The 144,179-nt window shown below is 45.9% G+C and overlaps 3 protein-coding genes across 3 annotated transcripts; 1 reads left to right on the forward strand and 2 right to left on the reverse strand.

Annotated features, from left to right (window-relative positions):
- Window positions 1–14,316: 14,316 nt before the first annotated feature.
- LOC134399665 (disintegrin and metalloproteinase domain-containing protein 20-like) lies at window positions 14,317–86,506 on the reverse strand. The gene is made up of 13 exons (XM_063127747.1): window positions 86,426–86,506; window positions 85,582–85,658; window positions 81,899–82,041; window positions 63,933–63,999; window positions 55,778–55,943; window positions 36,985–37,074; window positions 32,156–32,348; window positions 30,772–30,877; window positions 28,063–28,246; window positions 21,238–21,315; window positions 18,228–18,339; window positions 14,783–14,876; window positions 14,317–14,320 (listed from the first exon to the last, which is right to left on the reverse strand). The coding sequence occupies exons 1-13, from the start codon at window positions 86,504–86,506 to the stop codon at window positions 14,317–14,319; spliced, it is 1,395 nt and encodes a 464-aa protein (XP_062983817.1).
- A 19,958-nt stretch (window positions 86,507–106,464) lies between these two features.
- Window positions 106,465–107,421, reverse strand: LOC134399666 (olfactory receptor 2AT4). The gene has a single exon (XM_063127748.1). It carries the CDS (start codon window positions 107,419–107,421, stop codon window positions 106,465–106,467), a length of 957 nt encoding a protein of 318 aa, XP_062983818.1.
- A 34,360-nt stretch (window positions 107,422–141,781) lies between these two features.
- On the forward strand, window positions 141,782–143,578 carry LOC134399775 (ubiquilin-1-like). The gene has a single exon (XM_063127870.1). The coding sequence runs from the start codon at window positions 141,782–141,784 to the stop codon at window positions 143,576–143,578; it is 1,797 nt and encodes a 598-aa protein (XP_062983940.1).
- Window positions 143,579–144,179: the final 601 nt, after the last annotated feature.

Below are 144,179 nucleotides of genomic sequence, written 5' to 3' on the forward strand. Positions count from 1 at the left end.
TTTGGGCAATTCACAACAATTAACCCCATGCATAATTATGTCAAATACATCAACACCTCTGGCAATTAAGCCAATTAACACCAGCTGTCTGATTGTATCCTGGTGTCAGGGCCATGGTGTTATCATTTACGTTGTTTACTGATCACTGATAAAAATGCAGTTGCAGCTTTTTGCAGTTAATTTTATTTTGACCTCACTGTTTACAATTATACCACTATCTGTATTGTTGTATGTTGTTTCCTGCCTCGATCCAGAGGGAGAGGCGGTTAATAAATTTATTATAATTATTATTATTGAATAGAGCCTGTGAACCGCCCAGAGAGCCCCAGCTATGGGACAGTATAGAAATTTAGGAAATGAAATAAGATACAATAAAATGCAACACACAAAAATTAACCCACCCACCCCAATTTGCATAGTAAAATCAAACACAATACACAATTAAACCCCCAAATTGCATAGTAAAATCAAACACAATACACAAAAATTAAACCCCCAAATTGCATAGTAAAATCAAACACAGTACACAACAATTTAACCACCAAAATGCATAAAAAAACGCAATACACAACAATTAAAACCACAAAATATGTAATAAAATGCGCTTTTACATATTATATTGCAATTAGGAAGCAAGGAAGGAATTTTGAGTTTACATTTTATATTGCAATTAGGAACCAATCTTGGTAAGCGGTGTCCAGCCCTGTCACTGCCAAGGAAGCCCTTTGAGGAATTCACAACAATCAAAACCACACAACAATTGAACCTCCAAAATGCATGGTCAAATAACACACAATACACAGTTAAAACCACAAAAGCCATAACAAAAAATGCAACAATACAAACCACAAAGTGCTTTAAGAAATAAAATGTGCTTTTACATTTTATATTGTAATTAGGAAGTTAGGAAAGAATCTTGGTAAGGGGTGTTTAACCCCATCACTGCCAACCATTGCTCCTCTAAACCACCCTTCCCCAACCTGGTGCCCTCCCGTGTTAAACACATTGGGATTTACTTCCAATTAAACACATGTAGGATTGTGTGATAAATCCTAAAAATGGCACTAACCAACTCTTACAGTTGAGCTCTGTGGGCAATTCACAACAATTCAAATCACAAAATGCATCATTAAATAAAATGAAATACACAACCATTCAAACCACAGAACACATCATCAAATAAAATACAATATAAAATGTGAAAGCACGTTTAGGAAGCCAGGAAGAAATCTTGGTAAGGGGTTTAAGTTTAACCCTATTACTACCAATCAGTCTTCCTCTAAACCACCCTTCCCCAACCTGGTGCCCTTCATTTCACAGACATTGGCCCTGTTCAGAAGGCTCCTTAAACCACAGTGGTTCAACCTTTTCCGTTAACAAAAAAGCCTGAACCACCGTAGTTTAAGGCACCTCCTGAACAGGGTCATTGGGGTTTACTTCTGATTAAACACACATAGGATTGTGTGATAAACGCTAAAAAAGTTACACAACCCAACTCTCACAATAATAACCAACCCCAAATGCATCAGAAAATAAAATGCAACCCACAACAATTCCAACCCCAAATGCATCAGAAAAAATAAAATGCAACCCACAACAATGCAAAACACAAGAAACATTATAAAATGAAATCCGAGGCACTTAACTTTCTTTGATGCACGTAGATCAAGCAGACAGACAAGCTGAGAAGAGAAGTGAAAACGTACAATTACACACAAGAACAAATAAAACACTTAAGACAAATACAAACTAAACTTACTAATTGCAATATCCAAAGAGACACCTTTAGTTTTCAGATGTCCCTCAAACAGAAGCTGCATTTCAACAGGGCTTGTTGGCTCATTTGCTGTTCAGTACAGCCAGGAGGAGAAGGGAAGCAAAGCCAGTGGCTCAAATAACTCTTTGACCACCCTGGCCATAACTACAGCAGACTAGCCAAGAGAGCAGACCCCTATTTTATTCATTTATTATATATTTATACTACCCAAACCCCAAGGCTCTCTGGGCAGCTCACAATTAAAATCATAATACACAAAAATCAAGAATAACAATTTAAAAATGTCATATAAAACCAAAGTAAATCATAGTCCAGGGAAAGCTTGTCTAAAACAGGTATGTCTTCAGGAGGCGTTTGAAGGATGTTACATTTTCCACCTCCCAAACAGCACAAGGGAGAGTTTTCCAGAGGGTGGGTGCTGCTACAGAGAAGGCCCCGCCGTTAAGGATCTTTGTGATGACAGTTTGTTCATCTTGGAAGGACAAGCAGGGGCCTCCTCTGATGATCGTAAATGTCGCCTGTGTGTTGAGGCTTGCCCCCAAGTGGCAGCTTGCCCCAAGGCAAGGCTAGTTGTTGTTTTTTGAATGAGCCTCTTCCAGGTGAGGCTCCGGCCCAATCCCCCCACCACACAGTCCCCAGAGGCAAACCCTTACCAGCAAAGCTGCAGATCAGCAGGCAGGCCAAGCGAGAAGGCACTCTTGCTAGCAGGTAAAATGCAGCTGAAGAAGAGGGAGTCCCCAACAGCAAACCCTTAGCAGCCAGCTGCAAGTTGAAACAGTCCTGGTAAGCAGGCAGGCCAAGCGAGAAGGCGCTATGCCCCCATGTGGTGGCTGTGCCCGGCTATGCCCCCTCATGGCGGCTGTGTCCCCTCATGGCGGCTGTGTCCAGCTGTGCCCCTTCGTGGCGGCTGTGCCCAGCTATGCCCGGCTATGCCCCCCCATAAGGTGGCTATGCCCGGCTATGTCCCCCACAAGGCGGCTATGCCCGGCTATGTCCCCCACAATGCGGCTATGCCCGGCTATGCCCCCCCACAAGGCGGCTATGCCCGGCTATGCCCCCCACAAGGCGGCTGTGCCCCCCCACGAGGCGGCTATGCCCGGCTGTGCCCCTCCACGAGGCGGCTATGCCCGGCTGTGCCCCCCCACGAGGCGGCTATGCCCGGCTGTGCCCCCCCACGAGGCGGCTATGCCCGGCTGTGCCCCCCCACGAGGCGGCTATGCCCGGCTGTGCCCCCACGAGGCGGCTATGCCCGGCTGTGCCCCCACGAGGCGGCTATGCCTGGCTGTGCCCCCACGAGGTGGCTATGCCCGGCTGTGCCCCCACGAGGCAGCTCTGCTCACAACACAGGGATAGGTGTGTGTTTTTTTAAAAAAATGTGCCACTCCCAGGTGAGGCTCTGGCCCAATCCAGCCACCACACAGTCCCTAACAGAAAACCTTTACTTGCAAAGTTGCAGATTGAAACAGTCCAGGTCAGCAGGCACGCTGAGCGAGAAGGCAGGTAAAATGCAGGTGAGGCCCAGGGCTGGGTGTTTCCTGTGGCCCAGTCAGCCCCACAGGGCCAGCTGGGCCTTTGCGCTGCTCCTGGGAAGGCAGGCCACGGCAGGGCTGGTTCTTCGTTTGAGTCTCTCCTCTGCGCAAACTCTCCACCTAACTGAGGTCCTGGGGAAGACGGAGAGATTATGCGCGCTCTGGCTCTGTTGCTGCAGCTGAACGGAGCCTGGCTCGTTCAGATTCACAGCTGGTCCTTCCTTCTCTTGAGTAGACCCCTCCAGTCTCTTCCCGTTCCATGCTTTGCAGCACTGAAAGCAGCTATTAAAAAAAGAAGGGGAAAATAAACTTTAAAAGGACTGGTTCTTTCTCCTCATGAGCAGGCCTTTGCTCCTGAGTAGAAATTTTCAGCCTTGAGTCTTTGTGTGGTCTGTAATGCTACAAAGTGGCATATATATGGAACTGGTTCTTCCAAAGCTGATTTTCTCACACAAACTAGGTGCTTTTACTACTGAAGCAATGCCCCTGGTCCTTAAACCCCTTTACTTCTGTGTTTGGGAAGAGGGGAGAATTGGGCCCCTTCTGTAGCTGAAGGCTTTAGACTGAGGGAACCCAGGACTTGTGCTTCTTTTCTGTTAACTTTATTATTTCATTTCATTTCTATACTGCCCCATAGCCAAAGTTCTCTGGGTGGCTTACAAAAGTTAAGCACAATGAACATTAAAAACAGATATACAAAATTTAAAACCACCAAAAGTTTAAAAACAACAACAACAACAACACCTTTACTCTGGAGTGTGTGATTTTGAATGGGTGATTTGTCTTAAAAGGGGACATGGAAGTTTTGGGGGTCCCTGAGAGAGATTAAGGACTGAAGAGTGGAGTGGGAGGGAGACACCAAGGCCTCCAGACCTGAGGGGACCCTAACATTTACTTTGGGGTTTTCAAACAGGACAAAAATCAATGATTTTTTAAAAAAATAATTTAAAAATTGGTTTTTTTAAATTGGATTTTTTTTTGATAAAATGCTTTTTGAGGAAAAATCTTTCTAAAGATAGTTTACTATTTAAGATACATTAAAGCCCAAAGGTTATTCCCAAAAGTTATTCATCATGAAATAAGGATTAGTTTTTAACTATGTAGCAAGAGGCTGTTTAATTTTTTTGGTAAATAAATTCCATTAATCCATTCACAATGTCATGCTCTTCCAGTGGTTTCTGTAAGATTATTTTTCTCCTTCCAATAAAGTACACCACTGTCCAAATATGAATGATTAACTTATTAAACTGGAGATAGTTCACCTCACAATAATTTCATAATTATCTATGATGTGTTTCTAATAGTATAACCAAATCAGTATTTTTTTTTGATAGAACTAAAACTAATCTGAAAAGTTGCTATTCTAAAACTGAAACCTTCATCTGGTTGCAAATATTAAGCTTATACCAGCAAGAATGAGTCTTTGGTAACTCTGAGTTGTGTAAAATTTCGCAAGGAAGAGTGCACTTTTTTGGGGGGGGGTCACCTCAAAGTCTTTCTGAGCAGTGATTTAAATCATGATTTAAATCAAATCCACCCTACAAGCCTCTCAATAAATGCTTCTTTCTTTCTTTTTTTAGCTCAGGCCATATTCCCTCAACCTTCACCCTCCCGCAGGTCCACCTCGTCTTCCTCTGGCTCCCAGCATTTGTGAGACTGCAGCCAGCTGTTATTAATTGCATTCTGAGCTATTTACAAACTGCCCTGCTGGGAGTTGTTCCTTCTGAGGGGATTTTTTCTCTCCTCAGCGCTGGGGTTTCTTATTCTATTATTATTATTATTTATTTATTTATTTATATAGCACCATCAATGTACATGGTGCTGTACAGATTATACACAGTAAATAGCAAGACCCTGCCGCATAGGCTTACAATCTAATAAAGTTGTAGTAAACAATAAGGAGGGAAAGAGAATGCAAACAGGCACAGGGAAGTGTAACCAGGCACCGGGTAGGGCGAAGCTAACAGTATAGAGTCAGAACAAACTCAATATTTAAAAGCTATAGGGAAAAGAAAAGTTTTTAGCTGAGTTTTAAAAGCTGTGATTGAGTTGGTAGTTCTCAAGTGTTCTGGGAGAGCGTTCCAGGCGTAAGGGGCAGCAGAAGAAAAAGGACGAAGCTGAGTAAGGGAAGTGGAGGTCCTTGGGCAGGCGAGAAGCATGGCATCAGAGGAGCGGAGAGCACGAGCGGGGCAATAGTGTGAGATGAGAGAGGAGAGATAGGCAGGAGCTAGGCCGTGAAAAGCTTTGAAGGTCAACAGGAGAAGTTTATATTGGATTCTGGAGTGAATTGGGAGCCAATGAAGAGATTTCAGAAGTGGAGTGACATGGTCAGAGCGGCGGGCCAAGAAGATGATCTTAGCGGCAGAGTGGTGGACCGAGACCAGCGCACTGATGTGAGACGAAGGAAGGCCAGAGAGAAGAAGGTTGCAGTAGTCCAACCGAGAGATAACCAGTGCGTGAACGAGAGTCTTGGCAGAAGAGACAGACAAAAATGGTCGAATCCTGGCAATATTATACAGGAAGAAACGATAGAAAATGGAATTTCAGCGGGTGTCATTTGTATATATGGAGAACCTGGTGAAATTCCCTCTTCATCACCACAGTGAAAGCTGCAGGAGCTATACTAGAGTGACCAGATTTAAAAGAGGGCCGGGCTCCTGCAGCTTTCACTGTGGTGATGAAGAGGGGAATTACACCAGGTTCTCCATATATACAAATGACACGTGTTAAAATTTCCTTTTCAATACAACTGCTAAAGCTACAGGAGCCCTGTCCTCCTTTTCCTATGGTCACCCTACTCTTATTTCAGGGCTTAAGGAGCTCTCTTGTTCCAAAGCAGCTCTTTTGCGAGTGCGAAGTAGCGGCTCCATTTTGAGGCAGCCCAAAAGCCAAGGCCTCGCTATCCCCCCTTGGGAGAAAAGCCCAGGGAACAGAGATGAGAGGAATCAGCAAAGGCTGGACCAAGCAATTCAGTCCCTAACCGACCTCTTAAAAATGTATTCTCCAAAGGCAAAAGTGTGTTGTTTTATTTTAAACCTGAGCAGAATATGAAATACTGGATAGCCAGAGTGATCGTTAGTGACACATCTGGTCAGTCTGCACACCTGTCTTTTAAGGCATCCATTAGCATGTAAAGCCATCTTTTGTTAAAAGCAAGTTTCTGGCAACTACAGCAATTATTCCCTTTGGTTAGACGGGATGGAAAGGCAGCCCAGTCTTTCTCCCATATCAAGTAGCATCTTTTCCAGGGCTTAGGACCCATGGCACTGCACTTCTCTGAACTGTGTAAGTACCCTCACATTTGGGAGAGTCCAGACTCCCCTTCTTCCCAGAGGCATTTTATTTATTTATTAAAACATTTACATCCCACCCTATACCACAAGGATCTCAGGGTGGCATACAGATAAAACCATACATATAAAACAGAATAAATATACAATCCTAAAACAAATTAAAACATTGACATGTTAAAACCAATATGAATTTTTAAAACAGTAAAATTCAATTAAAACAAGACAGTGTGCCTTACCCGCCCCCCACTCCCCAGGGCAAGGTGCAACACCGCTGCTGAAGTCACTGAGATTCTGTTCCCAGAGGAAAGGCTCCTGCTGAAAGCACTAGGCTTCTTGCTTGCCAAAGCAAAGTGCCATTAGTGGGTGTCTTGCCTCTTCTAATCAGGCCACACACACACACACAGACACGTTTTCCTTCCCCTTCACTGGCCTGGCTCAGACCACATGCTAAACCATGCTGCTTAACCACAAAATGCATGCATTCCCTTAACCATTTTGTGGTTAAGCAGCATGGTTAAGCGTGTTGTCTGAACCAGGCCAGAGACACACAGTATCTTACACTTTAACATTTGATTTTAGCAGTCTTAGTTATAGGGCTGACGGAAGGGACAAGTTATAACCCAGGCCAATGTCCCAGAACACAAGTTTCAGAAGTTCTGGCAAATGCAGAAGGGATCCAGATAACAGGCCCAGGGTCAAGACACAGGCAAGCCAGCCAAGATAATGGCCCTGTTCAGAAGACACGTTAAACCATGGCTTTAACCACAGTGCTTAAGCCTGTGGTTTAAGGTATCTTCTGCACAGGGCCATAGAGTCAGGCAAAGCAGAAGTGGTCAAACAGAGTTTGGCAGCCCAATACATACACAATCCAGTAGCAGGGTCAAGCTGTAGTCCAGGTTCATAGCACATGGGTTCAAGATGGGCGAAGAAACCAGGAGAAGTTGGGGAGAGATTGTTGCCAGCAGCCAGCAAATGCTGACTGCTGAGCTTTTCCTAAAAAAGGTTGCTGAGCCACACCCAGACTCAGCTGCTGCCTATTAGAGCTGTTAGGTAGGGTGACCATATGAAAAGGAGGCCAGGGCTCCTGTACCTTTAACAGTTGCACTAAAAAGCAGGTGTCATTTGTATATATGGAGCAACTGGTGAAATTTCCTCTTCATCACAACAGTTAAAGCTGCAGGTGTCCTGCCCTCTTTTAAATCTGGTCACTCTAGCATAGCTCCTGCAGCTTTAACTGTTGTGATAAAGAGGGAATTTCACCAGCTTCTCCATATATACAAAGGACACCTGCTGAAATTCCCTTTTCAATGCAACTCTTAAAGATACAGGAGCCCTGTCCTTCTCTTCATATGGTCACCCTATATTAGGGTGGGCCAAAAGACCCTCACCAAAGACCCCCTTTCTGGGGAAAAGTGCACACCAAGCACTCCATGCTCAACCCTCCCTCTTCCCCTTTCCAAGAGTCATCAGAAACGCAGTCAGCAAGTCGCCCGAGGTTGCCCTGTACTTCTCAAGAACACAAGCAAAGGCCTAATCTGCCTGGACAAATGTGGCAACTTATGACACCCCAGCTTCTGAGGCTTGGACCCTGGACCCAAGTTGTCTTTTACTAAGGCACCCGGGTGCACTTGTGCGTGTTAGCTTTGCCTGCCCTTGCATGGGGGTCTTATCTGTTAGGGTGGATTCCTGCATTGAGCAAGGGGTTGGACTCGATGGCCTTGTAGGCCCCTTCCAACTCTGCTATTCTATGATCCTGGGATCGTCCCAGGGTTATCCCTGTTCATGTAAATGACGCACAGGATATTCCAGGAGCAGGCAGGGATGACCCTGGGACAATCCCAGGATAAACCTTAGGTCTAGCTAAGGCCTTAGTTCTGGGCAGTGCCATTTAGGATTAGGTCCAGGGTTGTCTCACCTGCAGTTGTTTCTAGGGATGTATGAGAATTTCGTTTATTTTCAGCAATCATGAGAAAATGCCACTTGCACTCCTGAACACAAACAGGAGAGCGTGGTTACCTAAAATGCTTGGAAATCCCATAACTGGTGTCGGTGCTTGCGTGTGTGGGGTGTATTATAAAAAGTGTGCATTTTCACACTTTCCTCTATGGAGGAAAAGCGAGCATTTTTGTGCGCTTTTAAAAAAACGTGCATTTTTCCTGTTCAAAATACGTACTTTGTCCATTCTAGCAAAATGAAAACAGAGCAGAAACAAATGTGGGAAATGAGGAGAAACGAGCTGCAAATGGATGCTTGGAGAATCTGACCCATTTCTAGTCAGTTCCATGTCCAATGTTTAGCTTCATCCCACATACCTGTTTCCCTCGAATTATCCCCTCAGTGCTAAGATGTCGCCATTGTTGTTGTTGTTGCTACCGGGCGGCAAGATCCTTTGCATACCAGGAAATGGGTTTAAGGGGGGAAATGTAAACAAAAATCATAAAAAACCAACAGATGACCCAATCCGATTCAAATTTGCTATGCTTAAAGCTCTCCTTAATATCTATAACTGTGCCGATTATGATGTATTTATCTTTAAAGCTTATGCAGATGTAAGCATTTGCTTAATTTTTCTTTAATCCTGCTCCTGCTCCCCAGTGGCCACTCGGAAAACAACAAACGATACGCTTGAAAACTGGTATCAAAATATGGCGAGTCTTTCGCCTTTATAGCACAATTAAAGCAGGATGCCTGGGAGTACTTCACAATCAAAGCAGATTATAAGCTGGAAAACTTCGGAGTCCTTTGCGCGCCATTCGCAGTGATTGCACAGTATAACGCTGGTATGATAAAGCTCTTAGGGTATCTAGAAGACGTGGGAGGCCAAAACTGTGCCTGCCATGCCGTCTGCCCTGAGTCGCCTAAGCTAGACTTCTTGCATTTGGGTGTAGTTTCCCATCGCCAGTATTAAAGTAAGATCCATCTGTCAATCCAGTAGGTTTCTGTAGACGAAATTGCTTGTGTGCGCGCTATCTCGTCTTGCATTTCATGCAGTGCAAGGTCTTGGGCCAGCCCTGGTTTTAATACACAGGAACGGTGATGTCATCTATCGCCCCCCCCTCCACATTCCCAGGTTCCTCTGAGCTTAGCTGCAATTTTCACAGTAGCTGAGGGAGATTGATTTTACCAGAAACATGATATTGTTCCCTGTTGTGATGTGAAGTATTCTGGGATGGCTTGGTCTGGAATGGGTGATTATGACTCATTAATTTTATAAAAGAGCTGCTCTTGGTGGGGATGAAAACTCCTAGAACTGGTGTGTTGAAACGTCTGATAAGTATAAGAAGAGCCAAGTTGGAGCAGACCAAGGTTCCATGTAGTCCAGCAACAACACCCTCTCACCCATGTTCCACAGCAGCTGGTGCACACAGTCTTACTGCCTCTGATACTGGAGGAAACATATAGCCATCAGGACTAGAAGTGATTGATAGCTTTTTCCTCCATAAATTTATCTAACCCCCTTTTAAAGTCCTCGAAATTGGTGGCCATCACTATATCTTGTAACATAATAGATGAGGAAATCTCTATACAGAAGAGATTTTAGAATGAGGTATCTTCTTAGAATCATAGAATCACACAACAGCAGAGTTGGAAGGGGCCTACAAGGCCATCGAGTCCAACCCCCTGCTCAATGCAGGAATCCACCCTAAAGCATCCCTGACAGATGGTTCCCCAGCTGCCTCTTGAAGGCCTCTAGGCCTCTAGTTCACCTCCCTAGGGAACTGGTTCCATTGTCGTACTGCTCTAACAGTCAGGAAGTTTTTCCTGATGTCCAGCTGGAATCTGGCTTCCTTTAACTTGAGCCCATTATTCTGTGTCCTGCACTCTGGGAGGACCGAGAAGAGATCCTGGCCCTCCTCTGTGTGACAACCTTTGAAGTATTTGAAGAGTGCTATCATGTCTCCCCTCCATCTTCTCTTCTCCAGGCTAAACCTGCCCAGTTCTTTCAGTCTCTCTTCATAGGGCTTTGCTTCCAGACCCCTGATCATCCTGGTTGCCCTCCTCTGAACACGCTCCAGCTTGTCTGCATCCTTCTTGAATTGTGGAGCCCAGAACTGGACGTAATCTTCTTACCATATAGAAGCTCACCAGGCTTATGTACCTGTCAGCTGATCAGGCACATTTAAATAGGACACTTGGTACTTAGATGAAAACTCTCATTTTAAAGTATTAGGACTAGAGGGCTTGATAATAAAAAATGTTTAGGAAATTCTGTTAGTTTAATACAACTATTAAGTCTGCTTTAAGATCTAATACTGTTTACCAATGTTCTCCTTAGACAAGAAATATTTTTTATGCAAGATATTATATTTTGATGTGATGGGATAAGAAGAATATTTTAAATAAAAATGAATCAAAATATTTCCCCTTATGATTCTTGTTAGTACAAAAGTAAAGACTGAACCCAGCTAAAAAAAGGACTTGTGTACTCTTCTTTGAAGTTCATTGATCAGCTATAGATGGTTACCTGTCAGCCAAAGGCTTCCTAAAGACTTGAAGTATTGATTGAGAACACCGAGAAAAGGCTAAATCCTTAACAAGAATTTATTTGAAAACCGGAGAGGCAAAGCAAAGCAAAGAAATGATTCAAACCACAGGAAAGGAACATACAAAGCTAACACAGGCAATAGGTGTGCGGCTGTACACATCCCTCCTGGGAGCTATTTCTGTGATTGTTCAGGTATCAAAACACTGAAAACAGTTCTTCTGCTCCGTAGCAGGATGGTCTATACGGGAGAAGTTTCGTTAAGGTTTGACTTTTGGCTTTTCATTGACATGTCCCCTTCCAATATTTAGCTTTCCAGTGGTCTCTGAAAGATAGGAAATGAAGGTTAGAAAAGACAGGTTGCTTACCTGTTATGTGGTTCGTTGAATGGTCATCTGTGCATTGAGACATATGGATACATTTGCACAGAGCCTTCTTCAGGAATTTTCCCCATCCCACCCATGTCCAGAAGGCAAGGCTCCTGCCTTTCCCTCCAGTTTCTCTCAGCGTGCCACAGCAGTGGGCTGTTCTGATCGCGTTGCTTCTCCTGCACACAGAGAAGAGAGCGGCAACTTCCGTCTTTAAAAGTAAGTCGGACTTATTGGGGTGTGTTTTTGTGGCGCGAAGAAGGCTAGAAGGGGCGGGAGGCAGACGACGTCCTGAGAGGGACCAGCGGAAATCCGTGAGTGCCCAGGAACGAGCGTGTAATAAAAGGCTTGTCTAATGGAGCTCACAGTTCCAAAGGTTATTGTATGGTTAGAAACACTTATAATAGCTGAACGGACACGTCGATCCACGACCCATATATATAAGGATTTAGTAGCAGTAAGTAAATATGATACCCATAGTTTAAGACTGGGATGAAATAGAGAATTGGAGTGCCCTGTCTTGCCTAACCAATGGACGCTTGCCCTAACATCTATATCTGAAGCTTCTATGGATCTCAGGTTACGTCTTATTCAGGGAAGAAGAACCCGTACCTCATGCGATTTGGAAGCTATACTTCTATTAATGCAGCCCAAAATAGCATTTGCCTTTCTTGCAGCCATATCACACTGTTGGCTCATATTCAGCTTGTGATCTACAACAATTCCAAGATCCTTCTCGTTCGTAGTATTGCTGAGCCAAGTATGCCCCATCTTTGAACTGTGCATTTTGTTTCTGTTTCCTAGATGTAGAACTTGGTATTTATCCCTATTCAATTTCATTCTTTTGTTTTCAGCCCAGCACTCCAGCCTATCAAGATCACTTTGAAGTTTGTTTCTGTCTTCCAGGGTATTAGCTATCCCACCCAATTTGGTGTCATCTGCAAATTTCATAAGTGTTCCCTGCACCTCCTCGTCCAAATCATTAATAATTGGTTAGATCTGACCTTCCCCCAATCTATGTTTTTCATGACAGAAACCACAATATTCTAAGGGAAGCATTTCAAATGTTAGCAGATCATCAACAACTCACAGGCTTCCTAGTCCACATCCCAATGTTTCTATTTACTTTTCTTTCAAAAAGAGAAGAAGTGGGAATGAAACCTCCTGGACTGGGACATTCCAGAAACTTACTGTATCTGCTGATAGTGGTGGTGTTTTTTTAGGGATCTCTCCAGAAAACCTATTGAACCAACCACAAGGAAGTTAGTAGTAGTAGTAGGAAGTTATTATGTACAATCTAACGATCACAGAATACAGAATAAAAATATAAAATACATATTGAAAAATAAAGTATGTAAATTTAGGAGCAGGGTCATGGAACAATCATATGAGGGTCTAACCCAGATAGCGACATTTAAAAATTTAGCAACTTACTCTGTAATTGAGACGTTAGAAGCCTCAATAAAATAATCAATACAACTCTAAGGACCGTCCAAGAAGGAATTGCATAATAGGGTAGATCAAAATTTCTCTAGCCCCTTGATTTTTTAAAAAACTGCAATTAAAGAATATACGCAGAACAGGCTCCACTTGCCCACTGCTGCAAGGGCTGTTGTTAACTGCAGTTTTATTATCATAGAATCGTAGAGTTGGAGGGGGCCTCTAAGGCCATCGAGTGCAACCCCCTGCTCCATGCAGGAATCCACCCAGGGCCGGTGCTGCTATAGAGGGCAACTCAGGCAGCGGCCTAGAGCGTCAAGCAAACGAAGGCACCAAACGGCGCACCCGGAAGCCGCTCTCCTAGAGCGGCTTCCGGGCGTGCTGTTCCAAAGCCGCTGCCCCCCAACCCCAGCGTCCTGGCTTCGAAGCCAGCACCCGGCCAGAAGCCACTCCTGGTTTCAAAGCCAGGATGCTGGGGTTGGGGGGCGGCCAGGGCGGCGGCTTCACTTCCGGGCATGCTGCTTCGAAGCCTCCGCCCTGCCCCCCAACCTCAGTGTCCTGGCTTCAAAGCCAGGAGCAGGCACGGGGCGGAGGCTTCAGTACAGCGCGCCAGGAAGCCACTTCCGGGCGCATCGCTTCGAAGCCTCCGCCCTGCCCCCTAACATCTTGGCTTCAAAGCCAGGAGCGGGAGTGAGTGGGTGGGCGCATGCGCGCGCACGGGACGGGCAGGGCAGGGCGGAGGCTTCAGAACGCACCTGCCTAGGGCGCAATATAGTCTGGTGCTGGCCCTGAATCCACCCTAAAGCATCCCTGACAGGGTTGTCCAGCTGCCTCTTGAAGGCCTCTAGCGTGGGAGAGCCCACCACCTCCCTAGGTCATGGGTTCCGTTGTCGTACTGCTCTAACAGTCAGGAAGTTTTTCCTGATTTCCAGCCGGAATCTGGCTTCCTGCAACTTGAGTCCGTTATTCCGTGTCCTGCACTCTGGGAGGATCGAGAAGAGATCCTGGCCCTCCTCTGTGTGACAACCTTTCAAGTATTTGAAGAGTGCCATCATGTCTCCCCTCAATCGTCTCTTCTCCAGGCTAAACATGCCCAGTTCTTTCAGTCTCTGGGCAATATCTACCATCTAGAAGTTTAGAGACTAGAACATTGCACCAACCCAGAAAAAAATGCTCTCCCATAATTGGGGATAGATAGCCAGTTTAAATAGGATATGCCTTTTTTAAAAATTTGGGCCAAGCAAACCCAATGACCAAGGAAAGCAAAGATCCCAATGCAATCTGTAGAAGCCTTGAAAATCAATATCCATTAGCTTCTCTGTTTAACAATCAATTTAGCTTTCTCCCAATTCATAGATAACAGCTAAGGAGACAGCCCCACTGAAACAACGTTCCGCACCACAGGCAGACTTGTAAGACTCTCTCCTCACCTGGAATACACAGGAGTTGGGAGTTAGCAAGAGGCAGCAGTGAAGACAAAAATGGATGGAATATTCCCAAGCCAAACAGTTGAAGGAGTTAAGGCTGTATTGCAGATTAAGAGTAGCTTCAGCAGCACAGCTCGGAGCACCAAATAGAGATCTGAGGAAGTGGGATTGAACTCTTTCAAACGAATTTCTTTAGCACGGAAACCAGGTAGATGCTCCACAAAGAATCTGGGATACAATTTTGCCTTTAGAGACATGGATGGCTGCAGGAACCAGTCGGCTACCATTTGTGAAAAAAGAGTGAACTACAGCACCCATGTTTTGTTCAGCCACGGTCTCTGCAAATCTCCCCAAGGAAGTTAGTAGACGGTCAGTATTGTCCCAGCTTCCAGGCAACAATGTCCTCATCTTGGCAAATAGTAACCCGATCCCGTGGTGATACCAACGCAGGAAAAGTTTACTTACCGCGCCTGCAACTTGTTTCTCTGAATGAAAAGGCCCAGTACAATGACAGCCAACACAGAGAGGGTGATTAACCCAACCAGGACACTTGTGGAGACTACGGGCAAAAGAAAAAGGGAAGGAAGGACATCACATTTTGCGCTCAAGTCTTAAAGGCCTGTGCACAGTCCGTATTCATATGCAAATACCTCTGTGGGGACCAGGTAGGAAATCCCTCACTTTGGGTCTATTCAGATTACACACTAAGCCACGGTTAGGCCAAGAACCCCTTTGCAGCAAATGGTTAGTGAGCTTGTTCGAACCGTGGTTATGTGGCCACCATGGTTAGGAATGGTTCACACGACATGCTAACTCATGGTTCACACAACGCACTAAGCCACAACGTTTAGCTCAACATGCTTAACCACTGTTGCTTAGCATGTTGTCTGAACGGGGTCATTGGATTTGGGGTGGGGTTTCTACCCTGACCATGGAAAGATGCTGCCAGCTATTTGAGAAGGCAGGGGAATCCTGCTGGTGTCGAAGTGGAAAAAGGGGGAGGAAAGAACCAAGAGTTGCACTCATTTCAAAACTTCGTTTACACACACGCACACGTCTGGCATCACAACACATTTTCTTCAATTTTCCAGAGTTGGTGGACCTGCAGTGACTGAAATTTAATACAAAGTAATAAATTAAAATTAACAATATTTTCTCATAAGAGCACTTCTATTTATTAATTAAACATGTTGATAAAAAGTGCTCTTTTTCTTACGGCCAAACGCGTTTCGACCAAAAAGGTCCTCATCAGTGGCCCAAAGTCTAGGCTTGTAGAAGCAACAAAAAACTACCATATAGGGCTGCCTTTTTTATATATATCCTTCCCAAATGGAGTTGATATTGTATACAAGTGAGACATTTCAGTTTCAGTTAAGCCTCGGTTATAGCATACCATGCAAACACACCTCGGGTCCTAGTATGCTTAGGATGACCATATGAAAAGGAGGACGGGGCTCCTGTATCTTTAACAGTTGTATTGAAATGGGAAATTTCAGCAGGTGTCATTTGTATAGATGGAGAACCTGGTGAAATTCTCTCTTCATCACCACAGTTAAAGCTGCAGGTGCCCTGCCCTCTTTTAAATCTGGTCACTCTAGTATAGCTCCTGCAGCTTTAACTGTGATGACGAAGAGGAAGTTTCACCAGGTTCTTCGTATATACAAATGACACCTGCTGAAATTCCCTTTTCAGTACAACTGTTAAAGATACAGGAGCCCTGTCCTCCTTTTCATAGGGTCACCCTAAGTATGCTATAACTGAGGCTTAACTGAAACTGGAAAGTCTCACTTTCATACAATATCGACTCCATTTGGGAATGATAAAAAAAGCACCTCAGGCAATGACTGCCGCCCAGTGACCACCCGGATCACTTAGACCAGCAGTACAGGATGCAGAGATACCGGATGCTGACCCGGAGCTTCATCACCCCAGCGTTATACTGTGCAATCACTGCGAATTGCTTGCAAAGGACTCCGAAGTTTTCCAGCTTATAATCTGCTTTTATTGTGAAGTACTCTGAAGTTTTCCAGTTTATAATGTGCTTTGACTGTGAAGTGCTCCCATGCATCCTGCTTTAATTGTGCTTCAAAGGCAAAAGACCCAACCTATTTTGGTACTACTTTTGGAGCGAATCATTCGTTGTTTTCCGAGTGGCCACTGGGGGTGCAGGAGCAGGATTTGATATGTTTAAAGAAAAATTAAACAAATGCTTACATCTGTGTAAGTTTTAAAGATAAAGACATCTTTGATTTTTTTTTACATTTCCCACCTTAAACCCTTTTCCTGATATGCAAAGGATCTTAGGAGCGTTGCCGCCCGGGGTGTGACTTAACAACAACAACGGCGACAGCTTAGCGCTGTAGGGGATATTTCGAGGGAAACAGGTACATGGGATGAAACTACCAGGCTCTGGCGGTCAGCTTGGGCCTGATGTGGAGTCAGATCCTGTTAGCCCAGGCCCATCATAACAGCTACCCCCAAATTGAGACTTACAAAGACAGCAATTTCTGAGCCTGCACCCTATGAAAAACTGGCTCGCTCCACACCACCTTTACGCACGCCTCTCCGCGTGTTGGACGGGAGCACGCACAGCCTACCCTAATCCAAGGGTCATTTCTTGCCCAAGGCTGCAGCCAATTTCCTATGTCCTCTAGAACTCAATGGAGCCAATGAGCATTGAGCTAGGCCCTAGGTTGGTATTTTCAATTTTGCTGTATTCCCCCCCTCCTTTTGTGCAAACTACCCTGAGGAATTAATTTAAGATAGCTTATGCATGGCCTTAATAAACAGATAAACAATCGAACAAACATCTGCCTAGTCCTCACCCTGTTGCATGCATACGCCACCCTGGTTTTCATGTCCTGATGTGATAAAGCCCTGAAAACTAATTTAGCTCATACAATCATAGAATAGCAGAGCTGGAAGGGGCCTACAAGGCCATCGAGTCCAACCCTCTGCTCAATGCAGGAATCCACCCTAAAGCATCCCTGGCAGATGGTTGTCCAGCTGCCTCTTGAAGGCCTCTAGTGTGGGAGAGCCCACCACCTCCCTAGGTAACAGATTCCATTGTCGTACTGCTCTAACAGTCAGGAAGTTTTTTCCTGGAGGGGATCTACACAGAGTTGTCGGGGCGCCCTGAAGGCGCTTGCGTGCGCCTCCAGGGCGCCCCGAAACTCCTAGTGTAGATACCTGTCCAGAAGAGGCGGAGGAGGAGGAGGCGGAGGCGGCGAAAAGTTCCCAGGACCCCTGTCAGATGCGAGGAGGAACGGCTCCGAGTGAGTGACACCGTTATTATTATTATTATTTATTTATATAGCATTTATATTTATATAGTGTCCTTGACGACGACGCTCACCTCCCCGCTGCCTCCTCCTCCTCCTCCTCCTCCTCCTCCTCCTCCTCCTCCGCCTCTTCTGGACAGGTATCTACACTAGGAGTTTCGGGGCGCCCTAGAGGCACATGCAAGCGCCTTCAGGGCGCCCTGAAGACTCTGTGTAGATCCGCTCCTGCAGTCCAGCCGGAATCTGGCTTCCTTTAACTTGAGCCCGTTCTTCCGTGTCCTGCACTCTGGGAGGATCGAGAAGAGATCCCGGCCCTCCTCTGTGTGACAACCTTTCAAGTATTTGAAGATAAATGCCCAGGCTTGTAAGGAGAGTTGCCATGTTTGCAGCGGTGTCGTCCTTCTTATATTTACACGTTGTCACATCTTCCATTGCAACGTGGGGCAATCTATTGGACGCGCGGGAAAGAATCTCTTTGTTTCATTCAGGGAAGCGTCCCAAGGCACAAGCCGCATGTGGCTGAATTCCCCAGTGCCTGGAACCAATGAAGGAGTTTGGCAGGAAAGAGAATGGAACAACAACGACGACAACAGCAACAACAACAGCAACAGCAACAACGGGGGACTTACTCTGAGAAGGCGGAGGGGGCCCGCTGTCGACGCTTCCCCCGTATCCTCTGCCAGAGCAGAAGGGAGGGGCCCATCCGTAAGAGCAATGGCAGTGTCGTTTGCTATTGCACACCTGGAAAACATCAAGTGTGTCAACCGGCAGCCAGCAAGTAGCCACCTGGGTTCACCCCCTGCCTGGACAAAGACAACAACTCTATGAGAAGGGCAAAGGCACACCAAAGCTTCTTCCTAAGCATTTTTCTGGGGCTGTGCACGGACCCCCCGATCCGCAAATTGCGGACTGAGCCCGATCCGCCCCGCATCGATTTGCCTATGGTCCGCTCCGCTGCGGAGCTCCGGCTCCGAATCGGAGCTCTGCAGCGGTGGGGGCGGCGCCAGGTAAGGCCCCCCTCCCTCCTTACCTGCGTCCGTCACGTTCCGGCAGCTGCTTCAACTGAGCCCGAGGACACAAACAGGAAGACCAGGCCACAGTCGTGGCCTGGTCTTCTGGTTTGAATCCTCGGGCTCAGTTGAAGCCGCTGCTGGAACACGACGGACACAGGTAAGACCCTTCCGCCCTGCCCCCTTACCTGGCTCCGCTGCCGTCGCCGCACGGACTGTGGCGCTGCCGCCAGGTAAGGCCTCCTCCCTGCTTCCCCTTTACCTGCATCCGTCGCAGCCTGTCACCAGCTTCATTTCAGCCCACGGCTCAACCTGGAACTGTAGGCCCCGCTTGGGGCCTACACTTCCGGGTTGAGCCACGAGCTCAAGTGAAGCCGGCGACGGGCCGCGACGGACCAGGTAAGACCCCCCTCCCCCCTTACCTGGCTCTGCCGCCGTCACTGCACGGGCGGTGGCAGCGCCAGGTAAGGCCCCCTTACCTTTTTTGGGGAGCTCCGGATTGAGATGAAAGATCCGCCTTCATCTCGATCCGTTCCGTGACGCTCCGCTGCCCCCCCCAATCCTAGGGTGACCAACTGTCAGGATTTCCCCGGATTTGTCCTGGTTTTTGTTCTTTCCATGGTGTCAGGGGGGATTTTCTATAATTTTCAATAATGTCCTGGAATGACACACCTTCCTCTTTAAGGCTGCCATTAGCATGGCAGGAGGGAGTGACATGCTTTCTTGAGGCACATCATTCCCCCACCCCGAGCTCCAATTGAGGTCTTAAAGGGGAAAGGGGGTCATTCGTGGACATTATAGAAAAGGCCCCAATTGGAGTGGATGGTGGTGGTGCAGAATGAAATCCTTTCCCCTCCTCCACTCCAATCGGGTTCTTTAAGGTGGCGGGGGAAATAACGTACTTTCTGCAGGACTCAGAAAGCTGCTTCTCCCCACACACACACTAGGTGTCCTCTTTTTTGGTTTCCGAAATATGGTCACCTTACCCAATCCTCTTCGCCTCCGCCTTAAGGGGAGGCGAAGCACCCCAGTCCGCTTCTGCGTCTCTGACCCAAAGAGAAGCGGAACACAGCCCTACTTTTTTCTCCAAATTCTTGTGGATGGGTTCTATAGGTCTCTATTCCCCATGCTGCTCAACACCTACAAGACGGAGGGCACATCTGCTCTCATTTGATGTTCAACCTGTTCTGGAGGAGGTTGCGCTCCCCTTAAAGGATCGGGTTCACAGTTTGGGGGTGCTCTTGGATCCAGAACTATCACTTGAAGCACAGGTGGACTTGGTGGCACGGAGCACCTTTTATCATCTTAGGCTGGTATAACGAACTATGTCCTTATCTCAACAGTTATTCATGCTCTGGTAAGCTCTTGTCCAGATTGCTGCATTATGCATGGGGCTGCCTTTGAAAAACGGCCTGGAAATTCTGCTTGCTGAGTTTGTTTGTTTTTAACAGACTCCAGAATAGCTGTTTTTATAAGGGTAGTGTGTTTGTGCTTTTTAGGTTTTTAAACTTTGTATATTTGTTTTTAATGATGACTGGTTTTAACTTTTGTAAACCGCCCAGAGAGCTTCAGCTATGGGGCAGCATATAAATGCAACAAATAAATAAATTAATTAAGAAGCTCTTTCAGCCCCAGATGGGTGCAGGGGGAAGGGAGGGAAAGTCTGAGGCCTCCGTAAATTGTTCAATTCCCCCCTGCACGCTAATGGCAAGTCCTTTTACAACTTCATTGGCTGCCAGTCCAGGTCCGGGCCCGATTCAAAGTGCTGGTATTGACATTTAAAGCCCTAAATGGTTTGGGGACAGGTTATCTGAAGGAACGCCTCCTCCCATATGTACCTACCTGGACCTTAAGATAATCTACAGGGGCCCTTCTCCGTGAGCCCCTGCCAAAGGAAGTGAGGCAGGTGGCTACTAGGAGGAGGGCTTTCTCCGCTGTGGCACCCCGGTTGTGGAATGAGCTCCCCAGAGAGGTCCGCCTGGCGCCTACACTGTACTCCTTTCGTCGCCAGCTGAAGACCTTTTTATTCTCTCAGTATTTTAACACTTAATTTTAACTTAAATTTAAATTTTACTGTTCTAACTCTGTATTTTAATCTTATATCAATTTCTGCTGCGTGGTTTTACCCTGGTTGTGCTTTTCATACTCTATTTTGTATTTGTGCTTTTAACATGTTGGTTGTTTTATTATGGTTTTAATTTTTGTAAATCGCCCAGAGAGCTTCGGCTATGGGGCGGTATAAAAATGTAATAGATAAATAAATAAATAACTAAATGGTGTGCCATGAGAATTACACTCTTTCTGGAACCCTCGGCTGCATGCAACGCTGAGCACTCGCCGGGCCTGCTCGGGTAGCTCGGCATTCCCTATTGTACAGTGACCCGCCCCCCCCCCCCCCGATGCCTCCTCACCATGTTTTAAAAATAAAATAAAATCATAAGCCTTTTCCCCTCCCCGCACACCCCCCCCCCGGCAAAATAAAGTTGCCCGAAATCACTTTGCCCGGCTCAGAGAACCAAAATCTCTGTGACTAATTTAAAAGCTTGCCATCAAGAAATAAATCTCAGCATCCCATTAACCTCCCCAGGTCTCAAGGCATCAAGGCGTCTTCTTTATTTTGCTAACTTACCCCGTGGTTGTTACAGCCAGAGAAATCGCAATCATAGTTCAGAACTGCCACGTCAACGCAGGATCTATTTAGGCACATCTGGAAAAGGAGTCATAAAACATTCACTTTATTCTGTGCAACTAGCAGCAGGAAAGCCTGCATTCTGACAACTTACAAGGTACTAGATCTGGCAAACACTTATACAGGGCTGTCTTCAAAGAGGTGCAAAGCACAATAAGGCTGATAACACTCAATCACAAAAATTCACTTAGAGGTGTAAAATAGACACAATATATTAGAGATATAAGTGATATATACAACATATATACAGTTTGTAATCAATCTACAGAACAATTTCTGTAGCTGGTACATGTACTTAAATCCCTTTAAACAAATCCAACAGTGCAAAACCTCCACAATAAAAATTAATAAAGAAAAATAGAAACAGAAATAATGTCCAATGTCCCAGCACCGGAGTTCACAGTAGCATTTTACGTTTTTACAAAATTGCCTAAGAGCAAAACTTTTAGATAATAATAGTTCAGAAATATATCACTCCACACATGCACAATGTCAGGCGTCTAGATGACATTCATAAGGTGTCTATTAAACATTCATCATAAAGCGTCTAAAACAGTTGTCCGGTACATATCCTGTTTCGAAGGATCTTCGTCAGTCGGACGCTGTAAACGACACAAAAATGCGTCTCTCAACATTGGTAACCAGTCACATGAGTTGTCATATACTACATACAATACAAAAAACAATACAAAGAATCAGAATATATTGGCCTCACCCACTTGTTCATAAAGGGAGCCGTGGCTCTACATTTAGGGGGGAACGCTCCAACATTGTCTATGGAAGAACACAGTAAAACTTGTAGTTATAATTGCACTGTTGGATTCGTTTAAAGGGATTTAAGAACATGTACCAGCTAGGAGAAATTGTTCTGCAGATTGATTACAAACTGTATATATGTTGTATATATCACTTACATCTCTAATATATTGTATCTATTTTACATCTCTAAGTGAATTTTTGTGGTTGAGTGTTATCAACCCTTATTGTGTTTTGTTAATTTCAACCACAGCCTTCTATCTACTTCATTCAAAGAGGTGCAGGCATCATAGAATCATAGAATAGCAGAGTTGGAAGGGGCCTACAAGGCCATCGAGTCCAACCCCTCCTGCTCAATGCAGGAATCCACCCTAAAGCTTCCCTGACAGAGGGTTGTCCAGCTGGTCATTTTAGGGTGACCATATGCTACGGGGTTTTGCGACTGTTAACGTTATCTGCTGCATAGAATCATAAAATCATAGAATAGCAGAGTTGGAAGGGGCCTACAAGGCCATGGAGTCCAACCCCCTGCTCAATGCAGGAATCCACCCTAAAGCATCCCTGACAGATGGTTGTCCAGCTGCCTCTTGAAGGCCTCTAGTGTGGGAGAGCCCACAACCTCCCTAGGTCATTGGTTCCATTGTCGTACTGCTCTAACAGTTAGGAAGTGTTAGAGCATGGACTGCTGGCAAGGGATGGGTTGCACCTCACAAGGGCTGGAAAGAATGAGTTCGGCCACAGCATGAAGAACTTCATCAGGAGGGCTTTAAACTGAATCTTGCGGGGGTGGGAGACGTAAATTTTGAGGCAACAATGGATGAAGGCCAATGCACCACAGTACAGAGAACAGCTCCAACAGTGTCCCAAAATAGTGTCTGCAACAAGGTAGGAACAAAGCCAGACTATAAAACACATGGTCTTCGATGTCTATATACTAATGCCCAGAGCATGGGAAACAAACAGAATGAACTTGAACTCTTATTACATGAAGGCAAATACGACTTGATAGGTATAACTGAAACTTGGTGGGATGACTCCCATGACTGGAATATAGCAATTGAAGGATATAACTTGTTCAAAAAGAACAGAAGAAATAGAAAGGGAGGTGGAGTTGCAGTATATGTTAAAAATACCTATCCCTGCACAGAAATACAGGCGGATGAGACTGGGAGCCCCGTCGAGAGCGTCTGGATTAAAATAAATGGGGCTAGGAATAAAAAGAATATGATAATCGGAGTCTACTACCGACCACCCAATCAAGGAGAAGACGAGGACGAAACTTTTGAGAAACAAATTGCCAGTGTTTCAAGGAAGTGTGATGTACTAGTGATGGGGGACTTCAATTACCCTGATATCTGTTGGGAGACCATTACTGCCAAAAACGGCCCTTCCAAGAAATTCCTGACATGTATGGGTGATAACTTTCTCCTACAGAAAGTGGTGGAAGGAACTAGAGGATCGGCAATCCTTGACTTGTTATTGACCAATAGGGACGACTTAGTGGATAAAGTGGCAGTTACGGGAACTCTGGGGGAAAGTGACCACGTCATACTTGAATTCTTGATTATGAAAGAGACAAAAGTCGAGCGTAGCCATACACGTACTCTGGATTTTAGGAAAGCTGATTTTAATAAACTCAGAACTATGATAAGTAAGGTCCCGTGGCAAGGGAGCCTAAAGAGAAAAGGAGTGCAGGATGGGTGGGAGTATCTAAAAAATGAAATTTTAAAGGCACAGTTACAAACAATTCCAACAAGGAGAAAAGATAGAAGACAACAGAGGAAACCAATGTGGCTCCACAAAAAGCTCATTGATGAACTGAAAACAAAAAGGGATACATATAGGAAGTGGAAGGAAGGCCAGGCTACAAAAGAAGAGTACAGACAAGTGGCGCAGAAGTGCCGAAATGGCGTCAGGAAGGCTAAAGCTGTGAATGAGCTGAGATTAGCGAGGGATGCTAAAAGCAATAAAAAGGCTTTCTTCAGATACGTGAGTAGTAAAAGACAGAGGAAAGAAATGGTGGTTCAACTGCTTAATGAGGATGGCAAATTGATAACAGATGACAAAGAAAAGGCTGAAGTGCTCAATTCCTACTTTGCCTCGGTCTTCTCCCAAAAGCGGGTCTATGACCCCCCTGGAAAAAGTGAAGCAGAAGTTGAGGGGGCAGGATTGCAGTTTGAGATTGATAAACAAATGGTCAAAGAACACCTAATTTCCTTGAATGAGTTCAAATCTCCAGGGCCCGATGAACTGCATCCAAGAGTAATGAAGGAGCTAGCAGAAGAACTCTCAGAACCTTTGTCTATTATCTTTGCAAAATCATGGAAGACGGGTGAAGTGCCGGACGACTGGAGGAGGGCTAACGTTGTCCCTATCTTCAAAAAGGGCAAAAAGGAGGAACCTGGGAACTACAGACAAGTCAGTCTGACATCCATCCCTGGGTAAATTCTGGAGCAGATTATAAAGAAGTCAATCTGTAAACACCTTGAAATCAATGTGGTGATCACTAGAAGCCAACATGGATTTGTCAGGAACAAGTCCTGTCAGACTAATTTGATCTCATTTTTTGATAGGATAACCTTCCTTGTGGACTGTGGGAATGCTGTGGATGTCATATATCTTGACTTCAGCAAAGCTTTTGACAAAGTACCACATGACATTCTGATTAACAAACTAGCTAAAAGTGGGCTAGATGGAACAACTATTAGGTGGATCCACAGCTGGCTACAGAATCGGACTCAAAGAGTACTTATCAATGGAACCTTCTCAAACTGGGGAGAGGCAACGAGTGGGGTGCCGCAGGGCTCAGTCCTGGGCCCAGTGCTCTTCAACATTTTTATTAATGATTTGGACGAGGAGGTGCAGGGAACGCTGATCAAATTTGCAGATGACACCAAATTGGGTGGGATAGCTAATACCCTGGAAGACAGAAACAAACTTCAAAGTGATCTTGATAGGCTGGAGTGCTGGGCTGAAAACAACAGAATGAAATTTAACAGGGATAAATGCCAGGTTCTACATTTAGGGAATAGAAACCAATTGCACAGTTACAAGATGGGGGACACTTGGCTCAGCAATACTACAAACGAGAAGGATCTTGGAATTGTTGTAGATCACAAGCTGAATATGAGCCAACAGTGCAATATGGCTGCAAGAAAGGCCAATGCTATTTTGGGCTGCATTAATAGAAGTATAGCTTCCAAATCACATGAGGTACTGGTTCCTCTCTATTCGGCCCTGGTTAGGCCTCATCTAGAGTATTGTGTCCAGTTCTGGGCTCCACAATTCAAGAAGGACGCAGACAAGCTGGAGCGTGTCTGGAGGAGGGCAACCAGGATGATCAGAGGTCTAGAAACAAAGCCCTATGAAGAGAGACTGAAAGAACTGGGCATGTTTAGCCTGGAGAAGAGAAGATTGAGGGGAGACATGATAGCACTCTTCAAATACTTAAAAGGTTGTCACACAGAGGAGGGCCAGGATCTTTTCTCGATCCTCCCAGAGTGCAGGACACGGAATAATGGGCTCAAGTTAAAGGAAGCCAGATTCCAGCTGGACATCAGGAAAAACTTCCTGACTGTTAGAGCAGTACGACAATGGGACCAGTTACCTAGGGAGGTGGTGGGCTCTCCCACACTAGAGACCTTCAAGAGGCAGCTGGACAACCCTCTGTCAGGGATGCTTTAGGGTGGATTCCTGCATTGAGCAGGGGGTTGGACTCGATGGCCTTGTAGGCCCCTTCCAACTCTGCTATTCTATGATTCTATGATATGATTCTATGATAAGTTTTTCCTGATATCCAGCTGGACATCAGCTTTGCTCCAAGTAAGGGGGAAGTAGCCTTAGCGGCTCATCAGATGGGGGGGGGGGGGAATTGCAGGTAATCGTGTTTCCTTACCGCTGGCTCTCTTGCTGGTTCTCTTTGTTTTTCAAAACGAGCACTTTACAAGGAGAAGAGACCAGTGTGCGGCGCCTAGATTTCAATGGATTTCAATGGGGACAGCACCCTCTAGTGGGCAACTTATAGAGCAACCTCAGAAGGCTCTGATTAAAGTAGGGTGGGTTTTTTTGTCACTCTGAGGGCCTTGCTAGACAACAGGGTAGCCCGGTACGAGCCCCAGGCTGGTCCCTATGTGTCCAGATGACGCACAGGGGATCCCGGGCTCAGGCAGGGCTGAAACCTCCTTTGGCCCGGTATTACCTGCAGCCTCGGGCTGAGCCCGAGACTGAGGGCGTCTAGCTCGTTCTGCCGCTTTTCCCGGATACCGCACTTACTCGCGAGTAGCCGGGACAAGTGGCAGAGCCCAGGAGAGGTGGGGGGGAGATCGGAGCCCGGGGGAGGTGGGGGGAGAGATTGGAGTCCGGGGGAGAGAGATCAGAGCCTGGGGGAAGTGGGGGGGAGATCAGAGCCCGGGGAAGGTGGGGGGGGGGGAGATAGGAGGCAGGGGGAAGGGGGCTGGTGGGCAGGCAGGTGATGGAGCTGGGAGGGAAAACAAAGCCAGTGGGAGAGGGGGGGACTCATGGCCAGGGAGTGGGGAGCTGGGAGAAGGTTTTTTTAAAAAAGGGCCTTACCTGAGCGCAGGAGCGTTCCTGCGTCCATCCCCTTAAAAAAAAAAAAACGGCGGACGCGACGGGGCTTTGCTTTCCCCCGTCGCGTCCACGTCTAGCAAGGTGCGACAGCCCCTTGTTATCTCCAATCTGTGCGATCTCCTGAGGTCAATGAAAGGTCGAGTGATGTGCAGGGGGATCCCTTGTTCTCTTCCCTGGGGGAGCAGAGGCTGTGCACTGCAAGCACCAGCCAAAAGCGGAGGATGAGCAAAGCCAGGCTGAGTACTTCTGTTCTACTTTGTCTGCCCCACACCCTCACTCAGTGGGAGATGGAAGGGGCAGGCAAGAGTGCCTTGGCCAATGTGTCCCTGTGCAGCAAAGCCGGGTCCTGGCTGACAGTGAAGCCTGGTGGGTCGGCTTCACTGCAAGCGGGCATTCCTCACGTCCAGGCAGGGTGACGCCAGTTCCCGGTGGATGCACAGTGTCGATCCTCCTCCAGGTGCATCGGCTGGGGACCAAATGAGTTTGGGGATGGTGGCTCCACCCAACATCATTTGGCCCACGCCCCACCCAAAATCAGTTGCCCACCCCTTATTTAAACATTCCTACTCAGCCACCTTCTGCCCAGGAATGGCTGACAAAAGAAAAAAGGCCGCCATTGGCATCCAGGAACCGTTAGCCACCTCTTCCTCCCACCCCACAGACACAGGTGTCCTGTCTAGCCCTGCTCCCCCTGGGTTGGAAGAAGGTGTTTTCAGGTGATCAATCAGAATCAGACTCTGAAGTAGAGGAGTCGGTGCCAGACACAGGCCACCCTGTACCAGTGGGGGAGGAAGCTCTCACGGGCTCTTCGCCAGCTGGGAGTGAACCCTCTCCAGAGCTTATCTCGTCAAGGGCAAATAATACAGTCAGTGAGAAGCCAACATTCTTACGAGGGGGAGAGCACGGAGGGGTTAGCCGATCCTAGAGTATGCCACAGACTAAAACGGGCAGAGTGAAAGGAAGGAGAGAGAAAGTCAGCTCGGCTGGCATCCCATCAGAAGCTGCCTCAGAACTAGTCTCTCTGAAGTTAACGCGTCTTGGGAAAAGGCTTTCCATTCTTCTTCTTGAATGGACAATTGTCTCGCTTAGTTTGCATGGTTTTGCCTAGGGGAAAGTTCCAAGAGATTAGACTCTCTTCAGGTGGTGAGAGATGTTTATTGCTTGAATAAAGCTTCCCAAGAAGGCAGGAAGTTTTGAGAAACACGACAACAGCGGGAGGTGAATTTAGGGGGAGGAAGTGGCTGAGTGAAAAGATTCAAGCCTCTCCTACTTGTCTGTGGTGATCCAGAACTACACTGGGGCCCTGCATGTTTACAGCGAGATCAAAAATAAAAGTGAGGATCAGCTGCAAACTACAAACTACAGCTTGTGCTTCACAGCAAAGCAAATCCCTTCCTAGGGTCAGAGCCCAGGTGAAGTTACCTTATTAAGGCCGCAGGTTGTTCCATCTCTCACTGCTCCAATATCGTAAACATCAAACCCAAGATGGAATTCTGTACCCCAGCACAACGTATTCTCCACCGCAGTCTGAACGACTCCTTGTCCGGTTGCCATTTTTGGGATTTTCTTCACATGGGTGCACTGGATCCTTCCACATAACACATCCCTGAAAGAAAAACGATAAGGGGGGGGGGGAAATCTGCTTAATTCTCTGAGTTAGCTATTGGAGGCCACTGAAGGAACCAAACGGGGATGAGGCACAGTTTGGCAATGGGTATACAGAAGGACAAATTATTTGAGGTTGTTAAAACACAAAGGGATTGTGAAGAGCTCCAAAGGGATCTCTTCAAGCTGGGAGGGAGGGGGTCCAAATGGCAGGTGCAGTTCAATGTAAGCGAGTGTAAGGTGATGCACCCCCCAAAAAAACAACTTCAAGTATAACCTAATGGGATCTGAGCTGGTGGTGACCAAACAAGAAAGAGATCTTGGGGTTGTGGTGGACAGCTCGATGAAAATGTCCACCCAGTGTGCGGCCGCTGTAAAGAAGGCAAACTCCATGTTAGGCATGATAAGAAAAGGAATTGAGAATAAAACGGCCAGTATCGTACTGCCTTTATGCAAATTGATGGTGCGACCACACTTAGAATACTGTGTACAGTTCTGGTCACCACACCTAAAAAAGGATATTATGGAGCTGGAAAAAGTGCAGAAAAGGGCAACTAAAATGATGAAGGGGCTGGAGCATCTCCCCTAGGAGGGAAGGTTACATCAACTGGGATTGTTTAGCCTGGAGAAAAGGAGGCTAGGGTGGAGACATGATAGAGGTGTACAAAATTATGCCTGGTGTGGAGAATGTGGATAGGGAGACATTTTTCTCCCTCTCTCAAGACACTAGAACCAGGGGTCATCCCATAAAGCTGATTGGTGGGAGATCCAGAACAAATAAAAGGAAGTCCTTCTTCACACAGCGCATAGTTAAATTATGGCTCACTACCACAAGATGTAGTGATGGCCATCCATCTGGATGGCTTTATAAAAAGGGGGTTGGATAAATTCCTGGAGGCAAGAGCTAGCAATGGCTGCTAGCCCTGATAGTTGTGTGCCACCTCCAGTATCCGAGGCAGTAAGTCTGGGTGCACCAGTTGTTGGGGAATATGGGTGGGAGGGTGCTGTTGCACCATGTCCTGCTTTGTGGGTCCCTGGTCAACAGCTGCTAGGCCACTGTGTGAACAGAGTGCTGAAATAGACGGACCCTTGGTCTGATCCAGCATCAGGGCACTTCTTAGGTTCTTATGACACGACAGATAGAGGGAATCTACACGTCGTACTGAAGGCGCTTGCATGCGCCTCCAGTACGCCCCCAAAACGATGGTGTAGATTCCCTAGCCTACCTGCCCAGAAGAGACGGAGGAGGCGGCGGCTGGGGAATCCGGCCGTGTCCTTGCTGCCGCCGCCTCCCCGCCGGCCTCCTGCTGCTGGGGTAAGAGCAACCCGCCGAGCTCTCCGACCCGGGTCGCTCTTACCCCAGCAGCAGGAGGCCGGCGGGGAGGCGGCGGCAGCGGCAAGGACGCGGCCGGATTCCCCAGCCGCCTCCTCCTCCGTCTCTTCTGGGCTGCAGGTAGGCAGGAATCTACACCATCGTTTTGGGGGCGTACTGGGGGCGCATGCAAGCGCCTTCAGTACGATGTGTAGATTCCCCCACAGTGAAGAAAGAAAATACCAAAAACATTTGGAAAGGGACACAATAGCTGCATTCAGACAACAATAGTCAAAGAAATGTCTATTATTCAGGGAATTCAAACAGGGGTTGAACATCTGAACTGAAATACCCCCTACTGAAATACCACCCCATCGTGACAGACACACAGAGAACCATGGCGACGGTGGAGCAAAGTAAAAATCCGCAGTAAAATGGCACTACGAAAACGCAGAGCTCCGGAACAGACACCACGATCACTAGAAGCTTTCGGGGGCCGCAAACGTTTTAAAAACACACATTTAAATTACACAATTGTAAAAGATAAAAACATCATTTCAAATACGTTAAAAAAAAACAACCCATTGGTACAACCGGCTGGTAAAGTTTTTTTATTTACTGAGTGGATTTTAAATTTGTTATTCTCTGTTCATTGAACTTGAAGAAGGAGCTCTTGTTTCCAACACATGTTGCATCCTATACATTTTTTTCCCACCGGCACACTTGAGAATACGTTCCCTTTTTGCATTCTATCCTGTTCTGATGCTTCCCTTCTGATTTTTGTTTGTCTATAATTATACAATACTGTTGGGTCCATTAAGGGCTTTTTTTTTTTAAAGTAGCCTTGAGGTTTTAGTCATCTAGATATTTATTCATAAAGCTGTGATTATTTATCGACACTAAAATATTGATCATTGCAATTCGTAATACAGTGTAATATTAGATTTGAATTCAATTGTTATGTTTATTGGTGTTGATGTTTATTTAATATGTTGTAAGCCAATCTGGGAACAAATCTATGGGAAAGTGAACGGCCCCGTTCAGACAACACGCTAAACCACGCTGCTTAACCACAAAATGGTTAAGGGAAGGCATTAAGGTTAATACATTCCGTTAACTATTTTGTGGTTAAGCAGCGTGGTTTAGCGTGTTGTCTGAACAGGGCCAGTAAGTAACTAAGGAAAACCAGACACCTGCCCACAGGCACAACCTACTGTTCATGACATTTCTTGTATTTTTGATCCTCCGCGCCACAGTTGCCAGACCGGTCGCCTCGCATGTTCAGTTCCTTGAAACAATTCAGTGGGGCCCGTTCTGCACCTGCAGATGGTAAAGGGGGGAGGGAGGGAGGTGTGAAAAAGAACAACTAACACCAACAAAATGGAAGTACGACAATGGAACCAGTGACCTAGGGAGGTGGTGGGCTCTCCCACACTAGAGGCCTCCAAGAGGCAGCTGGACAACCATCTGTCAGGGATGCTTTAGGGTGGATTCCTGCATTGAGCAGGGGGTTGGACTCGATGGCCTTGTAGGCCCCTTCCAACTCTGCTATTCTATGATTCTATGATTCTATGATAAGAATTTCTCTGGCTACAGAAAGCTCTCCCTTGCCTGTTCCTTGAGGCCATCCCACTTCTCTCTCACCAAGCCTTTACATTACAGCATAAGGCCAGGCAATGCTGGTCAGACAGCTATTTCCAGAATAATTCCTGCAGAACAAGACATTTATGATGAAAATGAAGATGTGCGTTCAAATACTGAAGGTGGAAAGGTGTACGCGTTTGGGCCCAGGTAGACATGACATTATTTTGCAACTAAGGCCATAGCTAGACCTAAGGTTTATCCCTGGATCATCCAGGGATCAAACCTGTTCATCTAGGTGACGCACAGGGGATCCAGTGCTCAGGCAGGGCCGAACCCTGGATGATCCCAGGATAAATCTTAGGTCTAGCTGTGGCCTAAGATTGTAGTGCCTGAATTTGCTTTCCTTTCCCCCTCCTCCTCCCTCCCAATCCCCTTTCCTTTTGTGTCATGTCTTTTAGATTGTAAGCCTGTGGGCAGGGACTGTCAAGAAATACTTTTGTAAGCTGCCATGAGAGGCTTTTTTGGCTGAATGGCGGCATAAAAATGCTTAAATAAATAGATAAAAAAATAAATATGCAGTTTGTTATGCAAATAACGAAACCGCAGGGAAAGGGATGGTAAAGTTTAACCATTTCTCTCTAGAGAGGTAGTTTTGGTTGGAGTTGATCAAGAGAAAGATTATAGAACTGAGATGAGTTACCTAGTTACCTAGGGAGGTTGTGGGCTCTCCCACACTACTCCCACTTTCCTAGGGAGGTTTCCTAGGGAGGCAGCTGGACAACCCTCTGTCAGGGATGCTTTAGGGTGGATTCCTGCATTGAGCAGGGGGTTGGACTCGATGGTCTTGTAGGCCCCTTCCAGCTCTGCTATGATTCTATGATTTTATGAAGCAGCACAAGATTTCCCAAGCCCTGTTCCCAGATGGTACATCTTCATAAAACGGTCACTACCTCGAAGGTTAGGTAAATAGTAGGTATTCTTTTGTAATAATAATAAAAAAAACCTCAGCCTTGCCTTCACCAAACAGAATGACGCACTGACTCTCAAGATCAAGACAATTCCCCTGAAAGCAATTGTTATCGTTGCTGCATGGCATCCCGTCTTGTTTGTACACATCTGGCGGGCAGTTGGCAGAAGTCCCGCTGCAGTATTCCGGAAGGTCACACTCCGTGGCGCTTTTCCTACACAGCGTTCGCTCTTCTAAAAACTGTTGAAAACAATCACTTGAGCTTCTGACTGGGAGGTAAAACATACTCGGGGATTTCTTCCTCCACCGTATGGAGAACGTACCTTTATAGTGTCTGATTGCAGCTTCATTCTATGTCTTTTCTTTCTTTTTTTTAAATAATTTTTATTTGAATTTTATAACACATACAGTAATCACGCTACATCAACTTAATATACCACAATGATGAAATTAAAAAACAACTAACTGAAATAATATAATACTATCTCGTGCACCCCCCCACCCCCCACCCCAGGACCCTTATTCTCCTTTCCAAAATTGTAATGTATCCTGCGACGGTTTACTCCCTTTCCCTTTTTGTAGTACAAATTTAACAAATGGACTCCAGACCTCATCAAAGTCATTTCGTTTCAATAATCCTCTCTTAACTTTACTACTACTCATGAGTCTGTCGTTAATAGCTATATCCCAGACTTCTTTATACGATTCTTCTATTTGATGATCCCTTTGTTCCTTCCAATTCCTGGCAATTATTAATCTAGCTGCTGTTGATAAATTGTTTATTAATTCTTTACTATTTTGTGTACATTTAACCCCTTCATATATTGATAACAGTGCTGTCCTTGGCCCTATCTTTACCTTCCATCCCATTATATCATTTATCTCTTTAAATCCTATTTGCCAAAACCTCTGAATAGCTTCACAAGTCCACCACATATGGAAATGATTGCCTTTATTCTATGTCTTCATTCTATGCATTTATTCTATGTCTGAAGGGACACCGCCAAGGGGGGGTTCCTTGGCAGGGAGGAAAATGCTTCAGGTAAATGTTTAAAACCCTACTGGAAAATGATGAGGGATCGCTCTGTGGATAGAGACCTTTGCTAACAGATCCAGATCCATGTGGCGTGGCAAGATCCAGATCCATGTGGCGTGGCAAGTGACAAGAAGGTCCTTTGACCCTGCCTGGCACCCACATGACAATTCTTTCCATGCTAGCTTAAGACATTTCTATTTCCGCAGGCATTTTAAGTTACAGGAAGCCAGATTCCCGTCTGGACATCAGGAAAAACTTCCTGACTGTTAGAGCAGTACGACAATGGAATCAGTTCAGAATCCAATATAAACTTCTCCTGTTGACCTACAAAGCTTTTCACGGTCTAGCTCCTTCCTATCTCTCCTCTCTCATCTCACACTATTGCCCCGCTCGTGCTCTTCGCTCCTCTGATGCCATGTTTCTCGCCTGCCCAAGGGCCTCTACTTCCCTTGCTCGGCTTCGTCCATTTTCTTCGGCTGCCCCTTATGCCTGGAACGCTCTTCCAGAACATTTGCGAACTACAAGTTCAATCGCAGCTTTTAAAGCTCAGCTAAAAACTTTTCTCTTTCCTAAAGCTTTTAAAACTTGATTTTGTTCTGACTTTTATACTGCCTGTTTGGTGCATTCTCTTCCCCTTCTTATTGTTTTATTATGAGTTTATTAGAGTGTAAGCCTATGCGGCAGGGTCTTGCTATTTACTGTTTTACTCTGTACAGCACCATGTACATTGATGGTGCTATATAAATAAATAAATAAATAAATAAATAAATAAATAAATAATAATCATCAGTTACCTAGGGAGGTGGCGGGCTCTCCCACATGAGAGGCCTTCAAGAGGCCGGCTTCAAATAACACTGCTTAGGAAGTTCTCCTCGGGATTAGGGAGCCGTACGCTCTATGAGGGCCAGGCTTGGGGAAGGTCTCCAGCCTCAGAGACAAGTGAGCTCTGCAGGCCCTCAGTCTCAAAGGGGCTTCCTGACCTCTCTGGAGCCTCTTTGAGCCCTCCTGTCCAGCTCATGCAACTGAGGGTGGGGCAGGAATGGGGTCACTCACAGGCACAAGGGGCTGGTGAGTCTGCTGGTAATAAAAGTTGCTGGTTGAGGCTTGGCTTTTGGGGCCAGCTCGAACACTGAGCAGCAGCACCTTCCAAAATGAGGACCGTGTTCTGATGGCCTGGCTCACAGACAGGCTGCACAGCTCCTTCACCTCAGAGTCTAGGAGCTTTCTCTTCGTTTGCCCCAAGCCGGGAGAAGTTTAGAAACTGAGGGCTTCTTTGCCCCATGGCACTCATTTTTTTTGCCAGAAACGTACAGAATCTGATGGGTTGGCCTGCTGTTTCCGGAACATTCTGCAATCTATTAAAAACCCAGGCCATAGATAGACGGGGCTTTATCCCGGGGCGAACCCCGGGGTCGTCCCTGTGCGTGCATCCACATGACGCACAGGGGATCCCGGGATCAGGGAGGGATGATCCCTCCCTTTGTACCGGGATCTCGCCCTCCACTTTGGCCCCGGTTTTTCGCAGTTCCGGGCTGAGCCCAAGACCGTGGAACGTGTGGCCTGTTGCTGTGGGTTGACCCGGCTCTGCGCGAGGGAGCTGCGCCCGTTGGGGGCACGGGGAAAATAATTTAAATTTAAAAAAACACGTACCTTTTGCGCACAAGCGTTCGTGCGCTGCTGTCCGTTTAAAAAATAAAATAAAATGGCGGGCGTGACGCCTCTCCTCCTGAGGTCGTCGTGCGTCGCGTGTAAACGGAGGAGGGATCTCGTGTTAGACACAATGCGAGATCTTCCCTCCTCCGTGACGGGATAACAGGTAGGTCTAGCTAAGGCCCCAGATTTGAAGAGGAATTCTGCTTTGTGTGGAATTCTCTGGCGGCCCCAGACAAACACTATCTTTTAAAATCAGAAATTCAGACTTGATGCCAGCCACCATGTCCGCCCTTCCCCACCCAAAAAATAAAAACCAAGAATCAAACCAAAAAAACCAACCTAATACCACCCCCATCCCCCCAAGAAGAACCCACTTGAGAATGGCATTACACTACACCAAGCAAGACGTTGCACTATGAAGGTGGCATGGAAGCAGTATATAAGAGGCAGGAGCCACACTACTGCTTTGTAGCGGTATTGAAGTGCACTGACAACTGTTGGGTCATAGAATCCTAGAATCCTAGAATAGAAGAGTTGGAAGGGGCCTACAAGGCCATTGAGTCCAACCCCCTGCTCAATGCAGGAATCCACCCTAAAGCATCCCTGACAGATGGCTGTCCAGCAGCCTCTAGTGTGGGTGAGCCCACAACCTCCCCAAGTCATTGGTTCCATTGCCGTACTACTCTAACAGCCAGGACATAGAATCACAGAATCATAGAATAGCAGAGTTGGAAGGGGCCTACAAGGCCATCGAGTCCAACCCCCTGCTCAATGCAGGAATAAAGCATCCCTGACAGGTGGTTGTCCAGCTGCCTCTTGAAGGTCTCTAGTGTGGGAGAGCCCACAACCTCCCTAGGTCACTGGTTCCATTGTCGTACTGCTCTAATAGTCAGGAAGTTTTTCCATGGACACAGACCACAGACCGCTTTCCTACCACTAGATCCTGCTTGGTGTAGATTAGTCCATAGTATTGCTCAGATGAGGCTTTTAGGGTTAAATAAATAAATAAAAAGATACTGCCTTGTGCCTTCTATACTGGCTAGGAGAGCAGCATGCCTCCCTGTCAAGCAACAACAGCAATGTTAATGATGATGCAGCATTAGTCTGGAAGGGGCTTATTATTTATTATTATTAATATTTATTTATATAGCGCCATCAATTTTCATGGTGCTGTACGGAACAAAATAAAACCGAATACAAAACACCCTGCCATATGGCTCACATTCTAAAATCACAGTAACAAACAAACAGGGAGGGGAAAGGCCAACCAGCATGGGGGACAATAAAACAAATAATAAAAACTAGTATCGTCACACTACAGATTATAAGCTTTTGAGAAAAGAAATTCTCTGGATAAAAATAATAATGGCGGTCCCCTCAGCGGGGCTACCACTTTTTTAAAAAAATCCAGAATTGTCGGTCAGAGCAATGCTATGTTTTGATTTATTTATTTATTTATTTTATTTATTACATTTTTATACCGCCCCATAGCCGAAGCTCTCTGGGCGGTTCACAAAAATTAAAACCATAATAAAACAACCAACAGCTTAAAAGCACAAATACAAAATACAGTATAAAAAGCACAACCGGGATAAAAACCACGCAGCAAAATTGATATAAGATTAAAATACAGAGTTAGAACAGTAAAATTTAAATTTAAGTTAAAATTAAGTGTTAAAATACTGAGAGAATAAAAAGGTCTTCAGCTGGCGAGGGAAGGAGTACAGTGTAGGCGTACTCCTACACGGACCTCTCTGGGTTGCTCATTCCACAGCCAGGGTGCCACAGCGGAGAAGGCCCTGCTCCTGGCAGCCACCTGCCTCACTTCTTTTGGCAGGGGCTCACGGAGAAGGATCCCTGTAGATGATCTTAAGGTCGGGCAGGTACATATGGGAGGAGGCGTTCCTTCAAATAACCTGGCCCCAAACCGTTTAGGGTTTTAAATGCCACATCATGCTTGGATGGTGGGGTAAGACTGGTGGCTGTGTGACAGCCGTTACTGGGAGGCCCACCGCATGAAGCCACTGAGGTTCATCTCTACCCCAGATTTTGCCCCTGCTCTGATGATCCCCCCACAAACTCCTAATTTTGCAGTCTGTAAATGGGACCAAGACATGGGTGGGTGGTGGTGGGATCAGGCCAGCCTTTGCTGTGACCTTCACTTGAAAACTGCTGCTTTTATCTTACCTTACATTCTTCACAGCAGAGTCCATAAAGACAGTCAATGTTTGCTTTTAGTTTACAGTTCTCTTTGCAACAGCCATGTACTCTGCAATCCTGCAAAGGAGAGGAGACACTCAACTCACCAACACCTACCTTTACCCAACACTGTCCTTTAAATGCAGTTTTTAATGTTGGAATAAAATAATAGAATTGGGAGTGAACTCAAAAGTCATCTACCCCAATCATCTATTTATTTATTTATTTTATTGCATTTTTATACCGCCCAATAGCCGAAGCTCCCGGGGTGGTTCACATCAGCTGCTGATGGAAGAAGACATATGCAGGTTGCTTACCTGTAACTGTAGTTCTTCGAGTGGTCATCTATGCATTCACACATATGGGCTCTGCGCCTGCGCAGAGACCAGACCGGAACCTACTATAGCTGAGTGGAACGTTTTTGGCGGGAACCCCTCCCCCCACGCTACCGCGCATGTCCATGGGGTTCCCGCCCTTACCTCAGTTTACAGGAGTCCGACATTGTGCCCCCATAAACATGAGTGTAAATAAAATAAAGTACATTCCACAATAAAAACAGTGTCATTTATAAGTCTCACACCACCGAGTGGGGATGGTGGGTGGGTTGTGTGAATGCATAGATGACCACTCGAAGAACTACAGTTACAGGTAAGCAACCTGCATTTCTTCTTCGTGGTCTCTATGCATCACACATATGGGCGAGTAGCAAGCTGACATACCTTTGGAGGTGGGTTGGTGCATCATCTGAAGATCTCTGAAAGCACTGTCCTCCCAAATGAGCAGTCCTGCCTCGCACGGGTGTCCAAACTGTAGTGCTTGACAAACGTGGATGGAGTGGACCACGTTGCGGCTCTACAGACTTCTGCCAAGGGAACACCTCTGGTGAAGGCCACCGATGTTGAAACAGCTCTGGTGGAATGAGCCGTCACAGGTCTCACTAACTCTAATTTAGAAATAGAGTAGGCCAATTCTATTGTCTCCACTATCCAGCGTGACAACCGCTGGCAAGAGACAGGGAGTCCCTTAGAAGGCTCACCATAACAAATAAACAATTGCTTTGTTTTCCTTAAAGTCTCTGTTCTGTCTTTGTAAAAAGCAAGAGCCCTTCTTACATCGAGAGTGTGCAAGGAAGACTCAAGAGGTGTAGTTGGATTAGGGAAGAAAGCAGGTAAAGTAATATGTTGGGACAGATGAAAAGTAGACACTACCTTAGGTAGGAAGGCTGGATCTGTGCGTAGCACAACCTTATCCTTATGAAAGATAGTGTATGGGACATCTATCCTAAGAGCTCTAAGCTCACTTGCCCGTCTTGCCGATGTGATGGCAACTAGAAAGACAGTCTTTAAAGTAAGTAGCCTAAGGTCTGTCGAAGCCATAGGCTCGAAGGGTTTGCGTGTCAGTGCTTGCAGCACAACTGACAGGCTCCATGGTGGCACGATACTCTTCACAGTCGGTATCGTGTTCTTCAGACCTTTTAGAAATTTCTTCGTTGTTGGATGGGTAAAAGGTGTAAACCCATCTACACCTTGGTGAAAAGACGTAATCGCAGCAAGGTGAACCCTGATGGATGCGAGCTTAAGTCCCTGCTGGAAAAGTGTCAATAAATAATTGAGGATGAAAGATAAGTGGCAAGATTCTGGTGTTTGATCTTGTTCTGAAGCAAAGTTCCGAAATCTTTGCCACTTTGCTGTATAAGCCTTCCTTGTGGAAAGCTTTAATGCTGCTAGTATGATATGATCCACAGTCAAAGTTCTGGTACCGGAGGAGGAGTGGTTGCTATCCTCCATGCAGTCATCTTGAGGGTCGACAGATCTGCGTGTCGAACCCTGCCCTGGTGTCGAGATAGGAGCTTCGGTATCGACGGGAGCCTGATGTAATCCCCTCTCGATAACCGAAGGGCGTGAGGAAACCATGTCTGTCGAGGCCACCACGGTGTGATGAAGATGCAATTGGAGTTGTCTATCTGAATCTTGGCTACCACCCTTGTCAGCAGTGGGAAGGGAGGAAACATGTACAGGAGATTCCCTCTCCAAGTCCTGGTGAAAGCGTCTCCTAGAGAGCGCTTTCCTCTTCCTGCCCTGCTGCAATACTTGGCGCAAATTGTATTGTCCTCGGTAGCGAAGACATCGACAGCAGGGCGGCCCCAATACCGAAAAAGGCTTTCTCGCACTTCGACGTCGAGCTCCCACTCGTGGTCGACATGGAATGACCTGCTGAGGGAGTCCGCAACGACGTTCTCCTTGCCGGCTACATGGACCACAGTCAGGTAAGTCCTTCTCTTTATGCACCAGTTCCATATTCTGAGTGCAGAACGGTTCAGAGGGTGTGATCTTGTTCCACCCTGCCTGTTGATGTATGCCACCACCGTGGTATTGTCCGTCGCGATCAAGACATTCTTGCCTTCGATCATCTGTGCAAATGCTTTTACCGCATTTTCTACTGCCAGGAGTTCGAGATGGTTGATGTGATGCTCCCTCTGTGATCGAGGCCAACGACCCTGAGAGGTTAAAGAGCTGCAATGGGCTCCCCATCCTTCTAAAGATGCATCCGTCGTGATCGTTACCGAAGGCGCGTCTTGTTGGAATGGAACGCCTTCGAGAAGAGTCGACATCGAGAACCACCATCTCAGGGATGCCCTCACTTGCTTCGGTATCGAAAGGTAAGTTCGTCGAGCATTGTGTCTGAGGTCGAAAGTCCTCAAAAACCAGGCCTGCAAGATCCTCATTCTGAGTCTTGCAAATCTGATGACTGCCGTAGTAGCTGCCATCAATCCTAACAGTCTCTGAATTGTCCATGCCGAAACCTTTCGGCGGCTCTCGGTATCGATGGCTAACTGCTGTAAGGTGTTCGCCCTGGTTGACGGTAAGTATGCCCTCCCGTCTCGAGAGGATAGGGTTACCCCTATGAAGTCCAATCTCTGCTGTGGAGTCAAAATGGACTTTTCGTGGTTGACCCACAGCCCCAACGAGTCCAACAGGTTGAGGGTGGTTAATATGTCTAAATGGAGAGCCTCGCTGTTGTCCGCTACGAGGAGCCAATCGTCCAGGTATGGATAAACGTAAATGCCTTTCTGCCTTAGGTGGGCGCACACCACCGCCATGACCTTCGTGAAGACCCTCGGTGCCGTCGCCAATCCAAACGGAAGAACGGTGAACTGGTACTGGGATGCACCGATCGAAAACCGAAGGTAAGCTTGATGCGACTTCCTGATGGAGATGTGGAAGTACGCATCCTTCAGATCCACCACTGCGAACCAAACTCCTTTTTGTAGAAGCTGCAGAATAGAAGTAACCGTTGTCATACGGAACTTCCTCGGGGTGATGAACTTGTTCAGTTGTCTTAAGTCCATGATCGGTCGAAGACCTCCGTCTTTCTTCGGGACCGTGAAGTAACGAGAGAAAAATCCCTGATTGAGTTCCTCTGCAGGTACGGAAGAGATGGCTCCCTTCGATAGTAAGGTCTGTACCTCGAGCAGCAGAGGAGGGGATGGAGTCGTTACTTTCACGCCGGAAAAAGGAGGAAGGGCATCGAGCTCGATGGCATAGCCCGACTTGATGATAGTGAGCACCCAGGAGTCTGTTGTAATTGACTCCCATTGATGGTACTGGGGTGCTAAGCGGTTCGCAAAAGGGAGTGGATCTGGGGCCGAAGAGTCAAACCCGCTGCTTCTTACTGAAGTCGGGCTGCCTCTTATCCTGCTGATATCTGCCCTGGTAGGGTCTCTTCCTCTGCAACTGTTGTTGTTGCTGGCGAGGCTGATGTTGGTACTGAGGCCGGTATTGCTGGTGTTGTTGCATTGGCGGCCTCACCCATCTCTTTGGCCTGTACTGCACTGGAGGAGCAGTGAAACCCATCTTTTTAGCCGTTGTTCTGGCTTTGTAGATGGAATCCAGTGTTTCATCGGTGTTAGTATTAAAAAGTCCTTCGCCATCGAATGGCATACTTTCTATCCTCCACTTGGTTTCATGGCTTAAATTAGCCGATCTGAGCCACGCATGTCTCCTCAGAGATATTGCGCCCATCATCGACTTCGAATGGCAGTCCACTTGGTGTCGTGCCGTGGATAACTGCTGCCTGGCGATGGCTGAGGCCTCATTTTGAAATACCCTCGCCAGCTCCTTCTTGTCCTCCGGTAGGTGTTCACATAAGGAACCCATCTTTTCCCACAGGAAAAGTTGGTACCTCGCCATCGTCGCTTCGTATGCTGACGCCCTAATGCCTAAAGAAGAAGAAGAGTAAATCCTTCTACCAGTCTGGTCTAATTTTCTGCCTTCCCTATCTACTGGAGCCGAATGTGCCTTTTGTGATTGGCCTTGGGCTGACTCAACCACAATGGAGTTAGGCTTTGGATGTTGCACCAAAAACATGACGCCTTCCTCTTGAATTCGGTAAAGGGTCTCTAATCTTTTAGACGTAGCCTGAGTTACAGCAGGTGTCTTCCAGGATAGTTGGGCTGTTTGCTTCAACGCATGCGGGATGGGAATAGCCAGTCTCTGGTTAGTGGTAGATTGGAATACATCATAAATGGGATCCACAACCGATTCGTCTGTTTGCTGGATATCTAATCCTAGAGCCTGTGTCATTCTAAGCATATGGTCAGAAAATCTGACCATATCGTCCGAAGGAGAGGAAGGGTCGTCATCGTGGACCTCATCCTCCGGCGAAGGCATTGTTGGAGTTGCAGACACCCTCGACTCCGAATCTGAAGGGTAGTCTTGCTCAGGAGAAGACAATGTAACCACTTGCAGTTGAAGTTGTTCCGTCGGTACCGTGGGAGCTGCCCCGGTCGACGCCGATGGCTGCATTCGTTGCCGAGGGGTAGACACCCTCGAAGCTTGATGGTCAGGTGGTGAAGGTAACCGGCACACTCTTGTCATAGGTGGCGGGTGCGCATAATACTCTTCCTGGGGACACTGTCGATCCGGGAAGTAGCGCTGAGGACGATATCGGTCCCATTCATAGTCTTCAAATCTTGGGTGAGGATCGGAGTATCTAGAAGCTCCGTCCCATTCACGGCGAGGTGTCAGTCTTGGAGATGGTTGCAGTGGGACCAATCCCTGCAATGTTTGAGGCCTTGTGGGCTGTTGGAAAGAAGCCGCTGACGCGGAATCTCTTAGTTCGCCCTCCGAAAGGCTGAGCGGGCGCGTCGGTACCGTGGCCATCGGCACCGACTGAGATCTCGATGCCGAGGGAGGCCTCGACATCGACGCGGTCGGAGCAATGGGAGGCGTGGAATGACTCCTAACTGACTCCGCCGCTCGAGGCGACGCTAGGGTGGATTTCTCAGCGTCCCTCTTTTTCTTCTTCTTCTTCTTCTTCTCCAGCTCCGAAGAAGGTTTAGGAGTTCTGGCTTTCTTTGAAATCTTTTTAGCCATAGAACTCGTCAAAGACCGGCCAGGCGTGAGGGGTATCTGTGCCCTATGAGCTCTGGCTTGCACTTCAGTGCTGCGGTCTGCTGATTTGTCGGTAACGGGCTTACGGATTGCCGTTTTTTCAGTAACGGGCTTACCAACTGCCGTTTTTTTCATAGTGGGAGCCTCCGTGGCCTTGAGAGCTTTTTCCCACAATATAGAACGAAGTCTGTCGGCTCTGTGCTTTCTAGTCTGTTTTGTGAACGACATACAGTGGTGGCAGGCCTCCACAACGTGTCCTTCTCCCAAGCAAACGAGACAAAGGGAGTGCCCGTCCGTCGGTGGAAGTTTCGCCCCGCACCTGACACACTTCCTAAACGGGGCTTTTGCTGCCATACAGGCCTCAAGCGACCGAAGTCGCTGAGGGAAAACTATCTACAATAATTTTTTTTTTTTTTTTTTTTTTTTTTATATATAGATAAAGAAAGAAGTAAGAAGAGTCTTAGGAAAAGATTGAAAAGATTTTAAAGAGAAGATTAAGTGAGTTAACAAGAAAAACGCTAGAGGTTCGGTTAAACTGGTCTATGCACGATGGCGGACGACGAAGAACTGAGGTAAGGGCGGGAACCCCATGGACATGCGCGGTAGCGTGGGGGGAGGGGTTCCCGCCAAAAACGTTCCACTCAGCTATAGTAGGTTCCGGTCTGGTCTCTGCGCAGGCGCAGAGCCCATATGTGTGATGCATAGAGACCACGAAGAAGAACCACAGAATTATAGTTGGAAGGGACCACAAAATGGCTTCATATACTTATTTATTACATTTCTATCCCACCCAATCAATAGCCGAAGCTCTCTGGGCAGTCTACAACAATTAACTATGTTGTGAACTACATTGTGAACTATGCCATTGAGTGTCCGCCAAACTGCCTTGAAAATTGTTCAGAGGGTGAAATGGACCTGGTCATCTGGGTATTCTATAGGGGTGTGTGCTGCGCACCGAAAATCTGGGGGTCTGATGGACCTCCGATGGGCCTCCAAAATCGCGGTATGTTTAGGGGGCGGTTTTAAAACAGCTGGAAATCTGCGGTGGAGTTAGAAGATCATTCAGAGCCCCGAATAGGTCCGTAGATATCCAAAGGTTTTTTAGGCAACATGAGGGCTCATTTCACATTGATGGACAACTAAGGCCTTTGCTAGACCACGGCTCGCCCCTGTGTGTCCAGATGACACACAGGGGATCCCAGGCTCAGGCAGGGGTCAACCCTCCCTTGCCCTGGGGTAATGGGCTCCAGTAGTAGCCCGGTATTTCCCGCAGCCTCGGGCTAAGCCCAAGACCGTGAGCATGTAGACCGTTCCACTGCTTTTCCCGGCTACCGCAATTACTCGCGAGTAGCCGGGGAAAGCGGCAGATGGGGCGCAGCGTTCCACAGGAGCACTGGGCCCATCAGGGCAGGGTGGGGAGATCAGGGGTGGGGGGAGATCAGCATCAGGGGGAGATCAGGGGGGTGCGGGGATTGGGGGAGATCAGGGGTGGGGGGAGCAGGGAAATGATTTGTTTTTTAAAAAACAACTTTACCTTTCGTTGTTGGTGTGCTCCTGCACACCCAGCCCTTTAAGAATTTTAAAAAATGGCGGACACGACGGGGTTTTCCTGCAGCCTGTCGCGTCTGATGTCTGGATTGGAGCGACGGCCCGCGCTACTTGTACCACAGGCTCGCCCCTCCTCCTGCACAGATTCCCAGGTAGGTCTAGCAAAGGCCTAACTGAATACTTCCATACTAGGAAGACACTGTTGCTCAGGGGTGAGGGAGAGTAGTTTTGAGGGCTAACCAATAGCCATAGTCTCCTCCCTGTCCCCCTTCCAATCACAGTGCTTAGGGGGAGGGATTGCAAAAGATATAACCCATTTTCCCCTGCCCTGGAACTCATTCATTTGCTAGCTCGTGGAGTAAGAAAGAATCCAAGTTCTACTCCCCATATGCACTTCATCTTCTGTCAAGAGAACTTTCAGAACTCTCAGAAACTAACCTCCTACAAAAATCGAAGTCCCCCATGTGTATTGACTTGGTACCATATGTTTAAATTATGGGAGCTGTGTCTGTACTAGAATGAAACTACAAGCAATTTTCTTTACTTCTTAAAAACTTGATGTTGGCTGAAAGGAAGGATTTAGGAAAAATGGCTCACATTATGAAAATAATGAAAACCATTCCATGTAAATGAGTTGTCCCAGGACTGGCAGGCAGCGTAGATCCATACAGTTTCATAAGCCAATATTAGGATACGGAAAAGAATCTTGTGCCAAAGGCTGATCTGTGTACTGCAGTATAGATGGAACTCGGCCAGGCATAAAGTCAAGAGAAGAAGGGGCGGCGAGAGAAAAGTTTGCTATTGCTAGTACTAGTATATCTCCTGTTTTGAAGTCAGGACTCAAGTTTATATTTATGTTTGTTCTTGTCTGACCTCTCATAGGGAGAGCCCTCCCTCCCCCATTTCACTCGATTAGAGCAAACAGTCAGGGAACGCAGCAGCTCTCTATTGTTATAAACTGAAGATGCACAACTGTGCATCAGCAAGTAAAGGATAAAGGTCCTGCAAAGTTGTGTGTGTGTGTATTGGGGGAATGGTTTGAGGGTTGTTGTTTTTTTAAAAAAAAAAATCCTAAAAATCAAGGGATGAAGGGATCTGCTTTAAACTTGGCATGGCTAAAGCTCTACTTAAGAGTTACCACGGTGCCAAGTTTCATCTCTTTATCTTTAAAAATGACAGAGATGTATGCATTTTTGTTAATTCCCATTGATGATAATTCCGCAGTTCTCCAAAAATGGAAGGGTTTTTCGATGAGTAATCACGCGGACCCCCTCCAAAAATCAGAGCGGAGAACCCACTCAATGGAGCTCTGCCCAAATTTCGGGGAGGAGCAGACCCACTCTGCACACCCCTAGTATTTTATAGAAATGCCATCTCTCTGAACCAACACTAGTCGTAGAGTAAACATGCACTGCTTTCATTTCCCAAAGGAGCTCCCTGTACCGGGGGCTTATGGGATAAAGCAACTTGAAAGTTTAAAATAGCAATAAATATATAATTATTTTAGGGTTGTGGCCTAAAGCAATTTTTAACTGCCCCCTCAGCAGACCTACCCTAGTTTAATCAAGAAATAGTTTTCAAATGATAGAGATTTTTATTTATTTATTTATTTTATTACATTTATATACCGCCCCATAGCTGAAGCTCTCTCGGTGGTTTTCAGAAGTTAAAACAGTGTACATTAAAAACAAGTATACAGAATTTAAAACCACCAAGAACATAAAAACAACAATAGCCTTATTTATTTATCTGAGATTTTAACATTATATCTCATAGGTGAGAGATAGTTTATATTTAATACATAACTTACACTGGGCCCTCTGAATGTTGGGAAGTTGCTACCTGTTAATGTACTCCTGATCCCTGATTCACTCTGATCCTATTAATAAAAGGACAAATTATGGCATGTCTCATATTAACCTTTTTTTAAAAAAATCACTATAATCAACCAATGTGCAGAGGATGTGATGACCATGGTACAGCATTCCAATCAAAACAAATGACTTCTAGTAGTGCATCCAGTTTATAAATTATTTTAAATTCTAATTTTTTTAAAAAAAGATACATAATTTGATTTAATATTTGTAAGCTACTTTTCCAGCAACAAATTTGAGCTCAAAGCAACTCACAAGTATAAAAACCATTAGAAAAGTAAAAATTTGTCGTATCACAAAATAATCATATAAATAACACAGTAAGTAACACATCAGCAGAGCAAAGGAACTCATTCAACAAGCAAGAAATACAGTGTATGAGTCAAACTCATTGATCAGAAATAGATGCTTAGCACTAGCCGTCTGGGAAGGACTTTCTTCTCTCAATGCAACGGGTGGAGTAGGCTTTGCTTGGGCCTTGTTCTCCTTCCAGGGGCACAATGCACAGTCTTTACTCAAGGCTGCCACCCACCCATCCAGACAGCAGCTTTATTTATTTATTTATTTATTTATTTATTGCACTTATATACTGCTCCCATAGCCAGGGCTCTCTGGGCGGTTTACAGAAATTCTAAAATTAAGATAAAAACGAGTATACAAAATTTAAAATTCTAAAACACAGAACATACACACATAAAGCATTAAAAACCGTTAAAAAAAAACTAAACATGTGGGTGAGTAAGATGTGCCGCCATATGCCTGGGCAAAGAGGAAAGTCTTAACCTGGCGCCGGAAAGATAGCAGCGTTGGTGCCAGGCGAGCCTCGTCATAGAGATCATTCCATAGTCTGGGGGCCACCACCGAAAAGGCCCTGTCCGTTGTTGCCACACTCCGAGCCTCTTTGATACCTTCAGCTACAAGGGAGGTGAAGCTGATCAGCTGGTCTTACTCAGCCCTGGACGGAGCACACGCTCCTTGATATTAATCTCAGTGTGCTGGAGGTACGTTTTGTGGACAGGTAATTTCAGAAATAAAAATCAAAGGACCTAATCCGTTAATGTTTCCATGGCTTATGGAGCGCCGGGCCGGACCAGGACTTCATGGCCTCCATGACTATATGGGGCTGTCTCAGTTTGTCATTGGACTAACCTGTGAAGCAGGTCATTGCCCTTCACATGGACCAGATCTACGCCTGGTGTCAAATCATTACAAATGTGAAATAAAAAGCAGGAAATAAAAGTGGTACATGGTATGTGGACTGTGCCCCAACAGTTATCAGTGCACTTCAATACCGCTATAAAGCAGTAGTGTAGATCTAGCCTTGATCTTTGCTCCAAGCTATCCAACATGGTAGCCATCACTACGTCTTGTGGTACATAAAAACATTAAAATCGCATTTAAAATACAACGTTAAAAACAATTCCAATTCTGATTTGAGCAATACAAGGAGCAGTAAGATTGAGCAGCAGGGGAAAATGAACGAGTGCATTTTCAGGAGGCGTTTGAAAGATGTCACATTTTTTGCCTCCCAAACTCCACAGGGGAGAGTTTTCCAAAGGGCGGGCACCGCTACCAAAAAGGCCCACCATTGTGTTACTGCATGGCGACCTTCTATTAATTTCAGAACGACCAGCAAGGCCTCCTCTGACAGTCTTAAAGTACTGGCAACACCTTCAACCTTGTGTTTCATCTTGACGTAGGGTGAAACACAACTGAACTGGTATGCTGTACATGAGGAGAGAATATCAATCGATCATTTCTGACGGTTTGCAAGCAATCTTTTTAACAAAGTTATTCACCAAGTAGTCCTTAAATTGTTCTCCATTGCTTTACCTGTGGGTGGTCCCATTTCGCTGCCCACGTGACATAGGCATGGGGACACAGCTTCACTATTAAAAAAAAAATGTATCTGTGGCGTTACACCACACAAGTCAGTTCCCTAATGTATGTCTAAATTTATAAGTCTATTATGTTTAGACTGTTGGGTGGAGATTGAATTTTTTAGGAGGGGGGGAGGATATATAAGGGAATGATATATATATATAAGACATGGTAGCACTCTTCAAATACTTGAAAGGTTGTCACACAGAGGAGGGCCAGGATCTCTTCTCGATCCTCCCAGTGCAGGACACAGAATAACGGGCTCAAGTTAAAGGAAGCCAGATTCCAGCTGGACATCAGGAAAAACTTCCTGACTATTAGAGCAGTACGACAATGGAACCAGTTACCTAGGGAGGTTGTGGGCTCTCCCACACTAGAAGCATTCAAGAGGAAGCTGGACAAGCATCTGTCAGGGATGCTTTAGGGTGGATTCCTACATTGAGCAGGGGGTTGGACTGGATGGCCTTGTAGGCCCCTTCCAACTCTGCTATTCTATGATTCTATGATTCTATGACTGAGATGATAAGGGGGGTGTTTTTAAAGTACTTGGGTTTGAGGGGAGAATTAGAGGATCAGGGTAGAGAGGGTTGTCTTTTGAGTGTAGCGTGCAGATAGTCAGTTGGTGTATATTAAACAATCCTGATAATAAAGAAAGTTCAAGAGTGAAGGTGTGAGAGAAAGCGTGTATGAGAAGAGAGAAAAGATTGGATGAGAGGTTTTGACAATGGTCTGAAAAGTTTTATTATGAAACAAAGTTTGTGAACACTGAAATAAATTTTTATTCAGTTTGTTTTACTAACACAAAAATGCCACGTGTCTCCTTGGCATTTATCATCTGCAGATATATAGATCTAAATATAGATCTAGATCTAGATCTATAGATATAGATATGTAATACCCGCTCTGACATTAATTCACCATCAGCACATATAATTCACAGTGCATTATTTTATTCCTGAAATCATTCCTGTTTAACCCCTTTCTCCACATAGTTTGTAGAAAGGTGGTGTTTGTCCCTCACCTCAGGCTCATAAAGTCGTGGCGCTTAGCTTGAGCAGGGAGTGTCCGCGGACAGGCCTGCGGTAAAGAGAATCATAGAATAGCAGAGCTGGAAGGGGCCTACAAGGCCATCGAGTCCAACCCCCTGCTCAATGCAGGAATCCACCCTAAAGCATCCCTGACAGAGGGTTGTCCAGCTGCCTCTTGAAGGCCTCTAGGGTGGGAGAGTCCACAACCTCCCTAGGTAACTGGTTCCATTGTCGTACTGCTCTAACAGCCAGGAAGTTTTTCCTGATGTCCAGCCGGAAAGACCTGTCTAAAACCCCAGATTCCCACTGCCAGTCAGTGTAAACCAGGGCAGGCAGAAAGTAGAACACCAGATGATTTGTGCTTCAATTCCCAGCATTCCTGAGCATTGGACATGCTGGTGGAGGCTTCCGGAAGCTGAAGTCACAAACATTTGGAGATAAACCTTCTGCTCATCCCTGGTATAGGCAAAACTGAGCTGCATAGACCAACATTCTGACTCAGTATAAAGTAAGTTCCTATGTACACATATGTACAACAAGAATATATTTGCTTTAGAGATAATTTTTACAGCTGGTGTTGACTCCTCAACAATTAAAACCTACCAGGTGAAGTAATGTGTGTCAGGGGATATATATCTATATATCTTTAAACTTTGATACGGTTAATATCAACTCTTGTGTACCAAATTAAAATGTACAATAATAATAATATAGTCAAAGGCTAGATTAATTGAAATAGCAACAAAAATCTAATGCAGCATCCTTTGCAACAAGAAATAGTGCCATTTTAATAAGATTTCCCCAACAACTTACAGTCATCTCTCTAGATTGTGGGTGAATAGGAAATGAATATTGATTCTCTGGTCTTTGATTCCACTGTTCAAAAAGAAGAAAAGAGTTGCAAAATATTTTACTTGCTTTGCTTTTTATATTATTAATTGCTGTTAGTCGATTTACTGTATAGTCAGCCAATTAACTGTCTTGACTTCTAACCACTGAATTCATTTAAATGACTTTACATGCCAAACCAAGGGTTTTCCTTTCCCCCAGTTATGGAGATGGAGAACACCAGGAGACCTGGGGGAAACAGGGGCCTCAGGTGAGATCAGGGCTCCTGTATCTTTAACAGTTCTATTGAAAAGGGAATTTCAGCAGGTGTCATTTGTATATTTGGAGAACCTGGGGAAATTCCCTCTTCATCACACCAGTTAAATCTGCAGGTGCCCTGCCCTCTTTTAAATCTGGTCACTCTAGTATAGCTCCTGCAGCTTTAACTGTGGTGATGAAGAAGGAATTTCTCCAGGTTTTCCATATATACAAATGACACCTGCTGAAATTCCCTTTTCTATGCAACTGTTAAAGATACAGGAGCCCTGTCCTCTTTCCATAGGGTCACCCTAGTTTACAGCTCCTGTTCATTTCCTCTGTATCGTTTATAAAGTGTGACTAGCATCTTGGCAGGGGTTTAGCCTCAACAAATGTTGGGCACTTACTTACGAACAAAAGCATTACATCAGGAACATGGTCCCCATACAAAGCCTTGAAGACTCTGAGGCCGAATCTACACCCGCAGCCCTTTCGCAACGGAGGAGGGGTGATTGCCACTTTGCCTGCTTCTGCGATCTACACTCACGGGGCACGCCCAAGGAAAGTTTCCCACAATGACAGGAGTGCTGTTGCGGGAACACGTGTGCCCCATTACAGAGGTTCTGCATGTGTATTCGGAGAAGTGGGCAGGGCTAGGGAGATGGTTACAGGGTACAGGATTTTTTTAAAAAATTACTTGTAAGGGATGCGCACCAGCGCAGATACACAGCAACACATGGGGGATAGGAACTGTTGAATATGCGCTCCTGCGCAGATACGTAAAAAACCCACACCTTGGTGGTAAAACACATCGATACCCATGCACACGCCCCTCACAGCTAATTGGCTGTTTGCTGATCCTGGAACTCACGGTGAACAGCAACGACCTCGCAAGGGGGGCGGCACACCACAAATGTTCCTTGCAATGGACGCGAGAGAGCCGGAAAAAAACCCTGACAAAGGCCATTTCTACACCGGCCCGGTGTAGGGGGGGGGCGATCCTGGACTTACCTTCTTCCGCATTCATCCCCCATGTCCAAATGGCCAGCGCAACATCGAGAATGGGAGGAGGGACATTGTGCAAGAGGCAGCCATTTTTTAAAAAGCGACAGGAGCAGGAGCGCACTCGCACTTCATCAAAAGTTAAGGGGGGGAGACCCGACCCCTCCCCCCATGAGATTTCTCCTGGCATGGCTCCTTCCTCTGCTGCTCCCTGCTACTCGTGGGGAGGAGGGACAGGCGGACACACCTCCCGCGGTCTCAGGACGATCCCAAGACCGCAGGAAGAATCGGATTTCCCCAGGGATTATTTACCCCTGGGAGAACCCGCACTCGTCCCCCCACCCCGCCTCCGGGAGTCCCTGTGGGTCATTTGGACGTGACCAGCCCACGAAATATTCCAGGAAAACAGAGGTGGAGCCGAGATCACTGCAGGAGCAGGTGAACGTCATGTGGCCCGTTAGTAATGAATGGGATACAACCCTGCAAGAAATGGCTGGTGTAGACACCTCCTTAGTAAGGCCAAAGAACAACTCTGCGTCATGTGGAAGCGACTGGTAATGAAGCACAGCTCTTCAGCATCAGGTAAAAGCTCCCATTTCCCCCCCCCCCCCTTAGAATGAAGCATCTTAAGGTTACCCACATGCATAAAAAAAAAAAGCAGCCTAGTCCAGGTGAGCCCTTCTTGCAATTGCTTGCATCGAGGATGAAACTGAATGGCATCCGGCAGCTATGCAATGTTAGGGTGACCATATTTTGGAAACCAAAAAGGAGGACAACATGGTCGCCCCCCAAGGGGGCGTGTCCAGCACCAAGGGGGCGTGCCCACCCAAACATAGCCTTGGTCACATGTCTGATTTTACAGCACACATTTAAGACAAATCTGTTCTACATAACACCTTAATGTTAAAATCACTGAAATAAAGAACAAGTGAGAGATTCAATGTATCTGAAATTAACTTCACTCACTCCTACTTTTGTAGGTTTTGCTGTACTTTGAAGCTTTTGCTATACTCTGTGTGCTACATTCTCCCCTTCCCTCAAATATCTTTTCTGGCTGTATCTTCACTCATTGCAAGCTACTGTCGTTGTTAACAGGGTTTGCTACTGGCCCCAGATCTGTTTCAAATTTGGTATGGCTAAAGCTCTACCTAAAAGCTATCATGGTGCCAACTTTCAGCTCTTTATCTTCAAAAATGACAGTTTAAAAAATATTTTTAAAACCTCATTTTTAAAAAAATTCCTAAAAAATCAATGGATGAACGGATCTGTTTCAAATTTGGTGTGGCTAAAGCTCTACCTAAATCCTATCAGGGTCCAAAGTTTCATCTCTTTATCTTTAAAAATGACAATTTTAAAAATAATAATTTTAAAACTTCAATTTTTAAAAAAATCCTAAAAAATCAATGGATGAACGGATCTGTTTCAAATTTGGTGTGGCTAAAGCTCTGCCTAAATCCTTTCATGGTGCAAAGTTTCATCTCTTTATCTTTAAAAATGACGATTTAAAAAATAATAATTTTAAAACCTCAATTTTTAAAAAAATCAATGGATGAACAGATCTGTTTAAAATTTGGTATGACCAAAGCACTTCCTAAGAGCTACCATTCTGCCAAGTTTCATGTCTTTATCTTAAAAAATGATGAAGTTATTAGCATTTTTGTTAATTCCCATTAGAGCTGCTCTCTGGAAAAAATCCGGATTTCCCCTCCCCCCTCCTGGATTTGCCATCAAAAACCCCGACAAATCCGGTCATATGGTCACCCTATGCAATGTCAACCACTTGCATCCCACATCACACTGGAAGAGGCACTACTGTGACCAGAACAATCACATGACATACCGCAACATCTGACACGGGAAACAGTCTGATTCTAGCAACTTTTCATCCAGTTTACCTGAGGGTTTTGCTTTTTCCTTGAAGGTTTCGTGAAAAAATTCATAATTCCAGGTCCATCTAATTCCTGATAAAGGAAGAAAAGACACTTAATGCTCACCAGCTCTTTTGTGACTTTATTAGAAGAGTGTTGGCTTGAGGGATTTGCAAAACAGAATTCTGTGGAGACAACGGGCACACTTTATACCTGCGTATTTCAAGCGCGCTGCATTTCTGGGGCAGGACCCCCTGTCAGGGTGAGACTTTGGAACAGCGGTTTCTGGGCACCACTCAGCAGAATAAGCAGGAGGGACCTCAGGCACAGCTCGGCTGACCCATGGTGTTATTTCTGAGACCTACACCAGCGACTGTCCTGCTGCAGAGCCCAGGGAGTCCAGGGCATTTTGGACAATGGGAAGTGAACCTGTCCTAGCCAAAGGGCCTCTAAGCTGCAAGCAAAGCACGGAGAAGCATCTTTTATCTTCTCACCGGAAGGCTGAGGTTGTGCCCTGGCCACACGTAAGCCCTCAGACCTGGAAGTTTATGCGTATTCTGTGCAGAGAAGGAGGCCACCTTGCATCTCCCTCTTGCATTTTAGCTAGACAGGCGATTTTGCCCGTCTAGCGGAGGATTCAGCGAGGGGAAGGGGAAGAGGCCGGGGTGGTGATAGGAAAAGGCATAAGCCAACCAGCTCCCCACAGGCCCCAGGAACGCCCCCTTTCCACTGTCTCCACGCTCCATTTATGGAGAGGTAGCCAGCAGGGTTCTCACCGCACCAGCTACGAAGGGCGAGGGGCGAGGAGCGCAGCTTCCTGACTCTGTGTTCAGAACCCTGTTTTTGAACTCTGGAGCCAGGAAAGCGAAAAATCCTACGTCCCCATCCCCACCCCAGATCCTGTCTAAGGATGTTTTCTCCCTTCATTGTTTGTTCAGGGAAAATGTCTATCTCACATTAAGACATCTTCCTCACGTTAAGACATGCCCCATATCTATTCAGGCCCGTTTCTCAGGGGTCATTTTCCTATGCTGCTGGGAAGTGTGAGTGAATATTACAAATGAGGATGCAGAGCTGATTGCCTGAGGGTACAATCCTAGGCAGATTAAGACAGAAAAAAGTTCTACAACTCCCAGCATGCCCACCCAGGGAGTTGAAAGACTTCTTTCTGTCTAAATATGCACCCTACGTCTTTCTTCCATAATCGTCTTTTCCCATGCAATGCAGAGGCTGACCCTGGCAGACACTTACACAGTTGGTAAATGCTGTAATATTCACACACATCTTCAGCTACGTGGGATTGCACCACAGGAAAATAGGTCCCACACCACCATGTTTGCAAATAACAGCAGTAAATCATGGGTTAATTAACCCATAATGTTCCATGCCATGTCATTTTGAGTATGCAGCCTCTGGTTGGCACGATTGAAGGTTGCTCTGTGATGTGTGAAACTGGACATTATGGGCTAATCGTGGGTAAAACAGCCCAAAGTTAACCTAACAGCTAATAGTAGGTTAATAGTAGGTTAATTGTAGGTGGCTACCAGGAGGAGGGCCTTCTCTGCTGTGGCACCCCGGCTGTGGAATGAGCTCCCTAAGGAGGTTCGCTTGGCACCTATGTTATATGCTTTTAGACGCCAGGTGAAGACCTTTTTATTCTCCCAGCATTTTAACAGTCTATAAATAAATTTTAACTTGGTGTTTTAAATTTGTAATTTTGCATTGCTGCTGTTTTTATCTGGTTGAGCTTTTATATGGTATTTTATAGTATGGTTTTATACTGTTGTTTTATACTTTGAATGCTTTTAATTTTTGTGAACCGCCCAGAGAGCTCCGGCTATTGGGCGGTATAGAAATGTAATAATAAATAAATAAATAAATAAAAATAAATAAATAATTAACTCACAACTTGCCACTGCTACATTTATTATTATTTATTTATTAATTACATTTCTATACTGCCCAATAGCCGGAGCTCTCTGGGCAGTTCACAAAACCAGAAAGACAGAGATTAAGAAAGAAGGGGTCCTTAATTTTCAGGATTAAACTGGCAGTATTGGCAAGGCATTTCCCCCTAGAAAACAAATCTTCACTCCGCTTTCTATTTAGTTTGGTGCCCCCGAATGGCTAATACTTGACCCAGCCCACATTTACTTTAAGAGCTTTATCACACCAGCGTTATACTGTGCAATCACTGCGAATTGTGTGCAAAGGACTCCGAAGTTTTCCAGTTTATGATCTGCTTTGATTGTGAAGGACTCCCAGGCATCCTGCTTTAATTGTGCTATAAATCCAAAAGAAGTGCAATATTTTGCTACTAGTTTTCGAGCGTATCATTTGTTGTTTTCCGAGCGGCCACTGGGGCACAGGAGCAGGATTTGAAGAAAAATTAAACAAATGCTTACATCTGCGTAAGCTTTAAAGATAAAGACATCAAAATTGGCACAATTATAGATATTAAGGAGAGCTTTAAGCATACCAAATTTGAATTGGATTGGGTCATCCATTGATTTTTTATGATTTTTTTTTACATTTCCCCCCTTAAACCCATTTCCTGGTATCTAGCCGCCCGGTAGCAACAACAACAGCGACAGCTCAGCGCTGTAGGGGATAATTCGAGGGAAACAGGTATGTGGGATGAAGCTCTAAGTGGCTTATAATGCAATCCTATACATTTATTCAGATGTTTTCCCCTGGATTCAATTGGGTTTCCTCCCAAGTAAGTCTGTTACAGGATTGCAGCCTTACTTTGCTCAATGTACAGAATTGAAAAGCTAGCATCACTCCTTGTCCCCAGGAGTAATTCCAGGACTAGGTAACCAGTGTGGTGCAGTGGCTAAAGTGTTGGACTGGGAGTCAGGAGGTCCGGGTTCTAGTCCCCACTCGGCCATGGAAACCCACTGGGTGACTTTGGGCCAGTCACGGACTCTCAGCCCAGCCTACCTCACAGGGTGGTTGTTGTGAGGATAACATGGAGAGGAGGAGGATTAGGTACGCCGCCTTGGGTTCCTTGGAGGAAAAAAGGCAGGATATAAATGCAATAAGATAAATAAAAGACATGCCAATTTTATTCATTCCTCCAGGTGTTCTGAAAGTCTAACCTTATCCTGGCCACAGTCACACTCTTCGTCGTCATCAGTGACACCATTTCCACACACCTTTCTCCTAAAGAGTTTAGTAGGTATGTCAAGCAAGCATTCTTTTCCTGGCTTGCTTATTGTATCGTAATATACCTCTCTGCTGCAGTTACTCAATCTTCTACATTTTCTGCAACACAGTAAATTATTATCCGGCATGGTGTAACTATTTCAAAACTTCCTAACACAGCATAAAACAAAAGCAACAATAGTGAGTTAAAACAATATATCAAACATTAAAACACAGAGACGCTTATAACCTCATTAGGCATCACAGACAAGTGCTTAAACTACGGGGCAGGATCTACACTATTCATTACACCGTTGTTTAAGTGCATTGTTGCGTCCTCCCTTGCTACGTTACAAAATGCAACTTGAGCCCAGTCAATCGAAATACCTTTTCTTCTATCGTTTTACCCCGGCACACTCTTCTTTAGAACGTTCTTCGTTATGCTCATACCGGCTCTGAAGTAAACCTCCTTCTTCCGGTGACTCTGAGCTAGACCTGCCGGGATAAGCCGGCAGGGAGGCCGGGCGACGCGTAGGGACGGGGCCACGTGCGCCCCGAAAGATAAGCGTTTTTTTAAAAAAATTAAGCCTCTGTCCCCTCTTTCACCGCCCTCCCTCCCCCTCCCCCTCCCCCTCTCGCGTTGTGCCAGCTCTCCCTCCCCTAGAAAAGCCCTCACTTGTCCTAATCAGGAAGCAAAGACCATGGTCACGAGACATGACTCTGAAAGAAGGCTTTGAAAACAACGAAAGGTTGGGGCACATTGTTAGTTTTAAAACGATTTTAACAGAAAGTGGAATGGTTTTAAAAGTCAGAAGAAACGTAACAACAACAGCGTCACGTGACTGCTGACGTCATCTCTGCCAACTTGTTACGTTTCATCTAAACAATTAAGTTACTGCTGGTTGACGAGGAATAATGTGTAACTTCCAAGCGACAGAAGGGCTCCTGCAAGCAGAGCACATGTTTTGCAAGCAGAAGGCTGCAGGTTCAATCCCCACCATCTCCAGGTAGGGCTGAAACCTTGGACCATAAGAACACCAGAAGAGCCCTGCTGGAGCAGACCAAGGGTCCATCTAGTCCAGCACTCTGTGCACACAGTGGCCAACCAGCCATTGGCCAGGGAACGACAACGCAGGACATGGTGCAACAGCACCCTCCCACCCATGTTCCCCAGCAACTGGCGTCCACAACTGGACAGCTGCTGCCAGTCAGTACAGTCCCCAACCTGCTGCCCTCCAGATCTTTTGGCCTTCGACTCTCATCAGCCGCAAACATAGGGTGACCCTATGAAAAGGAGGACAGGGGCTCCTGTATCTTTAACAGTTGTATTGAAAGGGGAATTTCAGCAGGTGCCATTTGTATATATGGGGAACCTGGTGAAATTCCCTCTTCATCACACCAGTTAAAGCTGCAGGTGCCCTGCCCTCTTTTAAATCTGGTCACTCTAGTATAGCTCCTACAGCTTTAACTGTTGTGACGGAGGGAGTTTCACCAGGTTCTCCATATATACAAATGACACCTGCTGAAATCCCCTTTTCTGTGCAACTGTTAAAGATACAGGAGCCCTGTCCTCCTTTTCATATGGTCACCCTAGCAAACAGCAGGGCCAATGGTCAAGAATACTGGGAGTTGCCACCCAAAACATCTGGAGGACACCAGGTTGGGGAAGGCTGGTGTAGACAATGCTGAGCCAGATGGACCAGTGGCTTCATACAATATAGGGCAGCTTCCTATGTTCCTAACAATTTGCCCTGCCTTTATATGATGAAAAGAGCCTTGTGTGGCACAGAGCAGTAAGCTGCAGCTGAAACTCTCCCTACGGCCTGAGTTCGATCCCAGCGGAAGCTGGTTTCAGGCAGCCGGCTCGGGTCGACTCAGCCTTCCATCTTCCCGAGGTCGGTAAAATGAGTACCCAGCTAGCTGGAGGAAAGGTAATAACGGCCGGGGAAGGCAACGGCAAACCACCCCGCTATAAGGCCTGCCAAGAAAAAATCAGCGAAAGCTGGCAAACCTCCAAGAGTCAGTAATGACTCAGTGCTTGCACGAGAGGTTCCTTTCCTTTCCTTATATGATGAAGCATTTAGAGCGATGAGGCCTCTGAGTTATGCCAAAGGTTCTGTTTAGCCAAACTTCTCCTACTGGACATCGCACAGTGTATCAGTAAGTCAGCCTCAGCTGTTTTGCAGCAAAGCCAGGCCAGTAAGCAGCTCCAGCCAAATCCAGACCCAGAGAGGGCCCTCCTGAGCCTGAAGAACGTGAGGTCAGTGATTTGAGTTGGGGAAGGTCAGCATGCAGAACAACGTGCAGCACACAGGCAACGCCATTGCTCTGATACAACTTGCTATTTTCAAGACGATCATCGGGTGATATATTTGCATCTGGAAATGAACAAGCAGCCTGTCGAGATGCTACAGTGAGAAGACATTCATTCATTTGTCTGCAGCAGCTGCTGCTCCATGATATTTACATCACCACACAGCTATAACCAGGTTTCAATGGGGGAGAAAATGTAGGATACCTGTTTCAATATTAGTATCAAAATGTTGACTTTAGGTAGGGTGACCCTATGAAAAGGAGGACAGGGCTCCTGTATCTTTAACAGTTGTATTGAAAAGGGAATTTCAGCAGGTGTCATTTGCATATATGGGGAACCTGGTGAAATTCCCTCTTCTTCACAACAGTTAAAGGTGCAGGAGCTATATTAGAGTGACCAGATTTAAAAGAGGGCAGGGCACCTGCAGCTTTAACTGTTGTGATGAAGAGGGAATTTCACCAGGTTCCCCATATATACAAATGGCACCTGCTGAAATTCGCTTTTCAATACAACTGTTAAAGATACACGAGCCCTGTTCTCCTTTTCATAGGGTCACCCTACTTTAGGAGGATAGGTTGGAGTTCATCTTCAGTTTTTCAGCCACCCTCCTGATAAAGTATCAGACTTCCCCTCTAGAGTTGGGCCCTTTGATATTTCTTGAACTGCCAAGATATAGTTGACCCTATGAAAAGGAGGACATCCTGTATCTTTAACAGTTGTAGAGAAAAGGGAATTTCAGCAGGTGTCATTTGTATGTATGTAGCCGGTGGTGAAATCCCCTCTGCATCACAAAAGTTAAAGCTGCAGGAGCCCTCCTCTCTTTTGTATCTGGTCAAGAGGGCAGGACTCCTGCAGCTTTAACTATTATGATGAAGACAAAATTTCACCAGGTGTTACATGCATTTAAATGACACTTGCTGAAATTCCCTTTTCTATAAAACGTTAAAGATACAGAAGCCATATCCTCCTTTTCATATGGTCACCCTAATATATATATATATATTTAGATAGAGTAAGCAGTATATAAATCAATTAAATAAAATAAATAATCTTTTACCATACAACATCCTATATATATATATATATATATATATATATATGTATTTATTGACATTATTATTTACTAGAATTTGAGACTTGCTTTTCTTTTACAGGGAAAACTTGCAATGGACCTTAAGGCGGTGTATATGGGCGTGAGAAGAGTTCACTGTCTCTTTAAAATTTGTGTATGTATTGAGTTTAAGTTTAGTTAGACTCTGTTGTTAGCTGGTATAGAGAGGGAGAAGCCAGCTCTAGAGGGAGCTCCATGCATCCCAGTAAACATTATTTTTACTATTTCATAAATCTTTATATAGAGTGACCCTATCAAAAGGAGGACAGGGCTCCTGTATCTTTAACAGTTGTAATGAAAAGGAAATTTCAGCAGATGTCATTTGTATATATGGAGAACCTGGTGAAATTCCCTCTTCATCACAGCAGTTAAAGCTGCAGGAGCTATACTAGAGTGACCAGATTTAAAAGAGGGCAGGGCACCTGCAGCTTTAATGGTTGTGATGAAGAGGGAATTTCACCAGGTTCTCCATATATACAAATGACACCTGCTGAAATGTTAAAGATACAGGAGCCCTGTCCTCCTTTTCATATGGTCACCCTAGATAGTGTCAAATTGTACTTGTGACTCTCCCAAGGGTTGCTGGGGAGAAGAAACAAAGCATGGTTAATCCTTCATTTTTGAAAATATAAAATCCAGCTATTACTCAGAATTCATCTCCAGCCTTCTTTTTGCCTGATGAAGAGTTCTTGAAAGCTTGCACATTATCATTATTTAAAAAATAAGCCGGGATAAAACCGTGACAGTGGACCACACGTTCCACGGTCTCGGGATCATCCCGAGACCACGGGGAAAAATGGGATGGAAGGGTAGGGCAGTATCCTGGAGAAAGGGAGGAATCATCCCTCCCTGCTCCCGGGATGCCCTGTGCATCATGTGGACACACAGGGACGATCCCGGGGCAATCCCCGGGATATCGCCCTGTCTAACCATGCCCCTCCTCTCTCACACACACATACACACTCCTATTATTCAGCAATGAAAACAAGTGTAAAATTTCTAATTCTGTAATGTAATGTGTGGTCTTGCCCTAAGAGTGCCACCTGAACTTACCTCCATCTTTTGTGGCAAGAAAAAATAGACAGGAAAAGGAAGATAAGTTACTGTTTGAAGGCAAGAACATGGTCAAATTTAGATCTTTGCATTCCCAAACCAAAGAACACTCGTTTTTGATTTTTTGGTTTAAATCAAGCAATACTCACACAGGACCTGTTGCCGCCATGATGCAGCTGCCAAACGTGGTGCAATTACAATCACAGCCCCGGACTTTATTTGTTGGTGAGTCATCATGACTAAAGCCAAAAGAATGACCTAGCTCGTGCGCAATGATTTCGGCATCAGCTTTAGGATCTGTATATGTCTGTATACGGTGAGTGAAAGGAAAGGAAGGATTGCAGTGAACACAGTATTAAATATTTAGAGCACTTTCGATAAAGACATACTTGGTCCTGCAATTCGGTTCGATGGGATGAGGGAGGGAATGCAACCCTTATTTTGGCAATTGCCCAATTCTACAACAATTCAAGGGTTCAGAAAATACATCCTCATTCTCACAACAAACCCTCCAGAGCGTGCGTTGATGCATTTATGGCAATTTTTACTCTGTCCTATCCTAAAGACTTAGGGTAAACAATAACATTGTAAAACCAAAGAAGGATAATTTAAGGAAAACTCTAAAACTACAGGGCGGAATTCAAAGCAGCACAACAATGTTGTGGTGGCTATTGTGCTAGACTCTAACCATGAAAACTTGGGCCCAAAGTAAGAATAGTTGTGAAGATGAATTGAATATTATTAATCTCTTGGGCCAAACTATTGGATCTAGATAACTGGATCCCCAGAGTTGTGTTTGGTTTTTAACTGACTACATTTATTTCTTACCCGCCTCTCCCTTTGCATCAAGGCGGGGAACAACATTAGAATAGGAATCAACACATCTTAAAAAAAAATCTTGATTTTACATTGATCTGGGTAGGCCTGCCGGAAAAGGCGAGTCTTTAAAGCTGCCTTAAAATCACACAGAGAGTTAAAGTTTACGAATCTCCTCCGGCAGGCCATTCCACAATCTGGGGGCGACAGAAGAAAAGGTCCTCTGGGAAACTGATGTCAGCCTGGTTTTAGCTGACTGAAGTAAGTTCAGCCTGGAATGTGCAAATTCCACTGAACCAGGGCTTTTTCAGTGGTGGCCTCCCCAGTTATGGAACAATTTGCCACTGGAGATTAGACAGGCTCCCACTCTCAATTATTTCAAACACCTCTGTAAGGCGTTCTTATTTTCACAAGAGTTTGGAGGAAGGGGTGGTTTGAATTTTAATGTGGGTTGAGGGTTTTTAATGGATATTGTTTTACGTGTTATTATAAAGTGCCACGATGCCAGAAATGGTAAGATGGTGCTATAAAAAAAAAATACGTTTTTAAATAAAAATAAATAATTGAAACATGTATCATTGTAAGACAACAACACGACCTATGAAAGCGAACCAGGCGGCATCCTGTTTGGGGAACTTAAGGAAATGTGTTCAGAAAAGCTGACAAGACATGAAGTAGATTATCTTCAAATAATCTACTTCAAATCTACTTCAACGCTGATCAAATTTGCAGATGACACAAAATTGGGTGGGATAGCTAATACCCTGGAAGACAGAAACAAACTTCAAAGTGATCTTGATAGGCTGGAGTGCTGGGCTGAAAGCAACAGAATGAAATTTAATAGGGATAAATGCCAAGTTCTACATTTAGCAAAAAAAACCCCAAAGGCACAGTTACAAGATGGGGGATACTTGGCTCAGCAATACTACAAACGAGAAGGATCTTGGAATTGTTGTAGATCACAAGCTGAATATGAGCCAACAGTGTGATATGGCTGCAAGAAAGGCAAATGCTATTTTGGGCTGCATTAATAGAAGTATAGCTTCCAAATCACGTGAGGTACTGGTTCCTCTCTATTCGGCCCTGGTTAGGCCTCAACTAGAGTATTGCGTCTAGTTCTGGGCTCCACAATTCAAGAAGGACGCAGACAAGCTGGAGTGTGTTCAGAGGAGGGCAACCAGGATGATCAGGGGTCTGGAAACAAAGCCCTATGAAGAGAGACTGAAAGAACTGGGCATTTTTAGCCTGGAGAAGAGGAGATTGAGGGGAGACATGATAGCACCCTTCAAATACTTCAAAGGTTGTCACACAGAGGAGGGCCAGGATCTCTTCTCGATCCTTAGGGAGGTTGTGGCCTCTCCCACACTAGAGGCCTTCAAGAGGCAGCTGGACAACCATCTGTCAGGGATGCTTTAGGGTGGATTCCTGCATTGAGCAGGGGGTTGGACTTGATGGCCTTGTAGGCCCCGTCCAACTCTGCTATTCTATGATTCTATGATTCTATAGATATTTTATTTCCAAATCGCAGTTGAGAAAAAATAATAAGTAATCGCTAAAGAAATTCTGTTATGTGAAAAGTAACCACGGAAGCAGCGCTAATTTAAAAGAATCATTTAAATATGGAAGACCAAATGCAGGACCCTCAGAAAGAAACACCCAGACATTCCACCTCTCCTCACAGAACCAAAACAGCGCTTCTCACGGGATGCAATACCAGCCCTCAGGAGCTCAGTGGCACCGACATTCTATTACTTTAAAGATAATACTCAGAGAATTAACTTAGAACGCTTTTAAAATGTGTTTTGGTTGTAACAATTATTATTATTTATTTCATTTCTATGCCGCCTTATAGCCAAAGTTCTCTGAATAATTAATTTAAAAATTATGTATTTGTTTCAATGCTCTCATATCAAAGTGTGAGTCATGTAGAAACTGCTTGAGATTTTAAATTAAAAGACAAACAGATCTCTCAGTCCTTCATCTAAGGGGCTGTCTTGACATCTTCTTTGCCCTGGGGTGGCTTCAAATCGGTGTGGCATCAGTTAGATGTCGCAGCTGCAGATTCGAAGTCACCCTGGGGCAAAAAGCCAAAAATGAGCTGCTGAAAAGTCAGGGACTTACCCCAACTTTTACAGCTAGAGTGGGGGCAGTTTGGCTCTTTCCCTGGTCTGTCCTCGCTCAGGACCAGCTCTGGGGGCATTTTCAGCTGATGGCAACCCCAAATTGGTCTCCATCTGCCTGGCAGAGGTTGGGGGCGGGCTGGTGAGCAGAATGGGAATGCCCCATGCTGCTTTGCCCAGGAGAAGAGTATTTTCTCCCCCTCAACTGCTAGCGCTGCCTCCTCCTCATAGAATCATAGAACAGCAGAGTTGGAAGGGGGCTACAAGGCCATCGAGTCCAACCCCCTGCTCAGGGCACGAATCCACCCTAAAGCATCCCTGACAGATGGTTGTCCAGCTGCCTCTTGAAGGCGTCTAGGGTGGGAGAGCCCACAACCTCCCTAGGGAACTGATTCCATTCTCGTACTGCTCTAACAGTCAGGGAGTTTTTCCTGATGTCCAGCCGGAATCTGGCTTCCTTTAACTTGAGCCCGTTATTCCGTGTCCTGCACTCTGGGAGGATCGAGAAGAGATCCTGGCCCTCCTTTCTTCCTTAGTGGATTTTTCTGGAAAGAAAAAAGATGGGAGGACTGATAGAAAAATGCAGTATGGCTGCAGGGTGGTCAGGATCCCTTGTAAAATTCCTTGAATAAAAAATCCCTTGTCTAGAAGCACCCGTAAAAGCTCATTTGCCACAACCGCTATCCTATACACACCCTCCAAAGTAGCCAATGGATTTTAGTGGCACGTTACTGACATAAGCATAAAGAGACTGATAATCACCTACACGCATAGCAGACACTGAAACGTGAGTGTAAAGACAAAAACGGTCTCCCCATGCAAGTCCAGCGGGATGGCCTTTAGCCCTATAGCATAATAGAAGACGTTGTTATGTTTCATGGCAAAAACAACACAAAAACAAGAAAGCAAAACAACCTTTCCCCCCAAAACTACTGATGAAGAAAAGGGTATGAAAATACTTAGTTATACAGTTTCATTCTTAAGTCCGCAATCTGGGACAGGTGAGGTGAACCAGGGTTAAAACCGGACTGATAGGCAACACTTTTGTATTATACTGATTTTGCACTTGATTGTGTGTGTGGGGGAAAAGGAGTATGAATGAACACTAATAGCAATGAATAAAAAGGCCAACTCCAAAGGTGAGGGAGGATTTGAAGTCAGCTTTGGTCACATCAGCAATCAGGGCCGGTGCCAGACTATTTTGCGCCCTAGGCAGGTGAGCTGCTTTCACCCCATCCCCACCCCAGCGTACCTGGATGTGGGGCGCCATCTTGCCAGCCCAGCCGAAGCGAAGCCAGGACGCTGGGTGGGGTGGGCGGCTTCGGAACGGCATGCCTGGCCAGAAGCCACTCTAGGAGAGCGACTTCTGGGCGGCTGTTCCAAAGCTGCCCACCTGCACCCCCAGCGTTCTGGCTTCGCTTCAGCTGCGCGCCCACCCAGCCGAAGCAAAGCCAGGACGGTGTGCCCGGCAGGAAGCTGCTCTGGGAGAGCAACTTCCGGGCACGCCGTTCTGAAGCTGCCCACCCGCCCCAGCGTCCTTGCTTCGCTTTGGCTGAGCGCCCAGCCAAAGTGAAGCCAGGACACTGGAGTTGGGGAGCGTGGCGGGCATGGCTTCGCTTTGGCTGGGTGGGTGCCCAGCCAAAGCGAAGCCAGGACGCTGGAGTGGGGGTGGGCGGGCGTGGCTCCGCTTTGGCTGGGTGGGTGCCCAGCCAAAGCGAAGCCAGGACGCTGGAGCGGGTGGGCGGCTTTGGAACGGTGCACCCGGAAGCCGCCCTCTCAGAACTGCTGTGGGAGAGCGGCTTCCAGTGCGGTGTTCTGCACCCCGCTTACCTTGGTGCTCTAGGCGGCCACCTGAGTGGCCTCTATGGTAGCACCGGCCCTGTCAGCAATTCCAGCACTGCAAGACAAGCATCACTTGTCCGACAGGAAAACAACAGAGGATTTGGTTCCTATTGGTGAGTCTCTTTTCTCTGTCCTCCATATGCCAGAGAACTTCACTAAGCTATAGACTCAGGCCTTAGCTAGACCTAAGGTTTATCCCGGGTTCGTCCTGGGGTCATCCCTGTTCATGTAAATGACACACAGGATATCCCAGGAGCAGGGAGGGACGACTCCGGGATGATCCCGGGATAAACCTTAGGTCTAGCTAAGGCCTCAGTAATACAATTCATTCTTTCTTCCATTATATTTCTACACTACCCCACAGCCGAAGCTCTCTGGGCGATTCACAATAATTAATGTCATTCTCTTAGTTAGTTAGTTATTTTATTTATTTAAGGATTTTTATGCCGCCATTCAGCCAAAAAAGGCTCTCATGGCGGCTTACAAAAGTATTTCTTTACAGTCCCTGCCCACAGGCTTACAATCTAAAAGACATGACACAAAAGGAAAGGGGATTGGGAGGGAGGAGGAGGAGGGGGAAAAGGAAAGCAAATTCAGGCACTACAATCTTAGTTGGAAAGTTCAGCAGCTACAGGTGACAGCAGGAGGGAGGGGGCTCTCAGCTGGAGCTGGACCCAGGCACGGTGGAGAGGTGCCTGGCTGCTGCTTCCTCCCTCACTGGTGGCCTCTCCAGAGACAGTTGGTAGCAGGAGGGAGGGGGCTCTCAGCTGGAGCTGGACCCAGGCACGGTGGAGAGGTGCCTGGCTGCTGCTTCCTCCCTCACTCTTACGTTCTATGGTGTCAGAAGTGTTTCACGTTCGAGATTGTAAGCCCCACAAGATAGGGACTTGTACTCTTGTACATGGCAAAGTGCCATGTACACAGATAGCACTGTACAAATAACTAAATTAATAGATAAAAATATTGAGTCCTGCCTTCTGGGCATGAAGGTTACTAATTTTGCTTTGTGCCATTCCAAGAGAGGGAACATCTCCCAACCGTGGAGACTGTCCTGCCAGAGGAATGGAAAAAATGCTGGAAATTGATAAGGCCTTGCCCTCACAATACCAACTTTTCCAGGATTGATTTCCTCTGGAGAAGGAAGCATTGGCGCTTACGACGTTTCTGTAAGATCTATTTATGTAAACATGTACAAGTTCAGAAGAAATGGTGTTAGTTCTAAGGAAGCGATTGTATAACATTATAAACAATATGAGAGGGAGGGTGAGGAGACATTTAAAAATCAATTTCACATAGGGTGACCATATGAAAAGAAGGACAGGGCTCTTGTATCTTTAACAGTTGTATTGAAAAGGGAATTTCAGCAGGTGTCATTGGTATGCATGAAGCACCAGGTGAAATCCCCTCTTCATCACAAGTGTTAAAGGTGCAGGAGCTATACTGCAGCTATACTGTGACCAGATTTAAAAGAGGGCAGGGCACCTGCAGCTTTAACTGTTGTGATGAAGAGGAAATTTCACCAGGAGGGGATCTACACTATTTATTTATTTATTTATTTATTTATTTATTACCTTTCTACACCGCCCAATAGCTGGAGCTCTCTGGGCGGTTCACAAGTTAGAACTAGTCAAGTTAGAACGTGTCTTACCGTTTTTAAGTGTGCGTTTGGTAGTATTTCGCCACATGACCTATCGTTTGTGACGTTTTATTGTTGTCTGTTCTCCAGTTTTTATTATGAACTTCTCTCAAATTAGTCATTCTATTTGTTATGATGTGGCCGATTTCATCATATTAAATGGGTTTCCTGTAGTTCTTAATTAGCCGATTGCATTCCTGGGGGCATGTTTATGTAATTTCCGCGCCCAAAGTTGGAGCCGGGTTTTTTTTCTTTCAAGCCTCTTTTTTTGCAGACACTTCCAGTTACACTTTTGGGAGGCTGCTTGCTGGATTGTTTGTAGGTAGAGGATTGTCTCGGAGAGAAGAGGAAGTGGGAGGGAAAATTGGCAGAATAGAACAAACGGATTTATTTTCTTAGTGTGGCCAAAAGGAATGCATTCCCACGGTAAGAGAAAAGTAAGTAAACGTTTTAAAAACTGCTACATTTTAAATTGTTCAAAAACAAAACGTTCAATGACTGTAAAAACAATGTTTCATATACTAGTGTAGATTCCCTCCAGGTTCCCCATATATACAAAGGACACCTGCTGAAATTCCCTTTTTCAATACAACTGTTAAAGATACAGGAGCCCTGTCCTCCTTTTCATAGGGTCACCCTAATTTCACATAACAGGGATAACTTGGGAGTCCCCCATTATCCACTGAAACTAAATGGCAGTAGATTTAGGATTACTTATTGCGATAGCAAATGGAAGCTCTATGTTCAGTGGCAGTGTATGCTAGGTTAGCACTTCCTGAGGCAGCCTTCCTCAACCTGGGGCGCTCCAGATGTGTTGGACTACAACTCCCAGAATGCCCCAGCCAGCTGCTGGCTGGGGCATTCTGGGAGATGCAGTCCAACACATCTGGAGCGCCCCAGGTTGAGGAAGGGCTGTCCTGAGGGCAAATAAAGGGAAAGACCATCACTCTCATGTTTTGCAAGTGAGCTCCCAGAGGCCTTTAGTTGGCTGCTACTGGAGACAGAATGCTGGAGGACGTGGCTCTTCATCCCACCAGCCAGAAGACAGTTCTTCTGGGAATCAATGCAGGCCCCTACAAGGCTCAATGAAGTAGAAAGCCTTGTACATTGGCTCTGTTCAGACGACACACTAAGCCATGGTAGTTAAGCATTTTGAGCTAGGCATTATGGCTTAGCGTGTTGTGTGAACCATTACTAACCATGGTAACTACATAACCACAGTTTAAACGAGTTCACAAACTGTCAGTATCAAGCCTGTCCTCCGTAGTGTGGGTTTCAGGGCCTGAATCGGACTCAGAATCTGAAGGAGAAGAAGGAATAGGCCCAGAAGCATACCAGCCAAAACAGGAAGAGGGGGAGGAGATTCTCCAAGACTCTTCAGGAGTCAAGGATGAATCTTCCCAGGAGCTTATCGGACAGAATGCCAGAAGTTCAGAGACCATCCTCCTGCTCTTGATAACTCAGTTTCTGACAGAGGGGGAGGGGACTTCGGAGTTGACAGATCCCAGAGTTCGCTGCAGGGTTAAGTGGGCAGAGTTGAAAGGAGGTAGGAAGCGGTCCCTCAGGGTACCACTCACCAAAGGCTTATCCAAAAAGACCCTCCCTGAGGTAAAGTGCTGGTTGGACTGCAGGGAAACTCTCCATGTTAGTTAAAACACAACTGCCAAGCTTTATTAAGCTAATTACACCAGTTTTAAAATCTCTTCACTGGCTGCCGATTAGTTTCCGGGCAAAGTACAAAGTGTTGGTTATTACCTTTAAAGCCCTACATGGTTTGGGTCCAGGCTACCTGCGGGATCTCCTTCTCCCGTACAATCCGCCCTGCACACTCAGGTCCTCTGGGAAGAATTTACTTCAGCTAGCAGAAACTAGATTAACAACTGTTACTCAGAGGACCTTTTCTTCCACTGTTCCCAGACTGTGGAATGGTCTGCCAGAGGAGATTGGTCAACTTGACAGTCTTTTAGAATTTAAAAAAGCAATAAAGACTGATCTATTCCCGGTTGTGGAACGAGCTCCCCAGAGAGGTCCGCCTGGCGCCTACACTGTACTGCTTTCGTCGCCAGCTGAAGACCTTTTTATTCACTCAGTATTTTAACACTTAATTTTAACTCAAATTTAAATTTTACTGTTTTAACTCTGTATTTTAATCTTATATCAACTTTGCTGTGTGGTTTTATCCTGGTTGCGCTTTTTATACTGTATTTCGTAATTGTGTTTTTAACCTGTTGGGTGTTTTATTATGGTTTTAATTTTTGTGAACCGCCCAGAGAGCTCCGGCTATTGGGCGGTATAAAAATGAAATAAATAAATAAATAAATAAATAAATCTATTCCAGCAGGCCTGTCCAGTGAAATTTTAGAATGTTTTCAGGATGTTTTCAGGATGTTTTAATCATGTATGGTATGTTTTAATCCGTCTTAATGTGCATTTTATATCATGTTTTTATACTGTTTGTTTTATACTTTGAATTGTTTTAGTTTTTGTGAACCGCCCAGGGAGCTTTGGCTATTGGGCGGTATAAAAATGCAATAAATAATAATAATAATAATAATAATAATAATAATAATAATAATAATTGAGCTTAGAGAATAGCTTCTAGCATTCATTGTCCCATCAGGTGTGAAGAGATGATTATTTGCTGAATAAAGCTTTGTAGATTACACGGTGGACCACTTTATTGTCTCACATCTTGGCAGGAGGGCTTGGAATCACAACACTTAACCATTTGTTGCAAAAGGGTTAGCGGTCTAACCGTGGCTTAGTGTGTCGTCTGAACAGGCCCATTCTGGTGCTAAGTGAGCCAAACTGGGTTGAAGTTTTTCTTCCTTTCGAGTGGATTCCACTATGAACAGCTAGAGCTCCAAAATGAAGGCAGAGGTTATGGCCTGGCCACTGCAATATTGTTGAAAAGAATACGGAATCCAGGAACCAAGACCCTTAGGGGTATCCCAAGCTCTGAGCCTGTGAAGATGCAACTATGTAAGGAGAAATAACAAGGCGGGACTTCTCCAATGGTAACCTCTTGGTCATGTCGTTCTAGTTTTGTGTATACCTCGTGTGGCGCAGGGCGGTAAAGCAGCAGTTTCTGCAGCTGAAAATCTCCCCGAGGCCTGAGTTCGATCCCAGCGGAAGCTGGTTTCAGGCAGCTGGCTTGGGTCGACTCAGCCTTCCATCCTCCCGAGGTCGGTAAAATGAGTACCCAGTTAGCTGGGGGAAAGGTAACAACGGCCGGGGAAGGCAACGGCAAACCACCCCGCTGTAAGGCCTGCCAAGAAAACGTCAGCGAAAGCTGGCGTCCCTCCAAGAGTCAGTAATGACTCAGTGCTTGCACGAGAGGTTCCTTTCCTTTCCAATCCCTTTGACATCATTCACCTGAACACACATAAAAAGAATACAGAGGGCTAGCAGATGCCTCTAACATTTTCTCACTGCTAAAAAAAATGTGTGTCGGGGATGTTAATAAGACTAGGAAGGCAGACATTTTGAAATGGGAAACTGGGGAGTCTTACGTAATTATGCCGGCGTGGTCAAACTGTACACGATGCCGAAGCTCATAACGGGCATAATTGTAAAATGCATTCATAGTTATTCCAAGACTTTGTGTACCAATTATTATGTAGTCTTTCTCCGTCCACAGCTCCAGACCAACCAAATAAATGCGAAGACCTAATGGCAAGAACATCTGGAAACAGAAAACATAAAATTATCATCCTGAAATACACAGTATTGTTGCCAGTGCTTGCCTTGCAGGTAACTCAGGGCGTTACTAGACGGGGCTCTAGCGCGCGTTACCTTCCGCAGTCACGTCGAGGCTTCCAGATGACGTTCACGAGGATCCGCCGTTATCCTGCGGTGAAGCCTCTTTCTCCCGACTTTAAAAAAGTGAGTTCTAGTGCGCCTTTTCCTGCCGTCCCGCGGTAATTCAGAGTACGTGTGGGAGGATGTGAGGTCACTGCGGTCCGCACTGGGCAGGAAAAGGCGTGCTAAGGGGGAGTGGTCAGCGGCTTCAGTCAAGCCGCCTCCGCCATTTGCGCCCAGTCCGCCAGCTGGGGCAGTGCGGCGGAGCGGCTTTTTTTTTTTATTCCCCCAGTGACAGTTTGCGCAGGAACGGAGGAACGGAAAAGTGGCTGGTGACTCCTTGCGGTGGGCAGCTACCGTGGCCGCATAATGGCGGTGCTGTACGCTGCCTGTTAGTGTGGGTACCAGGCTGGCAGAGGGCAGAGCTGTTTGTGGGCTGCTGCCATGGCTACGGCCAGATGTGGGTTGGCTCCTTGGGATGGGGCAGAGGGCACAGAGGCGGTCATCGCCGCCGACACCTCAGAGGCATGATGGGAGATGTAGGCACAGAGTGCCCATGCAGACGATTGACCTCGGGTCATATTACACCCGCCACGACCCCCATCAGGAAGTGAGCGCATCAATGCCCTCAACAGCACCAGCAGCACTTCAGCTGGCACTGGCACTGCTGCCGCCGCCGCCGGCTCCGCCGCCGGGGCCGGCGGCGGCATCGCTGACGGCTGCACAAGTTTGCGGTCTTTCGGACTTGTGCAAATCGTGCAGCGAGCGAAAAAAAAAGCCGCGGCAATTAGGCCGGTGTGGCTGCGCAACCGTGCTCGCGGCGGCAGCAGCACAACCGGCGCAAACTTCCGCCACAAATCGAAGGCAGGTGTGGATCATGAGGCGTCACGGCTGAACGGGAAAATCCGCTTTCACCGCTCCTCAACGACGGAACACCCGGTAGGTCTAGCAAAGCCCTCAGTCTCCAGCTTGCTGGAGGCGCGAGCCGAAGGGCGCGAGCCGAAGGGCGCGAGCCAAAGGGCTCTCGGCCTGAGGCTCTCAGCCGTGGGCGCGAAGCCGTCAAGTGGAACTGTCAAGTGGAACTATTACCTCGGAAGAAGAACACCAGCCTCGGACCGGTCTTCACTACTTCTGTTTCAGGACATGATCTCCTACATTGTTGGGCTATTATTTGGCGATGTGACTGCCTTTCCATATCCTATCTGCTTGCTTTTCTCCATACCTGCCTCTTGCTTGCTTGCTTGCTACTGGTCTTGGCCGGGCTAGTTCTGGTCAATCCTGTCCTGTGCTTGTTTTACTTCTCTGCCTACTTGCTATCTCTCTCCTCTTTTCTTCTCTTAACTCCTTTCTCCTCATATCTGTTCCCTATGGCTTGTTCCAATCTCATCTCTCCCAACTTAGTTCCTATTCGGTGTCTCCCCCCTTCCCAGCTGCCTTTTTCGTGTTCCTTATGGAACTGTCGCTCTGTTGCTTCTAAGGCCCCTGTCATCCAGGACTTGTTTATCTCTAGGTCTCTTCACCTCCTTGCTCTTACTGAAACCTGGCTTCCGGCCCACGATACCGCCATCTCGGCTGCCCTCTCTCTTGGAGGACTCTCTTTCTCTCACTCGAGTTGCCCAGAGGGTCGGGGTGGTGGTGTGGGTCTTTTATTATCTAGTTGGTGCCAGTTCCAGCCTCTTTCCATTCCACCATCACACTGTTTCTCCTCCTTTGAGGCACATGTGGTGAGGCTCTTCGCTCCATTGCGACTACGGGTTGCAGTTCTGTACCGCCCCCCAGGCTCGTCCTCAAAATTTCTCTCTGATTTTGATTCGTGGCTGTCCTTTGTCCTCTCTGATAACTGTCCTACTCTTATCTTGGGTGACTTCAATATCCATGTGGATGACCCTCAAGACGCTGCAGCTCTACGATTTCGCTCCTTATCTTCCTCTTATGATCTTAAGCTTTGGTCTGAAGTACCCACACATTCCCTTGGACACTGCCTGGATCTTGTTCTCACTCGGAATTGCTCTGTTTTGGACTTTTCTACTGCTGACTTTCCTTTATCAGATCATCATCTAGTTTCTTTCAATATTACTCACAATCCTCCTCCTTCACGTCCTGCTTCTCGCTCTTGTCGTGACTTGCATTCTATCAACTATGAGGCTTTCTCTCAGTCTCTAGCCTCCTCTCTTCCTTCTGTCTTCTCAGCTGTCTCCTTGGACTCAGCTGTCTCCTCCTTTAATTCCTCCTTATCTTCAACTCTTGATAATCTCACTCCATCTACAACTCGGATAGCTCGCCCTTCTCAACCCCAACCTCTTTCCTCCGCTACCTTCGCTCTTGTTCCCAGGCAGCTGAACGCCTTTGGCGTAAGACCAGGGACTGGGCGGACTTTGTCCATTACAAATTTGTACTCTCCTCTTTCTCTTCTGCCATTTCACTGGCCAAACAGCAGTACTACTCAACGCTGATCCAGTCAAATGCTAGGCATCCTCAGCGGCTCTTTGCATCCTTCAATTCTCTCCTGAAGCCTAATCCACCATCTCTCCCCGCCTCTCTGACTGCTAATAATTTTGCCTCTTTTTTCAATGCTAAAATCCAAACTATTCGCTCTGACCTGGCCAGCTCTGCTCCTCTTCCAGTTCCTGTTCCTCATCTGTCAGTTCCTCCTGCAAATTTCTGTGCGTTTCCTTCGGTCTCAGCTGATGAACTGTCTACAATACTACGCTCCTCAAAGCCTTCCACTTGCTCCCGTGATCCGATTCCCTCTCGCGTCTTTATAAATCTTATTCCCGCTATCCTCCCTTCCTTGCTTCATATTATTAATTTTTCTCTGTCCTCTGGCTCATTTCCTTCTGCTTTTAAACATGCTATAGTCTCTCCCATTCTCAAGAAACCTACTCTTGATAGGCTATCTCTGTCTAACTACTGACCTGTTTCTTTGTTGCCTTTTGTTTCAAAGATCCTGGAGCGTGTGGTCTACTCTTGCTGTCTTGACTTTCTTACTAGTAACTCTGCTCTGGATCCTTTTCAATCCGGATTCCGTCCTTTGCATTCCACTGAAACAGCCCTTACTAAGATCACCAATGATCTCCTTACTGCCAAGTCTAAAGGCCATTATTCCGTTCTTATTCTCCTTGATCTAACTGCAGCCTTTGACACTGTTGATCATGATCTTCTCTTAGATTCCCTTCATGACCTTGGACTTCGTGGCTCTGTCTATAACTGGTTTGCCTCCTATCTAGCGGGTCGCTCTTTCAGCGTGTTGGCTAATGGCAGCTCGTCTTCCTCTTTTCCCCTTTCAGTAGGGGTTCCGCAAGGCTCGGTGCTTGGCCCGTTGCTGTTTTCTTTATACATGTTGCCCTTGGGTAAGCTTATTCAATCTCATGGCCTCCAATATCATCTGTATGCCGATGATACACAATTATATCTTTCATCTCCGGAACTTTCTCCTGATGTTCACGATAGTATCTTGGCATGTCTCTCAGATATCTCAGCCTGGCTGCTTCATCGTCGTCTGAAACTTAATATGTCAAAGACTGAATTGCTTGTTTTTCCTCCTAAACCTTCTCCTCATCTTTCATTCTCTCTCCCTGTCAATGATGTTACGCTTACTCCGGTCAAGGAAGCTTGTAGTCTTGGCTTCATATTTGACTCATCGCTCTCCTTTATTCCTCATATTGAGGCAGTAGCTAAATCCTGTCGTTTTTTCCTGTATAATATTGCCAGGATTCGATCATTTCTGTCTATCTCTTCTGCCAAGACGCTTGTTCATGCACTGGTTATTTCTCGGCTGGACTACTGCAACCTTCTTCTCTCTGGCCTTCCTTCTTCTCACATCAGTCCGTTGGTCTCTGTCCACCACTCTGCCGCTAAGATCATCTTCCTGGCTCGCCGCTCTGACCATGTTACTCCACTTCTGAAATCTCTTCATTGGCTTCCAATTCACTTCAGAATCCAATATAAACTTCTCCTGTCGACCTTCAAAGCTTTTCACGGTCTAGCTCCTTCCTATCTCTCCTCTCTCATCTCACACTATTGCCCTGCTCGTCCTCTTCGCTCCTCTGATGCCATGTTTCTCGCCTACCCAAGGGTCTCTACTTCCCTTGCTCGGCTTCGTCAATTTTCCTCTGCTGCCCCTTACGCCTGGAACACTCTTCCAGAACATCTGAGATTCACAAGTTCAATAGCAGCTTTTAAAGCTCAGCTAAAAACTTTTCTTTTTCCTAAAGCTTTTAAAACTTGATGTTGTTTGGACTTTACACTGTTACACTGTTAGTTTTACCCTACCCTATGCCTGTTTACCCTACCCAGTGCCTGTTTACATTCTCTTCCCCTCCTTATTGCTTTACTATGATTTTATTAGATTGTAAGCCTATGTGGCAGAGTCTTGCGATTTACTGTTTTACTCTGTACAGCACCATGTACATTGATGGTGCTATATAAATAAATAATAATAATAATTTTGTTTTGTCCATTTGTAGAAGACTGGGCATGTTTAGCCTGGAGAAGAGAAGATTGAGGGGAGACATGAGAGCACTCTTCAAATACTTAAAAGGTTGTCCCACAGAGGAGGGCCAGGATCTCTTCTCGATCCTCCCAGAGGGCAGGACACAGAATAAGGGGTCAAGTTACAGGAAGCCAGATTCCAGCTGGACATCAGGAAAAACTTCCTGACTGTTAGAGCAGTACGACAATGGAATCAGTTGCCTGGTGAGGTTGTGGCTTCTCCCACACTAGAGGCTTTCAAGAGGCAGCTGGACAACCATCTGTCAGGGATGCTTTAGGGTGGATTCCTGCATTGAGCAGGGGGTTGGACTCGATGGCCTTGTAGGCCCCTTCCAACTCTGCTATTCTATGATTCTATGATTCTACATCGGCAGGACGGGCCCAGACATTTTGTTGCCTGATGCACAGGACAACACGGAATTTCCCTCTCCGACCCAGTCTGTCTACAGAAGCTGACTGGACTGCCAGTTGAATCTTCATAGAATCATAGAATAGTAGAGTTAGAAGGGGCCTATAAGGCCATCGAGTCCAACCCCCCACTCAGTGCAGGAATCCACCTTAAAGCATACCTGACAGATGGCTGTCCAGCTCCCTCCTGAAGGCCTCTAGTGTGGGAGAGTCCACAACCTCTCTAGGTAACTGGTTCCATTGTCGCACTGCTCTAACGGTCAGGACGTTTTTCCTGATGTCCAGCCAGAATCTGTCTTCCTGTAACTTGAGCCCATTATTCCGTGTCCTGCACTCTGGGATGATTGAGAAGAGATCCTGGCCCTCCTCTAGATTTTGTTTAGAGGTTAAACTGAATGGATGGAATCATAGAATAGTAGAGTTTGAAGGGGCCTATAAGGCCATCGAGTCCAACCCCCTGCTCAATGCAGGAATCCACCTCAAAGCATCCCTGACAGATGGTTGTCCAGCTGCCTCTTGAAGGCCTCCAGTGTGGGAGAGCCCACCACCTCTGTAGGTCATTGGTTCCATTGTTGTACTGCTCTAACAGTCAGGAAGTTACTTTAGCCCTGGCAAATTGCACCTGAGGGCTGCTTGCTATCTTCGGGCTGAAGGAGGATAAGGAGTTTGCAGAGAAGCTGAATGAAGCTGAATGAATTCTTTTCATGTGTCTTCCCTGCAGAAGATGTAGGACAGATACCTGTCTCTTAACTGATGTCTTCAGGAAGGGAGCCTGAAGAATTGAGGTGAATAGTGATGCCAAAAGATGAAGTTCTCAACATTATTGACAAATTGAAACCTAATAAATTACCAGGCCCAGATAGAAAACCAACTCCTTGCAAAAGGCTGTGGGGGCAACAGAGTCCTTAGCGAGGCATTGGTTTTCGCCCCCCAACCCCCATTTTTCCAAACAGGCACCTTTATATTGCTAATGCAAGTCAGTGGAGATCACCTCCATTGACCTCCATTGGTGATTTAAGGTGCCCCATGGAGGGGGGGAGGGCAAAACCCAACCCCTCACTAAAGACTGTCCTTGATCCATTTTTCAACCCTTACCCTGATTTCCCGCTTTTTAAATTGATTTTGGAACCCCTTTTATGCAAGGTTCCTGGTTTCGTTTTTGTGATCGGAGCCAGGAGGGGGGTATGGGCAGCAGCTTGGGTGCGCTCACAAATGGCAATCACTCCCCACTAGGCAAGAGCAGCAGAGGTATCTTCTAGATCCTCCCAGAGTGCAGGACACGGAATAATGGACTCAAGTTAAAGGAAGCCAGATTCCAGCTGGACATCAGGAAAAACTTCCTGACTGTTAGAGCAGTACGACAATGGAACCAGTGACCTAGGGAGGTGGTGGGCTCTCCCACACTAGAGGCCTTCAAGAGGCAGCTGCACAACCCTCTGTCAGGGATGCTTTAGGGTGGATTCCTGCATTGAGCAGGGGGTTGGGCTCGATGGCCTTGTAGGCCCCTTCCAACTCTGCTGTTCTATGATTCTATGAATATGCGCTTCACAAAAGTTCTCATAAAATATACTCACACTGTGAACATCTGCCATCATGAGAAACATTATCAATATCATCTGAGTATCATTGCGCTTGTTAGCAATAAACTAAGAGAAGGGGAACATGAAGACAGCCAATTCAGTACAAAAGGTTTAAACATTGCTACAGCTCTTCACGGTGAATTGAGCCACACAAACTACTCCTTTTTTGCTAGTTTTTCATTAAACTATAAAAAGTTATGTTTACAGTTTAGTACAGCTACCTGAGATTCTCAATTAATGCAAGGGCTCCATATACTCTTGGAACTATAATCTATCAAAGAAGCAGTATCCGAGGCAGTAAGCCTGTGTGCACCAGTTGCTGGGGAACATGGATGGGAGGGTGCTGTTGCACCATGTCCTGCCTTGTTGGTTCCTGGCCAACGGCTGGTTGGCCACTGTGTGAACAGAGTGCTGGACTAGATGGACCCTTGGTCTGATCCAGCATCAGGGCACTTCCTATGTTCTTATGCTTAGTAAACATTTTGCATTTATCAGTTACTCATAACAACTACTGTGATTAGTTATACAGTTTTATCTAAATCAAATATTCAGATTACTCCATCTAGTTAATCAAGGAGAATGATTTGTACTCCTATCTAAAAATCAGATTTCTATCTCTCTCAATATGTTTTAACTGGGAGTCAAGCAACCTTGAAATGTATCTGTATGAGAGAGGCTCGGAGTCTGGCAACAAGGGACATGGCCTTTTCAGTAGTGCCCCCCAGACTATGGAACTATCTCCCTGACAAGGCTCACTTGGCACCAACGCTGCTATCTTTCCGGCGCCAGGTTAAGACTTTCCTCTTTGCCCAGGCATATGGCAGCACATCTTAATCACCCACATGTTTAGTTTTTAATGGTCTTTAATGCTTTATGTGTGTATGTTCTGTGTTTTAGAATTTTAAATTTTGCATACTGGTTTTTATCTTAATTTTAGAATTTCTGTAAACCGCCCAGAGAGCTCTGGCTATGGGGGCGGTATACAAGTGTAATAAATAATAAATCTATATAAATAAAAATGTAAATGTTCGTTCGAAACAGATGTTATATCTCCGAAAGTTCTTCAACGATTGCTTTGAAATTTTGACACAACGTTGCATTCGAATAAGCGAGCGTTGTTATGTAACTATGTTCTATATGGGGTCAAAAGTTTGTCTTAAAATCGAAGAAATAGGCCTCCTAAAAACCAGTCCTGTTGATCATTGTGACATCGCCAACCAGTAGGCCAATCCACTGCCTCTGCCTTCTCTTTTATTTGCATGTTCTCTCACAATTGGCTGAGTGAATATAGATGTCACACCTGTGACAGTTACACGTTTTGAAGAAAGGTAACTGCCAGGAGTTTCCGCTAACTTCCTCACCGTAAAAACATCCTTTTTTAAAAACCAAACAATTTGCTTTACTTCATCCAAATAATGCCTCACAGAAGATCACACTTAGGTCGTCGTACTCGCAGAGCGGAAGCACTGCGACGAGAAATTGCAAATCAGACTGAGGAAGAACGGGCATCAGCAAATGAGAAAAAAAGAAAAAGCATGCCTCAAATACGTGCCAAGGAACCAGGCAAGCAACGTTCAGCCAGACTTGAGGATGCACGGTTGCGAGCACGGCAATCGCGTTCTACAGCTTCAGATCTGCTTTGTTCTCAACAGAATGAACGCGACAGGCTGTGAGTGGCTGAAAGACGTCAACAAGAAACAGCACATCAGCGTCAAACACGACTCCGTGGTAAACAATCACACGATTACAATCGCCTTGCATTCCGGTACAACCCAGCTGATGATTATAGTTTGAGGCGGCATGTTCTCATCGGCACTATGACTGAAGTGTGTCCTTATTGCAAGGCTCTTAAATTTAATGGAGAAACAAAAGGAATGTGTTGCGCTGCTGGAAAAATTAAACTGCCTCAACTTGGAGAACCACCAGAGCCATTACAAACTTTGCTTGCCGGATATACCGCAGAATCAAAGCATTTCCTATCTAACATCAGGAAATACAACTCATGCTTCCAAATGACGTCGTTCGGCGCAGAAATCATCACAGCTCCATTTATGCCAACTTTCAAAGTCAAAGGACAAATTTATCATAAAGCCGGCTCCTTCCTTCCGTTTCAAGATAGTCAACATAAATTCCTACAATTGTATTTCATTGGTGATGGCAATGATGAATTGAATGCACGCTGCGGAATTTATACCGGCATAAAAAGGTCCATCGTTTCAAAACTGCAACAGCTACTTCACGAAAAAAACAATTTAGTACATTTGTTCAAAACAGCAATTGACATGATGCCATCTGATACACACAAGATTGTTATTCATGCTGACAAAACGCCTGCTGGAGAACATGTGCGAAGATTCAATAGACGAAGTGGCAATTGTTATAGTCGGAGATCAATTTCAACCTAGAGATATTGTTATTCATCGGAAAAACAATCAATTGAAAAAAATTGCAGAAACTCATCGATGCTACGATGCTCTGCAATACTCTAATTTGTGGCGACACGTAAAGACGTTAAAATTAACTACAAATATGCGTGTCCAGCTGCAAAACGATCGATCAGCTGAGATATTCTCACGTCAATTGCTGGAAATTGGGAACGGAAAGGTGCCAGTTGATCTGACCTCAGGACGAATTTTATTACCTCATAACTTCTGTAATTTAGTGACGTCAAAAGAAGAATTGGTCAAAAAAGTATTTCCAAATATTCAAACCAATTATAAGAATCACGATTGGCTGAGTGAACGAGCTATTCTTGCGGCCAAGAACAAAAACGTCTACGAACTTAACAATATTATTCAATCTAACATTCAAAGCAAGGCAGTCACATACAAGTCCATCGACACTGTTGTGGAAGCAGATGAAGCGGTTAATTATCCAACAGAATTTTTGAATTCACTCGATCTGCCAGGGATGCCACCGCACGTACTGCAATTGAAAATCGGCATGCCAATTATCATGTTGCGAAATATCAACCAGCCAAAACTTTGCAACGGCACGCGGCTTGCAGTAAAAAAATTACTGAGCAACGTCATAGAAGGAACAATCTTGACAGGACCTTTCAAAGGTGAAGATGTCCTCATTCCTCGCATTCCTATGATTCCAACAGATAGGCCATTTCAATTTAAGAGATTGCAATTCCCCATTCGATTGGCGTTTGCAATCACCATCAACAAAGCTCAGGGCCAATCTTTAAAATTGTGCGGTTTAGATCTAGACATAGATTGCTTCTCATATGGACAATTATATGTTGCGTGTTCTAGAGTCGGCAAACCAGACAATCTCTATATCTACACAGACAATGGAACAACTAAAAATATTGTATATCCACAAGCATTGTGAAATTAAACATATTAGAAACATCCACTTTGTCTTTTCTTTCTTTTCAATTTAACCAGACTGAGCCACAGCAATGCGTGGCAGGGTACAGCTAGTAAATAAATAAATAAATAAATATGACATTTACCGTGCTTTTGTCAACAACAGCATAATACTCTAGAAATCTGGTAGACGTATAATGATCAAAGTCATCTTCCTGGAATAAAACATACATAAAGGAGGGGTTCATAGAGCAAATTCTGTAGAAATTCACCATGAAATATGCTATTCCATTATAATAGACAGACCCGCCTATTAAGGTTAAAGCTTTACTAACCAAGTATATACAAGGTCTCTTTCCAATGACTCCACTTTGTCCAGCCTTTATTGTTGCCATATATCCTCATTCACACAGGCATGCAACTTGCATGTACACACGTGTAACAACCAACACAAGGGGACCTTTAACCAGAGGTGTGGTGTGCAGGCAGTGGATTTATGCACTACGCTCCGATAAAAATGGGAAATTAGCTCAAACACTCATTCAAAGTCCAAAAACATGTATTTTATTTTTTACAGATTTTTATTCTAAAAAAACAAAGCACATTCAAAGTAGAGAAGAGAAAAAATTAGCTTGGATACAATATACCAGTTTTAATAGATCTAACTTCAGAGATAGAAAAAGACTAAGGCCTCATCTACACCAAGCAGGATATTGCGGTATGAAAGTGGTATATAAAAGGCAGGAACCACACTACTGCTTTATAGCGGTATTGAAGTGCACTGACAACTGTTGGGGCCCATTGACGCGTACCATATGCCACTTTCATAGTGCTACATCCTGCTTGGTGTGGCTCCTGCCTTTTATATACCGCTTTCATACTGCAATATCCTGCTTGGTGTAGATGAGGCCAAAGTTTGAGGTAATTAGCATTCATTAAATGAGAGGAAGGTGGCACTATGAAACTGGCACAGCCGTTTCCATTCTTCTTGAATGGACAATTGTCTCACTTAGTTTGCATAGTTTTGCCTAGGGGAAAGTTCCAAGTGAGATGTGGTGAAAGATGTTTATTGCTTGAATAAAGCTTTGTGGATTACTTAGCAGGCCTCCTTATAGTCTCCCAAGAAGGCGGGAGGTTTTTGAGAAACACAACAGTTTTTGTTCAGTTTGGGGTTTATGGGTTTGGGGCAAGAGAATCCAGAGCACCTTTAGTTTTAGTTTTTTCTAGTGCTGGGCTTGAGGGAAGGAGTCCTTGACAATAGGGACCCCAAGGTCCCCAAGCAGCTGGACAGACAAGGGTGTGTCAGGAGAGTCATCCTGATTAATGACAACCTACCAGGAACTGTTCTGTGGGGAAGACTTGTAAAGAAGGGGTCCAGCAGGAGGAAAAGTAATACCCCCTCCCAGTTCTAGGATACCAACCTTTCCACCAAACACAGACCTCAAGATGGCTTGGAATCTTTGGCCATTCTCAGAACATATAAATTTAAGTTATGGATTCAGCAAAACAACCACAAAAACTACTTACTCCCATGGTAGGAGGAACTGGGCTATCATTATCAACCATTCTCAGTTCTACAACTTCACTTGTCAAATCTGATCCATCTTCAACGATTCCTCTGCAAGGTTCACGCTGCTTTGGAGTCTTCCGATAAATAAGGTGTTGAAATGTGGGAGAATTCTCAATAGGTTCAATTTCATAACTTAAAGTCCCAATTTTCACATGACCCCTGGAAAGGGAAAAGCCAAAACAGAGATTTAGGATCACAAAAGACAAAACTGTAAATGCAATAGGCCAAGTCTGGGCAACCGACGGCCTGATCTGGCCGCCAAGGCACCACTGTCATATATAAACTTCATAGCTTTCTTATGCTCGTTAAGGAAAGCCAGAGGACCATTACCTATCCTGAGCTCACAAGCTCAATAGGAAGGATGTTCTGTGAGGTGAAGCTGCCTCTAATATATGCTTGAGCATTCATGAGGGAAATTGTTTTGGGCATGGAACTAGCACTGTATGGAGGAGGCCAAGCGTCCCAGAAGCTGGCCAGTTTAGAAGTAGGGCAAATCATAGAATCATAGAATCATAGAATAGCAGAGTTGGAAGGGGCCTACAAGGCCATCGAGTCCAACCCCCCGCTCAATGCAGGAATCTACCCTAAAGCATCCCTGACAGATGGCTGTCCAGCTGCCTCTTGAAGGCCTCTACGGTGGGAGAGCCCACAACCTCCATAGGTAACTGGTTCTATTGTCGTACTGCTCTAACAGTCAGGAAGTTTTTCCTGATGTCCAGCTGGAATCTGGCTTCCTTTATCTTGAGCCCGTTATTCCGTGTCTTGCACTCTGGGAATATTGAGAAGAGATCCTGGCCCTCCTCTGTGTGACAACCTTTTAAGTATTTAAAGAGTGCTATCATGTCTCCCCTCAATCTTCTCTTTTCCAGGCTAAACATGCCCAGTTCTTTCAGTCTCTCTTCATAGGGCTTTGATTCCAGACCCCTGATCATCCTGGTTGCCCTCCTCTGAACACGCTCCAGCTTGTCTGCGTCCTTCTTGAATTGTGGAGCCCAGAACTGGACACAATACTCTAGATGAGGCCTAACCAGGGCCAAATAGAGAGGAACCAGGACCTCACGCGATTTGGAAGCTATACTTCTATTAATGCAGCCCAAAATAGCATTTGCCTTTCTTGCAGCCATATCGCACTGTTGGCTCATATCAAAACTAACCTGTACAAGATACATGATCGAGGGACTGGAGCAACTCCCTGATAGTGAAAGGTTATTATATTTGGGTGTTTAGTTTAGAGAGAAAAAATACAGGTGCATACAATTTTGCACGGTATGGAGAAAATAGATAGGGTGACGTATTTCTCCCCCTCTCTTAATACTTGAACCTGAGTCATCCTATGAAGATGAATGGTGGGAGATTCAAGACACACAAAAAGAAGTTCCCTAGGGAGGTTGTGGGCTCTCCCACACTAGAGGCCTTCAAGAGGCAGCTGGACAACCATCTGTCAGGGATGCTTTAGGATGGATTCCTGCATTGAGCAGCGGGTTGGACTCGATGGCCTTTAGGCCCCTTCCAACTCTGCTATTCTATGATTCTATGATTCTAAGTACTTCTTCCCACAGTCCATAGTTTAACTGTGGAATTCCTTTCTCATTTTCATTGCACTTATTTCTTAGAAACATGCACATCATTATGTAATATTTTGGTGCGATTACTTCCTGGTCCACCATTTCTTTCTGGCAGGAGGGCGTTTATATAATTAACTTTGGCCAATCTTTTTCGGCAGTGTATAATTCATGGCCAAATTTGAGGGCACAGGGATGTTTTAAAAACCCCAACCCTAGAAAGAGCCGGATCTTTTCTTTGCAACACCACTTCTCAAACTTGTGAAGGACTAACTCTTCAAACTTGCGAAGAAGTTACGAGAATTATTATTATTATTATTATTATTATTATTATTATTATTATTATTAATTTATATAGCACCATCAATGTACATGGTGCTGTACAGAGTAAAACAGTAAATAGCAAGACCCTGCCGCATAGGCTTACAATCAAATAAAATCATAGTAAAACAATAAGCAGGGGAAGAGAATGCAAACAGGTACAGGGTAGGGTAAGCAGGCACAGGGTAGGGTAAAACTAACAGTAGAAAGTAACAGTAGAAGTCTGCACAACATCAAGTTTTAAAAGCTTTAGGAAAAAGAAAAGTTTTTAGTTGAGCTTTAAAAGCTGCGGTTGAACTTGTAGTTCTCAAATGTTCTGGAAGAGCGTTCCAGGCGTAAGGAGCAGCAGACGAAAATGGACGAAGCCGAGCAAGGGAAGTAGAGGCCCTTGGGCAGGCGAGAAACATGGCATCAGAGGAGCGAAGAGCACGAGCGGGGCAATAGTGTGAGATGAGAGAGGAGAGATAGGAAGGAGCTAGACCGTGAAAAGCTTTGAAGGTTAACAGAGCAACTCTTAGCATGTGCAGAGAACAGGGCTTATTAGTTGAGCCAGGGCTCACCCCAAGAACCAAAAACCTGTTCGCAGTGCCAAAATGTTTTAAAAACATATTTTATAGACCCTTGGCTTCAGAGTTTCTTTTGATACAGGGTTCTAAGCATGTAATTCATAGCAAACGTGGGTCTCTGCTTACCTGGGACCCCTGTCTGCGCCATCATGCAGGAGCTGGATGAGGAGGGAATAACCTGTGGGCTGCACTGTCACGCTGCATGATGCATCATGAACCAATCAGCATTACTTGTTGGTCTCGGTGGGCAGAGCTCTGGAAGCAGATCTGAGAGGGGTAGTTTCCTCTCTGGGCTGCTTCCAGGGGATAAATGCAGGCCTCCTGTGCAGCGCTGGTTTGTACATCCTCCTTTTGTTCTAAGATAGTTCTGTGTGCATGTGGGAGTTGTAAACGTTCATTCTGTTCAGGCTTTTTACATTTTTCTCTGCTAATTGCTTTCCTAACAGGAAGCATCCTTACTACAAATCCCATCAGGATCTTGGTTTTATTCTGTGCTGCTTTTATTTATTTATTTATTTATTTTGTTTTAATATATGTACTGTATGTTGTTAATGTGTTAAGCACTGCCCAGAGAACTATGGTTATTAGGTGGTTTAAAAGTATAGTAAATAAATAAAATAAATTAGACTGTGTGTTTTCACCTGCCTCACCACCTGCCATCCATTAAACACTGTTGGCACCAGTAAATCGAAAGCATAAACAGGGAAGTAGGTAGTGGTCCCTAAAATCTACCTGCTTTCCACAGCTGCTTAACATTTTATTTCCATATATGAGGACTAGTTTAAACTTAGACCACTGCTGCAAAGAGCCCTCAGGGCAGAAAAGTCAGCATGAAATCTGCACTGAGAATAGTTGAAGAGGTACGCACACACACAAAAACTGGGTCAGTTTTTTAACTGCTTGTCATCCACTCAGAGAATATAAGTTATTGGGTGGATTACAAATGCACTAATAAATAAATGCTCACAACACAGACTATTATATACAGGTGCTTCCAGACAAGGCTTTTATTGGGCAATTGGCCAACTTCACACACAGATTTTTATGGGAGATCCAATTGACTTTTGGTCTTTCATTTGTAACCCTCCAGTGTTTTTCCACCACTGCTTCCATCCTTTTTCTTACTGGAGAAAAAAAAGTCTATTAAGGAGAGAAAGATGGAATAGCTATACGATGACTTTTGACTGGTAAAGCCATCTGTTTGGAAGCACCCTATATCTTTTCCAGCTCTTACACAAAGCCTTTATTACCAAAGCCCAGCGCAGGTAGAGAGGATGACCTGTGAGTCTAAGACGTCTTCTACATATCCACTGTAATAGCATTCGTCCTGCAAGGACCAAATACACATCATTAGATTAATTTGGCAAAAGATGTTTTTACCTTGCACACCTCTAGTTTCAGAATCTGCACAAATCCTAGTTGATGTTTGAAAGGTGTTTAGACAAAAAAAATCCTGTTAAATGGCTGCATAAAGAACAGTAAGCATCACTCTCTCTAATCGTGAACTCAGGTGATGAGTGCTGGAATAACAATGGCTGGGGATCACACCGAATGAAGGTACAAGCTCAGCGGCAATTTGTTCTTGGGGTTTTAAAAACAGTAGTTGTCATGACAGTGGTCACTCATGGTGACATCACACGGGGGGAATCATGTTTCCTTACCGTTGCTTCTCTGCCCCGCTTTTGTCTCTCATTACTTCCTCTTTCTGCCCAGAGGGGAAAGATGAAGGGCTTTGCTATACGGAGGTTTAGCCTGGTGCTTGCCCCGGGCTCGCCCCTGTGCGTCTAGATGACGCACAGGGGATCCCAGGGTCAGGCAGGGGTGAAACCTCCCTGGGCGCGGGGTAAATGAAACCCCTTTTAGCCCAGTTTTTCCCGCAGTCCAGGCCTCAGGTTGGGCTGAGGCCAGGATCGCGGGCGTGTGGACAGTTCCGCTGCTTTTCCTGGCTACCACATTTACACGCGACTAGCTGGGAAAAGCGGCGGACGGGCCGCAGTGCTCCCGCCGCCGCTGAGTCCCCTGGCCTGTGTTGGCCTCTGCCGCCGAGTCCCCTGGCCTCCGTTTCCCGCCCCCCCCCCATGTCCCCTGGCCTGCGATCCCGTCACCGCTGCGTCCCTGGCCTGTGATGCCCGGCGCTGCCATGTCCCCCAGCTGAGCATCACAGGCCGGTGACATGGCAGCGCCGGGCATCACAGGCCGGCAACATGGTAGCACCGGGCATCACAGGCCGGGGACATGGCGGCGGCAGGATCGCAGGCCAGGGGACATGGGGGTGGCGGGAAACGGAGGCTGGGGACATGGGGTGGGTGGGAAACAGAGGCTGGGGACATAGTGGGTGGGAAACGGGGGCTGGGGACATGGGGGTGGCGGGAAACGGAGGCTGGAAACATGGGGGTGGAAAACAGAGGACATCGGGAGATCGGGGGGGATTGGAGGCCAGGGGAGATCATAGGGAGAGGAAATCGGGGGAAGGGGGAGCAGGGGACCCTTTTTTTTTTTTAAAAAAAAAGCCAACCTTTTTCGGTGGTGCGCTCCTACGCACGCGGCCCCTTTAAACTAAAAAAAAAATGGTGGATGCGACAGGTCCTTCTAACAGCCCGGCGCGTCTTATATGTAGATAGGGGCGACGGCCTGCGCTACTTTTAGCGCGGGCTGGCCCCTCCTCCCACACGGATTCCCCAGTAGGTCTAGCAAGGCCCGAAGTAAACAAAGACCAGGGGCTGTTATTGTGCAGCTTTTCCTTCACAGCAGCAGATCGTGGCACGTTCCTTTTTTTTAAAAAAAGTTGGGAGTCTATTTTGCAACGGAAAAACTAGTGGGAGGCGTGCGAGAGGCGGACGTCGTCTAAAGGACGCACGCACATCTGTAAGCTTGCGTGCGCTACAACGCTCGTCTGATGGACCTCTCAGGGTACAAAGCTAATTCACAGTTCTCAAAACAGCAGAGAGCCTTAGGTATAAACAGGGATTGGAGGCAGGGGTAGGGGAGTTGGCCTAGCACCCGATGGAGCCGCACACATTTGCTTTTACCCTTACGTTTGCTTGTGTATAAAAAGACCGGCATGTTCATTAGCAATTGCAATGGTTTATTCGGTTAGTCCCCTGCCTAAGCAATCAGAAGTATAACAGAAGAACAAATCAGGCCCGGTTTCTATTTGCTTTTTGACTCAGTAAAGTCTGGTAAAGCCCTTCACTTTCCAATCTTCTTTGTTCAGCCACTTCTGCTAACAGTGAGTGCCTACAGCAGGGGTGGGCAACTTGTGACCCTATAACCCATCAGTCCTAACCAGAATAGCCACCGATTGGGGATGATGGCTGTATAGGCCAGCACTTCTGGAGGGCCACAAGTTGCCCACTGCTGGTCTACGGAAAAGGAGCCACTAAGAAACAAAAGAGAAGAATCTGTTTTTTTAGGAGGAACCCTGAAATGTTGCTAGGACACTGCCATTTTGTCCCCACACCTCCCTGTTGTCTCATAGGCCAGATCTACACCAAGCAGGATACAACACTATGAAAGCGGTATGAAAGTGGTCTGTGTCATGGGGCCTTGCTAGACCTACCTGGTAATCCGGCCTTCAGGCGTGGCGAGCCTGTGCTACAATTAGCAAGGGCCATCGCGCCTATCCAGATGTCAGACGCGACGGGGAAAGGAAAGCCCCGTCGCGTCCTCCATTTTTTTTAATAAGTTAAAGGGTCCATGTGCGCAGGAGCGCACCAACGAAAAGGTAGGTCTTATTTTTTAAAAAAACGGTTCCCCGCTCCCCCCAATGTCTGATGCCCCCTGCTCGCCCCCCGCTCGCCCGCTTGCCCCCTTGCTCGCCACCCACCCGTCCGCTCGCTCGCCCGTCCACCCCCCGCTCGCCCTGCCCACCCCCCGCTCGCCCTGTCCACCCCCGCTCGCCCTGTCCACTCCCCCGCTCGCTTGCCCGCTCGCCATGTCCAATGCCCCCTCAGCCCCCCCGTCTGTGATCTCCCCCCCACCCGATGGGCACAGCACTCCTATGGAGCACTGTGCCCTGTGCACGGCTTCTCCTGGCTACTCGCGAGTAAGCGAGCAGCTGGGAAAAGCCACGGAACTAGCTAGACCTTCTGCAGCCCCAGGCTCAGCCCGGGGCTTCAGAAAAACCGGCCCACAAGCGGATCTGGTTATCCCAGGTCAAGGGAGGACTTAGCCCCGCCTGACCCTGGGATCCCCTGTGCGTCATCTGCACGCACAGCAGGGAGCCTGGGCCTCGTACTGGGCTAAACCCTCGTCTAGGAAGGCCCATGGGCCCCAACAGTTTTCAGTGCACTTCAATACCGCTATAAAGCAATAGTGTGGCTCCTGCCTCTTACAGTGGTGGCCAAAATTGTGGACACTTTTTGAAATTTTCATGTTTCGCAATTTTGCAACTTTGCACGCTTAGAGAAAATGTTCTGTTTCACGAAATTCAAATGTTTATATAGCAACTGAAAGAGAGTTTAATGCTGAATTCAATACAAAAAACAGAATGCAAATATCTGCAGTACAAAAAAAAAGTTATGCTTACTTTAGTCTTAAAAACAAACACAGGTGTGATTGAGTGAAGAAGCGGATTGGAATTGCAAACCCTACTGGCCAATCACAGTCCTTGTTCTGGGGACCGATCACATGGCAGTAGCTGCGATACATCATGTTTCAAGTTGGGGAAAGTCAGTTTTGCTGTTTGTTCTGTAACTGAAGCGCAATGGGAGATGGTGTGAATATTTGAAGTACTTCTCAAATTAAACGTGTATGTCGGTACATCATAAACAGAGCCATGGCATCAAAGAAAAGAGTTGATTGGACACCCAGGAAAAGAAGCAGGATTGTTGTATTACGTGAATCGGGTCTTTCCATTGATATATAAACATTGGAATTTTGTGAAACAGAACATTTTCTATAAGCATGCAAAGTTGCAAAACATGAAAATTTCAAAAAGTGTCCACAAGTTTGGCCACCACTGTATACACTGCTTTCATACTGCTGATATAGTGCTATATCCTGCTTGGTGTAGATCCCCGTGAGGTCTGTAACTGTCCAGCTAGCACAGGCTGGCAACTCAAGATATCACTTCCGGATGGCATAAGCCTGCGGGGATCATTTAAAGCTCCATTACACTCTCTACTCCAGGGATAGGCAATGTGCACTAGTTCACCCCCAACGTCTTTCTTGGGCAGGATCTACACTACTGCTTTAAAGCGCTTTATAACAGTTTTGACAACTGTTGGAGCCCAGGACACACTGCATATACAGGGCCTTGCTAGACCTACCTTTGAATCCGGCCTTCAGGCACGGCGAGCCTGTGCTACAATTAGCACAGGCCGTTGCGCCTATCCAGACGTCAGACGTGACAGGGAAAGGAAAGCCCTGTCGCGTCCTCCATTTTTTAAAAAAAAGTTAAAGGGGCCATGTGCGCAGGAGCGCACGAACAAAAAAAGTCTTTTTTTAAAAAAAATAAAGGATTCCCTGCTCCCCCTGCCCTCTCTTGCCCCCCCGCTGACCCGCTTGCTCGCCTCCCCTCGCCCGCTCGCTCAACCCCCCCTCGCCCGTCCGCTCACTTGACCCCCCCACTTGCCTGTCCGCTCGCTCGACCCCCACTCGCCTGCTCACCCCCCTCGCTCGCTCGCCCGTCCACTCACCACCCCTGCTCGCCATGTCTGATGCCCCCTCCACCACCACCCCGGCTGCGATCTCCCCACCCTGGCTCCGAATTCCCCCCCCCATCTCTCCTGCCGGGTCTGCTCCTTCCCCTCTGGCCCCCAACACTCCCCCCTGCGATTCCCTCATCCCCAGCCAGATGGGCACAGCGCTCCTATGGAGCACTGTGCCCAGTGCTTGGCTTCTCCCGGCTACTCGCGAGTAAGCGAGCAGCCAGGAAAAGCCGCGGGACCAGCTAGACTTTCCACAGCCCCGGTTCAGCCCAGGGCTGCGGAAAAACCGGGCCACAAGCAGATCCAGTTATCCTGGGTCAAGGGAGGGTTTAGCCCAGTCTGAGCCCGGGATCCCCTGTGCATCATCTGCACACACAGCAGGGAGCCCGGGCCTCGCACCAGGCTAAACCCTTGTCTAGGAAGGCCCACAGTTTTCAAAACATTTTCAAAGTGCTTTAAAGCACTTTAAAGGCAGTAGTGTAGATCCCCCTCATGCCTGCCAAAGTGCAAAACGCCTTCCCACTTTTGTTTTGTACTCAGCATTTGGGGCAGGTTACTCATCCTTTGTGATTAGCCATGCCTTGCATAGCAACTGGTTTTGGGTGAAGTCCAGGACCATTTCTCAGCTGAAAAGGTTGCCTAACCCTGCTCTATTTACATAGTAGAGAGCTGCTCCAGCCATTCATGCCTCAGGTGATAAAACTGCTGGTTGGGCCTAGACATGAGAAGGCCCAGAAAAACCCTGGAAAATTAGGGGGGGGTATTTTTCCCGGGGATCATTTTTACGTTTTCCCCCAAAATTGGAAACAGAACAGCTTTGGATTTTGAAATATTTTCTTTGAGAATTTAAAACAAAGTATTTATATATTCTTACCCAGCTTTTAAGCCTCGTGTGGCGCAGAGCAGTAAAGCAGCAGTTTCTGCAGCTGAAACTCTCCCCACGGCCTGAGTTCGATCCCAGCGGAAGCTGGTTTCAGGCAGCCAGCTCAGGTCGACTCAGCCTTCCATCCTCCCGAGGTCGGTAAAATGAGTACCCAGTTAGCTGGGGGAAAGGCAATCACGGCCGGGGAAGGCAACGGCAAACCACCCCGCTATAAGGCCTGCCAAGAAAACGTCAGCGAAAGCTGGCATCCCTCCAAGAGTCAGTAATGACTCAGTGCTTGCACGAGAGGTTCCTTTCCTACCCAGCTTTTACTCCCCGGAAAATGATTTCTAAAAACTTTTATAGAAAGACTAGAGATGTAAAACGTATGGAAACAATGAAGTCACGGGGGAAATGTTTTTAATCCTCTCTGTAAGATTCCTAGCATAGTTACTTCTTTCATTCCTTATTAAAATTATTGATCTAAAGTTTATTTTACTGGTAGGCGTTTATGCTCAGTTTCCCAACATGTGAGTAGAGTCTCCCTTGTGCATTCTTGGAAGTAAATGTGCATTCTTGACAGTTTGGGTTTTGTTATATAGAGTCATGCGTTTCTGCTGCTGTAGCAATCATTTGATATAGTTCTAGTCTATTCAGACAATAATTACAAATTCACTGAGCTTAATTTTAAAGGTTTTAAATGATGTTATGAGCAAACTAAGTCATACATAAAATAACTTTAGGAACAGAAAGTCTGCTTTATGTTCCTATAGCAGCCCTCCCCAACCTGGTGCCCTCCAGATGTTTTGGACTACAGTACCCAGTATTCCTGACCGTTGGCCATGCCGCCTGAGGCTGATGGGAGCTGAAGTCCAAAATATTGAGCAGGGGGTTGGACTCGATGGCCTTATAGGCCCCTTCCAACTCTATGATTCTATATCTGGAGAGAAGGAGGTTTAGGAAGTCTTTCTTAAAGTAACAAAGAATTGCTTATTTTTCAATTTTTCCAAAATTTCTGGGTGTTTTCCAGAACGGGGAAGCACTTTTTTCCCCATGGCCTCAACATTTCCAGAAATTTTACATTTTAGGGCCTAGACAAAAACAAACAAACAAACAAAAAACCACCTGAGTTTTATAAAAGTCTTGTAAGTCACAACGTCAATAACCAAAATTATTATTTTTCATATGCCCATTTTTAATAAACACGTTTATAAATAAAATTTACCTGAATATATGGATAATCTGCAATCAGATCTCCCTTCAGATTATAAGTATAGACAGGCATATTTGTAGTAATAAATGAACTGAAAGTTTAAAAAAAAAAAATTCAGTGCCAGGCACAGTCCTACTTGCAACTTTTGATGTATATTAAGAGTTACCTGTTATCCGTTCTGGAATGGCTAACATCCATAAAATATGGGTTAGAAAACTACTTTGGTGCAACAGTTCTACATATGTATAGCGCCAATTAATTGCATTTCCACACAATGATCCCTTGTTAACTTTACCACACCCAGACCTCATTGTCGTCATCACTGTCAGAATTCAGATTTAGACCTGGCTTATTGCTCTGTAAAATGATTGTGCTGCATGAACAAATTAAACACCAACTTTATACACTCAATAGTTTTGCATACCTGGAATCCACACTGGATTGGTGCACTAACTATGATTTTCTAAAGGGGTTTGTGTACTACAGTACACTTCATCAGAGGCATGACGTGTTATCCTGAGTTAAAGTCTGTTGCTAACATCAGTCCTTAGCTAGACCAGCAATTATCCTGGGCTGATTCCCGGGATCGCCCCTGTGTGTCCAGATGATAAAGCCCTATACTTTGGGCCCGGTTTTTCCTGCGGTCCCGAGACCATGAGCGTGTGGCCCATTTCCGCGGCTTTTCCCGGCTGTGCCCATCAGGGCTATTTATTTATTTATTTATTTATTGCATTTCTATACCACCCAATAGCCAGAGCTCTCTGGACGGTTCACAAAAATTAAAAGCATTCAAAGTATAAAACAACAGTATAAAACCATAATTTAAAATACCATATAAAAGCTCAACCAGATAAAAACAGCAGCAATGCAAAATTACAAATTTAAAACACCAAGTTAAAATTTATTTATAGACTGTTAAAATGCTGGGAGAATAAAAAGGTCTTCAGCTGGCGTCTAAAAGCATATAACGTAGGTGCCAAGCGAACCTCCTTAGGAAGCTCATTCCACAGCCGGGGTGCCACAGCAGAGAAGGCCCTCCTCCTTCTAGGGTGGGGGGAGCGGGGAAATATATATATATATTTTAAAAAATCCCTACCTTTAGTCGCTCCAGCGCTCGTGCGCAACCGGCCCTTTAAAAAAAAATTTAAAATGGCGGGCGCGACACCTCTCTTCTTGAGGCCATCGCACCTTAAGTGTAAACGAGGGCGCGATCTCGCATTATTCACAATGCGAGGTCTCCCCTCCTCTCCCCTGGATTTTCAGGTAGGTCTAGCGAAGGCCTCAGAGAATTTAGAACGTTTAGAACTTCTCTGGAACATGACGAGTACAAGAAAGAAGTCATCCACACCAAGCAGGGTAGTGCACTATGAAAGCAGTATTTAAGAGGCAGAAGCCACACTACTGCTTTATGGCGGTATTGAAGTGCACTGACAACTGTTGGGGCCCATTGACACATACCATATACCACTTTCGTAGTGCTATATCCTGCTTGGTATGGGTCCTGCCTCTTATATACCACTTTCATACAACTATATCCTGCTTGGTGTAGATCTGGCCAAAGGGTTGGGTGACACCAGCATGTTCATGGCACTGCACCACAAATCCCAAGATGAACCCTCCCAGGGCTTTCATGTTCATAATGTCAAATAGCACCAGGGGTTGTAGAACTCTGCAGGTCACCATTGTCATGTTCCACAACATTCCTACCTGGAGCAGCACAGAACGATGAGCCCTCCTTTCTCTTCTTAGGGCTTTTCATCCCACTATTCTTCCCAGGGCTTCTGCTTCTGGATTCGTTGCAGGATTAAGTTCTGTCCTTTACATGCGCTCTCCTCAACACCGCCCCCCCCACTCCCCCCTTTATCTGTGACTTCTAATGTTTAATCAAACATCATCAACTAGTGGCTGTAGTTATAGTGGCATTTCCTCTTTGCACAGGACAAATGCAAACAGATTAAAATCAGATCTTTTTGTTATCACACTATTTTCGTTTCAAATTAAGATTGCTGACATCATGTAAAGGGCCTGCAAACTTCTGCTGATGACATCCTGTAAAGGACCCACAAACCTCTCTGAGGGCCTTACTAGACCTGCCGGCTTACGCCGGCAGGGAGGCGGGGCCGAGGCACGCTAACGTTAGCGCGCCTCCCCCGGGCTTCCAGACGGCGGAGACGCAGGGAGGACGCAAGCCCTGCGTCGTCCGCCATTTTTTGTTTTTGTTTAAAGGGGCCGCGTGTGGCCCGAAGACGGCGGACAAGGTAAGTTTTTTTTAAACTTTTTTAAAAAAAACGGGGGGGGGGGGGGCGAAGGATGGCAGGGTGGGTGGCACGGGGGAGGGTGGGTGAGATCGCGCCGCGCGCCGCCCGAGCAAGCAGCCGAGCGGCGCTTGTCCGGCGGGCAATTCCTGGCATTTGCCAGGCATTGCCCGGGCAAGCGCTGCTCGGCTGCTTGCTCGGGCGGCGCGCGGCGCAATCTCACCCGCCCTCCCCTGTGCTACCCACCCTGCCATCCTTCACCCTCCCCTCTCTTCCCCCCCCCCGCTGATGGGCACAGCGCTCCTATGAGTGCTGTGACAGGCAGGTCCGCGGCTTTTCGCGGCTCCTCACGAGTAAGCGAGGAGCCACGAAAAGCCCCGGAAGTCGCTAGATGTTCCCCAGGAGGCCGGAGCTGGGGGAAAAGCGCGCCATAAGCGCATTGGCTTATGGCGCGTTGGAGGAGGCCTCAGCGCGGCCTGCCTCCGGATTCCCCTGCGCGTCATCTGGACGCACAGCAGGGAAACCGGGTCAGAAGGCGCGCTAAGGCCTCGTCTAGTAAGGCCCTGAGTAACCGATCTCAATCGCAGGATAAAAGCCCCATGTGGAAAAGCCCTTTTTCTCAATTTAAATATTAATAAAAGTCTCGTGTCCTTCCACACGTGTAGTGGAAGCTTCTTGGGATAGAGCATGGGTTCTCAACAAGGGGGGAGTTGGGACCACTATTCAGCAAAGTATGATGTCCTGTAGATTATGTCTTCCTACACGTTATTAAAAACATCCCAGAAAAGTGTCATGTCATCTGCAAAAGCCAGGCCTTTGCTCTCTTTTCCCTCCCTCCCTCGCAATCCTAGAAGTTTCAAGCTTCCCATTTAAAAGGGCAACGCAAAGCACGGGAGCTGAGAATGTAAAAGAGGCCATGCTTTGCGTTGCCCCTTTAAATGGGACTAATGTAGAAAAAAAATAAAAGATTTTCAATATTATATGCATATTATTTGGAATGCACCTTTTGAGTTAGACCATCTTGGGAAGGGGGGGAAATATATTCTGAACAATGGTGAAAGGGGGGAATGGAGCAAAAAAGGTTGAGAACCACTGAGGTATTACTGGCTATAAAGTCCTGTGTAAATGTATTTAGCTATATTTTAAAAAAAATATCAGGAGAAGAACAGAAGACTTACTTACCTCTGTTTAAGGTGAATGATTCTATAATGATCTTCTATTTTAATTTTATAAGACAAATCTCCCTAAAGTTAGATGGGGGGGGGAATACAGAACCATTCATTAATACTTCCTCATTTGTGTCCACTTGAGAACAGCTATTCTCTCTTAATTAGGGTGACCATATGAAAAGGAGGACAGGGCTCCTGTATCTTTAACAGTTTATTTATTTATTTATTTAGAATATTTGTATACCGCTCCCCATTGAAAAATTTCGGAGCAGTGTACAAGGTAAAATGAAAATAAAAACAGAATAAAACAGTTAAAACAAAATTTAAAAAGAAGCAAAACAAACAAACAAACAAACAAACAAAATCAGGAGCTATACTAGAGTGACCAGATTTAAAAGAGGGCAGGGCACCTGCAGCTTTAACTGTGGCGATGAAGAGGGAATTCCACCAGGTTCTCCATATATACAAATGACACCTGCTGAAATTCCCTTTTCAATACAGAGATACAGGAGCCCTGTCCTCCTTTTCATATGGTCACCCTATCTTAATACATCATGTGTTCATATATGGGGAGTGGGCGTGGGGATAGAGATTGTTGGCCCGTGTAATGTAGGACTCAAAAAGCTTAATTGTCTTTAAAGTGTATTAGACCGATCCATGGAGGCTAGTTCTATCAACGGCTACTAGCCCTGATAGGTAAGTGGAACTTCGTTGTCTACTCCTCCTCTTAGTACCGCATGCTGAGGGCAAGCAATAGGCAAAAATCCATTATCTTCATGATGTACTTATGAATTTCCCAGAAAAACTTGTGGCTGATCAGTTGGGAACAGAATGCTGGACATTTGGTCTGATTCAACAGAGCACCTCTTGTGGCCTCAAAACTAGCGCTTAAATGTTGATGGGAAAATCAAATATTGATTAATATTTTGCTTTTAGTATATACAGAGGAAGACTGAGTTCATTTCAGTGCTAGGCAGAGAACCTGAGTCCAGCTTACTGCAGGAGTTCCTCCTGCCCGAGGGCTCAACCCGCCACCCCCATCACAAAGTTTCCACAAGATTATCAGTAGTTGGTTTCCAATTACTGCCAGAAGATTCAGCGGGTATTCACATAATAGCATTTACAGCTGAAGTTAATCTGAAAACTATGGTATTTGTGTGGTTGGAATTGGGGACAAATTCATAATTAAATCCCAATAATGGTACTTTGTGCAGGGATTTGGGCTGTCTCCTTGGCCACTGCTACCTGACTAGGATGAGGAAAGTCTAGGTATGAATTTCATAGAATCATGGAGTTGAAAAGGGCCACTTAGGGCATCAAATGCAACCCCCTATTCAGTGCAGGAATCTAGTTTAAAGCACTCCTGGCAGATGGCTGTCTAGCCTTTGTTTGAAGACCTCCAGCAACAGAGAGTCCACCACCTCCCTAGGCACTTGGTTCCATTATCTGGCTGCTCTGACAGTATGGAGAAGTTTTTTTCCTGATGTTCTACTGAAATCTGCCTTCCTCTAAATTAAGCCCATAATTTAGTGTCCTACAGTCTTGGATGAGGTTGCAGCCATCTTCTGAGCAACAACGCTTTAGGTACTTGAAAAGTGCCATCTTATCCCCCCCTTCAGTCTTCTCTTCCTAAGGCTAAACATACCCAGTTCCTTCAATCTTTCCTCACAGGACTTAGTTTCTAGTTCCCTGATCATCTTTATTGCCCTTCTCACGGTATTCAAGGTGATGTCTGGTCAGCGAAGAGTAGATCAGAGTGGAATTATTGCTCCTCATGATTTTGAAATTACGTTAAAATTGCATTTGCCTTTTTTGCAGTCACACCACACTGCTGACTCAGAGCCTTCCTAGACGGGGCTTTGGCGCGGTGCAAGCCCCGGGCTCAACCCTGTATCTCGGGCTCAGGCAGGGGTGAACCCTCCCTGGGCCCAGGGTAACCGGCACCGCCTCAGGCCCAGTTTTCAGCCCGAGAACACAGGTGTGTAGCCAGGTCTGCCTCTTTTCCCAGCTACTGGATTTACTCCCGAGTGGAATAAATCCTGTGGAGCGCTGCGGCCATCAGGGACACGGGGGAGCGGGAAACGGAGGCCGGGGAGATCGGGGGGGGGGGAATTGCGGCCCAGGGGACATCGGGTGGAATTGCGGGCGGGGGACATTGGGTGGGGGATTGGACATTGGGGGCGGGGGGGATCGGACATCATGGGGGGGGCGGGGGATCGGACATCGTGGGTGGGGGACGGGCGGGGGAAGGAGAACCTGGGCGGGTGGGGAGATCGCAGATGGGGTTGGAAGGAGAATTAAAAACAACAAAACAACCCCTACTTACTTTTCCTGGCTCCTGCGCTGCTGCTGCCACTTTAAAAATATAAAAACGGCGGCCGCGACAGCTCTCCTCCAGAGCTCGTCGCGGCTCACGTGTGAATAAGGGCGAGATCTCGCGTTATTCATAACGCGAGGTCTCCCCTCCTCTCCCCCGGATTTTCTACCCGGTCTAGCAAGGCCCTCATATTCAGCTTGTGATCAGACCAAGGGCTCATCTCATCCAGCACTGCGTTCACACTGTGTCCAACCAGCTGCTTGTGGGAAATTCACAAGTAGGACCCGATGGCCACAATACCACCCTCCAGCCTCAGGGTTTCCTAAAGTCCCCACTGCTCTTGCTAAAACAGAAGTGTGTTTTTGTCGTCCTCAATACGTTTGGGCCAATTATATCACACTGGAGATGAACCGCTTCAGAGAGATGGGTGTGGGAAATAGTCACGCAGTCATCCAACAATTATAATTAAAACCATAATATTCTACAAGGGACTCCAGCAGAACACACAGCAACGAACGAAACAAAGCACATTTTCAGTTATCCTCATTCCTGTTTGTAGCATCTCAGCCATTATGGCAGCCTTCCTCAACCTGGGGCGCTCCAGATGTGTTGGACTGCATCTCCCAGAATGCCCCAGCCAGCTGGCTGGGGCATTCTGGGAGTTGTAGTCCAACACATCTGGAGCGCCCCAGGTTGAGGAAGGCTGCATTATGGACTTGCTTCTGATCCCAAGTTTGTATTTAGGAACATGAGGGGGCACACAGGAGCTGTGGGTGGCGAGGGTGGAGGACATTCAGTAAGTACAGGGACAAGAAAGATTAATCGTATACAATTTAAGTCATGTCTTAAATGCTGTACTAAAGGAAAATTACTTCGCTGTGATAAGTAGCTTTCGATTCCAGTTTCTTTGGCACTATTACTTCTGAGTAAAGGTATCTTGATGGAGATGCTATACCTACAAAGAAATATAATGAAGAGTGAAACCAAGATTTGCAATATGCAAAACACCATTTTCATGCATATCCACACACACACCCCACACACCCCACACCCGAGTTGTATTCAGCCATACACAACTCTCCCAGGTTGCAAAAGAGAGATTTATGCCAACCTTAAGTAAAAAAACCCTGGGCTGCGTATGCAACACTCAAGACACATCAGATTTTGAACCTTCACACAAATACAGCCCCAAATTGCCAATACCCACTACCATATGGATACCCCAAGGATTTAGGGGATCCCCTTCATCTCTCTCCTTTTACACACCAGGGCTGAGGAGGAGGAGGAGGAAGAGCAGCTCCCCCGGCCACGCCTCAGAGCGTGGCATCCCTGGCACGTGGGAGGAAAACGGAGACAAGGCCCCCAGCGGCTTCCCCTGAGCTGTTTGGCCCCGCCCCTTCTTCTTCTTCTTCCGCCTCCTGCTGCCAGAACCAACTGCCATTTAGTTCTGAGCCCCGCCCCTGTCAGCATTCCAAGAACTCCACTGCCGCTAAATATTTATTTATTTATTTTATTTATTTATTACATTTCTATACCGCCCAATAGCCGGAGCTCTCTGGGCGGTTCACAAAAATTAAAAAATAAAATAAAATAAAATAAAATAAAATAAATAGCCTAGGCCCCTAAGGAATGAAAACCAGACCCTTTCCCCCCCCACCTGACCCGAACCATTCAAACTGTTTGCTGAATAGGAAGTTTAAAAAACAAACAGGTTCAATATCCAGAAGGGATGTTAGCGTGACCCTATGGAAGGGAGGACAGGGCTCCTGTATCTTTAACAGCATGACCCTATGGAAACAGGGCTCCTGTATCTTTAACAGCATGACCCTATGGAAACAGGGCTCCTGTATCTTTAACAGCATGACCCTATGGAAACAGGGCTCCTGTATCTTTAACAGCATGACCCTATGGAAACAGGGCTCCTGTATCTTTAACAGCATGACCCTATGGAAACAGGGCTCCTGTATCTTTAACAGTTAGTGTGACCTAGTGTGAAAAGGAGGACAGGACTCCTGTATCTTTAACAGTTGCACAGAAAAGGGGAATTTCAGCAGGTGTCCTTTGTATGCAAATGTTCCTTACCTTTCACTCCTCCCTTGGTCAGGAACAGAAGAGCACTAATCCTTGGAAGTTTCTGAGGCAAGTTAATATTCTCAGTTTTTTTCCAATATAAGTTTTTATACTTATTTTATTTATTTATTTATTTATTTATTTATTTATTTATTTATTACATTTATATACCGCCCCACAGCTGAAGCTCTCTGGGCGGTTTACAACAATTAAAAATAGTAAACATTAAAAGTATACAAAATTTAAAAACCATCAAAACATAAAAAACAGTATAAAAACAACAGTATCCATTTAAAAACAACAATTCTGGGCTCCATTAAAAACAAACTTAACGTTGTTAAATGCTGTTAAAATGCCTGGGAGAAGAGGAAAGTCTTGACCTGGCGCCGAAAAGATAACAATGTTGGCGCCAGGCGAGCTTCATCGGGGAGATCATTCCACAGTCGGGGGGCCACCACTGAGAAGGCCCTCTCCCTTGTTGCCATCCTCCGAGCTTCCCTCGGAGCACACACTCGGAGGAGGACCTTAGATGTTGAGCACAGTGTACGGGTAGGTTCATGTCGGGAGAGGCGTTCCATCAGGTATTGCGGTCTCAAGCCATGTATACTTTGATAATAGAAATGATATTGAATTTTATAAACCACTTCTTACAGTTGATGTTTGAAAATATTAAGAAATTAGACTATTCACTACTATACAAGAAAAACACAACTCCCACCTAAAGCTTCATCCGTCGTACCTGTTTCCCTCGGATTATCCCCATAGCGCTAAGGTTTTGTGGTTGTGGTTGTTTTTGCTACCGGGCGGCAGCGATCCTTTTCATACTAGGAAGTAAGTTTAAGGGGGGAAATGTAAAAAATAATTAAAAATCAACAGATGACCCAATTCAATTCAAATTTGGTATGCTTAAAGCTCTCCCTAATATCTATTACTGTTCCAATTTTGGTGTCTTCAGCTTTAAAGCTGTGATGAAGGGGAAATTTCACCAGGTTCCCCATATATACAAATGACACCTGCTGAAATTCCCTTTTCAATACAACTCTTAAAGATACAGGAGCCCTGTCCTCCTTTTCATAGGGTCACCCTACTTTGGGCCAATCACTGACTCTCAGCCTAACCTGCCTCACAGGGTTGTTGTGAGGATAAAAATGGAGAGGGGGGGAAAGGTGGGCTATAGATGTAATAAACAAACAAATAAGTTTTCCATTTAAGATAAATCAAAGGCACAGGAGTGCTACGGGAAGATAAGGGTGTCGTCTCTTTTCCTGAAGACATCAGGAGACTCTTTCTCTCCCTTGGGCTTGAGGCCCCACCTGCTCTATTTTATTATTATTTTATTTTAAATTATTTTTAGGCCACCTACAAAGCCAGGGCCCTCTCAAGGTGGCATCTCTAGGCCCGTCCACGAGGAAGCAATGGCTGGGCATCCCTCCTGCTGGCATGGCCGTCGCCCTTGGCAACCAGCCTACTGTGGGCAAGAGTGCGTAAGGCCTGTGGGGTGAGGCAGGAGGCCTGGTGTGACTTCTTTCCTCTTCAGCCTTTTCCCCTGAAGGGCCTGACTCAGAGCTGGTTCAGACATCATAATTCTGAAAGAAAAAGAACCTTGAGTCTCTACCAGAAAAAGCCCTCAATGTTTCCCCTCCCCCTGGGGTGTTCCTTCATATGCCATCGCACCTGTGGTGGTATTTCTGGCTGGGATCCCCTCATGGCAGCTCCCCAGGGGCAGGGGAGCTTGCCATCCTCACTAACAGGTGATTTTAAAGAAAAATGGTTGACTTTCCCCTCAACATTCATGAATAATAGCCTTTTCTTTACAAAAAAGGTTTTGGCTAGGGTGACCCTATGAAAAGGAGGACCGGGCTCCTGCATCTTTAACAGTTGCATAGAAAAGGGAATTTCAGCAGGGCCGGATCTACACTATTGCTTTAAAGCGCTTCATAACAGTTTTATTGCGCTTTAAAGCAGTTAAAGCGCTTTATAAGTGTTATAAAGCGCTTTAAAGCAGTAGTGTAGATCCGGCCTAGGTGTCATTTGTATATATGGAGAACCTGGTGAAATTCCCTCTTCATCGCCACAGTTAAAGCTGCAGGAGCTATACTAGAGTGACCAGATTTAAAAGAGGGCAGGGCACCTGCAGCTTTAACTGTTCTGATGAGAAGGAAATTTCCCCAGGTTCTCCATATATACAAATGACACCTGCTGAAATTCCCTTTTCAATACATCTGTTAAAGATACAGGAGCCCTGTCCTCCTTTTCATATGGTCACCCTAGTTTTGGCCTCTTAGGCTGAGCACGTCAAAGTTTCTTTCCATTAGGGTGACCATATATAAAAGGTAGGGTGACCATATTTTGGAAACCAAAAAGGAGGACAACATGGTCAGAGTGTCCAGCACCAAGGGGCATCAATGGATGAACGGATCTGTTTAAAATTTAGTATAGCTAAAGCCCTACCTAAAAGCTATCATGGTGCTAAATTTCATCTCTTTATCTTTAAAAATGACAGTTTTAAAAATAATTTTAAAACCTCAAATTTTAATAAATTCCTTAAAAAATCAATGGATGAACAGATGTGTTTCAAATTTGGTATGGCTAAAGCCCCACCCAAGAGCTACCGTCTTGCCAAGTTTCATATCTTTATCTTTAAAAATGATGGAGTTATAAGCATTTTTGTTAATTTCTATTGAAGTAGAGTTGCCCTTTGGCTGGGAAAGGTGGGAAAAATCTGGATTTCCCCTCCTCCCTCCCAGATTTGTTACCAGAAGTCTGGACAAATCTGGGTTTTTCTTGTCATATGGTTACCCTAGAAAAAGGAGGACTGGGCTCCTATATGGTCAGCTCTACTAGAGTGACCAGATACAAAAGAAGCCAGGGCTCCTGCAGCTTTAATGGTTGTGATGATGAGGGAATAAAAATGCATACAAATGACACCTGCTGAAATTCCCTTTTCTATACAACTGTTAAAATTACAGGAGCCCAGTCCTCCTTTCCATATGGTCACCCTATTTCCATACAGAGGAGAAAGAGGAGGGTGAGGGCTTTTTTTCCCTTAAAAAAACAAAACAAAACACAAGGCAAAAATGCCAATGCCCCTGGGTATGTGAAGAGTGCCGTTCTCTTATAAAAGTGCATGCTCTCTGGAGGCTATGCTGGTATGCTGTGAAATGTCATATCCTGTACACACCCCTACCTAGCTGCCTAGGATGATGGTGGGCTCACAGGCACTCTTTTGCAGGAGGTGTAGCCTGGGATGACAGACAGTGACCTCATTGAAAGGGGAGGCTTAGTTTCCACACACGGACATTTGGTTGAGCTGATGAAAAATGTCCCCTCAGGTGCACACTCTCTCCAAATGCACCCTGCAAAATGGCGCTAACATTGCACAGGGTAGGAACAGGGAATAACAGGGAACATCCACTCACAGAATCTCTGAACTGTAAGTCCAAGCCCCTTCAAGTAAAAGCTCTGAACACCCCCATTCTTGAAAGCCTGGGGTGCTGTTACTGTACCCTTGTGCATTTTTCATTCATTTTAGCGGAGACTGATTAGGAGAATTTCCCGGTTGATTGTACCCAAGATCTTTGAATTTTGGAAATCCCTAGTAAATTTTAAATTCTAGAATTTGAGTTGGAATTTTCCTGCCTGGATTCATTATATATATATTTAAAATGTGTGTTGGTTTTTGTGGATTTCCTGTTGGTTGATTGCTGCTGTTTAGGCCACCTGAACATTTTTAATTCTATGAAGACACCATCTTTCATCACACATACAACCTGTCTTTATATATCATACACCTTAAAGTGATTAACAAAGAAACTCGGAAAGAAGATTGTGCTGACTATTTGCCATCGTTTTCTTTATTTCTTTCCCTCTGCTCAGGGCGAGCAAATATGTTGAATGGCAAAAGTAGGACCCACTCCTGAAATCGGGGTCAGCTTTTGTAGAGGCATTCCATCTTTTCACCATTCAAATACATTGATCCAAGCCATCCGGTGTCAGAATTCTCCCCTCATCGGTGGACTGCAGCAATTCAGTTGTGTGCCCTGAGGAAGGATTATGCCGTTAATATCTGAAATGAGAAAAAGAGCTTATGGACACTTGCCACAAGGACGTGCCTCAACTTTCGAAGTGTAGTGACAACACCTGAGGAGACACAGCTACTGGTAGGTAACAAAGCTTTGATCCGTCAGGAACATTGGAAGGAAGTGAGGGGCCTTTCTTATGCTTTATTTATTTATTACATTTTTTATACTCTCCAATAACCGAAGTTCTCTGGGCAGTTCACAACAATGAAAACCATACAAGACAATAAAATATCATAAAATACCATATAAGAGTTTAAAACTACAATATAAAAATGAAAATAAGTAATAGAAGCTAGCAACAGTGCAAAAATTTAAAATACAATACCAGATAAAAACAAACTGAAAAACTAAAAGTTCTGGGTGAATAAAAAGCCAAAACAAGCACAATGTAGGTGCCAGGCGAACATCTCTGGAAAGTTCATTCCACAACTGGGGTGCCACAGCAGAAAAGGCCCTCTTCCTAGTAACCATCTACCTCGCTTCCTTTGGCAGGGGCTCCTATAGAAGAACTACTGAAGCTGATCTTAGGGTCTGGGAAGGTGTATATGGGAGGAGACAATCCTTTAGGTTGCTTGGCCCTAAGCCGTTTAGGGTTCTGAATGTTAGCACCCACTTTGAATCAGGCTTGGAATTGGACTGACAGCCAGTGCCGATGAACGAGTACAGGCATAATACGATCACATTGGCGAGGCCCTGTTCATAGTTTCACTCCCGTATTTTGGACTAGTTGAAGATCCAAGGGCACCCCCAAACTACACATCAATCCTTTAGGAGGAGTGCAACCCCCTTCAGAACAGGATGAACATCACTCAGCTGGGTGCTCATCCAGTCCATTACTGCACTCAGACACTGGTTCAGAATGCCCACTGCCTTACCTGGATTTGATGAAAAGGAGAGATAGAGCTGGGTTGCATCTGCATGTTTGTTGAAAACAAACAAATATTGTTGTAGATCACAAGCTGAATATGAGCCAACAGTGTGATGTGGCTGCAAGAAAGGCAAATGCTGTTTTGGGCTGCATTAATAGAAGTATAGCTTCGAAATCACGTGAGGTACTGGTTCCTCTCTATTCGGCCCTGGTTAGGCCTCATCTTGAGTATTGTGTCGAGTTCTGGGCTCCACAATTCAAGAAGGACGCAGACAAGCTGGAGCGTGTTCAGAGGAGGGCAACCAGGATGATCAGGGGTCTGGAAACAAAGCCCTATGAAGAGAGGCTGAAAGAACTGGGCATGTTTAGCCTGGAGAAGAGAAGATTGAGGGGAGACATGATAGCACTCTTCAAATACTTAAAAAGTATTTAAGAGGAGGGCCAGGATCTCTTCTTGATCCTCCCAGAGTGCAGGACACGGAATAACGGGCTCAAGTTACAGGAAGCCAGTTTCTGGCTAGACATCAGGAAAAACTTCCTGACTGTTAGAGCAGTACGACAATGGAACCAGTGACCTAGGGAGGTTGTGGGCTCTCCCACCCTAGAGGCCTTCAAGAGGCAGCTGGACAACCTTCTGTCAGGGATGCTTTAGGGTGGATTCCTGCATTGAGCAGGGGGTTGGACTTGATGGCCATATATGCTCCTTCCAACTCTACTATTCTATGATTCTATGAAACGCAAGAAGCATATGAACCCTAAAAGGTGTTATTGAAAAATTACACAAAAATGAGTACAGTTGAGTCACAAATAGACATAAGGAAAGTACCTCGATAGAATTAGAAATATATCATGGAATGAGGAATTTGCAAAATCCCTTAATTTCCAAACATTGAGGGCAACATGAGCAGTGTCCACACTTATAGTGCTCTCTATTACTGTGTACAGATAACATCAGAATGGACTAATCTATCTGCTAAATTTCGAGTTCTGTGAAATCCCACTATCAGAGGTATAAAACATCCCGATGTATCCTTCACAATGTGCCAGTGTTTATTATGAATAGCACTGCTATGAAATACAGTGAATTGTTACGAACAACACACATCACATTCATACTTTGTGACATATGCAAAAATAAAAACATAAGAATGAACAAACAAAAAGACATTTTAATACTGTAGTTAACAAACCCAACTGATGTAAGTTTCAAACGGCATTATGTACACAAAATACTATTCACTTCTTCAGAGATAGCCTCATAGTTGATGATCTCCAATCCAATTAGTTACACTTGGGCCATACCTAGACCAAAGGTTTATCCCTGGATCATCCAGGGGTCAAACCTGTTCATCTAGGTGACACACAGGGGATCCAGTACTCAGGCAGGGAAGAACCCTGGATGATTCCAGGATAAACCTTAGGGCCATAGCTAGACCTAAGGTTTATCCCTGGATCGTCCAGGGGTCAAATCTGTTCACCTAGGTTCCACACAGGGGATCCAGTGCTCAGGCAGGGGCGAACCCTGGATGATCCCAGGATAAACCTTAGGCCTAGCTGTGGCCTGAGTCTAGCTATGGCCTTAGTTGCAAGTAAAACTTAAGCAAACACATCATTTATGAAGTTCCTGTGTTAATTGATTCCCTTTTCTACCATTGCGGATTTTTTTTGAGAATGACCATTTTTTTCACAGCCCTTTTGATTTCCGTATTTCTCAGAGTATAAATAACAGGATTGACTAAAGGGGTTAAAATAGCAAAAACCACATTGTTCATAACATGGACATCGATGGGCATGTCAGCTCTGTAGGAGAAATACGACATGGCAATGGAGGAATAATATGTGCTAACCACAATCAGATGGGAGGAACAGGTTGAAAAGGCCTTCTTGCGCCCTTCTTTAGAGTTCATTCGCAAGACGGAGATAATGATGTGGACGTAGGAAATGGAGACAAGCAAAAGGGGAATAAAGGAGACAGCCATAGCGATTGTAAACCCCAGAAAATTCTGGAAGTCGGTGTAGGAATTTTGACAAGCTGCTTGGACAACAGCCAAGTGATCACAAAAGCAATGGTAAACTTTCGGGGTTCTGCTGAAGTCCAGCTGAGATGCCTGGACAACAGCTGGGATCGGGATCAATAGTGCAGAAAACCAGGCACTTGCTGCCAGCTGGATATTAGTTCTCTTTGTCATTCTGGCCGTATAACGCAAGGGGTTGCAGATGGCCTCATAGCGGTCATAAGACATGATGACTAGGAGGAAAGTTTCTGTCACCACCAGCCCATGGAAGCAATACATCTGCAGGAAGCACCCCTGGGCAGAGATAAATTTAGAATTGACTAAAAACATGGCCAACATTTTGGGAATGGTTGTGGTGGTGAGCAGAATGTCTAAGATGGAGAGGTTAGTCAGGAAAAAATACATCGGTTTGTGGAGTTTTGGATCTATAAAAACAGCCATGATGACGGTCAAGTTACTGGCAAGGATTAGCAGGTAAAATACCAAAAAGACAAAAAAAAGAGGGAACTGGTGGTGATCTTGAAGATTGGGAAAACCAACGACAAAGAAGTATTGAACAGAACCACCAGTGAAATTGCAGTTTTCCATCATTTGAATGCGCAAGGTATCTAGAAAAGAAAGGAGGCCATAGATGTAGAATGTCAGCTGACCCACCAAAGGACATGGTTGAGTTTTTCATGAACTTTTCATAATTTGGACTACAATAGGTAGGGATTGGATAAATCCAAACCTTTCGGGGCCCGAAGGATTCCCACAGCGCCCCCGACCTGGTTTGCCTTTGCAAGCTAAGCCGGGTTTTGTTTCCTGAAATTTGGGAATTTTATGTTTAGTTTTGGTAAATCTGAATATCTGCAAATTACACCAGTAATTCGAGGAAACAGGTATTTAATGGAGTGGGGTGGAGACCCTAGATTTCCCTCTCTCTTGACAACCAACAGGGAAAGAGGGAGGTATGCATGGCAACAGCGGCGGCACCATGCACAACCCTCCCTCCCTGTCGCCGCCTCCATCACTACCACACAACACACCTTCTCTTCCTGCCTATGCCAACTCCAACACGAAGAGCCCACCGCCTTTCCTTTCCGTGCGTGGGGGCTCATTGGGTTGGGGGCCTCAGGGAGAGAGGGTAGCTTGACCACAAGTCATGGCAGGGAGGGTGGTAAGAAAAAAAATCCATGAGCTGGCTGGCTCAATGTAACCGAGCTGCTGAAAGATTGTCAAACTCCCCCCGCCCTCTGTAAACAGATTCCTGTGACATCTTTAAATATAGGTGACATAAACCATAGTCCTAAAGGAAGGAAAGGAACCTCTCGTGCAAGCACTGAGTCATTGCTGACTCTTGGAGGGACGCCAGCTTTCGCTGACGTTCTCTTGGCAGGCCTTATAGCGGGGTGGTTTGCCCTTGCCTTCCCTGGCCATTATTACCTTTTCCCCAGCTAACTGGGTCCTCATTTTACCGACCTCGGGAGGATGGAAGGCTGAGTCGACCCGAGCCGGCTGCCTGAAACCAGCTTCCGCTGGGATCGAACTCAGGCCGTGGGGAGAGTTTCAGCTGCAGAAACTGCTGCTTTACCGCTCTGCGCCACACGAAGCCTAAAGTCCTAAAGGAGCCTACTTTTTTGTGAACCGCCCAGAGAGCTCCGGCTATTGGGCGGTATAGAAATGTAATAAATAAATAAATAAATAAATAAATACTTTAATAGTTTCTTTTTGGCGGGTTGCGTGTGTCGTTTTTTTCCCCATACTTTCTTGTGTTTTTCATACTCCTCCTTTTGGTCCTGAAGAATCCCTGAGAAAGTTTACAAACAAATTCTAAAAGTAGATTACCTGGCTATATTAATGTGCACAGGGCACATGTGCTCCTGTACAGTGGTATATACCATACAAAGAGAATCTTGGTTCAACCATAGATACACTCACATCAAGGTGGCTGGTTTTTTGGGTTGTTGTTTTTTTGCTGGTGCTGGTGCTGGTGAGACAATGGGCATAGCTAGACCTAAGGTTTATCCCTGGGTCGTCCAGGGGTCAAACCTGTTCACCTAGGTGACACACAGGGCATCCAGTGCTCAGGCAGGGGCGAACCCTGGATGATCCCAGGATAAGCCTTAGGTCTAGCTGTGGCCAATGAGCTGAAGGACTAAGGGTAGTGAAAGCTGTGTCAAACTGTGTTCATCCAGTGCTCCAGTACAACATTTAAAAAATATGAAAGGAATAACGGACAAATCCCGAAACACTGGCTGGTTTGATAAAGAATGCAGAAACACGAAAAAAGAATTAATGGGGTTAAGCAGAAAGGTCAGAAAGGCAAACTCGAATACGCTTTTAAAAACTCTGATAGGGAAAGGATTGGCATACAAAGCCTTACTGAGAAGGAAAAAGTCAGTGTATATCAGCCGTAAGTGGGAAGAGCTCGCCCAGGCAGTAAAACAGAAGGATGATGGCAAATTTTGGGAAACAGTGCATGAGGGCCTACGTGCCTCCAAACCATATTTGGATATGCAAATCCCGGCGATAAAATGGCAACAGCATTTTGAGAATATCTTCGCTAGCTATGATATCCGTGAATCAACCGAGGAGGGACTAACCATCTCCGACCTCCCATCTTGGCCCATCGTGACAGCTAATGAGGTCAGCCGTATATTGGGCAAGCTGGCAGTAGATAAAGCACCAGGAGAAGATATGCTTCCCCCGGAACTTTTTAAATATAATATCAACTGGTGGGCCCCAATCCTGGCAAATCTCTTTTCAAACATCAACCAGACAGGAAATATCCCTGCCGGATGGCAGTCAAGTATTATAGTTCCTTTATATAAAAAAGGTGGAAAAACCCAACCCCAAAAGCTACAGGCCCATAAGTTTATTGGATATTGTTTCAAAAGTATATGGCAGATTCTTATTGGATAAACTTCAAGCGTGGGCGAATGAAAATGACATCCTGGCGGAGGAACAGGCCGGTTTCCTCCAAGGTAAGAGCACTATCGACCAATCACTTGACCCACAAATATCGGAGTCAACCTGGAGGAAGCCTGTACGTGGCCTTTGTGGACTTCACTTCCGCCTTTGACCTTGTTGATAGAGATCGCCTCTGGGACAAACTTTCACGGTCAAGCATAGACAGACGACTCCTGTTTTTGCTGCAAAAACTGCACTCACAAACGGACTCCATCTGGGACCCTCTCTGACAAAATTATCATCAGAAGAGGAGTCAGGCAGGGCTGTCTACTCGCCCCTTTTTTGTTCAACTATTATGTGAACAATCTGGTGTCCGAGCTAACAGCTCTGGACTGTTTTCCTCCCTCTATTGGCCCCAAGAAGGTCCAGGCGCTCCTTTACGCAGATGATATGGCCCTTTTATCTATTACTCAGGTCGGCCTGAGGAGACTGTTGAATAGTTTAGGCACGATCTGTAAAAAGGAAAAATTAGTAATCAATTATTCTAAAACCAAGGTGGTAGTCTTCTCTAGGAGAAATTGTGTGCACAGATGGCTTTTGGATGGCTGGCCGATAGAACAATGCACGAGTTTTAAATATCTGGGAATATACTTCTCCTATAATGGGGGTTTACTTCCAAGAAGACGTTTACTTCTTGGGAGGAGAGCAATGACAAATCTTGATAAAATATTAAGAGCAGAGACACCACACTGACAACAAAGGTCCGCTTAGTTAAAGCAATGGTATTCCCCGGAGTAACCTATGGCTGCGAGAGCTGGACCATAAGGAAAGCTGAGCGAAGGAAGATAGATGCTTTTGAACTGTGGCGTTGGAGGAAAATTCTGAGAGTGCTGTGGACTGCAAGAAGATCCAACCAGTCCGTACTCCAGGAAATAAAGCCAGACTGCTCACTTGAGGGAATGGTATTAAAAGCAAAACTGAAGTACTTTGGCCACATAATGAGAAGACAGGACACCCTGGAGAAGAGGCTGATGCTAGGGAAAGTGGAAGGCAAAAGGAAGAGGGGCCGACCAAGGGCAAGATGGATGGATGATATTCTGGAGGGGACAGACTTGACCTTGGGGGAGCTGGGGGTGGCAACGGCCGACAGAAAGCTCTGGCGTGGGCTGGTCCATGAAGTCACGAAGAGTCGGAAACGACTGAACGAATAAACAACAAATAACGGGGGTTGGAAAACCCAAGTGGAGGCAGCTAAATACTCAGCTATAAGATCAGCTAAAGCAATATTATCATATGGAAGACACAAAGTTGGCTCCTTGGTTGCCCCTACCCTGAAGCTTTATGTAGCCAAAGTTCTCCCGCAACTATTGTATGGGGTGGAATTATGGGGTCAAGACTCTATTTCATCAGTAGAGACCGTACAGAACATGGTGTTGAAGGAATCGTTAGCCCTTCCAGTAGGGGATCCCGCTGCCTTATTAAGAATGGAGGTGGATTTGCCCTCCTTCAAGTCAAGAATCCACAAGAGTATTATACTTTATGGGAAAAAGTTAATGACTCTAGATGAAAATAACTTAGCTAAACAATGTTTCAATGAACAGTTGAAAAGGGTGGATGGGCACATAACTGGTTAACTTTGTCCCAGCTCTATGCCAAGGAGGTGCAGGAACTGCTAGCTAATAACAAAAGGAGTATTGGAGATAGAATCTATGAGGCTGATGCCCAAGGAAACGCAATAGCTAGTCAATTACAGGCCTTCTCTACATGGTTTAGTCTTATTAAGAAAGAACAGTACTTTTCACAATATTTGCTTGACCTATCGTTTCCTGCCCTAAGAAAGGCCTTTACTGCCCTTCGTTTTCAGACAGTGCCCTCTGCTTTCTTGGAGGGGAAGTATAAAAAAGTCCCCCATGCCCAGCGGATCTGTTTTTGTGGCTCGGGAGAGATCGAAGACCTAGCGCATTATCTTCTGCATTTCCCTCTGTACAAAGATATCAGGGAGCGTTTTCTAAAGGAACTATTGTTAGCAAGAGCGGGTTGGCACACTAGAGACATTATCTGCGATCTGCTGGCGGACCATAGTAAAGCAATCACAATTAAGGTAGCAAAGTTTGCGGCTGCAGCCCAAAAAAATCAGAAATAACTTTCTAAACAAAGTCTGCGTAGATTGTAAGGGGGACCATTTGATTTAATAGTTTTGTATAAACTATCATCAGAGATCCCACCTATCTGATAGTGCCAGATATTGACTGCTAGCATTTTAGGTTATAATATAATCACTGAAATTATTCTTGTGACTTTGGCAAGTGTGTCACCATCGTGATAGCAAAGGGTGGGTGCTGCAGACAAATGGAGCACCCCTAGAGTGACCCACTGACTGACTTCTTGGTTGAGAAAGGATTGTACCTCAAATATTTTGAATATTTTAAATAATGTGTGTTGCTATATGTGAGCAATTCTGTATTTTGTAACGGTCTTTGTGCTACAAACAAATAAACTATTCATTCATAATTGATTTTATAAAGTGAACTGAATTTTATGTGAGCTGCTTGAGAGCTTATGTTAGCTAGAAAGTGGCATACAGTAATGAGATGGATCTTCAGTTATAGATTTATAGGGAAGATTTAAAAATGAAAGAAAATGGCAGCCTTTGGTAAACAATGATGAAAAAAATAATAAAACGAACTAGAATAAATGTTGTTGAATTGGTTAGCCTCCGTATTAATTTTCTCTTGGATTTGTGTTGAAAGGTGGGAAATAACAAAATGTTAAATCGTTTAGTGTGTCCTCTTCACCCTGGATTATATGGGGATAAATATAATCCCCATAGGAAATTGGAGATTTGCTCCAAACCAGGTTTCCCCCTCTTTGAGCTCCATCAGATGAGCACTTGATTGCACACTTGTTACTGGGCACTCATGGATTTTCGCGGGTTCCTCTCTCAATGTCGTCTGCCTCCCAAGTGCCTCCCACCCTTCTAGACTTCTTCGTGCGACAAAAAAACACCCCAGTAAGTCTGACTCATTTTTAAAGACAGAAATTGCCAATATCTCCTGTTGTGTGCAGGAGAAGCAGTGGGATCAAAACAGCCCACTGAATAGGCCACGTACATGTTGTTTACTTCCTCTTTCAAAAGAGGGTGTAATGAGGGACAAACGTACGGGCGGAGAAGTGACGGTAAGCAAACACGATTTTCGTCTGTGTGATGACGCTCTTTGTCTATCTGTTTCTCCAAAAGTTGTGTTTGGCTATTTTATGGATATTTACTTTGGCCTTTGCTAGACCAGGGGTTAGCCCAGTGCGAGGCCTGGGCTTGCCCCTGTGTGTCCAGATGACACACAGGGGCTCCCAGGCCCAGGCAGGGGTCAACCCTGCCTGGCCCCAGGTTATCGGGCTACAGTTGTAGCCCGGTATTTCCCACGGTTTTGGGCTGGGCCTGAGACCATGGGCGTGTCCCGGTCCACCGCTTTTCCTGGCTACCGCAATTACTCCCGAGTAGCCGGGGAAAGTGGCAGACGGGGCGCAGCGCTCCGCAGGAGTGCTGGCCCATTGGAGCTGGGGTGGGGAGATAGGGGTGGAAAGATGGGAGCTGGGGGGAGAGATGGGGGGAATCGCGGCTGGGGGGGGAAACGGGGCCAGGGGAGGGAATTGGCGATCACAGGAGGGGGACATCAGAGCCAGGGGGAAGAGCAGGCAGGGGCGGGGGGGGGACATCGGAGCCAGGAGGGAAGAACGGGGCAGGGGAGGAGCGGGGAGAACACTTTTATTTTTAAAAACCGGCTTACCTTAGCGCACGAGTGTTCGGGCGTATCCATCCCCTTTAAGAGCTAAACAACATGGTGGATGCGATGGGGCTTCCATGCAGCCTGTCGCGTCTGACGTGTGGAAAGGAGCAACAGCCGGGTCTAGCAAGGCCCTTACTTGCAAATCGAAGAGGTGAAAAATTCTTCTCCCTCACTCTTTCTTGACCACAGATGTAAACTTCAGGAACACTGTCAATGCAAAAGTGGTCCTGCTAAATATATTGCATCTTTTATAAGAAAAATATTCAATCTCTCTCTCTCTCTCACACACACACACTCACACACACACGTCCTCAAAACATAGTCCCCACAGATGGAGCCTTGTTCCCTCATCTCCTATTAGGAAACTCATAAGCATCTTCTTTCCTTGATTAACAGCCCCTGCTATTTGGCATCATGGATTCCACTGAGGAATTTGCAATAGCTGCAAATTATACATTGAATTTCCTCAGTTAAAAACATAAAACCAAATATATATTTTTACTCACAGTATAAGGTGAGGCAAACCAAAATAACTTCAATATGAGCTATTTTAGTTCAAGTATTTATTAATATGTCACTGTGGGAATAGGTCCAAGTTTCTCCAGGTTAATTTATTTATTTATTTATTGCATTTATATACCGCCCTATAGCCGAAGCTCTCTGGGCGGTTTACAAAGATTAGGTTAGTTCCTTTCAAAGAAGAGACAGTGAGCCCTGAGTAAGTAAGCAAGTAAATATTCTTTTTTTTAACTTAGAAGAGTCTCCCTCCCCCATTTTAAAAATCCTTGTCTTTGTTTACAATTGCGCTATTCAGGCACAGCTTTTGCTGTCAACCACGTTGGGGTTCAGCATGTCACTGCTCCCCATTCCTGATGGAGCTGGGACCATATCCCGGCAAGGGGCACAGACTCCCACCTTCCCTTTCATTAAACGCCATTGAACAGAAGAGACTTATTTCTGAGTAAACACATATAGAACTAACTTTTAATAGTGTGGTCACTCAGAAGCTTTTCTTAAAAGTCTAAAACAGCAAACTGGAAACATGTACTCTGAGGTCTTACTTCTGTTTACTCAGAAGTGAGTCTCTCTCTGTTCAATGGGATTTTACTGAAAGGGAAGCATGCATGGGATTTTAGTATGACTTGGATGCAAATCAATGATTTGCATCCAAGTCCCATTGAAATCAATGGGATTTACTCTTGAGTAAGGGAACCAGCAGATCTGTAGTTTATGAACTTGAAGATGAACAGCTTCACATGATCAAAGGAATGGAAGACTGACCCTTCGTACTTGTAGGCCTTAACTAGACCTAAGGTTTATCCCGGGATCGTCCTAGGGTCATCCCTGTTCATGTAAATGACACACAGGATATCCTGGGAGCAGGCAGGGACAACCCTGGGATAAACCTTAGGTCTAGCTAAGGCCGTAGACTACCAGGAAAATGGGTTTAAGGGGGAAATTTTAAAAAATCATAAAAATCAAGGGATGAACCAATATGATTCAAACTTGGCATGCTGAAAGCCCTCCTTAAGTCCTATCACTGTGCCATCATTGATCTATTTATCTTTAAAATTTATGCAGATGTAAGCATTTTTGTAATTTCCATTAAAAAAAATCCTTAAAATCAAGGGATGACCCAATCTGATTCAAACTAAAGTCCTACCTGAGAGCTATCACTCTGCCAATTTTGATCTCTTTATCTTTAAAACTTATGCAGATATAAGCATTTTGGTTACCTTGGAGCAAAGGAGGGGACCTGACCACCTTTACAAAAGAAATGAAAATGATTGTTCATCTGCCCACCCTTTGGAATGAGCAAAGCAAACCTTCGCTCCTCCTCCCTTGTAAACCTTTCCCTAGGGGCAGGGGTTGAGATTTCACTGGCATAGTAGCGCTGCAGGTGAAAAGATACATGAGCTGAAAGAGTGCAATGGTGCACAGACATGAAAGTGCCCCAGCGCTCAACTTGCTAAGGGTTGGACTCGATGGCCTTGTAGGCCCCTTCCAACTCTACTATTCTATGATTCTATGAAACATAGGGGGAAACAGTAGATAAAAAGTAGGTGTGATAGCGCCCTAGGAATAGGGCAGCTTCTTGTGTTCACATGAACAAGCACCATTTGTCTGAAAGTTCTTCTGTGCTACACACCTTTCCTTTTTTCATGTTGAATTGGTCTTAATGCACCTTGCACCAAATGTACTTGGTCAAATCATTTGCCTGCAGTAAGATAAAATCGTTTTTAATAGAACTTGAGAGTGGCACTATACTTTCCTTGTACCCTTGTTAACTTTTACTCTATTTCTGTCTCTTGGCAAACAGTTCAGCGAATTTTTAAAGTGTTACACAAACTTCCTAAAACCTATGAACAGTGACAAAAATTGAACGAATGTGCACATTACAGGCAGAAGTGCCTCTGGATTAAAACCCAGGCCTCATCTACACCAAGCAGGATATAGCACTATGAAAGTGGTATATTAAAAACAGAAGCCACACCAAGCAGGATATAGCGGTATGAAAGTGGTACGATAGTGGTATATAGTATGTGGTATGTGTCCATGGGCCCCAACAGTTGTCAGTGCACTTCAATACTGCTATAAAGCAGTAGTGTGGCTCCTGTCTCTTATATACCGCTTTCATACCACTTTCATAATGCTATATCCTGCTTGGTGTAGAATTAGGCTCCATGTCTCCTTTATTATCACCCCCTTCTCTAAAGCTGATCAGAAGCAAGTTATTCTGCGATTGGGTATCAAGGATTCCCTTCTTTCATATAATATAACTCATTTATTGTGTGTATATGGGTTTCCATTGTGAAAATTCCATGCTATATTAAGGGAACAACATAGAAACTAGTACTGGGAGGGAGAGGGATAAAACTTGTGAAATGAAAAGTGGAAACTTCATCAAATATTCACCATATCTTTTGTTTAGTATTTTCCTCAGAACAATGTTAAGAGTGGCAGAATGCAGATTTTAAGGCACCATGTAATTGCAGAATAAAATGTAAGATAATTTGCATATATATAAGGAAATAATAAAAGAAAAGATAATACCTTTTCCATTATTTCCAAGATTATTATTTTTAAAAACCCGGTTGGAATAAAATCCAATCACATTTTTGACAATCAAAGAGCATTATTACGAATGCAAAGATATAATCTACTTTTATATCCGGTGCATAATGGATGACAGGATTTTAACATGAACCATTCCACGGCCAGCCAGAAATTGGCAGGAAGATTTTACTTGAACTTTTGACAAAATAACCCAGAAGATTTCATAGAATCACAGAATCATAGAATAGCAGAGTTGGAAGGGGCCTACAAGGCCATCGAGTCCAACCCCCTGCTCAGTGCAGGAATCCACCCTAAAGCATCCCTGACAGATGGTTGTCCAGCTGCCTCTTGAATGCCTCTAGTGTGGGAGAGCCCACAACCTCCCTAGGTAACTGATTCCACCGTCGCACTGCTCTAACAGTTAGGAAGTTTTTCCTGATGTCCAGCCTTTGTTTTTGCTTTTGTACCGTTAAAAAGGACCGTATAAGAAGGGTACACAATCTTTTATTATGGACCATCTGACAAGATGATGAAAAACAAGTGCAAAGAAAGATCACACCTGTCCTAATTCAATGGATGAATACTGAAATTGTGATATTGATGTATGTGCACGCAGCATATTTCATTGGAGTGTACACCCAGGGATTTTTTTTAAGGTGATAATTTATTGAATACTCAATCATAAAAGACATTATTAGTATTTATTTATTTATTAAACATTGTAGGCCCTGATGTGCTACTCCGCATTCAGCATGCCTGACTGTGGTGTGTGTGTGTGTGTGTGTGTGTGTGTCCATGGCTAGACCAGGCCTATATCCCGGGATTGTCCCGGGATCATCCCTGTGCATCCAAATGACACACAGGGGATCCCGGGAGCAGGCAGGGGCGACCCCTCCATTTCCCTGGGATAATCCTTAGGTCTAGCTGAGGCCTGTGTGTGTGTGCTGTTGCAGGTGAGGGAGGGAGGGGAATGAGGGGATGCTCTTCAAGCCCCGGCACTGGTGGGACTTTGTGGTGGCATTGGCCGGAGCATGGGCTTATGAGGCGATATTGGCCTTCGGGGACCCTTCTCCTGGCCTCTTTGAAGTGCAGCTCCCAGTAAAGAGACTCAGAGCAGAGCGATTCTTTTTCGTTCCTGCTGCTGTGAGCAAAGGTGCTCTCTCGAAGGCAGTGGTTCTTCGGTATGGTGGCAGAGTAACTGGAGGGCAGCTGGAGGACCGTTCGCATGGACAACGTCATCTGAGTCCTTTGCATACAACGAACGGCGACAGCGGGCTGTAACGCTGATATGATGGAGCCTTAAAAGCTTCCTCAGGGTTTTGGTGCCTGTGTGGAGTCCATACATGGATAAGTGTTTTCCATTAGGCCTCATATGACCATCATCAAATTTAAATCAGCTTCTACTGCGAAAACGGTTCATTGTTTTAACAGGTTCTTAATATTACCGGGCACTGCGGCAACAACCTGTTATTATGCACATGATCACTCTGTCTTATTTATTTATTACAATTTTATACCGCCCAATAGCCGAAGCTCTATGGGCGGTTCACAAAACTTAAAACCATAATAAAACAACCAACAGGTTAAAAACACAAATACAAAATACAGTATAAAAAGCACAACCAGGATAAAACTACGCAGCAATATCCCTGGATATTAATTACAGAAGCAAGATAATTGGAGAAATCTCAAGACCAGCAGCACTAAGGGACAACTAGTTTGCAAAATTGCTTCTTCACATGCCCAGCGGAAGCCACTGGAATAAACATGTTTTGAAAACAAACTTTCCAATTACAACATGTTTACAGCCATGATCACTTTCTTAATCTTGTAGGAGGACAGTGGGTTGTGTCTCTCTATCCAATTAAAATGAGCCTTGAAATATAGGTTTTAATGGTCTCGCTCAAATTTGATCATGCTGTCAGATCTAGTGCTATGGTAAATAAACATAGAATCATAGAATAGCAGAGTTGGAAGGGACCTACAAGGCCATCAAGTCCAACCCCCTGCTCAATGCAGGAATCCACCCTAAAGCATCCCTGACAGATAGTTGTCCAGCTGCCTCTTGAAGGCCTCTAGTGTGGGAGAGCCCACAACCTCCCCAGGCAACTGATTCCATTGTTGTACTGCTCTAACAGCCAGGAAGTTTTTCCTGATGTCCAGCTGGAATTTGGCTTCCTTTTACTTGAGCCCGTTACTCTGTGTCCTGCACTCTGGGAGGATCGAGAAGAGATCCTGGCCCTCCTCTGTGTGACAACCTTTCAAGTATTTGAAGAGTGCTCTCATGTCTCCCCTCAATCTTCTCTTCTCCGGGCTAAACATGCCCAGTTCTTTCAGTCTCTCTTCATAGGGCTTTGTTTCCAGACCCCTGATCACCCTGGTTGCCCTCCTCTGAACATGCTCCAGCTTGTCTGCATCCTCCTTGAATTGTGGAGCCCAGAACTGGACGCAATACTCTAGATGAGACCTAACCAGGGCTGAATAGAGAGGAACCAGTACCTCACGTGATTTGGAAACTATACTTTTATTAATGCAGCCCAAAATAGCATTTGCCTTTCTTGTAGCCATATCACACTGTTGGCTCATATTCATCTTGTGATCTACAACAATTCCAAGATCTTTCTCGTTTGTAGTATTGCTGAGCCAAGTATCCCCCATGTTGTAACTATGCATTTGAAGATGAAGGACTAATAAAATGCCTACTCAGGCACACTTGCCACCAAAATATAGATTTTAATATAGTAGTTTTCAAAGTCTTTTCCTTTCTTCCTTTCAGCTTCAGAGGGCTCATCTACACCAAGCAGGATATTCCACTATGAAAGCAGTATGAAAGTGGTATATAAAAGGCAGGAGCCACACTACTGCTTTATAGTGGTATTGAAGTTCACTGACAACTGTTGGAGCCCGTAGACACAGACCATATACCACTATCATACCGCTTTCATAGTGCAATACCCAGCTTGGTGTGGATGTGTCATGGGCCTCAACAGTTGTCAGTGCACTTCAGTACCACTATAAAGCAGTAGCGTGGCTCCTGCCTTTTATAGACCATTTTCATATCGCCTTCATAGTGGAATATCCTGCTTGGTGTAGATGAGCCCAGATACAGTATGTTATACTGTGACATTTGCCTTCTTGCTCTGCTTGTGGGCTTCTGAAGCATTCTATTGACTAGTATGGGAAATAGGATGTCAAACTATGTGTAGGTGGATCTTTAGTGAGATACCATGGCACTCATTTTAGGTTCTTAAGATACATCTCTAAGAACACATTTTCATCAAGTTAAGCTAAAAATATATAAGCCAGCAAGCATTCTGATACAATCATTTAAATTTAGAGTACAGTGGAGCAATAAGAGATCATTAAAACACATTAAGCCAGCTAATGTCCCATTAACATAATATCATTGATCAACCAAAATTAGTGCGTGGGCAGAGCACGAAAAGCCAAGGAAAATGTGTTAGTTTTGTCCAGTTACTTAGAAGTCAATAGAAACACCTACATATTGCCTCGGGGAACCTCATGAAGAGAATCCCGCCCCCCACTATAAATAACTAAGAAGGCAAGCATGCAAGTCCTTGTAGGAGGACGGATTCCAAAAGCCTAAGTTAAAAAGGCCCGGATCCTTGCTGTGATTGAAATGACCTTCCTTGGAGTCAAATTTTGGAGCACAGCAATAGGGGAGGAAAAGGTCAGCAAAAGGTCTTCTCTAAAGTAGGTTGGGCTGGATGCAGACTTAAAAGATTAAAACAAGGAATGGATGGAATCTTTCTAGAAATGTTGGATGGTTTTATGGGAATGCTGTTTCCTCCGAAGAAATTTCTTGGATGTCTTTCCAAGGAAGTCTCCAGAAGGGTAGCCGTGTTAGTTTATTTTTGCAGCAAAACCAATGAAGGCTAACAAATTCGTTATGGCATATGTTTCTGTGGGCCAGAATCCACCATCAGATGCGTGGAATGTTATAATGTATTCTCAGATATATGTACACCTGGTTGAAGAAAAAAGAAAATGTTCTTCTCTGTCCTCTGGTTCATTTCCTTCTGCTTTTAAACATGCTACAGTCTCTCCCATTCTCAAAAAACCCACTCTTGATCGACTATCCCTGTCTAACTACCGACCTGTCTCCCTCTTGCCCTTTGTCTCAAAGATCCTGGAACGTCTGGTCTACTCTCGTTGTCTTGACTTTCTCTCTAATAACTCTGCTCTGGATCCCTTTCAATCTGGCTTCCGTCCTTTGCATTCCACTGAAACAGCCCTTACCAAGATCACCAATGATCTTCTTACTGCCAAGTCTAAAGGCCATTATTCCGTTCTTATTCTCCTTGATCTAACCGCAGCCTTTGACACGGTTGATCACGATCTTCTCTTAGATTCCCTCCATGACCTTGGACTCTGTGGCTCTGTCTATAACTGGTTTGCCTCCTATCTAGAGGGTCGCTCTTTCAGTGTGTCGGCTAACGGCAGCTCGTCCTCCTCTTTTCCCCTTTCAGTTGGGGTCCCGCAAGGCTCGGTGCTTGGCCCGTTGTTGTTCTCTCTATACATGCTGCCCTTGGGCAAGCTTATTCAATCTCACGGCCTCCAATATCACCTGTATGCCGATGATACACAATTATATCTTTCATCTCCGGAACTTTCTCCAGATGTTCACGATCGTATCTCGGCATGTCTTTCAGATATCTCAGCCTGGCTGCTTCATCGTCGTTTGAAACTTAACATGGCAAAGACTGAATTGCTTGTTTTTCCTCCTAAACCTTCTCCTCACCTCTCATTCTCTCTTACTGTCAACGATGTCACGCTTACTCCGGTCAAGGAAGCTCGTAGTCTTGGCTTTATATTTGACTCCTCACTCTCCTTTACTCCTCACATTGAGGCAGTAGCTAAATCCTGTCGTTTCTTCCTATATAATATTGCCAGGATTCGACCATTTTTGTCTGTCTCTTCTGCCAAGACTCTTGTTCACGCACTGGTTATCTCTCGGCTGGACTACTGCAACCTTCTTCTCTCTGGCCTTCCTTCGTCTCACATCAGTCCGCTGGTCTCTGTCCACCACTCTGCCGCTAAGATCATCTTCCTGGCCCACCGCTCTGACCATGTCACTCCACTTCTGAAATCTCTTCATTGGCTTCCAATTCACTCCAGAATCCAATATAAACTTCTCCTGCTGACCTTCAAAGCTCTTCACGGTCTAGCTCCTGCCTATCTCTCCTCTCTCATCTCACACTATCGCCCCGCTCGGGCTCTCTGCTCCTCTGATGCCATGCTTCTCACCTGCCCAAGGACCTCCACTTCCCTTACTCGGCTTCGTCCTTTTTCTTCTGCTGCCCCTTACGCCTGGAACGCTCTTCCAGAACACTTGAGAACTACAAACTCAATCACTGCTTTTAAAACTCAGCTAAAAACTTTTCTTTTCCCTTTAGCCTTCAAATATTGAGTTTGTTCTGACTCTATACTGTTAGCTTCACCCTACCCGGTGCCTGTTTACACTTCCCTGTGCCTGTTTGCATTCTCCTTCCCTCTTTATTGTTTACTACAACTTATTAGATTGTAAGCCTATGCGGCAGGGTCTTGCTATTTACTGTGTTATCTGTACAGCACCATGTACATTGATGGTGCTATATAAATAAATAAATAAATTAATAATAATAATAATAATAATAATAATAATAATAATAATAATAGTCCAAATTCCAGGGTTCCCTTTCCTGTCACTTTCTAACTTTACTTTCCTGTCAACAGATTTTTGTCAGCATAAAAATCTATTTTACAGATAATACAAACTATACAGATGCGGTGTCCACTATACTAACTTGACTCTGCAAGTCTTTTCATGATTTCCTGTCCCTCCCAGTCCACTTCTTTTTGTTCTCCCCACTCGGCTGCCTTCTGGTTTTTTGACTCTGCTTTACTTTATAGATCATAGAATAGCAGAGTTGGAAGGGGCCTGCAAGGCCATCAAGTCCAACCCCATGCCCAATGCAGGAATCCACCCTACAGCATACTTGACAGATGGTTGTCCAACTGCCTCTTGAAGGCCTCTAGGGTGGGAGAGCCCACCACCTCCCTAGGGAACTGGTTCCATTGTCATACTGCTCTAACAGTCAGGAAGTTTTTCCTGATGTCCAGCTGGAATCTGGCTTCCTTTAACTTGAGCCCATTATTCCGTGTCCTGCACTCTGGGAGGATTGAGAAGAGATCCTGGCCCTCCTCTGTGTGACAACCTTTCAAGTATTTGAAGAGTGCTATCATGTCTCCCCTCAGTCTTCTCTTCTCCAGGCTAAACCTGCCCAGTTCTTTCAGTCTCTCTTCATAGGGCTTTGTTTCCAGACCCCTGATCATCCTGGTTGCCCTCCTCTGAACACGCTCCAGCTTGTCTGCGTCCTTCTTGAAGTGTGGTGCCCAGAACTGGACGCAATACTCTAGATGAGGCCTAACCTCATTTTGGTTACCTCTTTTGGTTACCTATGAAATGGCCATTAGCCATGATAGCTAAAGTCACCTTCCAGGTTCAGAGGCAGTGTAGGTCCGAATACCAGTTACTGGGGGGTGGGGATGGGGGCGAAAAAATGGGAATTGGGCTGCTGCCTTCATGCCCTGCTTATGAGCTTTCTTTGGGGGCATCTGCCTGGCCACTGTGGGGAAACAGGTCTCCTCCAATAGGGCTTTTCTTATGTTCTTAGATACCTTGGCCCAACCTCAAGGAAATTTTGTTGAAAAGTTAACTAAATTGGCATTTAACAATATATTCGTTATTGTTGTAGGGTTGGAATTTAAGAGGAAATGGGGGAAGAAAGAGAGAGAGAGATGTATTTTTCAGTCTTCCCAAAGTTTTGAAGAAGTTATAGTGTGTTCATCTAATTTCAGCCAGGCTTCTGCCATTAGTTCTCTTTTCAGCCTGTATTATAAATTAGATGGAGATTAATGAAGAGAACAGTAATAAAGGAGCAGTCTAATACAGCGCATGAATTATACATGTATTACTTTAAATGCGGTATTCATAAAAATTACATCAGACACCTTAATGGTTGGAATATTTCTCATTTCCCAGCTTGTAACTGAAATTAATTCTGAGGGGTGTAGCTCCATGGCAGTGCAAGAGTTTAGGACTTGAAAATAGATAGTGACCCTTTAGATAGTGAATACTGGACCATCCAAAAATAAGCTGCCCCTTTATTACCAAGGTCTAATCTACACCAAGCAGGATATATTTCACTACGAAAGCGGTATGAAAGCGGTATATAAAAGGCAGGAGCCACACCAAGCAGGATATTGCACTGTGAAAGCGGTATATGGTGTGTGTCTACGGGCCCCAACAGTTGTCAGTGCACTTCAATACCACTATAAAGCAGTGGTGTGGCTCCGGCCTCCAGGATAGTGGAATATCCTGCTTGGTTTAGATTAGGCCCACATCTTGACTGGAACCAGTTCTCTCCTGGTTTTGGCCTGGGATCCCATCTTCCATGTCAGGATTCAACCTGAAACGCGCATTATAAATAAGGGGGGGGAAAGTGGCTTTTTACATGGTGTGCCAGGCCCTCCCCACTAAAATAATAATAATAATAATAATAACAACAACAACAACAACAACAACAACAACAACAACAACAACAACCACAACCCGCCTCTCCCTCCGGATCGAGGCAGGGAACAACGTAGAATACAAAAATATTATAAAATACATAAAACTGATTAAAACATATAAAACCAATGCATTGTTAAAATAACAGCCAGACTTCTTAAAATTCGACTGGGTAGGCCTGCCGGAAGAGATCAGTCTTTATAGCTTTTTTATATTCAGAAAGACTATTGAGTTGGCGAATCTCCTCCGGCAGGCCATTCCATAGTTTGGGAGGGGCAGAAGAGAAGGTCCTCCAGGTAACAGTTGTCAATCTCGTTTTAGCTGGCTGAAGTACCGTATTTCTTCGATTCTAAGATGCCGTCGATTGTAAGACGCACACTAATTTCAGTACCACCAACAGAAAAAAAGCTTTGATTCTAAGAAATAATAAACGCACCCGTGATTCTAAGACGCACCCCCTTTTTAGAGATGTTTATATGGGGGAAAAGTGCGTCTTAGAATCGAAGAAGTACGGTAAATTCTTCCCAGAGGACTTTAGTGTGCGGGGCGGATTGTACGGGAGAAGGAGATCCCGCAGGTCACCTGGACCCAAACCATGTAGGGCTTTAAAGGTAATAACCAACACTTTATACTTCAGCCAGAAACTGATTGGCAGCCGGCGAAGAGATTTTTAAAGCTGGTGTAATATGGTCACCCCTAGATGTACTGGAGATCAACCTGGCTGCCATATTCTGAACTAGCTGAAGTTTCCAGACTAGGCACAAAGGTAGCCCTATGAAGAGCGCATTGCAGAAGTCAAGAAAAACCAGCCCCGATTGTACGCAGGAAGACTTCCAGGCCATAGAGCGTGACTTTGAGGCAGGCTTGTGGTACGCTCCTACCTCTCAGTGAAGCACTGGTTGTTATGTATTATTCTTTTTAAGTTTCCCTGTACAGGGACTTGCTTTATTTTGGTCTCCAGACATTTCGCCCCATGTTACCATTTGCTCTGGGTCTTTGATAAATGGCTCCACAGGGCAGCCAGCCCTCTAAAGTTGGTAGATTTTAATGGAAGTGTTGTGCTCTAATAAGAGGAGCAGGTGACTGAGGGAATAATCACAGTCTCTCCAGACTGTAATGAGTAGCCATAATGAAGAGTCAGTTCTAATGCTGCCAAGAGACCTTCAGTTCTTATTCTGAACAAATTTACAGCTCAAGACATTTTCCTGAAAGTTCTCATGCAAGGGTACAGCAACTGTGCTTGTCTCAATGAGTTATTTCCCCACTGCAGCTATTAGGAAAACTCCAGAAGCAACAAAGCCTCACCCATCAATGACAGAAACAAAACGAAAGTAATCAGAGGTGCCAAAAAGAACTGCTTCCTTTCCCAGAAATGGTTTGACATTCCTTAACCTCCTTCAGGTCGTTTTCCGGGGAATTTCCTCTCGTGCATCTGTGCATCCCTGTCCCCCTGCTTCGGCTCAGGGGAAAAGGATACAATTCTGGGAATGAAATTCCTTCTTTTGCAGCATCTTTGATGGCTTCTCTTTCGTTTTTGTTAAAATCAGGAAATCCTGCCAGCTGGTGATAGGTCTTGCAGGAAGGAAAGATATGGCTCCCTTCATTCATGGCAAGGTGCCGTGATCATACCCATGATCATATTCACACACAGAATGCAGCCATAAGTCAATGGGATAACATCACAGAGAAGCAGCTCCCATGACCATGGAGCGGGGTGGTGGTGGAAGGGGGCTTCCATCTATTCTGGCACCAGTGGCTTAAACTTGCTTTGGTTCTTAGATATTCTGGGATGGGGCTAGGACAGGATTGGATAACAGCATTTGAAACCCATTGCCGCTTCTTGGGAAATCGGGGGCTCTTTACTTCCATTGGTTGAACCTGTTCCTGTGCACCTGACAGGCTTCACCCATTGATTTGTTTTTTAATGTTCTACTTTTCAAGGTAAAAGGCCTGCACAAAGGAAGCCTCTTTTGTTGCAAGTTGTGGCATCATTACTAGATAAGAGGATTTCATTCTTTCTGAGGAGCAAGTTGCATGCTCTGAAGGGTCATTGCTAGACGAGGAGTTAGCCCGGTGTGAGGCCCAGTCTCCCTCCTATGCATCCAGATGATGCACAGGGGATTCCGGGGTCAGGCCGGGCTAAGACCTCGCTTGAACCAGGATAAGTGGATTCACTTATGGCTCGGCTTTTCCGCAGCCCCGGCCTGAGGCCGGGGCTACGGAAAGTCTAGTGACTTCCGTGGCTTTTCCCGGCTGCTTGCTTATGCAAGTAGCCGAAAGAAGCCACAGACTGGGCACAGTGCTCATAGGAGCGCTGTGCCCATCGGGCCGGGGGGGGGGGAATCACGGGGAGGGGGAGATAGGGGCCGGGGAAAAGGCCGTACCCAGCAGGAGGGGGGGAAGAAGCACGGGCAGGGGCATCGGGGATGGGGGGAAAAGAAGAATGGGGGACAGGGCATCGGGGGGGAAGAAGGACGGGCACAGGCATCGGGGAGGGGGGTAAAGAAGGACGGGGGACAGGGCATCGGGGAGGGGGGAAAGAAGGACAGGCACGGGCATCGGGGAGGGGGAAAGAAGGACGGGGGACAAGACATGGCGGACGGGGGAGGACGGGGGAGCGAGCGGGCAGGGGGGCATCAGGCATTGTGGTGGGGGGAATCAGGGGCAGGGGGAGTGGGGACCCTATATTTATTTTTAAAAAGACTTACCTTGTCCGGCAGTGCGCTCCTGCACACATGGCCCTTTAAGGCTTACAAAAAATGGCGGACGCGACGGGGCTTCCCCTTGCCCCGTCGCGTCTTATGTGTGGAAAAGGGCGACGGCACGCGCTAGTTGCAGCGCGCCGTCACCCCGACTCCCGGCCGGATTATCAGGTACGTCTAGCAAGGCCCGAAGTGCAACTGTAGATGGAACTGTCCCTAAAACACAGTCATAGGCCTTAGCTAGACCTAAGGATTATTCCAGGCAATTGAGGGCTCGTCTCTGCCTGCTCCTGGGATCCCCTGTGTGTCATTTGGATGCCCAGGGATGATCCCAGGACAATCCCGGGATAAAGACCTGGTCTAGCCATGGCCGTAGTCCACAGAGAGTAAAGTGAGTTCCCATCACAGAAGAAGTTGTCCATTCTTTCTTAGATTGTGGCCTAATCTACACCAAGCAGGATAATGCACTATGAAAGCGGTATGAAAGCAGTACATAAAAGGCAGGAGCCACACGACTGCTTTATAGTGGTATTGAAGTGCACTGACAACTGTTGGGGCCCATTAACACATGCCATATACTGCTTTCATACCACTTTCACACCGCTATATCCTGCTTGGTGTGGCTCCTGCCTTTTATATACCGCTTTCGTACTGCCTTCATAGTGTAATATCCCGTGTGGTGTAGATTAGGCCTAAGTAGTAAAACACCAAAGACTCCTGAACAAACTTAGCAGTCATGGAATTAGAGCTCCATCGCACCAGCATTTTATCACACTCTCGTCATGCCTGGTTTGTGGTTTTGCAGCCCAGTACTCACATGATGCTGTGCCTGTCCAGCAGTCACCCCGCCTCTTCTCCATTTTCGTGTTTTCCTAGAGTGGGGAAAGTCCGTCTTATTTCCTCCAAGCGGGATTAAAGTGGTCTTCCTCCCCCATGAATTGCCAATCTTGTGCCATGTCCTTTGTTGCTGATGGAGGAGGAGATCAGGATGGTTCTTCTTCTTCTCCAGCAAACTCTGTCCAACAAACCGGCTTATGCTGAGTTGGTTGAACAGACTTTCACTGCTCTAAAATGATTACAGCCACCTCATTTTTTAAAAAATAAAGTGATGAATCTTGGCCGCATGATAGCTCTTAAGTAGGGCTTTGTGCATGCCAAGTTTGAAGCTGATCCCTTCATTGGTTGATTTTTTTACGTTTTTTTTTTTTTAAATCTCTCAAACCGTTCCTCCTCCCTAGAAACACACACAGCTCTCTGATTCTCTGTTAATCTACCCCTGTGCCTTTATGGAGGGAGGTTTTATCCTTTATTTTGCTGATGGGCATATCCCTTTAATGAACTCTTTATTTTTGATCTCTGAATCCAGAACCAAAGACACAGAACAATTCTCAGGTACAGAGGGAAAATAAAAAGAAAAGGCTCTCCTTAAAGCCAATTTGGCAAGCATCGCTGTTGCATATTCCTTCCACTTCACCCCTCTTCCCCACTCAAAAAGAAAAGTAATAAAACCATTTTATAGTCCCACACAGCTCTGCATTTATGGAGGGAGCTTTTGTCCTTTACTTTACTGATGCAGAGGGGTCCAGCAGATCTCTGTTTCTATGAACTAGAGATGCACAGCTGTGCATTATCAAGGAAAGGAAAACAGATCCTCCCCAAATGCAAACAGGTGGAATTTCGCATTGGTAAAGTATCAGGAGAATGGTTTGAGGGGGTGGAAATTAAACATTCCTAAAAATCAAGGCATGAACGGATCTGATTCAAACTTGTATCTGAGTCAAATCACGGACTCAGTGTGGGGGGGAAGTAGGTGTGATGGAGCTTGTTAAATCCTTAAAGGGAGCAGATACATAAGCAGAGTCCGCACACTAGAGATTAGTTACTCAGCCTCAGGAGTGAGCTCCCAGGCTGGGGCTTTTATAGGGCCTGGTGGACACAAAGCCAGACAGCTTTTCTAACAGGGAGGACCACAGATGGAGGAGGAATGCCCATCACATATACTGATCTGGAATTAAGATATATCTAGATTTCCCCCCTTTCTACTTTGATAATAAATGGCATGGAAAGGCTTGCTGTAAGCCTTTTGGCGTATTTATGAACCTGGGTTATAAAATTTCAGGACCTTATTTTGTAGTATTGCTTTAATTCAAGGGCAAAATCCTATCCAGGACTCATCAAACGTCTTGTCAAGTGTTTTAATCACACCAGAATTGCTTGTCTAGCACAGAAATCCCTCCCCTGGAGCACCTGCCACCCAGATCCAATCTTTAAGTCTTTAATTTGCCATCATACTTTTTGGTAGATTACACCGTCCAAGTTAGTAGGGCAGTAAGGTGGTAAAGATGACCATTATTTGTTGTTGGTGCCTGAATAGCTGTAAATATGACTCTTGGTCTTTAGATGGCAGCATTAGCGAAAAGAACTCAGGAGCACTCCGTGAGTCTGCAATTCTTGTTCCACAAGACTTTTTTTAAAACAAACTGAGAGAAGCATTGTTGTTCATTTCAACTCCTTGTTTTCAATTTTCATTTAGGATGATTCTCTTTTTTGTTTTCTCTGAGGTTTGTAAAACTCAAGCCTCCATTGAATTCATTATCACTTTTGTGGCTTTACCTGAAATCCTTTTTTCTACATTGCTTGGGGACATAAGGAGAAATTATGGTGGATGGTCATTGAAATCTCATTGAGGTCAATGGGAGACATTGTGCCTATAGCCACCCTGGGTGGAATATTGTGTCTGCTAGCCTTATTTTAATAATTTTTTGGGGTGGAGAACAGGAGATGTGATCCTGTCCCCAATCTAGTGCATATTCTAGGCATTAATAGAAGTATAGCTTCCAAATCGCGTGAGGTCCTGGCTCCTCTCTATTCAGCCCTGGTTAGGCCTCATCTAGAGTATTGCGTCCAGTTCTGGGCTCCACACTTCAAGAAGGACGCAGACAAGCTGGAGCGTGTTCAGAGGAGGGCAACCAGGATGATCAGGGGTCTGGAAACAAAGCCCTATGAGGAGAGATTGAAAGAACTGGGCATGTTTAGCCTGGAGAAGAGAAGATTCTCGATCCTCCCAGAGTGCAGAACACGGAATAACGGGCTCAAGTTACAGGAAGCCAGATTCCAGCTGGACATCAGGAAAAACTTCCTGACTGTTAGAGCAGTATGACAAAGAAGCCAATGACCTAGGGAGGTTGTGGGCTCTCCCACACTAGAGGCCTTCAAGAGGCAGCTGGACAAGCATCTGTCAGGGATGCTTTAGGGTGGATTCCTGCATTGAGCAGGGGGTTGGACTCGATGGCCTTGTAGGCCCCTTCCAACTCTGCTATTCTATGATTCTATGTACTGAAGCAGATCTGAGGGAGTTACATTCAGTGTTTTAATGCTTCTTTTCTACACTATGTTCAGAGCCTGCAGGAGGGATTGCTTTGGAGGATTTATTGGCTATTATATTGTTTGTTTTTATTGCCTCTTACAACAGTGTTCTACTCTCCACCATTCAGTATGAAGCTTTGCAAGATATTGTACAGACAAGTCCCAAAAAACCCAGCTTGTTCGAGTACACCTACCTTTGTGCCTTAGGGTATAGCTTGAGACTGGAAAACAGCGACTTGCTGGGAAGGAATTGTTCCCCTTTTCATATAGGGTTTTCCATTTTGTCATCCTATGATTGTAGTCAGAGTTTTTAAAGATGGAGAATGGAGCAGCTCCCCTGTGAGGAAAAGTTACAACATTGGAGACTTTTTTGCTTAGGGGAAGAATGTGAGTAAAGGGAGAGGATGTGATAGAACTGTATTAAATTATGCATCGTGTGGATAAAAGTGAATAGGAAAATAATACTTTTGTAATACCAGAGCCCAATGGGGTCATCCAATGAAGCTGAATAGTGAGAGGATCAAGACAGATAAAAGGAAGAGCTTTACACAGTGCATAGTTAAACTATGAAATTTGCTTCCACAAGATGTATTATTGGCCACCAATTTGGATGGCTTTAAAATAATAATAATAATAATAATAATAATAATAATAATAATAATAATAATTTATTTCTTACCTGCCTCTCCGATTGGATCGAGGCGGTGAACAGCAAGCAAGCATAAAATACTGATTAAAAACATGGTATACACTGTTTAAAAACACCCTAAAAGCATACTAAAATATCCTAAAATTCTATTGGATAGTCCTGCCAGAAGAGATCAGTCTTGATAGCTTTCTTGAATGCTAAAATACTGTCAAGCTGACGAGTCTCCTCCAGCAGGCTATTCCACAGTCTGGGAGCAGCAGAAGAGAAGGTCCTCTGGGTTATGGTTGTCAGCCTAGTCTTTGCTGACTGAAGTAGATTCTTCCCAGAGGACCTGAGTGTGTGGGGCGGATTGTACGGGAGAAGTCGATCCCGCAGGTAGCCTGGACCCAAACCATGTGGGGCTTTAAAGGTGATGACCAACACTTTATACTTTGCCCAGAAACGAATTGGCAGCCAATGAAGAGATTTTAGGACTAGTGTGTTGTGATCACCCTTAGATTAGACAAAATCATGGAAGGCTATTCATTGATGCTACATCCTGTAATTGCTACTCATTTGGATGGCTTTAAAAGGGGGTTGGATAAATTCCTGGAGACAAAGGCTATCAATGGCTACTAGCCCTGATGGTTGTGTGCTATCTCCAGTATTCGAGGCAGTAAGCCTGGGTGCACCAGTTGCTGGGGAACATAGGTGGGAGGGTGCTGTTGCACCATGTCCTGCTTGTTCATCCCTGGCCGATGGCTGGTTGGCCATTGTGCGAACAGAGTGCTGGACTAGATGGACCCTTAATCTGATCCAGCATCAGGGCTCTTCTTATGTTCTTATGGCCAAAATGGTCCCTTCCTACTCTATGAATCTATGATCTGTCAAAATCAGCTGAGACTCAAACTGGGAGCCTCCTGGTCTGTGACTGACCCCCCCCCCCCTTTGTCAGTGTATTATTAATTTATGGAATTTGCTGCCTCAGTTGCTAGGGAACAAGGGTGGAACAGGGCTATTACCTACAAGCAGCCCTCTTCCAATAGTGGGAGAGGACTGCTAGCCGGCTTTCCAGAGGCATTGGTTGGCCATCGATCCAGCAGGGTTTTTCTTACGTTCTTGTGCTGAGCACTCATAAAAGTGGAAGCCAGCGTGGTGTAATGGGTAATGTGTTGGACTAGAACGTGACTGCTAATGGTTGATTGATGACTTTATGTGTTTGCTGAGTGCAGGACTCAAAACAGTCTCTTTTCTCCATCTGACTGCCAAAACATGATAATTACTCAGCACTATATATGGACACTGAGAGTGCACACAGAATCACTTACCGATAGTTGATGTTTCAGAGATAGGGATATAGTGTTTTAAATAAAATAAAAAATGGAACTAGATAAATGTTCTTCAAGTCTGGTCCACACGCAGGTCACATGTTTGTTTCATCATTGCCACTTTGAGGTTCTAGACTCTGGACTTGAGGAGGGAATCCTGTGTCTTTAATGGAAGTAGCAAAAGTCAGTTGGTAGTGAGGGGGAATTCTCCTTTGAGAATCAATGCTCATTGTTGTTGGTTTTATTTTATTTTATTTTATTTTATTAAGTCCCATAGTCTGAGTGGAGCCATCACCCATAAATGTTACTGAATGAGGCCCAGTACCATCTCTGTTTTACTTTTACTTCACATGGGTAAATTGTGTACTGGAAGCTGAATACTATGTACTAAGCTGCCTATTGCATTTATTTTAACAAGTTCTGGTGGACGATGGATTAGCTCAGCTCCAAATAGAGAAACTGAGTGTGGAAAAAGCAATGTCAGTGGTAATGACCTGCCCTTGTTGCTCATTCCTGTGAGCCCTTCTTCTTCTTCTTGCTTTTCTTCTCCTGTTTTGCAGTGTTGACCTACTTTGTGAGAAGGTAAATACATGTTAAAGTATGTGCCCTTTAAAAATACATGAGCACTAAGATGGGTGTTTGACCTGCTAATTCAATAAATGTGGCCACTTTCAAGCTGAAGAATGTTCTGACTAGAGGCTCAGTTACTTGTAACATTCATAGACCCCTTCCCGACTATTATCTAATAGAAGTAATTGTTAGAGCAGTACGATAATGTAGGGTGACCATATGAAAAAGGGGACGGCTCCTGTATCTTTAACAGTTGCATAGAAAATGGAATTTCAGCAGGTGTCATTTGTATATATGGAGAATTTGGTGAAATTCCCTCTTCCTCACAAGTTAAAGTGCAAGAGCTATATTAGAGTGACCAGATGTAAAAGAGGGCAGGGCACCTGCAGCTTTAACTGTTTTGCTGAAGAGGAAATTTCACCATGTTCTCCATATATACAAATAACACCTGCTGAAATTCCCTTTTCGATACAATTGTTAAAGATACAGGAGCCCTGTCCTCCTTTTCAAAGGGTCACCCTAGATAATGGAACCAGTTACCTAGGGAGGTTGTGGGCTCTCCCACACTAGAGACATTCAAGAGGCAGCTGGACAACCATCTGTCAGGGATGCTGTAGGGTGGGTTCCTGCATTGAGCAAGGGGTTGGACTCGATGGCCTTAGAGGCCCCTTCCAACTCTACTATTCTATGATTCTATAATTTGGTATGGGTGAAACTGGGATGGGTGGGATTTTAGATTGGGGATGGTGAGGTTTCTTAAGAGGTTCAAATGGCAGACAGCAGTGCTTATGTTGGGGCTTCTAAGGCTCACATCCAAATGCCCTGAAACAATGACATATGCGTGGTATTTGTTTAGGGAGAGAGAATGGCAGCCATCAGCTGGCAGCCATCTTAAGACCCTCTGCCCCTGGCCAACAGTACACTCACCAAACCTCTTGGGAAATTTTGCAATGACCCTCCCATTACTGAGATTGCCCCTCAGATTCACTTCTCATGAATGGGATGGTGAATGTGGGAGTGGGAATTTTATGGCAGCTCTAAAATAGAAGCTGACTGCACCCTGTACTCAACAAGTTCAGTGAGCTGCAGAACACTATAAACTTAACCCCATAAATGCTGGGGATTGAGAGTACTTAGAATTCCCCAGTAGAGAGAGCCCTAGTTTCACAACAAGACCCAAACCATGACACTGGGCCTTGCTAGACCTACCTTTAAATCCCGGCGTGTGGAGGGGCCAGCCCGCGCTAGAAGTAGCGCGGGCTGTCGCTCCTGTCTACAAGTGACATGCAATCGGGTAAAGGAAAGCCGCGTTGCGTCGGCCATTTTTTTTTACATTTAAAGGGGCCATGTGCAGAGGAGTGCACCAACGATAAGGAAGGCTTTTTTTTAAAGGGTTCCGCGCTCCCCCTGCCCCCGATTCCCCCCCCCCGTGATGTCTGATGCACCCCTGCCCGCCTGCCATGTCCGATCGCCCACCGGCCTGATCACCTCCCTGCCCAATCACTCGCCATGTCTGATGCCCCCTCCACCCCCCAGGCCGCGATCTCCGATCCCCCCCAGCTGCGATCTCCCCACTCTGGCTTCGCTCTTCCCCCCCATCTCTTCCCCGGGTCCGCTCTTCCCCCCCCCAGCCCCCATCTCTCCCCCCCATGATTCCCCCCCCCCCGGCCTGATGGGCACAGCGCTCCTATGGAGCGCTGTGTCCAGTGTGCGGCTTCTCCCGGCTACTCGCGAGTAAGCCGTATAGCTGGGAAACGCCGCAGAACGGGCTAGACCTTCCACAGCCCCGGGCTGAGCCCAGGGCTGCAGAAATACCAGGCCACAAACAGTGCCGGTTATCCTAGGCCAAGGGAGGGTTTAGCCCGGGCTGACCCCGGGACCCCCTGTGCGTCATCTGGATGCACAGGGGTGAGCCCGGGCATCAGCCCAGGCTAAACCGTCATCTAGCAATGGCCTCAGAGTAATGGTAGAAAAATATTTCTCCAAAGTTCAAGATAAAAACTCTGATCTCCCTGCTAGGATTCCAAAAGATGTAACATCTTTTGCTCTTTTGCCATTTCCTCCAATTAGCCATTTCTAAACTTGAGAAGCTCACAAAGTCTCCTCCAGAGGCTGTGAGCCAAGAGCTGAACAGCACATTCCAGCAGAAAGCAGTAGGCCAGCAGCCACCCACTCCTCCACCCTGTGGACTCCTTAAGAAAGAAAGGGGGGAAATCGGCTGGTAGGGTGTGTTAATGCTTGGAAAAAAGAAGTTAGGGAGTCAGCAGGTGACTAGCAAAGCACTGCTAAAGAAGAGAAAATGGCAAGTGTCTTAAGTGCTTTTAACCTGAAAAGGGGAAGAACAGGCAACGGGTTCAACTTTTGCAAGAACTTGCTATGGCTTGTCTGGATCCACTTCACTGAACTTGGAATTGCAATTTTGGCCCTTCTCCAGGATCTCACTCAAGGCTGCAAGCCTAAAATTTACCTTGGCTGCAAAGGCTGACAATCTTTGCAGGAGGAACAGGGCTTGGAGGGTCCAAAACTATCAATGTACATCAGCTGAGGATATTTGGGTGGAGAAGTGAGGGGCTTGAAATCACAGGCCAAAGCTGGGCCAGGATCAGGGTGGGTGCAAAATAGAGTGATACAGCGCCTTAAATAACTAAAGCAATATAAAGGTTTAGATACCAACATATCACAATCCAAAAAAGAGGCTGAAATAGCCTGGGACAGGACAGGCATCAAGTTGAAGAACAAGGACAGGGGTCTCACAATTATGGAAGAGCAGCTTTGGGTGTGGCAGTAGCAAATGCTTGTGGATAGTTGAGACTTGGGCTGTGCTCCGCTCCATTTCGGGTCGTAGAAGCGGGAGTGGAGCGGCCCGATTCGACTCCGCCAAAGGCGGATCCGAATCAGGTTGGAGCTGTGGATCGAGGTGAAGTGGTTCACCTCCATCCGGAGCTCTGAACGGAGGTAAGTGGGGGGAGGGGGCTGCCACCGCCGCTGTCAGTGCGGCGACGGCAGCAGAACCAGGGAAGGGGAAGGGGGGCTTACCTGTGTCCATCGCCAGCTTTGAGGCCTGGGCCTTAGTTGTAGCCGGCGCCAGACTGTGATGGAGGCAGGTAAGTGGGGGGAAGGGGGGCTTACCTGGTTCCACCACCACAGTCCATGCGGCGACGGAGCCAGGTAGGGGGCAAGGGGGAGGGTGGCTTATTCGGCCCCCATTTTGTCCCCCCTTCCCCACTTAGCTGCCCCCGCCATCCACTGTGGAGGCAAGTAAGTAGGGAAGGGGGGGGGAAATCTCAACCCGCCCCTCCAGATCTCACTCTGCGGAGCGGGGGAGGGTCAGATCGAACCGAAGCGGTTCGGGCCCGATCCAAAAGTTCCAGATCGGGCCACGAAGCAGTTCAGGGGGGGGGGGTCCGTGCACAACCCTAGTTGAGACCCTTTTGAAGGAAGAGCAGTGTGAAGAAGCCCCCCAGCTGCCTTGAAGGGAAGGCCAGTCTGCAACACTTCTCCTTACTGCTAACACCACTACTCAATTTAACTCTGGATCTTGAGTGAGGGGTGGGGGGAACAAGAGCTGCTGATTTTTACTGGGGGGGGGGGGTAACTAACTCTCCAGTAATCACTGATCAAGTTCAGGCTGTAAGATTAGGGATAAGCGATATAGAGAGAAATCAGATACTGTAGGTACCATTAAAAGAAACAAAGGCAGGATTTATTTTTGTTGTTTATTCGTTCAGTTGTTTCCGACTCTTCATGACTTCATGGACCAGCCCACGACAGAGCTTTCTGTCGGCCGTTACCACCCCCAGCTCCCCCAAAGTCAAGTCGGTCACCTCCAGAATATCATCCCTCCATCTTGCCCTTGGTCGGCCCCTCTTCCTATTGCCTTCCACTTTCCCTAGCATCAGCCTCTTCTCCAGGGTATCCTGTCTTCTCATGATGTGGCCAAAGTACTTCAGTTTTGCCTTTAATACCATTCCCTCAAGTGAGCAGTCTGGCTTTATTTCCTGGAGTATGGACTGGTTTGATCTTCTTGCAGTCCAAGGCACTCTCAGAATTTTCCTCCAACACCACAGTTCAAAAGCGTCTCTCTTCCTTCGCTCAGCTTTCCTTATGGTCCAGCTCTCGCAGCCATAGGTTACTACGGGAAATACCATTGCTTTAACTATGCGGACCTTTGTTGTCAGTGTGGTGTCTCTGCTCTTAACTATTTTATCAAGATTTGTCATTGCTCTCCTCCCAAGAAGTAAACATCTTCTGATTTCCTGTCTGCAGTCAGCGTCTGCAGTAATCTTTGCGCCCAGAAATACAAAGTTTGTCACTGCCTCCACGTTTTCTCCCTCTATTTGCCAGTTATCAATCAAGCTGGTTGCCATAATCTTGGTTTTTTTGAGGTTTAACTGCAACCCAACTTTTGCATTTTCTTCTTTCACCTTTGTCATAAGGCTCCTCAGCTCCTCCTCGCTTTCAGCCATCAAAGTGGTGTCATCTGCATATCTGAGATTGTTAATGTTTCTTCCTGCGATTTTAACTCCAGCCTTGGATTCGTCAAGCCCAGCACGTCGCATGATGTGTTCTGCATACAAGTTGAATAGGTAAGGTGAGAGTATACAACCCTGCCGTACTCCTTTCCCAATCTTAAACCAGTCCGTTGTTCTGTGGTCTGTTCTTACCATTGCTACTTGTTTGTTATACAGATTCCTCAGGAGGCAGACAAGATGACTTGGTATCCCCATACCACCAAGAACTTGCCACAGTTTGTTATGATCCACACAGTCAAAGGCTTTAGAATAGTCAATAAAACAGAAATAGATGTTTTTCTGGAACTCCCTGGCTTTCTCCATTATCCAGTGGATATTGGCAATTTGGTCTCTAGTTCCTCTGCCTTTTCTAAACCCAGCTTGTACATCTGGCAATTCTCGCTCCATGAATTGCTGGAGTCTACCTTGCAGGATCTTGAGCATTACCTTGCTGGCATGTGAAATAAGTGCCACTGTCCAATAGTTGGAACATTCTTTAGTGTTTCCCTTTTTTGGTATGGGGATATAAGTTGATTTTTTCCAGTCTGATGGCCATTCTTGTGTTTTCCAGATTTGCTGGCATATGGCATGCATCACCTTGACAGCATCATCTTGCAATATTTTAAACAGTTCAGCTGGGATACCGTCGTCTCCTGCTGCCTTGTTATTAGCAATGCTTCTTAAGGCCCATTTAACCTCACTCTTCAGGATGTCTGGCTCTAACTCACTGACCACACCGTCTGAGCTATCCCCGATATTATTATCCTTCCTATATAGATCTTCCGTATATTCTTGCCACCTTTTCTTGATCTCTTCTGTTTCTGTTAGGTCCTTGCCATCTTTGTTTTTGATCATACCCATTTTTGCCTGGAATTTACCTCTGATGTTTCTAATTTTCTGGAAGAGGTCTCTTGTCCTTCCTGTTCTATTGTCTTCTTCCACTTCTGCACATTGCTTGTTTAAAAATAATTCCTTATCTCTTCTGGCTAACCTCTGGAATTTTGCATTTAATTGGGCATATCTCCCCCTATTACTGTTGCCTTTTGCTTTCCTTCTTTCTTGGGCTACTTCCAGTGTCTCAGCAGACAGCCATCTTGCCTTCTTGGTTTTCTTTTTCTTTGGGACGCTTTTTGTTGCCACCTCTTGGACAATGTTGTGAACTTCTGTCCATAGTTCTTCCAGGACCCTATCTACTAAATCTAGTCCCTTAAATCTATTCTTCACTTCCACTGCATATTCATTAGGAATATTAGTGAGCTCATATCTAACTGGTCTATGGGTCTTCCCTATTCTCTTTAGTTTGATTCTAAATTGTGCAATAAGAAGTTCGTGATCTGAACTACAGTCAGCTCCAGGTCTGGTTTTTACTGTCGGTATAGATGTCCGCCACCTTTGGCTGCAAAGGATGTAGTCAATCTGATTTTTGGTGTCGGCCATCTGGTGAAGTCCATGTATAAAGCCATCTTTTTGGTTGTTGGAAGAGAGTGTTTGTTATGCACAGTGAGTTGTCCTGGCCGAATTCTATCAGCCTATGTCCCGCTTCATTTTGTTCTCCTAGACCATGCTTACCTGTAATTCCAGATGTCATTTGACTGCCCACCTTAGCGTTCCAGTCTCCTGTAACGAAAATAACATCTCTTTTTGGTGTATTATCCAGTAGGTGCTGCAGATCCTCATAGAACTGATCTACTTCTGCTTCTTCAGCATCTGTGGTTGGGGCATATATTTGGATCACTGTGATGTTAAATGGCTTACCCTGGATTCGAATTGAGATCATTCTATCATTTTTTGGATTGTATCCAAGCACTGCTTTAGCCACTTTATTATTAATTATGAAGGCTACTCCATTTCTTCTGTGATCCTCTTGTCCACAGTAGTAGATCTGGTGGTGATCTGATGTGAAGTGGCCCATTCCAGTCCATTTCAGTTCACTGACACCCAAAATATCTATATTTAATCTTGACAACTCACCAATAACCACATCCAATTTGCCCTGGCTCATAGATCTTACATTCCAGGTTCCTATGGTGTGTTGATCTTTAGAACATCGGATTCGTCGTTCACCACCAGCACCGTCGGCCGCTAGCCATCCTTTTGGCTTTGAGCTACCTGCGTCATCACATCTGGGGCTAGTTGAACTTATCCTCTGTTCCTCCCCAGTAGCATTTTGACCATCTTCCGATCTGGGGGTCCCATCTTCCGATGGTATACCGACATATCTCTGGTTGTACTGATCCATTTAGTTTTCATGGCAAGAATATTGGGGTGAGTTGCCATTACCTTCCCCAGGGATCGTATTTAGTCTGACCTCTCTACCATGACCTTCCCGTCTTGGGTGTCCCTTCACAGTTTAGCTCATGAACGGTTTATAACAGTAGTGACAACTGTTGGGGCCCAGGTGGGAATCTACACTGATGTTATTCTAACATTATGAATGGGTTACTGTGACGCACAGCGTCACGTGACCCTGTGTCTCTAACTTTGTAAACGAGTTGTACTTACTGGCTCTATTTCGTTGTCACCTTTCGCTGTTGCTTAGTTGTAGCGCTGCTACTGATGCATGTGCCTCGTTCTATCGGTAATTTTCCTCTCCCTCTTCTCTGAGAGTAGCAGAGCTGCTGGGTTTGCGCCACCCACTTCTTGTTCTCCTTCCTTCGCCCCGTTTGCTATCTTATCTGCTACAGTAGATAAATCACACCAGCCTTATACTGTGCAATCACTGACAATTGCATGCAAAGGACTCAGAAGTTTTCCACCTTAAAATCTGCTTTTATTGTGAAGTACTCCCAGGCATCCTGCCTTAATTGTGCTCCTTTTGCAAAAGATTCACCCTAATTCCAAGCCACTGCTGCGGCGCAGGAGCAGGATTTTAAACAAATGCTTACATCTGTGTAAGCTTTAAAGATGAAGACACCAAAATCGGCACAGTAATAGATATTAGGGAGAGCTTTAGGCATACCAAATTTGAATTGAATTGGGTCAAATTGTTTTGGGAACATCAGAAGACCAGGCCATCGAGTCCAACCCCCTGCTCAATGCAGGAATCCACCCTAAAGCATCCCTGACAGAGGGTTGTCCAGCTGCCTCTTGAAGGCCTCTAGTGTGGGAGAGCCCACAACCTCCTTAGGGAACTGGTTCCATTGTCGTACTGCTCTAACAGTCAGGAAGTTTTTCCTGATGTCCAGCTGGAATCTGGCTTCCTTTAACTTGAGCCTGTTCTTCGGTGTCCTGCACTCTGGGAGGATCGAGAAGAGATCCTGGCCCTCCTCTGAGTGACAAGCTTTCAAGTCCTTGAAGAGTGCTCTCATGTCTCCCCTCAATCTTCTCTTCTCCAGGCTCAACCTGCCCAGTTCTTTCAGTCTCTCTTCATAGTGCTTTGTTTCCAGACCCCTGATCATCCTGGTTACCCTGCTCTGAACACGCTCCAGCTTGCCTTCTTCGCCTCTATGTCCTTATTTATTTATTTATTTATTTATTGCATTTCTATACCTCCCAATAGCCGAAGCTTTTAGGTGCAGCAGCCCAGAACTGTACACAGTATTCCAAGTGTGATCACACCATGCATTTGTACAAGGGCAAGATGACAGTTTTATTCTCGATTCCTTTTCTAAAAATTCCTAACAGAGACTTTGCCGTTTTCACAGCTGCCACAACTCCACGATCTCTTTCCTAATCATTCACCACCACCCCGGGGCCCATCAGTATGAATTTGGGGTGGGTGGGTCACTTTATAGTTATTCCAATATGAGTCACTTTGTAGTTATTCCTTTTTTTTATTTTACTCCCTGCCAAAAATTCAAAGGCAGCTAACCATAATAAAATACTGGTTAAAAAAACCTAGCCCTTAATTAAAATGTACCACGAAAACAGTTCCACAAAGATGTAAGCAAAAACACAACAATAGAAGAAATAAGCGGCGCACAACCCTTTAACCTCCCACCTTCAGCAGCAGACCAGCTTGTATGCCAAAGGCTGCCTGAATAAAAAACATGTTTGCCAGGTGGCCGAAGGAGGGGCCCAACCCAGTCTCTCTTGGCAGGAAGCTGCAGAGTTCCTGAGGCTCCTGAGAAGGCCTGGTGCAGGATCAGGCCATCAGCCATGCTCGTAACTCAAGAGTGTTTTGATAGACTGGGATGGATGGATGGATGGATGGATGGATGGATGGCCAAACTTTATTAGGGGGGAAACCCTGGAGGTGAAGCCAGCAGTGGTCTCACAGTTCTCTGTGAAGTCAGCAGTGATGTCACAGTCCAGCCACGTTCACAGGGAGGGAACCCCCGAGGGGTAGCAGCAGAGGGGAGAAGAGGAAAATGAAGGAACCTGCCAGGTTGTGAGCAAGTAGGAGTAACATCTCCCGAGTATGTGCGCTCTGGCCTTGGCTAGAGTTGAGACAAAGGGGGGTAGCAGACCACTGGCCCCTTCTCACCTCACAAACACCACCACACAGGCAAGAGCACTCCCTGCTTTCCCCCTCCTTCTCCCTGAACCTCTGCTCTTCTTGCACGGGGCCTCACAGCAGGCCTTTGGACAGCCATGGCCAAGCACAAGGAGGCCCCTGGGGCTGCCAAATGCCCCCGGGTCATCAAAGTGACTGTGAAGACCCTCAAACGCAAGGAGCAATTTGAGGTGGCCGGGAGCACTGCTGTCCAGGATTTCAAGAAGCTGATTTCTGAGCGCTTCAAGACGCCCTCTGAGCAGCTATCGCTGATCTTCGCTGGCGAGATCCTGAAAGACCAGGACACGTTGGTGCAGCATAAGATTGGCGATGGGTCCAAAGTCCACCTCTTCATCAAGTCTCAGAGGAGACCCCCAGAGAATCCAGGCCCACCGCTGGGGAATGCGCCACCTGCAAACGTGTTCCTCTCCAGGGAGCTCCAATCGGAACAAAATCCAGACCTGTCAGAATGGAACAGCCGGCCGGAAGAACTGATGGCCTCCAGCCATGAGCTCATTGCCCAGACGATGGAGAATCTCTTGCTCCAGATTGTCATGGATGCCTCCACCTTGAACAACAACCCCCTTCTCTTGGGCTTCCTCATTGGTGTCACCGGCATGAACGTCCTGGGCTTGAATGCCGCTGATGTCTCCGACTTTGTGAACGAGGCCCAGGACCAGGATGTGACCCGGCAGGAGCTGATCAGTGAGGTGATGCAACACCTTTTCGTGCGGAACCTCTTTAGCAACCCTGAGCAGGGCTGGCAGATGATCTTGTCCGTCCCTCAGATGCAGCAGCTGGCTGAGCAGAACCCAGAGATCAACCACAACCTCAACAACTCTGAGTTCCTTCGAGAAATGATCGATGTGGCCACCAGCCCGGCTGTGATGGACGAGATCATCAGGAACCATGACCGAGCCCTGAGCAACCTCGAGAGCATCCCCGGAGGGTACAGCGCTTTGCAACAGCTCTACAATGACATTGAAGCCCCCATGCTGAACGCGGTGCAGGCGCAGTTCCAGGGCAACCCTTTTGCCCCATCGGAGAGCAAGCCGTCTTCCGGGGCGATCAGCCCCCTGGCCCAGACAGAGAACCGAGAGCCCCTGCCGAACCCTTGGGCTCCTCAGTCCAACAGCAGCGGCGACAATTTGTTCAACAGTAACATCAACGGCACTAGTCACAGCGCCGGGCAGGGCTACATCTTGCTTGCCTTAGGTCCCGGCGTTAGGCCGGGACACAGCAAATCTGAAAGCATCCAGAACATGGTTCACCAACTGACAGAGAACCCGGAGTTCATGCAGAACTTGTCAGCTGCGCTCTCCAAGCCCGAGGGCCCCACGCAGGAGTTCCTTAGTCACAGCAACGTCCCCACGTGGAACAACGCTCCACCCCCGCAAGGGTGGCCACAGCAGCTCCCTCCGAAGCTGGCGAAGTCCGAGGCCGCGGCGCTGCTGACCAACCCGAGAGCGGTCCAGGCTCTCCTCCAGCTGCAAATGAGCCTGCTGGCGCTAACGAGAGAAGCACCAGATTTCCTCCAAGCCTTGGCAGATCCAGATGTTGAACCTGAGAGCATGGAGGACTCCGACGAGGGAAAGAGCTCGTCCTCAGAAGCAGAGAGCCTCATCTCAGCCGACGGAAGTCTGGAGCTGGAGAGCAAAGGGTCCAAAGCTGATGAAGTGGAAGCGGAAGCAGCAGCAGCAGAAGAAGCGGAAGAAGAAGTGGAAGAAGAAGCGGACATGGAAGACCAAGCACCAGTGGTCCTCTACCAACTCCAGCTGGAGCACCTCAGGGCAATGGGCTTCCAGAACCTGGAACTGAACTTGCAGGCTCTAATTGATACAGAAGGGGATATCGAGGCCACAGTTGAAAAGCTAACGAACTCCCAGGCCTCCTAGCAACAGATTTACCTTTGCCTCTTGTGGGGTCCCCTGACACACTAAAGTCAGTATGGTGGATATATTACCGTGGCATGCCGTGGTGCTCTTTTACTCAAGCCGGGTTTCCTAGCCGTGGGAGCGGATCTGCTTAAAGAGCCAACGGATCCCCTGCATTTAAAACCCCCTAACAGAGGCCAGAAAGCCACGAAGGAAGTAGGTTTCGGTCGTCACCTGATCGCTCTAGTTGGGTGCAGAGGGCCTCTTCCCTCGTCTCTGCCCCAATGCCCCTCTGGGAACAGCATGGGCTCCTCTGCGCTGCGGGCCGCCTCTGGCCCTCGGACACGGCCGCCCGTCCTATTGCCCAGGCAGCTCCCGGCCACTGGTCTTTTGGGGCTGGCAGTGCAAGAGGGGGGTCATTTGAACAGGCTGTGCCTTGCCCAGGGGAGAGGATGGCGTGGCCTTCCCTGGAGGGCCTCTGGCACCTCAGGCCTCCAACTTGCAGGCTGCTGGGTTGGTCTCAGCCACAGCCCTAAAAGTGCAGTCCCCTGTCTCCGTCCTGCCTTCTGGTTAGCCTTTAATTCTGTGGCCTTGAGGACTGCCACGACTGGGGGCATGAGTG

The sequence above is a fragment of the Elgaria multicarinata genome, chromosome 5 (assembly GCF_023053635.1).
Source record: "Elgaria multicarinata webbii isolate HBS135686 ecotype San Diego chromosome 5, rElgMul1.1.pri, whole genome shotgun sequence".
Taxonomy (NCBI): Eukaryota; Metazoa; Chordata; class Lepidosauria; order Squamata; family Anguidae; genus Elgaria; species Elgaria multicarinata.

Coding starts and splice junctions, on each gene's coding strand:
- LOC134399665 (XM_063127747.1), bottom strand. CDS start 86,506: ATGTCACCGGCCTGTGATGCTCAGCTGGGGGACATGGCAGCGCCGGGC. Junction 32,349..36,984: donor TCTGCTGTGAAGAATGTAAG/GTAAGATAAAAG, acceptor TGTTTTCAACAG/TTTTTAGAAGAGCGAACGCT. Junction 30,878..32,155: donor CGTCATTCTGTTTGGTGAAG/GCAAGGCTGAGG, acceptor TACCATCTGCAG/GTGCAGAACGGGCCCCACTG.
- LOC134399666 (XM_063127748.1), bottom strand. CDS start 107,421: ATGGAAAACTGCAATTTCACTGGTGGTTCTGTTCAATACTTCTTTGTC.
- LOC134399775 (XM_063127870.1), top strand. CDS start 141,782: ATGGCCAAGCACAAGGAGGCCCCTGGGGCTGCCAAATGCCCCCGGGTC.